The sequence below is a fragment of the Anas platyrhynchos genome, chromosome 25, assembly GCF_047663525.1.
Source record: "Anas platyrhynchos isolate ZD024472 breed Pekin duck chromosome 25, IASCAAS_PekinDuck_T2T, whole genome shotgun sequence".
Classification (NCBI taxonomy): Eukaryota; Metazoa; Chordata; class Aves; order Anseriformes; family Anatidae; genus Anas; species Anas platyrhynchos.
Window position 1 is genome coordinate 8,701,528 of NC_092611.1, and position 141,544 is coordinate 8,843,071.

The following is a 141,544-nucleotide window of genomic DNA, read 5'->3' on the forward strand; positions in this document are numbered from 1 at the left end:
AGTCACCTACATCATCAACGGCACCAAATGCTGCATTAAGGGTACACAGAGTAGTGACTCCTCATCCTATTCATGGTTTCATCAACATTATTGTCATTAGATCACAGCGCACTGAGCCCCGGTTTTGATGTGCAGTCCATAAACGCAGCCATCACCTCACTCAACACTACTCTTGTTGAAGTGAATATGCTCCCAGATTTACTTTGATTACAATTATTAACATTGCTGAAGGCAAATCACAAATGCCAAGAGCTCTGATCACTTCAGGACTCTAAAACGACTCAGTAAAATGCTTCAGCACTAATTTTTGGTAGATATCTCACGAACCACCTTCCTTAAATTGTTTATCCTTGTTACTTACCATCTGATGTTGACACAAATAAAAGCTCATCGGGTGTGCGCACGTCTATATACATTTATTAAATCCGTTTTCTCACTGCACATATTGTCAGCCTTTTGTATAGTCTGTTTGTTCTTTTCTCTGCATAGCGAGTTACTCTTACATTAGCTGAGGAGTGTTTGTGTATTTGCAATCAAAAGGAACAGGATTGTAAGCGTTCAGAAACTGACAGCAGAGCTCCAAGCGTCTGAGATTCCCAAAATGCATTTCTAAAGGCATTTCTTGTGAATGGCTTAAGCTTTGCTCATTCCTTCAGACTACAGAAAATACTGCATTCTCAGTACCATCTCTGGAACCCTCCAAATTCCCAAAAGATGTTAGAATTGACTCAAAATCATTTAATCACGGGCAAAACTTTAGCGCCCTCATTGTTCGCAGTAACTGTGTAGCTGTGGGAAGAAAAGAGCTCAGTCTTACACTGTCTAGTACAGAATGATCACATCTGATAAATAACTTTGACTAGTGACTCATCAGCAGCATATGCAGGAAGTATATATTTAAACCTGTGCTGCTTAAACAATTGTTTAAGATGTCAGTTTATCACGCAGACAGTTTTTATTGAAAGAAGAAAGAAAAATATCATTTTTTAAATTAATGAGAGCAGACCTTATCTCAGTTGCTTTTACTACACTCTATTTTGGAAAATATTCTTTTATTGTTCACTGTTGCTTCTTTGTTGGACCCACACGCCAACAGCCACGTTTCAAAAGACTTTGATAAACATTAACCAACAGAACCTCGACGCTGGGAGCTGCAGAAGGAACAAATACAGAAAGATTAATTCACTTGCCCAAAGTTATATTTAATCACGTTAAACTTGCGAGCAGAATCCAGGTCTCAGCTCCCTTGCTTTAAGGCAAAGCTGCCCAGCTCCGACAGCCCCAGGTTTGCCCCCCCCAAACACTGGAGGCTGCTGCCCCCCTGCTGGCACCGCCACTCCCCAGGTCATGGGGAGGCTGCCCCACACTTTGGGAACCCCCCTGCACTCCGGGTGTCCTCTTCCAGACTTTGATGTGCTTTATTATCCAAGAAAGAGGTGAGAATCACACCACCACATGGACAGGACAGCTGCTGTGGTTTGCCAGCTTCAGGGAAGACCAAAGAGCTTCGGAGATCAGAGGAAACCCAGGTAAGGTGGCAACAAGACACCAGCTGGGGATCGCTACCCATGCAGGGAGCGATCTGGGAGGGAAGAGTCAACTCTTCCACCATATGGGATTTTAAATTAATCCTGTCAGCTCAGCTCAAGGGCCTGCCAGCCTCGCAGACAGCTCGCTGAAAGCTCTTGCTCAGCAGTGAAGGGCAGCAAAGCTCTGGCAGGGGATGCTGCTGGAATCCCACCCGCGGTACGGCGCCCAGTCCGACCTCCCAGCACAAAACAGAGACCAAAGGAGCAGGTGGTGTTCAGAGGAGAGGGGAAGAGCTCCTGGGAAACTCGGAGATGAAGAGAGGTTTAAGAAAAAAAAAAAAAAAAAAAAAAGAAACTCTGCCTTTGGAGTGGCAACTGATAAGAGGAGACAATAAAAAGAAAATGGATGATCCAGAAGAGGCAGATTGGTACTTCACCACCAGCTCATAAGATATGAAAACTGGGGTTTTCAATGAAGCTAGGCAGTAGGAAAGCCCAAGCTGATAAAAAGAAATTGTTTTCCACCCTGTAATGAAGTTGGGGAGCTTACTGTCACAGGAAATAAGGACAAAGGCTTAGCGGGACTACAGAAGGTCTCACACAGCTATCGGAGCATCCAGGCTCGTTGGAACACAGGGGAATGAGCAATGTCCTTGTAGCCTGGGGCTGGCCCTGATCAAAATGCTCTTCGGGACCCTCACACCTCTCACAGGCAGAGGGGTGCTGGTGGCAGGATCTGGCTGCAGGGGCTGGAGCAGCAGCGGCTGGGCAGGGGGGCGCCTGCCTTGAGTTGGGAACATCGCTGCCAGGCTGCAGTGAGGGCTGGAGGATATTTACTAAATACCAATTACAAAGCCCAACACCCATCTAAAACAAACACAACTGAGGAGAAAAGCCAGTCTAGGAACGCAGCCAGGAGAAAGTTTGGGGAAGATCCTCCCGGCCAAGACGTGAGCCTTGCCAGACCGGCAAATCCCTGTTCTTAGTTTCTGTGTCCTTAACAATAGGGGCTGAAGTCTGATACCGTTGGCCCAGCCGTGGTGCAGGGGTCTCGCTGCTCAGCTCCAGCTGATAAGATGTGATCTCGTGGCTGATTACCCGAGGTTCACATCCTTGACAGCAATTGCACAGCAGTATCAGCTCGCCGTTTATTTTCTGTAGCAATAAAGGGGCAAAGAAAAGCCCCCGTGTAACATAATCAAGACGGTAAACTGTGCTTTTAGTAAAAATAGGTTTGAAATGGGATATGAAAGGGCAGATCTGGAAGGCAGAAGCAGCTAGAGGAGGTCAGAGACAGCACATTCGTCCTAGAGCCTGGAACAAGCTCGCAGAAACACCTCCACACCAGAGTAAGCTGTTTGGAGAGGAACACAGCGAGGCACAGAGGAGGGGGCTCCCAGGGGGACACCAACATGAATTTCCCAGCGCAGCCCGTGCCACGGGAGGCTCAGACACAGAAAAGCCATCCTGTCCCCATCCATCTCACTCCTCAGGTGGCCGTGCTGCTGCCGAACCGATTCTCCACCCCAAGCTCGGGGCAGGCTCGGCCCCTGCTGCAAGTTGCTGCCTCAGCTCTGCCAGGATGATAACGCGCTTTCTGGGCAGGTAGAGAAATAACAAGGGATGTAACTATCTGGAGCTTTGCAGCTTCCTTTCAATGTGAGATTTCCCCGTCTCTTCCCTGCTGGTGTCTGCAGCAGCATGGAAAGCCTCTGAACAAGGTGCCCTATAATCCATCAGAGGTGCTATTGCCCATTCATGCTCCACAGGAGCTCTGTCTCTCCAGTAAATCCCTCAAGCCATCTCCAAATCACCTAATCTCCATCTCCACCACCTCCCTCTTTTCAGTGACCTTTCCCCTGACATACAGTATCTGCAGGCTTCCAGATAACACCCTCACATCCTTATCTGAAAGAGTATTTTAGCTCCTGTCCTGGCATTATGTTCAAGCAGCAGCGAAGACATGCTAAGAAAGCACCAGGAGCGTTCAGGAGAGGAAGGCAGCTTTCCAGCTGCTCATCTGAAGCCTCACCAGCACCTTTGGTTTTGCACCAAGAAGGGCCACCACATCAAACGGCCACCTACCAAACGCAGCAGATCCAGCTGGCAGAGCCGCACCAACCGGGCACACCAGCTGCAAACAGCAGGGATATCCAAAACAGGTTCCCCTCCTGCCATCCCGAGCGTGACCCTTCACTTGGGTACAGGGATTGCTTCCCTCTGCCCCGCACCTCACCCTGCAGCCATTTCCCACTTGCCACGGCCCCACACAGCCATCCATCCTGCCCCCCTCCTTTCTCTGTGATGGCCAGAAAGCTCGCAGCCCTCGGCTCTGACCTCCTTCACAGCCCCTTGCATTGAAGTCCCTTTTCTTCTGCCAGGCAGGGAACAGCAGGCAGAGAAAAGAGAAGCTCAGACGTGAGCTCTGCAGTGAAACAGGTATGCGAGGTCTAGTGAGGGGCAGCCCTGTCCTCCACATACAGCTGCACACTGGCTTTCCAGAAGTGACGTGGAAAGCAGTGGTCTAACCCAGCAATGAGTCTAAACTTGTGGGATCCTGCTGGATTTCTGCTCATGTCAGCGGAGCAGGGAGGCTCCTGGAGTGTCCCAGCTCTCGGCACCTGACAGGCTCCCTCCTGCTCCCCCAGGTAGCCAGGCTGGCTACCTAATGCCACTCAGATGTCCACAAGCTGCTCATCCATTAAAGGTGAAACTCCAGTGATTTCTAAATAATATGAATTCATGGAATTCCCAGCTCTCTTATAACCTGCCTTTTATTTCTAACAATAAAGAGCTTCCCCCAGAAGTTTCCCAAGGTAAACAGACACCATAAAAGAGACAGATGTTGGTTGTGCAGTGCTAACGAGGAACACCAGTATTACACAGGGTGGCTGGGGCACAGAGGTGAGGTCTTATTACTCCACCGAGAGGAGATGGGGGGAGCACAAAGGCACAGTGCTCAGCAGCGAGGTTACTCAGGGGCTGCACACCACCTCCATGTGCTGCTTCAGCCTCGCCTCTCCGTGGCTAATGAATGTTACAAAAGGGGAGGGAGGCGGCAGAGGCTGGAGGGAAATGGAGCAGAAATGCAAGGCTGCCATCTCGGATATCATCTGCCTCTCTCCAGACAGGCTGGCACAGAAGCGATGGGAGAGCAGCACCCGCAGCAGCAGGGGCTCGGCTGGAGCAGAGGGCACAGGGAGAGCGGCCCCACGGGACAGGGGCCAGGCATAGCGGGGGCACCCGGCACCCAGGGAAGCTGCTATGGGAATGGCTTGTGCTGGAGCACGAGGACTTGAATCATGGCAAAAGCTTGGAAGGATGAATCCTCCTGTGCAGCTCACTAGGTTGTTCCCAGGGAAGAAGCCTGCAGGCAGATTCAACTTCAGAAATGGGGGCTGGAGTGGGCACGGATAAGGGACATGTCCCAGAATCAAAGCTGTGCACACACACAGCACCACACGCAGAGGAATCTGCGTTCAGCAAAGACGTACACTTGTCTCTGGAAAGCAGCAAATGATCCTGGCTGTGCTGAACGCTCTGCTTATTCACCCTCCACAAGGGAGGGGGAAGCAACTCTCATCCCATTCCAGCCATCAGCTCCCTGCTCTCGCACCACCATGCTCGGTGCTGCACATGGGCAGCTCTGCCCTGAACACTACAGCATAAAGCAACCAGTTCTTAGAGCTGAGGTGCTGCAGCCAAGGGAGACTACGTGATCAGCTGAGGGTTGCATGGAGAGCCCAACCTCATCCTACCCACACGACCCCTTCTGCTTTCCCCGGTGCCTCGCTGGCAGTGCTCCCAGTGGCGCAGCAGCTCTGCACTCCGGGCATGGCTTCCCGACAGGCAATCACATCTTAGAGGCTCTGGCATTTTCTTAGAACACCTCAAATTGCTTTTTTTACACCTCACTGCTCAGTGCCAACCCCAATTCATGTTATTTGTGCATTTGCTTACAGAACATTATCTGATCAGTCACCCTGTAAGAGGCTGGGGAAGAGTCTTCAGCTTCTCCTTGTCACTGAAGCAGGTCGGGCACAAAGGAATCGGTGCAAATATTTTGTAAAACAAACCTCCCCCCAGCACACCGGCTGCTGAGCACATGGGAAAGCTCTCGCTAGGGTCCTGAGCATGGGCTGACGTGGCCCAAGAGACAGCACCTGGTTCTGAATACCTGCCTGCCCAGTGCCTGCTCTGGAGCCAAGCTGTGTCCCTTTAATGGCAACAAATAGAGGAGAAAGTATTTGGCACATTTACATATATTCCCTCTGCTGGCAGAAGCTGGAAAAGGCAACACCCAAAACTCATGAAGATGCTGGAGCTGCAAAATACACCTTTACACATCCATCCTTTCAGGTGCATCTCCAACAGTGCTGCACGTAACTGCACGTCGGTGGCCCTCTGGTAAGGGGCCATGGAGGCACTGCCAGCCCTGCAGACAAAGCAGCTCCATTTCTTCTCTCCAGGGAAGACAGAAGAGGCTAAGCCACTTAGCCTTGCAAACTCCAGCCACCAAGAGCGTACAAAATACTAGTGCAGCATGGTAACACAGAGGTAGCATGACTGCCCTCAGGCTAGGCAGCCCTTCACAGCAGCTGCATCAAACCAGAGCTGCCGCCTATTTCAACAGGAGCCCTTGTTTGAAAAAAGGTGCAAAAAAATGTTACAATTAATAATTTTATATTAGCCCATCCTTCCAAGCTGTTCTTTCCTAACCATCTGCATGTCCTGAAATGTGAGGTTTTAGTCATAAATGCCAGGCCTCGTTTTGGAAATTTATAAGCTGTTTTGCTTCCATTACCTGAACAGCTTCCAGATACTATATACAGGCATTGTAATCATCTGAGTTCCACCATGAAATGGCATGATAAACTTTACAAACGCATAGCTTCTGCACAGCAGACGCTCAGTATTCCATAGTTCCAAAGAATTTCCTCCTTCCTTTGACAGAAGCCAGGTATCCCACAAGTAAAAAACGGGAGTCCATCTGCTCAAGCATATAAGGGCACAGACCTTTCAGCAGTAACATATTAGAAGCTGTACTCAAGAAAGGCGACATATTTCAACTTCCATATTGCAGCCACAACCCCTGATGCACCATCAATTAAGAGCAGCAATAATTACAAATGGAAAACTGCAGACCTCAGAGCAGATAATGTGTTTCCATTAGATTAAGTAGTCATAGAAATCAAAAATAAAACCTATACTTCGGCTAATTAAGCCCACTCACCATCTGATTAAGACGTGTTGTGATACTATGGAAAAGTACCAAAGAGCTATTGTAAGTAAACCAACACAACTGGGTATTAATATTATATTCCTTGTCAGAAAGGATAATTGATCTGCCTAGAGGTTAACCAAGATAATTACTGCAGGTTGACAATATTGTCAATGTTAAACCTCTTGCTCCGTGCAGCAGCATCAGGGATAAGAGAGGCTAAAACCCTGCCCCCGGACAGCCTGTACTGCTGACTTGTAACATGGCATTATTGCAACAGCCTCCCCGTTCACCTCTGCGTCTGACTTGAAATAAGAACACACGCTGCTGGTTGAAATTCTTCCCCTTCCCCAGATCTCTTCCCCCTCAAAAGTCTGTTTAAGAAAAGGTGATGTAAGGTTCTCTAAAAAATAAATCCCTGCAATTCTTTCAAATCTGGGGGGCAGAACAAACCATACTTTCTTACCTGGCTATGATTCATATCTACAAGGCCAGATGCTGGGACTAACAGCGTTTATTTTGGAGAGCGTGGGGCCAGATTTTTACAAAGTGCTACAAGCACTTACTGTGCCTACAAGCATCTTCTAAGCTCAGCACCAGGCAAACAAATAAATTCCACATTCTTTGTTCTGAATCTGCAATACCATGCACTGATTTGTGCATGGAAAGGTAGATTTGGGACACAATTTGTTGTTTCCCGCTCCAAAGCTACAGGTCTTGTTGTCCTCCTTTTTCCTAATATGGAGGATTTAGCGGAGAGGAATCCTTTTGGATTTAGCAACTGCAACTAATGCCTAAGACCGGTCTTCTGGAGCTGACCATTGCTTTGCAGAGTTGACTTAACAGGACTGTTCCGGGAGGAATGACTTTTTGGAGGTGCAAAAACACATAATTCAAACTGTTACCAGAGAATGCATTTATATCAGGGGATAAATTACTGTATGCAAAGAGTATTATAAATGGTCTGCTGTCAAAACAGAAGGATGTATCTGCCAGGGACACTGCTGGGGTCCGAGGTCAAGCACTACTCTGTATTTTCATTCATGACCTAAATGATGGAATAGAAAGAATTATTAGACTTGCAGATGACACCACACTAGGGCTGGCAGCACATTGGAGGATAAGCTAAGGATCAATTGTGATTCTGATAAACTGGGAGTGTGATCGAAAAGTCCAGGGAATGTAATTAACTTGTAAGGTACTGCTGGAAAACCAGGACTGCAGAAAGCTCGGGGTTACAGCAGGTCACAAATTGAACATGAGTCAACAGCCTGGTGTTGCTGCACAAAGGCATCACAGCAGGATGCATTTACAGACATGTACTTTACAGGGCGCAGAGGAGTTGTTCTGCCCAAGAACAATTTTGTCAGCAGACCTAAGGCTGGAGGGTTGGGTCTGCACCCAGCTCTGTCTCACCTCAAGGATGTCCTCTACTGTTTTTGTGTTTCCATTAAATCTGTTTGTGGGAGATTCACAGGAAATAAAGATAAAAGGGGCATGACAGTGAATTTGATTAAATATTCAAAGACTGTTTTTGGCATTATTTACTCAAATATGACTCCAAGCTTTGGGTTCCAGTTTTGGTTGTTACTGTGGAAACCAGCTTAACATGGATATATAAAAAGAAGGGCTAATCAATTAAATAATTTAAAGAGTGAAACAAAACCATGGAGAAAAAAACATGACAGGTTTCTCTGTGTTTAGGATTCTCAGTCGCAGTGTTTTATACCACGAGCAGGAGGTATCTAGGACACTGGGCTTGCCTGAGAGCTAATTGCTCCGACACTTCTGTCCTCCAGGACACCTGAAAGCAGCGAGGAGTGGCAGCTCCTAATCGCTGCTTACAGGACAAATGCCAAGGAACTCTCATTCCAAAAATCCTAACCGAGGCTAGCAGGCAGAGCTGCGAGAAAGCTCAGCTCCTGACAGAGCCAGGGACACACAAGTTATCATGAGGCCAGCAGGAAAGGGGCTCGTGGGGGTCAAGCTGGGGGTGGCCCTGAGCACCCCAAGGTGGAGCAGGGCCTGGTGGCCCTGGCAGAGCCCCAGGTCCTTGTCCAACACCCACTGACTGCACAGCCTTGTGCAGACCCTGCCATTCCTGCACAGCTTTCTGCTTTATGTATCTGTGAAGCAGGAACACTAATCCTCACCTGCCTTCTTGGCTAATATTTGCGAAGGGCTTGGAAGTCTTCTGGAGGAAGGAGGTATAAAATAGTAAAAGCATTATTCAACACCCCCTTTCCCCAGCTTGCGTGGCGAGCTGCGAGCTAAAGTGCTGCTCAGCATACTGTATCTGAGGCAATTTAGCTGAAGTTTGACATCAGAGCAGTATTTACACCTCATCAGCATTCAGCATAGGCAGGGTAATGCCAGTTGGAGGGGCGAGGAATAACAGCAAGCAGACAGTATCAGTGCTAGGAGAAAGCCTGCCTGGCCTGGCCACCCTCCCTGCCCTTGGCACACAGGAGGGGACACCCGGGCCACTCCAAGGAACATAATCCAGTGCCACTACCCCCTGTTTTTGGGGAGGAGCACAGAAGGGGCCAGGGGGCCCAGCACAGGTGCCAGGAGATGGGACAGGGGGCATTACAGCACCCAACCCAGCACCACGAGCTCAGGGCTGTGCTGTTGCAGCCTGCCAGGGCCTGGTTATCCCGACCTGCCAGCAGCAGCCCTGCAAATCCCAGTTCCTCCAGTACCCGCCACCACCTGGGCAGGGATGGAGGCTACCGGACCTGCTCTAGCCAAAGAGGTCATTTGTCTCGCCTCACAGAGGGAACTAGATCAACGATGTGCCCGTAGGAACTACGGGCATGTTTGACAGCATCCATAAGGTTTTCTGTCATGCTATCCAAAGGGTATTTCTTTCACGCTATCGAAAGGGTATTTCTTGGCTGTCTGGACAACACAGTCATTATTTAACCAGTGCCAGAAGATTGATTTCTTTTTTGCTCACTGTCCTTACTCGTCACCCACCAGCCAGCCTCTCGCTGTGCTGGCCGCAGGACCAAGAGCAGCAGGGATGCAGCCCATGCCCAGGAGCTGCACCACCAGCGGGGTGGGTACCCTGGTTCTGATACCTCTGATGGGGTTTATTGGAAGGACAGACCTCACAAAACCCTTACAAACCTCTTCAGAGCAGGATGAGGCACCACTGAACCATTCTTCAACACACACCTCTCCAGAAGTCTGCAGCCAGACCAGATCTCTGCCATTGTAGAAAACCTCTCAGAGCCCAAACAAGACCTCAGGCAGGTCAAGAAGGCGTTCACGGGCTGCTGGATGCTGCCTCAGCAAGCAGCTCCCCACCAGACGGGCTGCTGGGGCCCCCACAGCATGGAAGGGGCCGGGGTACCAGCAGCACGTAGGCAGCAGGCGCTCCTGCCTGCAGGAGACGGCCGCATCGCAGAGGAGGAACTGGCAGCCAGTGCTTTTAATTGAATAATTTAAGCATTATTGATTTTTCCTACTTGCTGGAAACAAGGCCCAAACTCCAGGCCCAGCAGAAATGATTACAAAGTAGGGTCTCTTCAGACAACTAAGATATCATTCTCCTCAAACATGGAAGAAGCTGCTGGAACAGGATGCTGAGCATCGCGGAGCTCTGGGGAGGGTGCTGGCAGCTCGGTACCCCCAGCTCAGGTCCCACCACCCAGGAGGGCAGGATTTCTGCACCGGGTGCTGCGTGCAGGGAGATAAGCTGCATGCAGAGAAGTGCTGGCAGAGGCAGGATAGCCACAGGGAGGATGCCACCCCATGCCAGCGTGACTCTGCCAGCTGCACCACCTGTTGGAGCTTGAGGACATACTAGCTGGCAGATTTCAGCAAACCTGTTGCAAGTCAGCTCCACCTAACTTGCAAAATGCTACTTAGGGACCAAGTAGATGCAAACCCAGATGAGCTGGTGGGTTAAGCTTTGTTCCCAGCAAACAAAGCCAAGGGAAGTGCAGGACCAAAGCATCCTGGCATGCCTGCTCTATATAGACAATTAAAGGATGGCACAAATAAGATTTACAGTTACAGGTGACCAGTCACGGTTCTCAGTGTTCCAGCACCAAGAAAATACACTGAGCATATCATGATACATCAGGCAACGTCCAGACACTGCACATGCTCTGTGCATTAGCAAGTTACAGATGCTGAACAAGGAATAAAATGGGCGGTGAGGTGATCCATAGGCTGTACCAGACCTCAAACCTGCCAATCCAGCTTGCTCCCTGTAAGCATGATAGCCTGGGCAGATTTTCTCAGAGGAATGTGAAAGAGGGCAGTGAAGGGCTTTTCATGCTCCTATGTAGGAGAGTCATGCTTTAGAATATGCTTGCAAATGTGTAAGTCCCTTTGAGCAAAAGGAGTCTAAGCAAGTTATTCATGCTCTTGCACTGCTGCTGCCCCAGGTGCAGCTCTGTTTTGAAGCGTGAGCAAGCTGTAGGCTGGCAGCTCCTCCTCTCTGCTGGAAACTTGCAGCCATGTAGCTACTCCACTCCAAAAACCTCTCTAACCACTCGTCTCTGCTAAGGGATCAACCATCTCATGGTCGACCTGCAGAAACAAGGACAGGACAGTGAAGTATTTCCCACTACAAGAAGAAATGAACTTGTTATAAAACAGTTGCCAATGGAGTGATGAACACGGCAGCATCACACACAGAAATGGAAGACACACTTTAATGGCTTTGCTATTGATCCAAAGATGGTGATTTTGCCTTTGACATTGAAGCACACGATGGGTAAGGGAAAAAGGCAGCTTGCAGGCTGTTGCTGAGGGTAGGCTGCCAAGTACTATGCTTATCAGCTACATAGGTGCCACTAAACACAACAGACCTGGGCTCTGTCATGCCAAGTACCACGCAACACTGAAACAACCCTGCCCAAGATGTCAGACCACCTAGGAGTCCCCCAAAGGCATATCTCCCAAGCAGAAATCCGTAACTGCCTTGCACCCAATAACCTGAAGTTTCAATAATATTTTTTTCCAGTTTCTCCAGCCCCTCTGAAGAGGACAAGTGTGCCAAAAGGACTACCGTATCAGGAAATCTTGATGCATTTAAATAAAAAAGCAATTAAACACTCTAATGGGGAGGGAGGAAGGAAACTATTAAAATGATTCCAGGATGACCTTAAAGCCTTCCACAGTTGTAGCTGAGAACATTAATATTTAGCAAGCCTGCCTGACTTGATCTCAGCACCACCATCCATCCTCACCTTCTACCGCGTGGGCCCATTTGCACCCGTACACAGCCGAAGCAGCACAGTCCTGCCACGGCCTCTGCAACAAAGCTTCACGTGTAACCTTCCCAAAACAAGTAGTCCCATCTTTTTCCTCCTGACTATTTATAAGTACTATTTACCAGTCATTTAGCAACAGGAGTAAACAAGCCAGTGCCCAAAGAATTCCTCACCTGGGCAACCAGCAGCAGCTGCCAGCACCAACTGCACGAGCATCGGGAGTGCTGCGAGGGTCCTGGCACCCAGCCCACCGCGGACATAACAGACCTCGGAGCTTGGCGGCTGCCTGATAGCCACCCATCTCACGTAATAATAATAATAAATGCCTTGCACTTCCACGGTCCTTTTAACAAGAGGACTTCAAAGCCCTTGTAGATACAGGCGGCCCTGTGATGCCCTTAACAAGCACATTTTTAGTCTCAGTTTTATGGATGAGGAAATTGCAGCTACTAAGGTAGAATAATCTGCCCACATGACACAGGAAAGGACGAACAGCAGCCATGGAGGAAAACACAAGAGCTGTGATTCTCAGCCCCCACCAAGACGAGACTCCCCCCTTGGCTGGGGAAAACAGAGTGCCACGAGTGGGCTCCCCCCGACACAGAGCCCTGACCCAGCCCAGCCTCGCAGAGCCCTCGTTCACTGAGGGTGCTGCTACCTGAAGCAGAGGGCACTTGCCAGAGATTACACAGGACAAGGACTTTAATGAACAAGTCCTGCAGAAGGGCTATTTTTACCCGCCCCAGCATACCAGCTGAACACTAGACCAGGGACCTAAAGGCATCAGCTGTTGCTTCTAATTTAAACAAGTTGGCTGCAAAAAAAGCAGCAAGGCTAGAGAAGGGCTGCTAACACACGCTGTCCACAGCTGGTAAAACAAAGCCACGACCACCTCCGGGGCGCAGCTGGGGAGGCGCAGATAGCAGGCAAGGGGAACAGAGGACAGAAATAAAGATTTCTACAGAAGGGCTGGGGGAGAGGAGGGCAGGACAGCAGTGACCCAGGGCACAGGATGCCTGCAAGCATCTCGGTCTCCAGAGCCTGGCAAGTTGTGTGATGAGGCTGGAGCAGGGCAGAGCATCCCCGGCCCCCCATTTGAACAGTCTCATTGACGAGCCTTGTCATCATTCCTCAAGACTAATTTTTTTAAATTGCAAAATCTTACAGAGCTATTAACCTCAAAAGAGTTTAACATATGGCAGCACAAGTCTCCCTCTTACCCTAATTATAAGGCTTGCAGTAATGGGGCTGTCTTTTAAGTTACAGCTGCTATGCTTTTGGCTTTTCACTAACATTACATCCTATTAAGGAGCTACACTTAATGCATGCAAATTACCAGAACACGGAGTGCTTCGGACCAGCGAGGGGATGCATTTAAGCAACAGCAGCAATATCCCAGGGTCAGGCTCACCCTGCTGAGAACTCCGTATGATCCATCAATCAAACTCCAGTCATTAATTAACTAATTCATTAAATATCTTTATATATGAAGGTTCATCAAGGCGGAACATCGTGTTGACAGCGACGTCCTGTCAGCACTTAGCAGTACAAGCTCCCCCTCCTAGCCCAGCAGCTCCCCAGGCAGGTGGAGCCATTGAATGCCCTCAGAGCCCCCCACTCACCATGGCTTCACCGCAGCACCCCCAGAGCAGCAGCCCCCACCCCACTATATGCCCTCCCCAGTGGCACACAGCTGCAAGCCCTTGGGGTGACCAGCATCAGCCTGCCCTGCCCCACCTGCCCCCAGCACTGCCCTGCAGCCCCCCAGAGAGCTGCTGCACAGCAAGAGCAGAGCCGGTCTCACCAGGAGTAATAATGAAATGCAAATAATAATAAATATTTGTTAAATAATAATAAAGGCAAGGCAATGGGAAGCTGGGGAGGGGAATAGAGAAAAGCCCACAGCAGCAGAAACGGTTTCATGGCCCAGCAGTGAAAGGCACTGCCATGGTGCTTCGTCCTGCCAGACGGAGCTGCTGGCTGCGGTGGGCGCTGCTCATCATGACAGCAGCCCTGAGCTGGGCCAGGTACTGCCCAGAAATGCTTTTGAAGGGGATTTTTGGGAAAGCCCGCCTTAGCAGAGTAATGAATAGTATTTTCCTATCATATAAATAAGCCGAGGATGGAGTTGCAGCCAAAACACCCATGGCCAAACCCACTCTGAAGCCCAGTCACTGCATATGTCCTCGTGGGGCCCCACCTGCCTGTCACCCCCTTACATATTACCCCGAAGCATCACTGCAATCAGTCCCCAAATGAACTGCGTTTCTGTGAGCTGCAAGCAGAGCACAAGAGTACCACGGACCTGGCTCCAGCCCAAGGACTAATTTACTTTCCTAAGCCTTGAGTTCAACTAGGCATATTAAAACGGTGTGGGAAACGCTGCCAACCCTGCTCAGTCTAGACGGGGTGCTCGGACTGGCTGTTTTGCCCTCCCGTTTCCTGCAGTATCCGAGCATCATCTCTCTGCCCTGAGGTCTGTGCAATCTGGTCACTGAAGCCACCGCCTTTCAGTGTTTAAAAGCCTCCCGCCCTACAGCAGCTCCAGGAGAGGCCATGCTGCGGTAGCATGCAGTAATGGTAACCTCCGAATCAATTCTTGCTCCCTGAAGAAAATCCTCCTGGCTTTAGTGCCACAAGCTGTAATACTGAAAATGGCTGTAAATTTGAAAAATTGGCACATTGTAGTCCAACAAGACAATTTTTGAATTGCTCCATGCAGCTGTGCAGTTCTGGATGCTATGCTGCTTGCATCTTAAACTGGGAGGTAGAGCATGTTCCGAGCTGAAATAAAAATAAAAAAAAATAAAAATAATAATAATAAAAAAAAAAAAACAGTTTTGTTTTGTGGTTTTCCTTCCTGCCCATCCAAAACCTGTGTGCTGGTCCTTGGTTAACCACAGCAGTAGGACGCTGGACTCGGCAGCACGGCTGCAGGAACCCCAACCTATTCGGGGGAGATCGGAGGCAAATGCAGTGTTCAAGCCAGCATGAACTTGCTCGAGGACTGCATAAAGTGCTTCTGGGCACCAGGGAGTAGGGTAGCTGAGGCTGGGAGGAAACTGGGACTGAACCCCTTAGCAGGATTAAGGGGCACCCAGAGAAAAGATCACTGCAGGTTGAGCCAGGCTGACTAAACCAATTTAACATCCCAGTTACTCAAAGAAGGTCTGCATTTATGCTGGACTGCGAGGCCTTTCAGTTTCTGTGCTCTAAAGCAGGAGACAAAATCCTGGAATAAATAACTTGAAGGGAGATGAGAAAGCAAAAGAAACAATCGGAATCTGGAGGAGGCAGAGAAAAAAACTCATTTAACCAGCCGTAATGAACTACTTCACACGTCGTTTCTTCTGGTGAACAAAGACCGGGGAGGGTTTGTGGATGATATCTGAAAGTCAGACCCCTTTCAGGAGCAACACATTTACTGTACTGCAGTTCTTCCGGGAAGCCAACAAGACTGGCTCATTAAATTTTAGTATTATCTCTGTAGCCTTCTGCATTGTTTGATTAAAGTTTAATAGCTTGCTTGGTGGCGTTTGCTGCCTATTGTCGAGCCTTGCCCCCTCCCACCAGCAGTCCTGCCTTCACTGGGGGAAACACAAGGCCTTGGCTGGCTTTGCGCTGTCGGGAGGTGTCAGGAGGTCGCAGGGTTTGAAGAGGAAGCCTCAGGAACCCCACAGGGGTTGTTTTTCTTCAGGGTGATCTTCTGCCAGCTTCGCAAGCACCAGCTGTGTGTGGTGCTCTCTTGGGAAGAGCAATGCTCCTTGCCTTGCCCAAACACCAGCCTGATTTCTGGTCTTTGTTCCCTCTGACTCTGCTTGTGCTCTTCTCCAGCGCTGAGTACAGCTGCAGAGCCTGTCCAGAGACAGGTGCACGACCTCTGAACCATCTCCTACAGCCTCAGCAAGGACTTCAGGTATTTTTGAAAACAGGCAGGAAAGGGAAAAGGACTCCTTGTCTTTGTAGGGTCCAAATGGAGAGGCCCTCAGGCAGACCGCATTTTGACAAAATTCTCAGCAACACATCTCCCAGAAATCTGTCTCAGTTGAGAACCTTAAGAGTGGATGAACCCACTATAATTTCTGGAAATCTTAGCCTGCAAATTGCAAGAGGTCTGAGAGCCCTGCCTGCAAAGTTGTTTCCATTCCTGGTGGCCATTCAAAACCTACCCATTTCTGCCTGTAAATCAGGCTGCCAGAATCTGAGTACCTCCTTCCCAGGTCCATACGTGAGCCTTTGCACTTGCAAAGTAACTGCAGGCACCAGACTGTGCATGCAAAATTGAGTGCCTGATTGTATGAAAATGCTCTCTGTGAAATTAAACGTTAAGTCTGAATGAGCAGAATTTTACCGAGATGTTTGTGTGTGCATTGAAATGCAGGATGGCCTGAAGCTGTTTGTCTTAAGAATTTAATGAAAATACTTTGTTTATTGCAGCGTGTTGTATGTGTGAATTATAGGTGTACATAATGCCTAACAAATGGAGCGCACTTCTGCATCCGCTGCCTGGGGGATTCCTGCACGCACACACTTGTAGCACTGACTGTCACATCAGGATCCGAGTGAAATGCAGCCTTAGCTCCTAAGCAGCCTGTGGAGCTTTGGTCACTGCATAAGACCAGGATCTTTCAGGACTTTCTTCTGGCTGCTCCTGTGAGACCATCAGAGGACTTCGGTAGGTAGGACTTCAAGGAGGAGGGCCTGGGTTGTTTAGTCACTCACATTCTCTGTTGAAAATGAATTACGGTGTCTAAGAGGGATGCCCCAGCCTAGCCAGGTGCAGCGCAGAGATCCCCTGGGATGGCTGGAGGCAATGGTCTGCAAGCTTGGCATTGCGTGCGGTCCCATCAGGGACAAGAAACCCAACAGCCCTGCGTTGCCATCTGCCTCTGTGCATTTGGGGTTTCAGATACATGGGAGTTTGTAATTGAGAAGGTGGCTGCTACCCCAGAACCACCATCCTCTGCCAGGTGAGAGGAGGCACTCTGAGCCCCCTGGACACGGGCAGCACGGTGCCACCCGGGGGCACCGCCTGAGACCAGCCAGCAGCCTGAGAAGCTGCACTTGACCCCTCGTTGTGGAGTGACAGCACACCTTCCTCCCCGCCCCCTTCTTCTCTATCAAAAATCTGAAGCCATTTTCAGTATTACAGCTTTTGCTGCATAAAGCAGGGGGATTTTCTTCAGGGAGCAAAAAATTGATTCAGAGGTTTCCATTAACTCACATTAGCACAGCACGGCCACTTTCAAGGGCTGGTCTTGGCAGTGAGCGTATTGTAAAAGAAATGGGGCGTTTTCAATGCCCGAATTCAGTGGAGTTAAGCTGGAATAAGTCCATTAGGGGGTGATTTTGCAGTGGGGTGTGGGAGACAGCCTCCTGGAGATCATGGGGAAGATCAGATGGGATTCTCGTGGCATTTCACAGGGCTCACTGGGGGAATTCTCAGTGAAATGGGAGCTTTTGAGAGCAAGGCAGATAGGAGGCTACAGTCAGAATGGCAGCAGGATAACAGCAAGTCACAGACACGGTGCTATACTAATATTACAGCAACATTTTCCTTCTTCATCCCCAGGGCTGAGGAAAGTAAGGCTCAGGAAGATGAGGGGTTTGCCTGAGGATGCCCTGCAGGCCAAGAATAGAAGTCATGTCCCAAAGCTTTCCCAGATGGGGTGGAACTGGAAAACTGCCATCCAGCCCCCCCGAGCCTCCAAATGGTGCTGGCCTGTCACTTCTCCGTGCTGTTCTAGTTGTGACCTGCCACAACACGAGCTGCCGGGTCAGTGATGTTGTGACTGTGCTCAGGGGAGCAGAGGTTGATGGTAACGCTCATGGATGTAGTTAGATGGCGATACCCTCTCCCATCAGGCAGCCTCTCGCTGGAGCAGCTTGCTGACTTTGTGGTGCTGTCAGAGTTTCTGCAGACTCTTCTGCCACAACATCTCCGCTCGCTGACATCCCCGTCCCTTCCAGCCTCGTTGCAAGTGACGGGAGACACTGAACTGCCAGTTCTTTTTGCAGGGGGCAGGAGCTGGCAAGGAGCTGCATGATTGATACTGCGATTATGCGATTGCACCTTGGCACCGCAGTAATTGTGCTAGACAGAGCTGTTTAAATACCACCAGACAGAGTATTACTCACATGAAAATGAGGCCTTAAATGTCATTATTTGTGTCATTATTAATAGCCCCTAATTGTGTTCTCTAATCATCATGAAATTATGTTAATATTAATATTCACATCAAAACTGCCTAGGGAATGAGAAGAACTACTTTTAAAAAAAAATCCTACCATATGTCAATCCCCATTAATGTGAAACACTTGCCTTTTGCATCTAGGAGATCAGATGCAAGAAGAGGAGACATGGAGTGGGGCGGGGGGGGTTCCTCTGCACCTCTGACTCCTGGAACACGCTCTGCACCGTGATGCCCTGCAAACACGTCAAAGAACTCATTGCCTTAGACTGTACTTGCTTCTTAGGGAGCTTTATTTCTTTTGAGAGGGCTTCTGACAAGTCCATCAGAGGGAACAAAGAGCTGGACAAGATTTTGGTAAGCATCACCATTCAGGTATTCGACAAGTGCCATGCTGCAACAGGCGTGGGAGTGTGGGAGGGCGATGTCACCAGGGAACAGGGCAATAAGAAGCTGAATTCTTTATTTACACACAGAAATCTTGGATGATGCAGGAATATCGCAACATTTTGTAACGCTACTAGGTTATTATTCTTATTTTCCTTATATTAAGTTCACTCCTTACATTGTATTTTTACCAGCACGAAAATCCACCTGAGAGAATGAAAACAGCATGAATCCACCAAAGAAGTATTTGGAAAAAGCCTCCCAAAGGGATTAATTTTAATGGATGTTGCTCGAGAACTGAAATCTCTGGATGTTAAGGACATTTGGCACCCTGTACAATCATTATAATTATTGTAACGGTTCCACTGAGGTGGCATTTTTAGAAGCCTTTACCTAGTCATAGTCCCATTACTGCAGGTGATGTGCCCACACATGGCAAATAGCAGGCTTTGCCTCCAGGAGCTTCGAGTCCAGCAGATGAGATGTACTGGATGAATCGGGTAATGGCCAGGTGGCAGAGAACTGGTTTTCTGGAGAAAAAAAATAAAATAAAAATGTTAATGAAAATAAATCACTTTCTCCGCAATTTTCTGCAGCTCCATTTTCCAACTAGCTTCACTTGCAAGTATCCAAATGCCTACCTTAATAAAACAGAGAGGTTTCTAAGTGCCAAACTATTATGGCTCGAGTTAAATATAACTCGGAGAGTTAAAATAACTTCAGAGCCGGCGGGATGCGGGCATGTGAGAGCAGCCCTACCGGCCACGTCCTCCCGAGGGCCGACGACAGGGACCGGCAGGGACCGACAGGGACCCGCAGGCAGCGCCGGAGCTCAGCTGAATGCGGATGGAGCCCGAAGGCACCGGGGCCCCGGGCTGAGCACCAGGGCTGGGTGCTGCCGGCCCGGCTCGGGGCACCCCGGGGCACCCCGCACCCCGAGCGCCTGCCCCGGGGGCGGGCAGGAGCCTCGCGAAGGTATTTAACACTTTCGTGCGAACGATTTTGCCATAAAATATTAATGACGTATATATAATCTAATTGATTCCTTAGGGCAATAACCTCTGACAAAATGGCCCTGATTAGAAGATAATTGAGTGTGTTGAATTGCGTCCTAAGAGAGCTTAATGTTGACAAGGTCCATTATCTTGTGATAATGACCCCCTTTTGTCAGGTGTTAGTGCCATTAGGAGACACTTTTGTAGGAATAAATCCTTCCGTTTAACTCTTTTTGTCTAATTACATGGATCATTTTACAAATCAAAGCAAACCTTCTCCTCCTGGGCAGGCCCCGGGCTGGGGAGGGGCGGCCGGCGGTGGGTGCGCAGAGCCTGGGACCGGGGCTTGGAGCTGTTGGAGCTGCAGGGAGCAGGACCCTGCCTCGTTTTTTTTCCCCATCAGAGGCTTCTGTTGCTCCTTCCAGCAGGGTTTGGAGCTCGCTGCCCGGCAATCAGCTTTCTTTGCAGCAGCGTTTAGCCAGACAAACACGGTGAGGAGAGGGAGGCGTTAAACCAAAGTTGCACGGCTCCTGCTCGCCCCCCGGCCAGCTGGGTGCCCCACGAAGATATCCGCGGTCATCTGCGGGGAGAGGAGACTGTTCACATCCAGGAACACGCTTTCCCTCGCTCTCTCTGCACCTGGTTATTACAGGCGTGCACTATAACTATGGCACTTACAACTACAGGGTGCTCGGCTTTGTCTCTTCGAGTGTGAGAGGGTGGCTAAATGCAACTGCCTCACCGCTTTGTAACTTGAGAATTCTGGATTTAAGGGCTGTTTCCCAGCATCTGGCTCTGAATGGAGCTGAGGGGCGGGAAGGGGAGGCTCCTGTGCCCAGGGTGTCCCTCGTTGTCCAGAGCGCTTCTCCAGCTGGGTTCGAGTCTTCCCATCCTAGCCCTTTGCCAGCAGCATGACAGCTAAAGGGGCGACTTCAGATAATTTCACATAGTGCATTTTCTGGGAAGGTGTGGGGAAATAGGGAGAATGGGTAAGAAGCCCAAGAGCTGATCCTGGGTGCTGTGCATGAGCACAAAGCAAAGGGAGTCAGTGTTTTTCCCCGAAGACAAATGCCTTCTGTGCTCTCTTCCAGACATGCACGTATATGGACATTCAAGAAAGCATTAATGTAAAACACCATTGATTTCAATTTATATTAATACACTGTGCAGTGAACTGAGATGGCTGATTCACAGTCCTCATCAGATTTCACTGGTGCTGGGTAAATCAGATCCCTTGGTTCACTGTAGTTTAATTATACGCAAATTGTAAGTGAATTAAGATAAATCGAATTAGAACCACTCTAATACTGAATAAAAACACCCACAAAGGAGTTTGCTAGGGTTTAACTAATCCGCTTTGAGAGCTAATGTGGATTCATTGGCCTGGGCGTCCGTGCACGGCCAAGTGCTGATGCCAAGGCTGGGTCCCCATTATGGGCCGTGCCGTGCTCAGGACCAGCAGGAGCACAGCCTCAGCAGGACGCAGAATAACCCAGCAGCCGGGGCAGTTCCACTTGTCCCTGCAATCATCGCTGCTTGCCAGGGAAGGGCTGGCTTGTTTTGACAGTGGTCAGCCACCGGGGAGATGGAGAACAGAGGAACAGAGCCAGAGTATCACAAATTAGGATGAAAGTCGGGAGAAGAGGAGCTGGAGCAGACTGATGAGGCACAAATTGGAAGCTGGGGTGGGTCTTTCTTCTTCCTTTTTTTTTTTTTTTTTCCTCCCAGGGAAGTGTCATTTGTACAAATTGCCAGTCCGTGCCAGCTTGGGAGAGACCTTAGAAGGGAAACCTGGAGCCTTCCCTGCTTTTCATGTGAGCGGATGCCCCTTTTATTTCTGAGCAAGGAGTAAGTGGAGAAAAAAGGAGCCCCTGTCAGCCTCTCGGAGACAAATTGCTTCCTGCAGCCAGAGGTGGCTCAGCTCTAACAATCACCCACTGCCAGAGGTGAGCGAGGTGCCCCGCTCCCCGCCAGCCCCCTCCCTCCTCACACACCCGCTCCCCCCTTAACTGCGGGCTTTTAAATTGAGACCCAGATAAGTAACTAACCGTCCCTTTCATTTTTATCGGGCCAGAATGATTTACTGGGCCAACGTGTGAAAAGTGCACGGGACTCCGCTGCTCAGCCGGCAGAAAATACCTTCCTGCCTAAATGAAATGACCCAACCGACGCACAGGGTTAAAGATATATGTGGTGCTCCTGTTCCCTGCCTCCTCTACATCAGATGGGCTGTTATCTCCCTGCGCGCTCTCCTCTTCCGAGAGGGAGGTGGGCAGAACAGGCCACCGGAGGACTGCGAGCCATAAAGTTATTAAAACAGTAGAGGCAACAAAGCAGCATGGATTCCCTGCTGCTCTGACATTTCCAGAGGGTGAAAGGTAAAAATGCAGGGAGGCTCTCATGCTACGTAAAAAACACAGGCCAGTGCTTTTCGGTTTCTGCCTGAGCTCTCAAAGCAGCTAATTAAACGGGAGGGAGAAATCCACAAAGCAAGCTTCAAGCCAGCAAACAAAAGCCGGGCCCGGCAGGGGAGTGGCTGGTCGGGGCTGCGGAAGGACGCTGCTTTCTCCCCGCCGGGGCTGCCTCTGAGCCTTCTTGTTTCGGGGAAGGTCGGGAGCGGGGCTTGTTGCAACCAAATGGCTCCAATCACAGCTCCTCATAATTCACCCTAATTCAGACACCGAGGCCAGGAGCCAAACCGCACGGAAAGGTGCAGAGAATTGCAGAGCAGCAGTGGGAAATGGCACGCTCCCAGGCAGCCACCTCAAATTCCTTACGGCATCCGCACCTACACATCAAGCCCTTTGGCTTCCCAGTGCTCGCACAGCTCCATGCAGCATCCCTTAGGGACGTGGCCAGGGGAGGCAGCGGGTATGGGTACGGGGTATGGGTACAGGGCACGGGTACCATCTGCACTGCATTCTGTGGGGCCCACGCCTGTGGCTGTCTCGCAGCACAGACTGATACCCCGTCTGATTGATCTCGGGTTAGCCGCCTGTCCGCCCACGCCCTATCACTAATGGCCTCATTAGTTAGGGAAAAGGGTTGCTGAAGTCAATTTATAATATGTAATAGTGAAAAACAGCAAAATCAATATCTCCGCAGAGTCAGGGGGAGACTAGAGGGAGGGACGGGGCCCAGGGTTAAGTTCAGATAACTGATGAGCTTAAAAACCACGCTCCCAGCATCTGTACTCACGTTAAATACATAATCGGGAGCATTCCATTCTGATTAGCTGACGAGACAGTCGGCACTTACCGAGGTCTTTCCTTTCCCTGGGCCTTGTGCCAGCAGAGCGTGCCGTGCCTCCTGTCCTTCCGTGGGACCGTGCCGCTGTCCCGTGGGGATGGCACCAAGCTGGGGGGCCACCACCCTCCTCCGTGCCTCAGGGGCTCAATGGGCACACACGGTGAGACAGGAGTGACAGAACGAGCTGACTCCAGTCTACCTGTGCCCATGCTGGGGAGAGAAAAACCTGCCTGAAGTGGCTCACAAATCTCCGGGTTAAAGGCATGCTATTGCAAAGGCAACATGTTGAGAGCTGGAGCCAGACGGATTTGGATGAGCAATGCAGTGAAAATTATCAACTGCGGGAACAGTGGGGGATTCCCTGCTCTGGGGAAACTTGAAATCAGGGATGAATTTGCTCTCTCACAGCATGCCCTGGGTCACATAGGACTTAATTCAGAGCAGTCAGACATACTGGGCTGTGCACTGAGGGATCCTAAAGGTTCCCTCTGATCCGTGATCCAAAACCGCAGCCCCCTGTGACACGGGCCTCTGTGAAGCATCTCGCCAAAGATCTCCATTTAGTGGTAATTCCCTTTATAGCTTATTTTTGCTGTGTGGTTGCACACCCCATTGTTTACCCGAGCACACAAGTCCCTGGCTCTCCTCTCCGTTTTGTTCCTCTCTCAGCTGGCTTCCATCGAGCCGATTTCCCCCTCCTCCTGTGTTTTGCCACGGAGCCTAAATCGACACATCTGTTTTTAAACAGAGGAGCAGTCGCATCATCCCCAGCTTCCAGTGCCACACATCCAGCTACCGAGCCTCCGCTGAGCAGGCAGCAAAGGCACCACCTGCCCCCGCCAAGAGGGTTCTGGCAGGGGGCTGCCCAGCCCGCCCGCTGGGTTTGTATAGGGCCTGCAGGGAATGGGGATGGAAAAAACAACAGCAGAACATTACCCTTTTTTTTTTTTTTTTTGAGCATCAGGCTTTCTTCATCAAGTTACAGCAACAGTAAGACAATTCCATCTTCTTTTTTTGTCGTCTGATTGTGCTGAGAGCATCCCGCCGAGCAGAGCAATTCACTCGCAGCCACAGCCCACCCCGAGGGGCTCGCAGCCCAGGGGCAGCCAGGTGCTGCCAGCCCTCCTCTGTGAGCAGAGACTGGGGAAGGACGCAGGCTTGGTTAGGGAGGGAATGGACCAAGATGCCCTCAATTTCAGCCCCGGCTCTCCACTACCAACCTATCCTTCATCTGACATGTTTTGTGCACTTGCAGTAAACAAACACTTAGATGGGTCAGTGCAACTGCAAATGCTTTACAAAGGGGAACCGGAGGGGCTTCATCCATGCCTTGCACTGCCTGGAGAACTCCTGGCAGTGACCTGCTTGCAGCAAGGCTCCTGGGAAGGCACAGCCTGCCCGGGTCTGTCCTGCCCCTGGGCACCCACCCAGCTCCCCCAGGACATCCCCACCTCGCCTTGCCGCAGCGCCGTCCCCAGCACTCTGCTGGTGCACGCTCCTTGTTTCTGTCTCCTTTCTCTTGCCATTCTTTTTCCTCGTTATAAATTTTGCATTTCTAGCCTGCTTGTCATATTTCCTACCGGATTGGGTGTTTAATTAAAATCATAATTAAAATTGATCTCCTCATTAGCATGCACCTGCTCTGCTGCTCGCGTCCTGGCATTTAATTATACACTGAAGATGTCAAGTCTGACAGGCGAGAACGAGACCCTGGCCAGCAACCCCTGACAGGACTTCCTGGTGACAACATCTGGACGGCGGGGACCCATCTGCTGGGCAGGGGGACACGGCACTGGGATGCTGGCAGGGTTGCCACTGGTTTTGCTGGGGTTATCTCATTATTTCAGTAGCAGAGTCGCAGCCAGCACTTACAGCTGGGAGCTCCTGTGGCCTTCCTCAGCCAAAGCCAAGCTGGTGCGGATTGGGGCTGAGATGGACACCGAGCTCCCCGTTCTCACACTGACATGGATATGGAGTCAGCAGGGCTGTTAACATCACTCTTGGTGTTAACACAATCTCTTGAGTTTTCCACCACGGAAATGCACAGGCCAAGTTTCCCTGCAGGCACAGACCTCCTCCTACTCGCCGGGCTCCAAGGAAAGCCTTGTGGTGCCAGTGAGCTCAGGCACGCATCCAGGCGGGTCCCAAAAAGGCCCCGCAGCACACCTCGCTCTCACTCAGTGAAAACAAACCTCCTGTCACCGCACCTTTTGTAAGCTATCAACAGAATTATCAAAGTGGCCTCAGTGTGCAGCAGAAACTTAAACTGCATCTGTTCCTTTTCTTGTGCGTGCCACACAGTAAAGCTGCCAAAAGGCATTTTTGGGGGCCGTTTTAAATTAGGAGTTTTATTCCCCTGCACTTTCAGCATCCCTAACCGGTGGATGTAGTTTCAGTGGGACTCACAAAACAATGAAAGCCAACATCAGGCATACCTACCAGCTCCAGCACCCTCCCCAGTGGGAGCTGTGTGTGCTGGGGACCTCCCTTCCCTCCCCACATCCAGCACCACGGGGTGCCCACCTAGCACCCAGACCCACAGCCTGTAGCTGCAGAAGCTTCGGCCCAGATGCTCTGAATGATGTAATCGAGGGTGCTCATCAAAACAGCTTATAGTAAAGACTGAAGATGGGAAGACCTTTAAATCTCCCTTCAGTACCACTTATTGCAACCGATGCCAGTCATTTATCCCCAGCCAGGACCGGCTGCTAACACACAGCAACGTGCCTGCATGTATCAGGGAGAGATGATGTGGAAACAATACCTTAAGGTGCAGTTGCCCTTACATTTTTATGGCTACTTATAAGGTTGGGGCCATCAAATGCCAGATATAGAGACCTTCATGCAGTGAGAGGCACAGCTGACTGAAGCTGAAGCTTTACAACACTCGGGCTCCCCCAAAGCTGATGCATTTTGAGAGCATTTTGTGTTCGAGAAGGGAATGCCAGGGATGCAGCAGGCACACAGGGGGAGGGAGTCACCTTTGCAGGAACAAGCTGTACGTGTGAAGTGTCACACATGGCCAGAGACTGAAAAACAAACATTCCCATTTTGCTTTTAAGGACGCCTTTAGCAGTAGAGGGCTTTAACAGTAACAAACACTTCAATTTGAAAAAAGAATATATATTAAAAAAACAAACCAGCCAGTAATAACCATTCTACTACTCCTTAGAAAGACAGTGAGCCCCATTAATCATAAATAAGGCAGTTGAACATTATGAAGAAAAATACACAACCATTAATAGCCAGACACCAATACAGCATCCCATTGGGGAACATTATTTACGAGGCTATATTGTTATCAATCCTGCTGGGAAAAATTCTGCTGCACGAAATGAGATACAAGAAGACTGCCGTTTATGTGGGATGGAGCAGGGGTTAGTTAGAGCCAGCAGCATACATCGATGGTGATGTACGTTGGCTAAGGATGCGGCTCTAATACTGACTCCGTGAGGCAGCAGAGTAGGGCTGTTCTGCCAGATCCTGGGGTGCTTCATTTGTGCAAATTCTCAATGATTTTAATGAGATTTTGCATGAGTAATAATTCATCAGCCTTGAGTAGAGGCCAGGGAGGAATTAAGTGTGGGCATTCGCAAGGTTGCTGAGCTGGAGAGAGGGTGATATTGCAAAAGGCCATGTGCTCAAGAGCACAGAAGAGCAGAAATCAGCCCGGAGCAGTGTGCCGCACTTGGAACAGGGAGAACTGGAGGCATGAGTGAAAAATGGAGCCTAAATAAACATTCGTCATTTGATTTCTAATTACACAATTACGTAAATGTATGATATTAGTAGTCAAGAGCCTGGAGTTTTCAGTAAAGAGTCCCTTAAGTAAATAAACGTTTTCAAGCAATTACATCCTCGGGATGAGATTTTTAAAAATGAAATGCTAAGAATCATGCAGGATTCTACCAGGAGGGAAGAGGAAAAGAGGAAAAGAGGCCACGAGAGCGATGAGGCAAGATGCTGAGCTCTGCAGAGGTCTCGGGGTGCTGCTCCAGCAGGGGGGCACCCAGCACCACCCACACCTTGACCCAGCACCCCCGGCCCTTCCGTGCTCTCGGCGGAGTTAGCTGGGAACCAGGCAGGCGGCGAGGGCTGCTTCCCTGCTTACTGTTTGCCTGTGCAAGGAGCTAAATATTCATTGAGTAATTAGTCAGTTCAGATTAGCGTTATGAAAAGACAATTCCATCTAATTATAAGAGATATCAGCCTGAAGATGCCACACAAGAATGTCAGTCGCAATGGAAATGCAGAATATAAATAAATAAATGTATGTATAAAAACAAACAAAAGCCTATCAAAACAACCAAGAACAAAACCCAATCCTCGCATTACATTTGATAATTAAATATTTATCAGAGCAGAGGAAGTAAAATCCATTTCACTGTTTGGGGCTAGTTACAATCTTTCTTTTTAAAATCCTTTTGCAATTAGTTCCTTCCTTCCTCAGAGATGGGGCCACTGCAATAGTCTTCAAGTCTGTCCTGGAGAAATTGCAGAACATTTTCTTGTCTGATTGGTATGTGCGTGTGCAAGTGTTTCAAGGAACTTTCTTTCTTTAGCTTGGATCCTCACGCTGAGTGTCCTTAATGACTGGTTGCTATGGGTTCTGCAGGCTGGAGGAATCGCTTCGTTAATGCTTACCATTAACCCAGGGATTACCATAAGGATGGCTTCCTATATTTTCCTTATCCTCGGTAAGGGCTACAAAGAGCTGTGTCTAAGCAAGACAAATTCACCTAAGCTACGTTGATTCAGTTTTTGGGGTGAGCTCTGCCTCGACTGCTCATATGATGCCATCTGATCTCAGGAATCCTTATTCAGAACACAGCTCTGCTAACACCCGTGGCACCGAGCTCTGCTCGGGAGCTGAAACGCTGGCTGGGAGGGATGAGCGCTGGCCAGACCGACGTGGAGCAGCTCTGCACCTCTTTGCCTGCTGCTGCTGTCCGAGTCTGCTCCCTGCAGCAGCAGGAGATGAGGACGTGTGGGTTGACGGGATGAAACGCTGAAGCAGAGCAGCGCAGCAGCTCTGGGAGAGCCCCTGCTTCCTTACCGTTCTCTAAAAACCAGGACATGAAGCGTTGTTATGAAATTTCACATTTGAGATAATTGCATTAAGGTAATTGCCACTACAGCATTATTTTCCATTCCTAGGAGAGGATGAGAGGAAGGCTGAGTATATTGTGTCTGCGTTAGCAGATTAATAATTACAGCCCTTTGGAACATTGCTAGTTTGTATAGATTCACAGCTGCCAGATCATTATGAGGCAAACTTGAAGATACCCTATAGGAGCAATATAGTGCTTTCTGCACAGTTTGTTTCTTCTGCTGCTTGGTTGTTTTCTCTATGCTTTCATCAGATTCCCAGCTTGTTAGAAACAGGAAGCATTTACTACCTGAAGAAACCGAGAGCTGGAACAGTGCAGAATGGCAAAACACCATTGGGGATTACCTGGCTAATATGTTTGAAAGGAAATATTCGGTCTATAATAGGAACGCTTTGCACTTCTTTGCAGCAATCCCATCCTTCAGAGGCTCTGGCTGCTTCACAAGCACAAGTTAACCAAACCTCAGAGTACCTCCCGTGAAGGATGAGAAGATCTACCGAGATCTTCTATTGCTGCTGAAATACAGCCATCTCTGCAACCACTGTTTATTTGCTGCAAAGTAGCATAGGAAACAAAGTGGAAGGCTCCCATAGCCTGTTGAAAAGGATTAATAATTTAGGAAAGTTGGATGACGTTACTGGAGTGGGATAATTCACCATTACAATGAAGAGAACACAGAAACTCTAATGATCACACAGCACAAGAGAACATCACTTTTGTATCCCATCTAATAGAGCATATCCCCTGCCACAAACAGGAGCAGCCTACTGTGAATTCACAGCAAACCTGGAAGAAGACATTGACTGCACGCAGAAGCTGTTGCTCTTTAGCTCAGCTGCCTGATTAGAGTGAATTGAAAAATAAAAGCATAAATTGTGAAAAGAAAATTAGATTGATAAATTGATTTCAATTTTCACAATCTGGGATGTAACACAGCAAAGAGTTCATTTAAAAGCTAAGAACTCTGTCTTCCCTAATGGTGTCTCTTTCATGTATTGATTAATGTCTATATAAAGCACACCATCTAATTTAGGGCACAGTAAAACAATATTATATTTCTGCTGCAAAGCAACTTAAGTGATTTAACAGAACTTTAGCGTGCAGCTAGAATTGGTCATTCACAGGTGATGCAGTCTGCATGGCAGGCCACAGAGAGGTTATTTGGGGGGGGCAGCAGGTGAGGAGTGCACAAGGACAACCTGCACGTGAGCCCACTGCAGCATTTTCCAGCAGGGAAGGACAAGGGACCGGAGGGATCTTAGTCCCATCACCTCCTAGGCATCATCCGAGCCAGCCCAGCCATCCCCGTTGAGGGACTTGGATCAGGCTCTGAGCTCGCTAAGTCCTTGTCAGACCTACGGCTCGCCTGTACAGCCACGCAGCTTGACCTCTGTGCATCAGAAATTATATTCCAATCTCTGTACAACACCCAGGAGTATCAGCACCGAACACCTACAACCACTCAGTGAAGGAAATAGGATGACAGCTACATCTGTAATACCCAGCAGAGGAGAGGAGACCACTCTCTCTCTCCCTTTTCTTTCTTTCTCTCTCTCTTTTTTTTTTAAACATACACAATTACAGTGCTGAGCATTATTTGGATTTGCCTCTACAGCTGCTGCTGTCCTGCAGCGTTCTCCAGCCAAATTACATTTCAGAAATGACATTTCTACTCACAGCAGCACAGCCTGGCTCCCCTTGGAACGGGAGGGAAGGGGATGTAATGACTTTAGCATTCCTTCTTCCAATAAGACACAACCAACCTACAAGAGAAAGGGGTGGGCTGCCCTGCCTTGCAGCTTTATAGCAGAGCTAGCTGAGACAGATCACTTGCAGCTGGAGGGCTGGGTCAGGAGTCACTCTTTAAACAGTAGTAGTTAATCTGGCTGTTTAATCTATTAATTCCCATCCATGCTTCTCTATCTCGTTACCTATCCATCAAGGCTAATTATACCAACCTCATTATCCTAGCATCTGATGCCCTCCAACCATTTTTATACTGTCACAAGAATGCTTACAAACTTTTAAAATGTGCAGCGTGCTTAAGCGGGACCTCGCCTGTCACGGCCAAGCAGCAAGCATTCTCCGTGGCGGAGCCCTTGCCTGGCTCTTATTTAAGCAAAAAATCTCCTGAAGGATTGCCAGGGTGCGATGCCTTGTCAAAGGTGATTTTATACATTATTGTTGCAGTGCAACATCAAGGCATGCGTAAGAGCTCTTTGCCAAACTCACCATCAAATTACCTTTTCCTTTTGCCATACTAATTGCTAACCCTTGGCAGGAAGAAGGCTGCTATCATTTTGTCATTCACATGTAGAAGAAAAACTCCAAATAAATCCTGAATCCTGCGCTGTGTTTCCAGCAGTTTTTCACCTTTCTGCTGCCGTTCCCTTGAGATTTATGCCTCACAGTCGGGAGGAACCTGCAGCATCCATTCGTACCCGTTTCTTGTCTACTTAAGTGGCAAGGGCCTGTCAATGCAAGGAAGTTCCATTGATTTAATGTGAGACACAAGATCCTACCACTGCCGCTGAATCACTGGCCATATTCTGGATAAGGAGCGGTTCATTTGGGGTTGGCAGAGACCAGGCAGGAGCTGACAACACGCCCAAACTGGAGCATCCTGCTGAGAAGAAGGAGCAGAGGAGAGGCAGAAAAAGAACCAGAGCTGCAGTGCTCTGAGATCCCATCTGAGCTAACACAAAAAAAACGGCTTCTAACACAAAGCTCTGGGGCTTCTCCCATCCCAAGCTGGAGTCAGGGTGAGGGCACCGACCACAGCGACCCTGGTGCTTTGGAGCAGGACTTTGGGATAAATGCGTGTTTGTTTATTTTTACAGCTCCTTCCCACCTTCAGGTGCACAGGCACAATTAAAAAAAAAAAAAAGAGAGAGAGAGAGAGAAGCATGTAAATTGCTCGCTGTATTGTAGTATAATGAAGTATTATGTTTCCCTTGTTGCTGCATTTCATTGTAAAGAATCCGGAAAGAGAATTGGCCTGACAGAAGCTCCCACTTCACTCCTAATACTGGGGAAATTAGAGCAGAATCACATACCTCATTTCTTGCCAGGTGAAGGAAAGGGGTGGCTTTGTGCTGAGACCTCAAGACAGGCAAAGCAACGGGCAAGGAAGGGTCCAGTCTGGGGGGAAAGGTGGGTGCAGGATGAGCGGGAGACAGAGCACATGGAAAAGAGCAGAGGCTCCTTGGCTACATCTCTTTTCCAGCAGTCAGAAGGCACTCCTCGCAAGGAAGGGGTTAGAAAGCTTGTAAACTAATCCCAGTTAATAAATGATTGATGTTGTCATTCTTCGGGGTGCATTTTAAGCGGGAAGATTTATCATCATTCCGAAAAAGCCAGAAGAAGGAGAGCTTCTGTAAATGGAAGTGTTTAATAGCAGCACCAGGCCGGTGGCTGGGGTGATGTTTTCACACAGACGGGGTTTGATATTCCCGTGCCAAGCACTCAGACCAAGGGTCATACTGCTGCCTGCCTCCATCCTGTGTGGGAGGCAAGCTGGCTCCCAGGGGAAAGCTGTCATCGACGGGACTCGGATGGATGCAGAAGCCTCCTCCTGCTCCGCCAAGCCCTGTGTGTGCAGGGGAAGGTTTGCAGGAGCTGTGCAGCCCCCAGCCCAAACCCTCCCCGCATCCAGCGCTGCAGCCTCACTGCAGGACGCCTCGTCACAGCCCCAGATCCCAGCTCTCAGCTGCACCACGGCTGATTATAATACCCCTCTTAAAGACGTTGCTCACCACACATCTAGCAAACACCCTGTTGCCAACGAGGACTCTGCAGCCGGTTTTTCTGTGCTGGTGAGGCTGCCAGCAACTGGTTCCTTTGTTCTCTGTCTGGTACCATGAGCGAAATGGTTAAAAAGACATGAAGAATAAAGCCCTCTAATTTAGCTTTCCTTTCAACTTGCAGGAAGCCTTGGAGGGGCCTCTGGTAAAAACATCCTCCACTGTAATCTCTCTGCAAGCTCACCCCGAGAGCTGTCTCCCTGCAACTCTTCGCCTCCCATCCCGTTTGCAGCTCGGAGCTGCTCAGCACCTCAGCTGGCGGTGCTGGGCTCCCAGCCTTGCACCCCCAGCCCTTCCAGCGCCGGCTGTGCCACGGGCTGGCTGCGCTCTCGGTCAGGGAGAGCATTAACCCATCTGGCCAGAATGGAAAATCAGCCTTAACCTTTGTAAATCCAGCAGCAGCTGTCAAATCGGCACTCTGGAGAAAGAGGGCTTGCATTTCAGCAGCACAGCCTGCTTCAAGCTGTAGGAGAAAGCGTGAGACTCTCCCCAGTTGGCTTCATGTAAGGGATGCACGAGGATCCTAGATGCTGCTCCCGTCTCTGTCGCAGACACAAAAACTAATCAAAACGAAGAGCAGGAATATTGCCCTCACATCACCAGCGCTGTAAGAATATGAAATGGTGGAAGAAAAGTAATCTGAGGTTCTCCGGCTAGAATTTAAGTAGTAGCTTGATCATCTTTCTGTTGAACTTACTGGGAAAACTCCTCTTGAGCTTCACAGGAGATAGATAAAACGTATTATTGTTATCATTACGTATAGACACTGGCCAATACAGTAAAATTTGTCTGCGTTCGGTCCTGTCTGTGTGTATGGAATGAATCAGGTTAGCAGCAACAGCCCCGGGCTTCCAGCAATCCCCTCTCCGATAATATAAACAGAAAATTGGAAAGGAAATGTCATCTCACTGAGTTCGTTCCTGAATCATGCTTGATGAAATATTCTTTATAAAACCCTTAAAGAGACTAAAGACATCGGTGTGCAAAAAAGTAACACTGCTCCAAGGAAAATAAATAAATAAATAAACAAACAAACAAATAAATAAATAAATAAATTAGCAGTACAATTAGCTCTGGAAGCGGCGGCAATAAGTAATTGAACTGTTTGTTTTGTGGGGAGGGGCAGTGATGACAGTTCTCAATTCCCGCTATTGACAGCAGAGGAAACAGCCCATGAAACCAGTCATTTGCTGGGAATTTTTGTCTATCAGTGGCGAGCGGGGAGAACAAGAGAAGCATGAAGGATCAGATTAGCTGTCAGAGCCTCGTGCAGCGGCGGCACTGCAGCCTGCCCGCCCAGGAGCTGACGCAGACGGGCGAGAGCTGCACTTGCTGCATCCCACATAGCACCGCGCACACCCACCCCGACACCTCAGCACCACGAACCCTTCCAGCAGCTCTGCACATCTGGATGAGCCTTGCTGGGGCTCTCCCTGAAGCTCCGCTGTCCCGCAGTGCCAACAACAGCCCCAAAGTCCTTGGGCTTCATCAGAGCTGCAGGCCTTGCACATGTTTTACTGCAGCACCTTGTGCACGTGGGCACATCTCCAAGCTGCTGGGCTGTGTTCTGTGCTAAATGTCCGGAGCTGGGCAGGGAAATTGTCCCAGCCAGGAGCCTGAGCCCTTCTGCCTGCGGTGTGCGGCAGCCGAGCTGCCTCAAGTGCTTTCTTATTGCCGGGGTGTGCTAGCAGCATTTGAAGAAAGCTATTAAAAATTGCACTGGCTGAGGTTTTTCCAGAGGAGGGGAGGTATAGATTTGTCTCTGCCATTGAGAAATGAACTAGTACTAGCAACACAATTTTAACTTATGAATTTCTGATCAATAACCTGTTTTCATTGATTCCCCGACTTGCTGTAATGAACTGATTAAGAGAAACAGAGCTGCAAAACCAAGTGCAAATTGGCCTGCTGCTTTCCATGGGCAGAGAGGCAGCCCGAGCTCTTCGGGAAGGAGAGACTCAGCTCCGTGCAAGGCCACACAAGTGCTGGGGCTCCCCAAGCACCCCAAAGGTCCTGTGGCCATGGAGATTGGAGGCTGAGCCTGGGTGGGAAAGGCTTCCCATGGCTCTAACACCATGGGGGGATTCTTGCATCTCTCCACCACAAACCATGCGTTTCTTCTTGGCATAAAATTCCTGTCCCACGGCCAAACACAAGCTAGTGTTTTCAGACCTCACAAAGAAATTCAAACTGATGAGGGAGAAAGCAAATGTTTTCAAAATCTGTTAAGATGAAGCATTTGCATGGGCAGCTTGGGAATTTCTTCTTCTCTTTGAGCCAGTTCATTTGTATCTGCTCTTTCAATAGTCTTTGTATTCACTTGATTTTTCCTTAGTTTCCATCCTTCCCTACCACTTCCAAACTGTAAGAATAAAAAAAAAAAATACATATTTTCCTCCCTTAACTACTTTCATCTGAAATTAGAGCTAACATTGGCTGACCCTGCTGTGGCTGAATCTCAGCATTTTCTGTATTGAATCCTTCCTGTAAAATTTATTAGATGGTGCAGTATTACCCTCATAAAAATACAATAAATGGCCCTGTTTGCATTATATGCCATAATGACTCTAACCTAGTGGCATTCTTAGAAAGACCTCTTTAGAAATAAAGGGGCAGAAAAAAAAGTCTAACAGAAATCTTTTGGGTAATTAGATTGCCGGAGTGCAGAAACCTTTAAAATTATTTTAAATCAAAGGAAACCCAGACTCTAAATCAGAGGTTAACAGCATTTGGTGCAGTTGCAAAACTCCACAGTTTTGCAATCTTGCAACTTTTTCCTTGCACTGCGTGCTCTTACAGTCATCAGAGGACAATCTTCATGCCTTCTCCTTGATATCCCCGTTTGCTGCAGCAATCAGGATGGCTCCTGAGATGTCCTTTCCTTGCACCATCTCTGTCTGTCCAGGGGTGGGCGAAGGCTTGCACCTCGTACCATGTTCTTGGGATGGATGCTCTGCGGGTGGTACGTTGGGGCAGGGTGCACAAATGCTCCTGGTAGCGCACAAAAAAGAGATCATACCTGTAATTAGTGTCCAGGTGTTAATCGTGGGGCTGGGCACGTGGGTAGGTGTGTTTGCCATGGGGACTGCCTGGGATGTGGTTGCTTTGTGAGGGTGTGAGGCTGGGTGCCTGTTCGAGGCGATGTGTGTCCGGTTATTAAACAGCTGCTGGATTTATTTGCCTCATTTCTCCTTGCTGAGCTGGAGTTTGCCCAGTGCCTTCTGAAATTTAGCTACAAGAAAGGACAGTATATTTTGTCATGCCTGTGTTACATATGCCATAAAATGTTTGTCACACTGATTTAAAAAGAGATGTTGCATTACTTAAAAAATATTTAGCCCTATATGAAACCAGTCAAATTTTACTGCATTTGAAATCAGTGATGTACTGCGATATATTCTGCTGGATACAGACTGCCTTCCAAACAATTAAATTCTTTCATAAATTACAGGCACACCAACATGCAGAAAGCACGGCAGGGGCTAACTGCAGCTCTGACCTGGCCTGGAACCGAGCAGCCTCAGAGATGTCTCTGGTTAAGCAGCAGCTCTGGAGCAGAGGGACCACCAGCTCCCACCGCCCAGCTGCATGGGGAGCAGCCCCACGGGGCTCCAGGCTCCCCCCAAAACACACCCCCTTGGAGCAGCCTCTGGTTAAGGAAGCTGCAACAGCTTTTGTCCTACCTCCGAGCTTTTTTTTCTGGGAGTGCGAGCACAGATTCTGGCCTGCTCATTTGTGGCACGAGCATCCTTAATATCATGGGCTGTGTTATAGACCTTGCCATTGCAGATGCATTGCAGGCGTGAAGGCTGGAGAGCAGAGAGACGGGGCGTGTGACATTGATGGGAGCTGGAGCGGGGCTGGCAGGCAGCGGCGAGCAATTCAGATGATAGCTGTTTAGGAGAAGCAGCACAATGAGGGCATTTTTAGATGTTCAAAGCAGATCTGCAGGTCAGTGGGAAATATTAAATGTTTTCTTTTTTTTTTTTCCCTTCATTTTTTTTTTCATTTTTTTTTTAACCAGCTAACAGAAAGAGGAAAAGGGAATGGGGAAGGGGAAACCTGCCTTGATCACAGGGGGATTAATTTGCTTGCACAATGACCAGGATAACCTTTCTAAAAATTCTGAGCTTAAGCATCTGTTCCTTAAGCACTGCAACTTCCTGCAATTTTTCAGCTTTCTGGTGAGGTCTGGAGCTGTGCTGGCCTGGCCTCAGCGGCAGCAAAGGAGCATGGTTGGAGGGGATGCAAGGTAGAAACACATCCACACAGCGTGTTCCTGCAGCTGCTGATTATTACCAGGATGTTTTTCAAAAGTATGGTGCTTCAGAGCAGAAAGGCCATAGTCAGACACGACTTTCCCCATCCTTAATCCTTTGGAAAGCCTGGCCCTGTGGGTAAACATGCTCAGGCTCTGAGGCCCTCCAAGGGTCCCTGGGTGCTGTGCTAAGACAAATTAATTTCACAGCCCTGCTACCACAGCTCTGTCACGGAAGCACTGTGAAGGCTTTGCCCATGGGTTATCAGTGTGTGCTGCAGGTGAGCTGTTAATGAGGATGCCCATTCCTTGGGGTTGTTACGTGGGGTAAAAACAAAGCTGAGGAGGGGTCGGGTCTGTGCAGAGAGGGGACTTGGGCTGAAGATGAGCAGACTGCACCCCACGGCTGCTTCTCACGCCTGGTTCGCTGCTCACTTTCTGGTGACAGCCTGGGTAATGCAATAATGTTCAGGAGCACGTCGTATACACACAATAAAGGGCTTTCAGCTTTGCTAAACACTTCGCTTTTGCTCTGGTGTTTACCTGACCTGGCAGCCATTTATTGCTCTTTCAACTGCTCGCTTCTAAACATTATGGCTTAATTATATTTTAGGGAAGCAGCACTTCAGAAATATGGAGCTTGCTGTTTCAGTCAGGATGTGCATTTACTCGGTCCTCATTTCTTTACTGGATAAAGCAATTTTATCTGTACTTGACTTCATGGAGTTAAGTTATAAAGTGGAGACATAAAGCAAGGGAGAGGTAAAGCAGGACTGGAATAAGGAAGAGGAGAAGGTCCTTGTCCTGGGGCTGCCACGGACCCGTCCTGGTGCCCCTGGCCCCCTGCACCGAGCGTGGTGCCCCCTCGGGGCACGTGCCACTGAGGATGGGAGTGCAGAGAGGGACGAGGGGTGACACTCAGGACAAGGGATTTGTTCAGTCTCTGCTTTTTCTGCTTGTTCATTGAAGTACAATATGATCTTGGATAAACCCAGACCCCGCAAGCCAGCGGCCGCCGGAGAACAGCCAAATCCAAATATAGTTTGGTAACTAGATTTCTCCCTTCGCTCCCTAGGGCAGGGCTCCCGTCCTGTAATTTACTCGGACGGCATGTGGAAATGAAAACAAAGAGAGCATGAAAACAAAAGCTCACTGCTCTGCACGGCCAGTAATCGAAAACTCCTGACACTAAACAGAAATGAAAATGTTAATGGCAAACACCCAAAGCAAATGTATTCCATATGCAAAGGATAGCCATAGGCTGACAAATACAAATGTTGCCTTAGCTACAGAGGGAGGAAATAAAGAAATGCTACAGCAGAGAAGAAAGTAGATTTGCTTCCTGCTGAGTGCAGCGCAGCTCCCTGCAACCTGTGGCTCCCTTTGGTTCTCTCTGGCCAGCAACAACCATTACGGACCTCTGCAGCGCTGGGACCTGTGGCCACAGCCTGCAGCAGCAGAAGGGGGCACGGAGCACGTCCCTTCCCTTTGTGCCAGCTGAAGGTGCCCAGCACAGCCCTGCTGCAGCCACCACTGCTGGTGGGCAGTGGGAAACCCTGGCCACACACAGTGGGGACATGCACATCCCCTCTAACCAGTGCCTGCTGGAATGAAAAGGGGAAAAAAGCAGCTGAGAGCAACTCCCATTGGCGTGGTGCAGCCAGCACGGCTGTGCATTGTCGTGCTGTTTGGGGGAGGCACGCCATCCATTTCTCCTGTGAAGGTTCTTGAGTCAGAATATGAGGCGGAGATTAACGGCTTAAAAATAATACACAGAGGTATAGCGAGAATACTGAACGTCTCGTCTGCAGCCCCCAGGGAAATTAGTCTAATGCTCGGCAAATGTTGGACAGCAAGGGGATTGCTCTCTTCCCACAGCCCCAACTGCTGCCGCTGGGATGGTTTATAGCACTTTGTCTTTTACGGCTGGAGCTCTTTATGGCTCTGGTGTTTTTAATAGCGGTAGCAATTCCTCCTTGCATACAGCTTTGCTGTCACGGACAAGGAGACCTGGTGATTAGGGTGCTAAGCTGGGACTTCAGAAGCTGGCCTCGCTTCAAGCCTTGCTCCCCCATAGCTTTGCTGTAAAACCACGGCCGTATCACCTGCCCAAGCACTGGTTCATTGAGAAACTGCAACGCTCCTGCCCGGCCTCTGCTCTCACCCCAGCTCCTCAGATGCAGGTGACACTTCTTGAAACTCCTGAAGGTTTTTCTCATCTTTTTTTTCCAGACTTGCCGCATGCATCCGAAAGCGGGCAATTTTCACACTTCCTGGGTTTCACCACAAGCATTCCTTACAGCTCCATCTGTGAGCCTTAATTAGTGAATTTACTGACAGAAACTTTATTAACGCAGCGTTTTGGCTTGCTGGCAGTGCCTCGTGCCCTCCCAGAGCAGCGCTGGGCTCAGCAAAGCTCTGTCCCTGGGGAAAGAAGGGTCGGTGTGGGTGCCTGTGGGAGCTCCTGGCCCCAAGGAGGGCCGGGAGGGGGGCACAGGGGTCTCCTGCCTGCAGCCAGCCAGGAGGAGCAGATCCTCCTCTCACACTCTGCATCATGGCCCTATGCCCAGGCACCCACCTGCAGGCCACCAAAAGCCAGAGCCCATCTCCTGGGGAACAGGTCCCCAGGCAGCAGTCACAAAAGGGAGAAACTGGGGTCACCACAGGACCTTCCTCTTTCCTTCAATTTCTTCCCCTCCTAGTTTAAAAAAATAAAAAATAAAGAAAAAATTATCCAGAAATAAAAGTTAAATGTGAAGTCGAAACAATAAGGCATGGAAATAGCAGAAATAACTTAATTAAGTTTTTAAAGATTTCCATGCTTGAATAAATTAGCCTTCCTGCAAATGTCACAACAGTCAGAAAAAATGTGTAATCAATGGTGCACAATGTTACTTTGCTCTTTATTTAAATGAAAGCTCTGGTGGCGCGTTTCTTCTGCCACTTTCCTGAGTCTCTCTCTTCCTCCCCGCTCCCCACTTTCTCTTTGCCCCCACACTGAGCTGCTCCAGGGGAAAAGCTCCAGAAAGTTAAACATCAGCTTTTCTCTGCATTGCCGATGATCGGGAGAGGCTTCATTTGCTGTTCTACCCACGACTTCACATTTCCCCTATAGCTTGCGAGGCAAGCAGCTTTGCCGGGGAAGTGTGATAAACCATTGCTGTGTGCTGTTGACACGAACAAAAAGGAGGGGCCACTGCTGCTTTTTTTGTCAATTAGGCAAAAAAAAAGGCACAGTCAGCGTGAACGCTGTGTGCTGCTGTCACGGCTGAAGGGCGTTTAGCTCAGGGCTACGAAAACTTCCCAGCTCCGCTCCCCTGCCTGGCTCCACGAGAACACAGCTTGTGGGGTAGCTCAAGGAGAGCAAAAAACCCAGAAAGGGTCCTGGATGAGCACCAGCTGCGGGAGAGGAGCAGCTCAGAAGCTGTGTCCACCACCTTCCACGAGATCCCAGCTTTGGAAGGAGAGCATTAAGGGATTGGTGCTGTGTGCATGCACAGGAGAGGATCCTGCAAGGCACAGAAAGCTGCACACTGTGCTTCTGTTAAAGCTCGGTTACAAATACTGTGTCCAATTTCAGGCTTCACACATCAGCGAAGGTGTGAGCCAACTGGAGAAGGTTCAGGGGAAAAGCAACAAGAGCAATCAGAGATTTTAAAACAGTGATACATGATGAAAGTTGAGGAAAAAGTCAGTTTGCGTATTCTATAGAAGAAAGATGAGGGGAGACGTGAAAGCAGGCTTCAAACATTTAAAGGAAAGCTCCAAAAAGGAAGAGAATAAACAGTTTTTCATGTTCACTATGAGGATGACAAGATAAACATAAACTGCAGCAAGGAGCATTCATGTTAGACATCAGAAACACACTTCTAATGGCAAAGCTAGTAAAAGCTTTGAAAAGAGCAAGCACCCAGCGAATGCCTCTAATGGCACGGCTAGTTAAGTCTTGGGATGGATCGCCCAGGGAGAGCATGGAAAATTCTCTTTTCAGGGAACAGATTGGAGAAGCATCTGCCAGGAAGGGTTTAGGTGGGACTGGTCATGCCCTGGAGGCAGGGGACAGATAAGGTGGCCCTTTGGGATGAGCATCCAGCCCTATTTTTTGTGATGTTGGTGTGTTTGCAGCTCAGTCCTGAATGCAGCCAGCATGCAGTGATAGGATGTGTTGGCCTGGGAACAGGTTAAAATCTTTCTGTTAAACTGACAGTTCCAGAGCCTGCCCAGTTTTCTTTAATATTGCTGAGAAGAAACTCATCTACTGGATAACAATTACTCACGTATCAGAAACAGACTCAGGGCATCAGTGTATTTTGCATAGGACACCATATGGGCATTAAATAATTGATGCTGTCAGTTACTTCAGCTGGGTCAGAGCTGAACCCTGGTGCTGCAGGAGAACAACAGGCTCAGTGGCTTCTCCTTCCTTTATTTCCTCAGGCACTAGAACTGCGATTCACATTCAGCACGTCCCCACGATCAGGCTGGGGCTCTCACTTGTACCTCCCAGCCCTAGCACACACGCTGGGTCCATGCAGCAAGGACTGAAGGAAATCACAAGCCACTGCCATTCGAGTGCATTCTGGGTCCCTCTGGAGCCCCAGCTCAGGGCTATGATCCTTGTTTTTTTGGAAGGAGGGGGACAGGAGCTTCCTCCAGCCCCTGGTTAGTCACTGCTTTCCCTGGCTGGGGCATGGGACTGGCCCCCAGCAGCAGCAGGCAGCCGGCTGTGCAAGCACATGCCCGTGGGAGCAGAGCAGAGCTCCAGCCCCGGCTGGACGGCTGCGTTGAGCGTTTTCAATCAGCTTCCAATCCACTTGGATAACTATAAGGGCGAGCTATTGAGCTGCTCTTCGCTCCTCTGGGAGCTGAATCCTGGGACGTGAGTCCTGCTGTCTCTCAGCTGCAGCATGACATACACTTTCTAATAAAGTGCATCAGGAATATAAGGTATTGGAAATTCTTCTAAGACCATTTTGATTGTCCTCGAGGAATCAGTGGCCAGTGCTGAAGTCCCGGGAGGACAAAAGTGACTGCCAGATTAAAGTAAAGAGGAAGGATTTTTCTTCTTTGAATCAGCAGCCAATTAAATTTTCAGCACAACAAAAGCGAAGGGCAAACTGTTAGACTAATGGATCTTGCTGGCTGATCCCATTACCACCGACACCGTGCTCCGCTCCCAGTGCTGGTGTAGCGTAGCTGCCAGGGCTCCGACGGGGGAGCACGGGGAAACCCAAGATGACTGAGGAGCATCAGAAAGGCCCAGCAAAGTCAGGGGAATTGAGTTCAAAGTCAGCCTCAGAGCACACACGCTCAGTTATTAACATGCACTCGTTCAGGCTTAAATCCTCCTTTAACTGGAGCCTGAACTTATTGTCTTTGTGTGTTTATCATTCGTGGATTTCTTTAAAATTGTTAATGCGGAATGGTTTACAGACAGCTTCCACTTGCTCCTGAATTGTGAGCTTGTAAGCCTAGTAATGCATGGGAGAAATCATCCAGTGGGGGAGCAGCTTAAAAAAGAGCAAATTCTGTTCCAAGAAGTCTCACGGGTGCAGAGTTCACTTTCCATTTAATTTTGACTAGCTACAGACAAGATGTAAGGATGAACTAGTTGGGCTTTACTCATAGTTGCCTGAATAATTAGAGGTGGTTGACAAGCTGGGGGGAAAGGCTCGATGAAAATTTTGCCTTTTTTTTGCCAAAGCCTCAAGTAGTGTTTAATTTGTCTGGAAATATTAATGAGCTTGCACTGGGCTGTAGAAATCTTTGTTTGTTTAACTTGCAGCAACCCACCCTTGTTGGACGCATTCCCATTTGCCACTTTTTGATCAACAAAACTCATTTCAAGTTTAAAGAAATATTCTGCCTTGGGCTGATAATGCCGCTGGCATGCAGGAGGGCTGCGGGTGGGAGGAGAGAGGAGCCAGCGCTGGCTGCGGGGGCTCTCAGGAGCGGGGGCGAGGGGCTCCCCACTCATCTCAGAGCCCTTAGGAGCTGCAGGTCACCTCGGTGACATGAACATGCACCCAAAGGCTTGATGTGGATATAAATGAGCACCTATGATCAATGCAGCTCACTGTAGGTAAGGCAAGAAGTCCTGTGGACTAAGGAGGTTTTAATTTATGGCTCTTTATTCTTTGCTGAGCTTAAAGCTTTGCAATGACAGAACATTTCTTTCTGACTCTGCCCTTCGCCCCCTTCAAGGCTACTGAAATACATATAATATAATGATAGAAGATATGTCTCCAGACTCCTCACAGATTGTTTACCAGAAAGACAAAAGCCTGGAAAGTTACATGTGTTAATTGAAGATAAATCTTTCCTCCCCTTGCAAAATTTGGGACAATTGTTACTAATGACCTCTTTGGATCTGTGCCCAGGATGCAGAGATATCATCTCCCAGTCCCAGTAATGAGGTTGCAACTGATCCTGAACAAATGGCAAAGTTATTTAATAATTATTTTGTAAGGTCTGCTCATGACCTTTCAGCTCGTCAGGATAAGTAGTGCCAATTTATCACCAGTGCCATGTGAAGGGGTTTGATTATTTGAGATGTTTTTCCTGGCAGGAACTTGTTTTTCCCCCTGTTTTCTGAGTGTTTTAAGGGATCCACCTTCTGTGAATACAAATACGGTTGCTGCCTGACTGCATGCGGCGATGGATTTTTGCCTGGGGATGGGAATATTTTTCCAGTTCATCCAAGAAACAAAGCAGCCCCAGACCCTTTCCTCATTGCAGCAGGAGCTGAGGACCCTGAGCAGACCAAACGAGCCCTGTTCTGCAGCAAGGACAGAGCGCTCCCGGTGCTGGACTCTGCAGGTTGGGCTCTGCAGCACGGGAAGCCCAAGAAAGGGCATCAAGTACACGTTTCCAGAGGAGATGGTGCAGACAAAACAGAGATGGATTTATTCCAGCCTGTGTTTGCTGAGCTGCTGGGATCCTGCTGGAAAAATGAGCTGGCTGATCCTGTGTTCAGAGAGCCTGCTCTATTCCCCGCGGAGCCTGAAATTTATGGTTTTTATCATGATAAAGAGCATGAACAATATCCGTAAAGGCTGATCAGGGACAGGACTCGAGCTGGCAAGAAGTGCCTCTGGACCAGGAGGAAGGTCTGTCTCGCCCAGCATCTGCACCACCGCTTGGATCAGCCACAGCTTCCCACATGTGGGTGGGATATTCGACCGAGCTGTGCCCAGGCAGCCCCATCCCCATGCTCACTGGGACCCAGGTTCAGGAGGATGCTGTGCAGCTGCTGGTGTGGACGTGCTCACAAATGCTCCTGGGCCAGGCCAGGGTAGGCAGCACGACCACGCACACACGAACCCTCTCCAGAGGCAGGAATGCCACAGTCCCTGCAGGCTGTGTGCTACACCTTGCCACCACACTGAACTGTTTTCCCAGGTTGTCTTCAGCTCTCCTTCCTCTGCTCCCCCTGCCCTGCCCACTCGCTCACAAATCCAGGCAGGATCAGCCCCAGCCCAGTGCCCGCCTGCTCCCTCCTCCACCGCCACGCGTGCCAAGCCTCTGCCTTCTCCTTTCCTGGGGAAAGCAGCCCAAAGCCTCTTACAAAACTGACTTATAAGCACCCCTCGGCTGTCCTGTTTGTATAACCATTCACAGACAGCCTTGCCTTTCATTTCCTTAATCTTAAATTGCATCAAAAAGGCAGAGATTAGAGGTAAAACCTCAATAAAAGACTGAACAAAAGCCTTTGCCCACATTGGATTCTCATGCCTAGCTTTGCCTTATTTTTTTTTCTCTGCTTGTCTGACAGGCTGAGTATCTGAACCTTTAAAAAAAAAATAGAAAAAAAAAAAAAGAAAAAAACACCTAAGATTAAAACACTATTTAGAAAAGGCCATGCCAGTTTGAAATCACCTGTGGTTCATACATTAAACATCAAATGTACATTAACTCTGAATTATGGTCATGAAAAGCAAATCCTTTAATACCATTTTCTGTGTTCCACAGGCTGAAGCTTAGCATTAATAGTCCTGTTTTTTCGCAACCCAGTCAATGGAGTACTACTTTCCTGCCTTTTATTATTCCTCCACATTTGGAGATGTTCAAATGTTCCCGCTCCAGGAAGGAACACACACACACACACGCAGAAAAGCAGAAAGCGCAAACAGAAATGTTGGCCGGGCGCCTGCTCGCCACTGCCAGCCCTCCCAAACATTTCCAAATGGCGGTGGCAGCTGTCAGTGTTTTGCTGGCTGTTTAAGTGCATCTCCAAATGCCAAGGAGCTGATGCTACCTTCTTCCCTCTGAATGAGCAGAACGGCTCCAAGAAGGAAGAGCGGAGAGGAGCGCCTGGAGAAGCCTCAGCTCCCACCCGTATCAGCCCGCTGGAAACCCCCATGCCCGGGTTTGCCTTGCACCTCCTTGCCCACCTCGCTCTTTCTGTAGTTTTCAGCATCTAAGAAAATAAATCCTTCCCAGTGCCAATGGGGCTTTCCTTTACTTCCCTCAGCTTTGCCTCAACCTGAGGGGTGTGTGGGCAGGGAGCACCGGGCATCACTGCACACCCCTGTGGTGCCCAACACGGTGCTCGGAGAGACGGCTGCCAATGGACCAAAGCCAATTCATCAGACATAGGGTGCAGCCCAGGGTGTCAAAAACCTTTCAACCCTGGCATTGATTCAAAAATATAAATCCCCAGCAGATTGCCAGGGTATGCTGCAGAAGTGAAGTACCTGTCCCTGGAGGAGGAGCGCAGTGAGGGAATGTCTCCGGTTTTATGGGGCAAGGGCTGGGGAGCAGTTCTGTTTTGACAGCACAGCAGCTCAATATTACGCTTGTAAGATATCTCCTCGGCACAGAGTTGGGTTTACACTTAACAACTTGAGAGAATTGTCTGATAGGCAACACAGCAATAAATAATAAATCCCCCAACTGCACTTCTATCCTAAAATAACACAACAATTAAAGAATAGAATAGCAGCGGTGACAACAAACAAGGAAATCAAAGCATCGGCACAGGTTACTCAGACAGACACCCCCCTGGGTGACATTGCTTTAAAGAAAGAAAATGGTGTCTTAAAAAGGTACCTGGAAAGGGGAGGCTGAACCCCTGGCACTGAGTGGACAGCATTACCTCCAGACACAAAGGAGCCAGCTCCTGTTTTTATTTCAGACCGTTATTGAAAGTTGTCAGAACTTGTCCTGCTTTTCTCTTTTTATTATTCTTATTATTATTAATGTGTAAATAAAGTGCCCCAGGAGTGTTACCGGCACACAGAGTCTAATCCTGGGAGATTAATTTATGAGCGCGGAATAGGGTGAACCAAACTCGCGGCTTCTGTAAATTGCTGTCGGTTACAGCCAAGCGTGCCAGCCGCAGCAAAACAAACAGGACTCCAAACGCCTCGCTCGGAGGCAGGGGGGACAGGAACAGCAGCCCAGGAAGATAATAAGACACTGAGTTTGGTATTTACGCACAGCCTTTCTTCCCAAAGGATCCCTGAGTGTTTTGCAAGCCAGACTCCAGCTCTGCTTATCCCTGACAGAGGCACAGCCAGTACCGGCTTCCCAGCGCTTTTCTAGCAGTGCGTATCAGATTGCGTGCGGGGGAAAAAAAGGGGAGGCAAGACCCTCCAATTATTTTTCTCTAGCAGAAATGACCATCAGGAAGGATTACAACCCGTTTGTTCCAGGTCCAGTACAAGCAAGCAATAAAAAGACCTCCGCACTCAACCCTCGCCCACTTTCCTGCCGCTGCTATAGCTCCCCGCCGGGCAGCGTGGGCAGAGCCCATCGCAATGTGCCTGAGAAGGCAAACAACTCCTTGCAGCTCAGCCTGCCCCCGTACGTGTCCCCTATGCTCTCAGTGTGCCCCTGCTGTGACGATGCCACCCCCAAGCAGCCGAGAAGAGTGCCCGGAGTGAGCCCGTCTCAGCCCTTGGGCTCTAAGTCTGGCTGCTCGTTGGGAGGATGGATGTGGGTGACAAGGAGGGGTTTGGAGGGCGAGTGCTCACCAAAAGTGTTTGTGGCATCATGTCAGGGGCCTGCATGGGGCCAGGGTTAACATTCTGGGGAGGGGAGGAAAGGAGAACCAACACTCCAAAGCAAAACAAGCTCTGCCTGACCCTCGCCCTCTGGTCACCCTGCAGGTTGCAGGTTATCACCACCAAGTTTTACTCACGATTTACGTGGTGCACCACAGTGATTTTGAGCAGGAAATGCCAGCAGAAGGAACCAGGGGAATGGACCCACACTTCTGCTTAACCCAGCAGAGAGATGAGGGGAATCCAAGGGGCAGGGGCAGCCCCTGCTTCCAGGCCGCCAGGTGAGGCACAGCCATTGCTCACCCCGATCTCTGGATGCATTTCAAAAAAAAATAAATCAATTTTTCTCTAATGCGTCCAGTTTCAGCAGATCCAAATGCTCTTATACATCTGGAGAAACAGGCCCTCAAGTCTCCTCTTCTAAACAAGCCTGAGGCCCCCTGCATCCCGAGCACTCCAGCCCCTTCCCCAGCTCTGCAGCACTGCCCACGGTAGGAGGCTGGCTCTGCTCTGCAGCTTTCTTCCTCTGTTACCAAATCCCAGCTTCCGCAGCGGGACTTTAACCTGATTTATTTTTTATCTTCCAAACATTTACTTTCTCATGTATAAATATTGAGTTGTGTGGAGGCTGAAGCAAATGCCCGGTGCAGACGAGCAATGATAGCAGCAGCACTCTGACAGGGTTATTTTTAAATACAAGCTTTAAAAATTACAGGGCTCCCAAGATCTTTTATTTCTCAGTCTAATTCCTTTTTTCATTTGTAAAAGACATAACAAACATGTTGCTTCTGACTTCATTGATTATTTTCCCATCTCTGCCTGTGGTTAAGCGAAGGAAAGGAATTATTGCTTATAAATAGGAGAAATCTTCACGCAATACATTAAGAAAGCAGCCCCTCAGCTACCAGAATTCACGGTAAAGTATTACCTCAATAACACAGTCAGGGAGACCAACATGGAAATAGTACCAGCTGCTTTTGGGATGACCGCTTTACAAACGGGCACATCCTCATCATTAATATTGCATTCCAACCATAACTTCTTGACTTGCCAGAGCTACCACGGCCTGTCATTATTTTAAGGCATTCTCTGCCTTTCCTTCCAAAGCAGGTGAGCAGCACTGGGGTTGCATTTCTCCCTGGAGGGGGAAGCCCTCAGGCACAGGGGACTGTTGTGGCCAGGGGGCAGAGCAGCCACCCCACCAGGCAGGAATGGGGCAGAAAAATGAAGGGGAGATCTTTCCCTTTCACTCAGTCCCAATAAAAAGTTACAAGACATGCAGGGCTGCTGTTGGGAAGAAGTCTGGTGTCCCAGGCCTTTTGCCAATTTGCAGATCAGCCCCCAGAGGCTCTGGGCAGGCTCCACACCCCCATGGGCTGTGAAGCCTGCCCAAGGGCTGCCCCCCGTGTTTTACCTTAATGAACCCCAGCATTTACCACCAAACACGTTTGATCCTCAGAGTGCTGCACTCTGAAAGTTTCTTCCCGAGCCTGTTGCTTTCCAGGATACCAAATGCTTTGTAATTGCTGTTCATAAAGGCAGTGGACAGTATTGCCAAGGAAAATAACTCCTAGCTGTAAATCTTAATAATAAAAATCATCAGACCCTTGCTTTTCTATTTGGACACAATGCCCTAGAGAAAGCCGTACGCTGTATGCCTTCCTTAGTGCTCCCGTCCTTTCCTTCCCTCTCTCTGCTCCAAAAACCCAATGCAGCTTTGAAGACAAGATTATTGCAAGGATATCAGGGGGACACAGAGGCTTGCCACTGTCGGTGATGTGAAGATTTTTTTTTTTCCAGCTTTCTGAGCCTGGAGCTGCAAAGGGCTCACGCAGCCAGGTGATGTGGGGTCGAAGCCTGGCTCTGCAGGAAGAACGGGGGCTCCGAGCTGCTTGTTACAAACCCACTCCTGCAACCCACAGAGGTGTGCACGGGGCTCAGCTTGGCCCCTCCGAGTCACAGTGGGCTCTGGGTGCAGCAGGATGGGGCAGCGACACCCCTTCCCTCTCTGCATCCTCCCTGCACTCTTCAAGAATGAGACACAGCAGGCAGAGCTGTTTTTTTTCTTCTTCCCTTCTTTAAGGGAGTGTTTGATTAATCCTTTCTGAAAATTACTGCCTCTGAAGCACTCCCATTTGGTCATCCAAAAACAGAGACTCCCCAAATCACTATTTTCTTTTCAAATTACAGACCAGAAGCTTTTACAGCCACCTCAGTGGTTTGCATCTCTCCTAAGCCAGTAATGACTGAACATGTTAAACATAAGATGCCTGCTTCCTGGCCTTCTCCATGAAATGGAGAAAAATTATTCACAAAAACAGCTACTCACACGTTATCAGCAGCATATATTTTCTTATTTTTCCTTCCTTTCTATTTTTTTTTTTTTTTACCAGGAAACATTGTCATTGGGTTTTGGGAAAAAAAAAAAAAAAAAAAAAAAAAAAAAAAAAAAAAAAAAGATTTTAAAGCAATATTTTATTTCCAAACAAAGATTTTTCTCAGAAGTTTGTATGGGCAGAAAGATGTATTTCCCGATCAATGCTATGAGCTGCTCCAGTGACTGAGGCCCCTTGCAGGGGAGCACCAAATCACCTCGGGAGGCAGCGCTGTGCCCTGTGGTCCCCGGCTCCTGCACGCGGTGTGAGCTTGGCCAGGAGCCATCAGGGCTGGGAAGGTCACACTTTGCACAAGAATTACCTTGGTAGAAATGTACAAAGGTGTATGTTTTTAATTTAATCTTTGAATTCAGATGGATCCAGTTCTTTTTCCCTCAACACACTTTTCAAACAGAAAAACTTTGGGGCAGTGGCAAGTCTGGAAAGACAGAAAGCTGTCTAACCCGAGCTGACAAAAGGGAAAGCAAACGTCCCTGCTCAAACAAGTTCTCCCGTCTGCGCTGACAGCTTGCCAGGCATGCGAGATAGCTCTTTTGATAATATTTAATATGGCTTCGATATAATGATGTCACATTATTTGCAATGACACTGGATCACTTCTGGAAAAAAAATTGCATGCTGTGCCTATCACTCGGAGCTGGAATGAATTACGGCTCCTGACAACGGCCATCTCGCCTCCCCGGCTGCGCTCTGCCAGGAGTTCCCCACAAGATTACTGGGGTATGAGACTGTAATGGTACAAGCAGTCAATAATTCAAGGGTTATTGATTGAAACCAGCCCTATTCTTTTTTAATTTATATGTTATCCAATTTTTTTTCACCTGTTTTATTTTTTTCTTCTTCATCCGAGGGCTCCAGGGCTTTCTCTCCTGACAAAAGCACCTGCTGGACAGGGCTGCCTCATATTCAACTTATTACTTTCTCCCATTCTTTAAATTGCCAAGGTAATTCGCGCAGCACTTACAGGAGCAGAGTGCTGGCAGTGCCATGGGGAGGGCAGGATTCAGGAGCGGCTGGTCCTGGCCCCACACAGCACCGGGCCCACTGCTGGCACTCTGGGGAGGAGCAGGGCATCCCCAGCATGGCCTGGGAGCAATAAGGGATGCGAGGCACCAGCAGCCTCGTCCCACTCCCTCCTCTCTCAACCAGAATTCAATTATCTCCTCCCCATCCGTTTCACCTTGAAGGCAATGAGCAAGCTCCCCGTAACAAGCAGTTGAGGCTCGCAATGGCCACAACAAGACAATTTTAACCTTCATTCTGCAAATCGCTCCTCATATGTTACATTTCATAAGATCTAAATGACCCATGGCTCTTCCCTTTATATTTTACTGTCTCCCAGACACGGCTCTCTCTTTTTTAACCCGTGGTTTTGAATGCGCTTCCTTGCCAAGGCAGGGGACTAGGTTCCTCTCCAGCTCAGTGTTTCTGAATTTTTGTTTTGTCACACCGCTCTGTTCCTAATGAGCTGTTAATGATATGACCATTACCTATGCAAATTAGGAAAGCAGATTCAGAGGGTGTTTTTTACCTGGAGAGAGAGAGGCTGCTCCCTTAACACAGGAGATAATAAATCATGCTAGTGTTTTTGTTAAACTGCAACTCTTATGGGACCCAATTCGCTACAAATCTCAGCTGCAAGCTGCAGCAGCACAATCAACACCTTCTGCAAAATGGCACCGGACACTTAGGCAGGGAAGAGCCAGCTCTACCTCTGTTTTAATTAGATGAACAAATAAAATGTGATGTCTAAATGCCCTCAGCAGCCATAGCCAGGCTGCTCGGCCGTGATCTCAGCCGGCGGTTAAACGCCCCTTCCTCTCCAAGCGTGGCTTCAGGCTTTGGCAGAGGCTGCCGTAGCTCCTGGACCACAAACCAGAAAGAAGAGCAGCTCTTCTCCCCCTTGAAGCTTTCCCTTTGGAGATCCAGGGCACCGAGTGCGCTGTGGGGATCCGGGGAGCCCCGGGTAGGGGACGGGGCCACCTCCTTGGTGCCAGCTGCTGCAGAGCAGCCACATGCCTTCCCCATGGCCCTGTTCCCCAGCTATCAGTGCCTTTATGTTACTGCCACATCCACACAAGACTGGGGTTCCCTTGTGCTCACATGGGCAGGAGCTGCCAGCATTTCTCACACAGGACACGCACAGCACTGGCTCACCGTGCCCGGTTTTTCCCCAAAGCCCCCCGAGCCTGGCTTGGGGTATCTCTGGGTCGTGTCCAGGCACCCCCCTGAGCTGCCCTGGGAAGATTGGATCTCAGCTTTCACGTGTCTTAAAGCCTGGCTGGTCGTAGGAATCTCTCTCCAGAGCACTTATCCTTCCTTTTCTTTTGGTGGTGTTTAATTAAATATCTCTTTGTTTGAAGGGAGCCGCTGGTGGCTATGAGCTCTCCTATGCTTTATCAGTGAGCACAATGAGATAACTGTCCAGAATCTTGCCTGACCTTTCTGCAGCTCACAAAAAAATGGTATTCAGTGGTTTCGTTCTTCTATTCTCTCACATTATCTCTTGCTTTTCTACTCTGTGCCGCACGCTAAGGTTTCTGATAGTGACTTATGAGTTGCTATCAAAAATATTAAGAAAAGAACCTAAAATATCCCTGGCAGTTTAACAGCCTTGAAAACAGAATGGCCTGTCTCTCGCTGGCCATTGCGAGCTGTTGCCAAGAGCATGGAAGGTCAGACTTTAATGAACTGGTGAGAATTAAACAGAAGAAATGAAACTGAAAGGTGCCCTAGTGGCTTGAACTGACTTTAAAGCAGCTGACCTTCGGAAAGAATGAAACAGTTTTGGTTCTTAAATGTTCAAGAGTTGTTTTTCGTTTCCATCTTTGCAGCACGATGCTTCTCAGATGAACGGCCGTGCTGGCCGGACCACCGATGCTCGGGACCTGGGTGCAGATGCTGCCTGCAGATGGCTGTGGAGAGGGCAGGGCAATCCCCTGCCTGTTCTCCACCTCTTGCAGAGCTGAGCAAGCACCCCGCTCCATCCTGCTCGAGGCCAGGCATACAGCTCATCCCCAGGACCCCAGAACCTGCAGGTCCCCAAGGCCAGAACCCATCTCCCCTCTCCCCAGGTGCACAAAGCCCTCACCAGCACCATCCTGGAGATCCGAGGCTGCTGCTCTGAGCTAAGCTCAGCTTGAGGGCTATGAGGAGACTGCTGATGCAGAGACAAGAAGGCAGAGGGCAATGACTTGTGCACTAAGGTTTAAAACTAAATTTCTAGACGTTTTCTGAAATTGTGCCTGGGAGGAAGAGGTCACACTGGAATAGCCAGGCTCTTGCTCACAGAGGCATCCTGAGTTTTATAATTTTCCCTATACCTTTTACAGGCCAAACAAATAAATGAATAGGTAAAAATAATAAGGCCGGTTTCTTGCAGAATAATTGTTCCAGGCAGTTATTTATTAATGAGGAGAAACAACATGTCAACAGACAGCAGGGCTAGCTGTAGAACTAACGCTAGCGAAGGCACAGGTTACAAGCGAGCCAGGGCTGCTGTCAGTCTGTGTTTGCTAAACTCTGTGATCATCAGTTAATTACCCCTGCGTGGATGTGCTCCTCTGCAGGAAGACCTCCACACAGCGTGGATGGCACTCGGAGGGGCTCTGGCACCTGCAGCACCTGAAGCAAGGGAAGGAAATCTCCCCGGCACTCTGCAAACAGGTCCAGGCAGAAACCACAAGGAAAGCCAATAACTTGGTGCTGAGATAACGTGAGAGCTGAATTGGGTCCCATTTACTGTTACCTTCTTTACCAAGCTTTGTCTCTTTTCACTCCAAAGATCAGCTTTTTACATCTTTCATTATTACTGGGGGCCTTGAGTGACCACGTGCATCTGGATGAACCTCGCCACAGCCCAGCCCCCTGCCCTGGAGGTGCACAGCTCAGGGCCACCCTTGGCCATGCAGGCAGCTCTGGGCTGGCTTCGTGTCACTGCAACTGCAGAACAAGCCTGTGTGGCCTCCAAGAGCTGCTGCATGCCATTAAACCCACATCGCGTCCTCACCACCACCAAAAACCTGCATTTTCCCCACTGGAGGTGTCACATTCAGGAGGCTGGGCAGGACCAGGTGGTTCCCAGGTGCCTGGCAGCCCTTCCATGTGCTGTGTTTCATGAGCTCACGTTCCCCAGCCTCCAACACAGCTCCTAGACCTTTTCCACAGCATTGTCTGGAGCAACCCAAAAACTCGGTCTACTGAAGTCCCCCCCAGCCTGGGGAGGCAGGCAGCAAAAAGGGCTGCGGATGTGGCTCTGCTGCCTGTACAAATAGCTTCCTGCAGTCATTCGGCAGTGATAAGGGCAGGCAAGCAAAGTTGGTAAAATACAAACTTTCATTGAAAATATTCCTCAGCATGACGCGTATCAGCAGCAGCACAGTGAATAAATCCATTTTAATGGAATTATCCATTTCAGTTCCCAACTTAATTGAGCTTTGCCCTGCAACTTAGCACAAGGGTGCCTCTCTTAATTAACCCCATGCAGGCTGCAGTGTTTTACTATCACTTACACACGTACCCAAAGGTTAGTTTGAGAGACGCTATCTATGCGACGTGATTTATCATGGTTTGAGAGCTCAGCTGTCACGGGGAGAAATGTCCCCATTTTTATTCAGCAGCACTGGATATGAAATTGTGCAACTGCGGAGTGAGGAGGAGCTGCAGAGCCCGTCAGTTGTGGTTTATGGGACGAAGCTGTCAGGTTTGGTTACTGGCGAGGTGCGCTGTAAGCAGAGCTGCTAACAAGCAGAGCCTCGGAGCGGGGCTGCGTGGGCTCACAGCGACTCGGTGCCGTCTGCCTGCACGAGCACACCGTACCTGTGCAGGGCTCCCAGAAGAGCTCACCCAAAGCCCAGCCAGAAGTGGGCCGCCAGTAAAATGCCTGGCATCAGCAGGGGTGCCCCAAAAAAACCCACAAGGGGTTTAGCTGCACTGTAGAGCTCTGGGGCAGCTGTGTTTTGGTCAGTGCACAGCTCTGTCCTGGTGTCCCAGCACCAACAAAGGTACAGGGGGTGAGGATGATGGGGAGGAGATGGGGTCACACAAGGAGACAGCCCCAGAGCACACACCCGGAGAGCTGGCCAGGACAGTGGCCAGCCTCAAGGGCGGTACAGACCACGCATGCACCGTGCTTGAGACAGAAAAGTTGCTCTAGCTGACAAGTTTCCTCCTCCAAGATAACATCTCGCACTCTCAGGGACACACTAAGCCCAAAGAAGCCTGTCCAGCTACTTAATAAGTCATTGAGGATGAGTAGTTTAATTAACTTACCCAAAATTTCTCCTTTCTCTTTCCCATTTTTGCTATTAATATTTTTCTCTATCTGATAATGCAGCATAGTTAATTCTTTCTGGCTTTATAATGAATGATGCCGTGATGAAAAAAGGTTAGCAGTGCTTCAGGCAGCTTTTAATTATCCAGCTGAGCAGGTAAAAGCACTTTATTCCTTGCCTTCCCCCCTGCATGCAACACCTTTGCTTGGCAATTAACTGGGGAGCGCGACGGCTCTTTCTGCACCTTTTTTGTTTCCAACAAGAGGAGCTGTGAAGCTCGTGGCACCCCCAATTTTCTACTGCTGCCCACCAGGCACAGCCTGAGTCTCTGCTGAGGAAGAGGAGGGACAGGTGCTACCGAAGGCTGATCTAGATGGGACATGACTCGTGCCCTGTCTGGGCAAGGGGCTGCCCAGGGCCATTTCCTACAGCCCAGAGAGGATGAAGAGGAGACTTCAGTCCCTGCAGCAAGCACCAGCACAGCTGAGGACCTCTTGCTGCATCAGAAAAGATCTGCTGGCACTGCCAAGGCCAGACCTTGCAGGGCCTGGTGCAGCCCTGGAAGCTTAGCCAATAAATTGAATATTTACAAGGCCATATATACACAACAGCACATCCGTAAATCAGAAGCAACTCCTAGCAAAACTTTTTTTGGTATAAATAAATCACTATTTTTACAAAATAAATTAGGTGCCCAGAACTCTCATCGATCACCAGGCAGGTAAAGGAGCTCGGTGCGAGCAGCCAGGAGCCGCGGAGCGCTCAGCGCGCTGCTGGGAAGGTGGCAGGAGACGGATGAGGAATCAAAGCGAGCAGAAGAAATTTGCTTCTAATTCAGTTCCTCTGTTTTTAAAAACTCATATATACTCCGTGACATTTGCTGCATGAAGGGTCAGTTATGGGGTGGCTTCGGAAGCTCACAAAGCCAGGCTCTGTAACCAGAGCCAGCAGCGCAGCCCCCGGGGTCACCGTGCTGGGCACGGCGCTGAGCCCGGCAGCATCCCCCAGCAAAGTCACCTCCGGCCCGCGGAGCACATTTAGCTTTGGTGAAGGCTATTGCAGCCGTTCGGGCTGTAAGTGGAATTCATAATCTCCTGCAATGACCCATGAAAACGGCCGCATTACACGCTTTCCCATCGAGTGTTTCTTTATCTTGGCTGCTGCGAGGCTATTTCTTTTCATCAGCAGCGTGACCCTGGCGGCACTCACACTGCCTGCCCGGCTGCAGCACGAGGTGGGGAAACTGAGGCACAGGCAGCGACCCTGGCCTGCCCAAAATCCTGGATCCAGGTGAATTTCACCTCCTGCCCCACCACCAGCACCGCTCTGGCCAGGACACACAGCAGCCCAACAGCTGTGTTTGTTTCCCTGCTTTAAATCCTGAATGGAAATGTCACGAGGACAATCACCATGGTGACATTTCAGCAGCTCCTTATAGAGCTATGCGGGAAATGAATTTTTTTTAAAAAAAAATCCCTATTAAAAATGGAATGACAAAAACAATTTTCTGCCTGAAATTTGTTCTGAGAGGTTTTTATGGACTTTTTAAAAGAGAAATGTTCCCAGCAAAGAAAGTTTGAAGTGTTGGGTGTTGTAAGGGTTTCATTTCTTTTTTAATGAAAACTCAGACTTCGCTGGAAAGATGACTTTTTCTATACATTAGTAGTTTGCAGAAATAAAACTCTGTTGAAACACCTTTTACCAAATTTTTGTGAGAAACATTTCATACTAGACTGCAGCGTAAGATCATTGGATACAACAGAAATGCTTCTGGCACGGAAAAATAAGCACGGGTTGTATTTTTGTACGATAAGGCCCTAAGACAACAGGAAAAAACACGAATGCACTCCACCACAAATGCACCACAGGTAATTTAAAGCATTGTATGAAATCCACTGAAATTAGAGCACCAATTAGTGCCACGAGGCTGGAACGACGGGCAGGACATCAGTGTGTAGAGCTTTATTTATTTTAGAGGTTGCATATATGAAAAAAAAAAAAAAACTTATGACAAACTATTTTTGCTCAAGCCAGTCTGTTTTTTTCCATGAAAAACACAAAAGCTGGAAAACACTGACCAGCTGTGACAGAGCAGCAGCACATGCACTTGGCATTGGGGATGTGCACGTGCCATCATTGTCTGACAGTGCCCGAGCACAGGGACCGGCCCTGGGAAGCCCACACGACCCTCTCCAGGGAAGCTCACATGATACAGACCAGCTGTACCAATGGCTCCTAAAGCTGCTCTGAACGAACTGTTTTCATTAAAAATAGCCTGCTTGGACACGTACATTTCTGTGCGCTTTTTTTGCTGTGTGTAAAAATATTAACACAACCTTTGCTTTCTGTTTTTAAAGTGAGGAGCCTTCAGGAACGCACTAAGTAACAGCCCCTGCCCCAGTGTGCTGGTGGAGCGATCACTTCGAAGCTATTTCTTATCTACCAGAAAGAAAATAATAAAAATCTCAGTGAAGAACAAGTGGGCTTGTTTCTCTTCACCTTCTCAGGCAGCTGGAGGAGTAACAAAGAGCGGCTTTCAGTTCTGCGCAGCCTTCACCAGCGAGCTGAGCTCTGATGGAGCGATGGGGCAGATGGATAGGGTGGATGGATGGACAGGGTGCTTACAGCCCATCCGCACAAGCAGCTGCAGCTCAGGCACAAACCAGCCGACAGAGCCGGGCACCAATCTCATGGTCACGCCTGCAGCTGCTCTTCTGCCACACCATTTTGCTGCACCGAGGAAAAGAAGAAAAGCAACAGGAGCAGGGCAGCTGATGTGAAGCCAACCGTCAGCTTTCCTCTCCTCCTCCTGCTCTCAGCCGTTGTACCTGCACCTCAGCTGCCCTCCACCATGGGGCCGAGCACGGCCACTGCTCCGGAGGATTATCCCAGCCGAGGTTTTCTTCTCTAAGTCAGCGCAGAGCTTGGCAAGGCCAAGAGAGATGTGGGTGATTATTTGAGTCCCTTGTTCCTCCGACCGGCTTGTGCATCTCAAAAGAATGCTAATGTTCACGTCTTTATGAAAGCACTCGAGTTCATCAGCTTTGCAAAGAAGAGAAATTAAATCAAGATTTAATTGGGATATGCATGTTTTATTCATGGTACTATCCACAGGAGAAGCCAGACAGCTGAAGGTAAAGAAGAGGGGAAAAAAATCTTTTGAAAAGTTGTTTCTCTCTGATTAAATAGAGATAGTTTCTCACTTCAAAGGGAGTGCTCCTTTAATGTATTTTAAATGCTCAAATGCGCTGTTCCAATGGCTCTGTGCACCAGGCCACTGCGCACCGCTCCGGCCAGAGAGGCACCTGCTCCTGCAGCAGGCTCAGTGGATGCAGGAGAGCGGGCGAGGTGAGCAAGCAGACTCCTTTCTTCCCCCATCTGTCCCACAGCTCCAGCACTGAGGGCACTGGGTGCCAGGCATCGCCCAGATCCTCCCTGAGCCAGGCATTGCCCAGGGACATGGGAAAAGCAGCTGGCTCGCAGCTTCTGGAGGGCACACAAGGAAGGAATGAGCTCCATTTTTCAGGTCTGCCTTCACCAATTCAGAGGCTGGGAAACGGCGTCTCTTCCTTTTCTGTGGCTGCAACAGAAAGTGGGGAGAATGAATTTCATTCTCACTACCTCACTTCTGAGTGAAAGCCTTCCTTTATTTCTAAATTTGCATATTTTCATGTGTCTATTTTCAGGGCTACAGCAGACTCCAGCTGTGGGCAGAAGTTGTCAATGCAAAATGCCACGCAGCTCTCAGGGGAATTTTTCCAGCTGGCTTTTCAGCCAAGCCAGGAAAGTTTCACAACTGGTCTGAAAAGCAGCTTGCAGTGCTGCTCCTCTGAAAAAGTACACCCTGCTCTGCCTCCCTGCATGGGACTGGAGCTGGAAGGGACAGAGAAGATGGGACAGGACTCGTGGCAGATCTGGATAAAGGCCATCAGCCATGGAAGAGGGGACTGTGCACGTGTTTAGCACTAAGCAGGTGCTTAAACAGAGCCCTGCAGTAGATGATCTTGAGCATGCACTTAAGTGCTTTCCCCATAAAACACTGCTCCCACCCCGGTGTTAGGTAGCTCTGGGTTTGCAGTATGTCAATGGGCTCTCGACACAGCCGGGGAAGATGCTGAAGTGACTGATGACAACCACCCTTCTGGCTGCCACGGCTACGGAGGATTTTTTCTTGTCACAAAGACATCTCTGCTGGAAACCTTTCCATCTTCCACCTTTTCCAGGGCCTGGATGCCCCTCAGCTGAGACAGGAGAGAAAAGCATCCTGCCCTGGGGATGCAGGAGGGCAGCACCCAGCAGAGCTGGAAGGAAGCAGGCAGAAACACCGAGGGGCAGGGTGCAAGAGGCGCACAGCTGGGGGATGCAGAAGAGAAAGGCCACGGGAGGAGGGGAAATGCAACACCAAAAAGCCACAAAAGCAAAGCTTTCAGGACACAAGGAAGTTCTGGTTCACTTTTTAGATTGAAATGTTAATGTGAGCTGCTGCAAGATAGCAGAGAATGGGGATCTGTGCAGCAATGTTTATGTCGCTCCTGGTGGGAATTTCTCTATAAAGGACCAATTGTTCGGTGCCTGTGCCTGACAGAAGTACAATTGGAAAAGTGGAGGAGAAAAGAAGAAAATCTTCTCGGTAACTTGTGCCCTTCAGAAGCGGCCCCTGTCGCATTCTGTGCCTGGCAGAGCTGCCGCTGCCTTGGGAGTCTCAGATCTTTGTTAAGAAAAGGACACGAAGAGAAACACGAGTCCTCCCGAAGGCTCATTATTCAAACTGCTCCAGACCCAGCACACAAGTGCCGGTGACTTTGGAAGATGAACAATCTTATCTCCTGGGTGAAAAGGACCATTTGTTGTTTACTGTCCAGGAGAGAAAACTCACAATAGACATGAGGAAACTTGGAAAATATCACAGCAAAACTTGCCGGGAGGGCTGCGACGTGGGGAGAGCAAGGAGTGATGCTGCTGAGCGGGGCAGGGCTCAGCACAGCGAGGGGATGTTTTTCTAGCAAACAGTGTGGGCAGCTTCCAAGGCCCCAAAACTTCTTCAGACATCTTATGGGTTTCTAGTGAGAAGCAGCTAAGGACGGAGCTGTAGATCCCGCAACAACCTGTGAGCATCTCTCCTACAGGAGCGAGCCAAAACCTGCCTAGGCAGAAATTAAGTGATCAGATTCTGTTCAAGCATCTGCCCGTGAGAAGCATTTTCTCATTGGTTTTGTTCAGCCCCAAACCAGGCAGCACCACATTGCAGGATGATTGGTGCCCCTGCACCTTCCTCCCCCAGTACCTGTGCTGCTGCTGGTGAGCAATCCCCTGCCACAGCCCAGCCCTGCAGAGGCACCTGGGTTAATTTGGAAATCAGCTCCTGTGTTCATCCCTGCCATTCCACAAATTGTGGGCTCTTTTGGAGCCGCCTCCCAGAGCCAGCCAGGCCTCCAGAGCTCTGCCTAGCTTACACATCTCAGCCTTTGTGCTTGTGATAAAGTCAAAGCAAGAATGCCCTGTTATTCGTTTCATCAAAAATTGTGCACATAAATGCACGCATGTGGCTAAAATATAGTGCACATGGAGAGAAACATATAATTTATTCTAGCAACTCTATAAACAGTCCCTCAAAGAAAGGGCTTCTTTCACTCAATAATGCATCCAGGACCCTCAGCAAGGACCTCTGGGCGCAGTGGGAGGTGGGAGCACCAGCACCAGTGCTGATTTAACAGCAGCATGCCTGGGGTTATCCTGTCCTCTGGGGACAGGGGAGGAAGAGATTACACAAAGAGAAACGCGCAGGTCAGAGCCCGTCTCCCTGCCAGAGGAAGGTGGGAGCAGGAGCACAGAAGAACATAATGGACCACAGGGCTGTCCTCCTCCTCCTCCACAAGGAAAGGAAATAACAGGAGGAGAGGGGAGGATGAGGAGAGAAGAGCTCAAGCTGAGCATCCTCAGCCACCCTCCAGAGCAGCAGCACAGCAAGCGCCTGCAGCACGTCCTGGCAGCAGCCCTGCCTGGCTGTCCTGGGGCTGCTGGCAGATTTGCAGCCAGTGTTTGTCTTTGTCACTTGTTTATTTGGAGAACGCAATGCCAGCACTGGTTTAGATGGTCTCTGTGGTAGCTGGAGGAGAGCAGTCCAGGTCCCCGGAGAGCTGGCGGCTGGGCAGCGGCGTGACTCATCATGGGCACAGAGTTAATCAAAAGAGGTTTTGCATCCCTTCTTCCCCCCCCCCCCCTCCTGAATGGCATCTCTTAATGATAAAAGTCCCCGTGGTTTATAATTACCAGTTTGACAAGTTCACAAGTTCTCTGTTAATTATTATAATTAGCTTTCACTCGGTGAGAATGCAGGAGTTTAACAACAATATTAACAATGGGAGGACTATTATCAAGAATTAACTACAAAGAGCCGACTAGAAAGAGTTCCTCCTGCCTGCCGGGGAGACCTATTAGTGAGGAGCCCTGCTCTGCTGTCCTCAGCCTTGCTTAACTCAGCACTGCCTTGAAACTCGCTCGGAGAGTTAAAAGCAACAGTTGCATCCACAGAACTGGTAATGGAAGGGAAAAACTCACCCTGTGCTGCTGGGAATAGGACTGAGATTCCAAGCAGCAGATAGGAGGAAATTACAGTCGCAGGCTGCCAGGGACCACAGCCACACACCAGAGAGGAGCCTGGTGCCACATTTGCACAGCCCTCCTCCCCTGGGCACAGCCACGTGGCACTCATGGCACCAGCAGCAGGGTGGCTGGTCCCCAGTACATGCCCTCACCCGTGGCTGCCCCATGAGCCCCAACCTGTCAGCAGAGGCAGGAGGGTACCAAAGAATTTTCAAAGTGGGAGCAGCCCAAAACAACAGCACAAGGCTGTGCTCTAGGAAGCACACAGCACCAGAAAACGGGCTGAACAAATATTAGAAAAACATCAGTTTTCAGCACCCTGTGAACTGAAGAAAAACACACTGACTTCTCCAACACAGCAAGACCTGGAACAGACCAACATGGTGCAACTCCCTCATTTCCAAGTTCAAATGTACACAAAATATTTATCCGAAGCGCAGGAGAGCCCAGAGAGGCAAGCTGTGCGAGTAATTAGTTATCTTGAGCTCTTTCACACCTGAAACAGAAGGTTGGAGGGTTTTTGTTTTGCTATTTTCTTTTCCTAATCGCACCTTAGTGAAGCGGCAGCAGTGACCGAGAAGCTTTGGGAATTGACATTGCCAACAAAAAACACCTTCCGAAACACACGGGAATGTACCTGACCCTGGGACTGGGACCTCACTCCTGAGGAGCAGAGGCTCACGTGCTGGGGAACCCACCCAGACCCCCTGGGCTCTGGGCTTCTTCCTTGGCTGGAGAGCTTCACGTGCTTGTCAGGCAGCACGTACTGCGCACACTGTTTGTGAGAAATACTCCATTTCAAATACACACACTTTTTTTTTTTTTTACTGTAAACATGTTTTGATGAAAGTCTCAGTGAAATATTTTGAAGTTTCTGAAATAGAGTGCTTTAGTGTATACTCTATGAATTTCCTTGGAGTAATTTCTGTCTGAGGGATTTAAATTTGCTTTTACATCCCAAAAGCAGAATGGGGGAAAAAAAACTTGAAACCACTAAGATTCCCTGCAGAGAGAACAGGCATTTCCCAGCTACATCTGTTGAGGGAAGAACAGCTACAGAGCCTGAGGTCTGTGAGACAGCAGCAAGATAAATAGCTTCATGCCCTGCCAGCCCGTGCTTAGACCTCTCCCCCCACACAAACATCCACGCTGCATGCCAAGCACTTTCTCCTGGGACAACAACCCCTCAGCACCCGTCTCTGAGCACAGCAAAGCCCCTGACCCCAGCATCTCACAGCACTGCACCAAGGGCTGAAAGCTGCAGCAGGGTCTGAGTCCTGCCAGGGCCAGCTCCACGCACACCCACCTCAGTCCTCATCCCTGCTTCACTCCTAGCAGCAGGGATTTATTCATGAAATTCCCCAGGGAATAAATTCTTGCAAACATCTCAAAACTACAGACAGAGGTAAGGAAAAGACCACAAACAAGTCAGATGTTATATATATATTCATTCATACACACACACATATATATAATATTTTATATATATAGCAAGTGGAAATGCAGAAGAACAGAGGAGACAATTTCAGTGCAGAGTGTGTGCTGCTCATGATGTGTGGAAAGCATTCGTTCTGTTTCCAGGGAATTATTAAAGGGTTAGCATCAGGGAACAAATAACTTTTAAATGAAGGAATTCCTTTTGCTTTGCCCTTGCAAACAAATCATTGGTTAACAGGAGCATCAGTGTGGAGATGCTGGACTGCTCCTCTCTAAGCCTTCTGGGAAACTCCTTTGAACACTTACAACATCAGAGCATAGGACCTGATTTGTTAGACAAGCCTGACTTTATTATTTTTTTAAAAGGGGGATATTATCTTCTGCCTCCAAAGGAAAGGGGAAGAGGAAAAAGCCACTGATACAGAAGGGGGTAGAGATACAGAACCTCATTATTAAACAAAATAAATAAAATATACTAGCAGAAAAAGTGTGTTGGCTTTATTACTATATTCTGTCCTCTAAATATTTCATTTCCAACTAATGCACAAGCCAAATGGAAAAAAATCAAGCAAAACTGCACTACTTAGAATATACTTAATTATTGATTCAGCCAAGAGGGAAAAAAGGAAAGAAAATAGAGGGGAAGGAAAGGCAAGGAGCTGTTGGCAAGTTCTCTGTCCTGGAGCTGCTGCTTCAAACCCGAGCAGCTCTCTGGTGAGAACAGAGCATCCCAGCTGCCCACAGTCCATGTGCTCCCTCAGGTGCCAGAGCCAAATGTTGTCCCTTTTCCTCCATTTCAAAGGCAGAGCCCAACACAAAGCAGAGCATGCCACATGCTCACTGTCACCCACACTAATTTTTCTAAGTTTTTTTTTTGCTTCCCTTCCTCAGAAGCACAGGCCCAGGCACTGCCAGCCCCAGAGAAGTTTTGCAGGGCAGAGAGAAGCAGAAGGGCTGCTGGTGCTCTGGCTGGGTGTTCTGCCTGTATTCATTTATTCACCAGTCCAGAATTTTGCTTCCTCTTAAAACCATTTGCACAAGACATTCCCAGAACATCCTTCCCTCAGAAACACTGCCTCAGCGGTTAAAAGCTGAAAACACACTGGAGCAAAGAGCTTCAACTCCTGCTAGCAACTGCCAGCATCCCTCCCTGGGGACGTTCTGCCTTAGACAACCCTTGCTGGCTTCCCAGCTCGCTGACACACAGCAGCAGACACGGTACGAGATATGAGATTAGAAGCGACTCACCCGAGCTGTCCCCAACCTTGTCAGCATCCTCATCTTCCTCCCTGGGCACGGCAGCACCAAACCAACCCTGCCCCAACCAAGCCAAGCAGAGGCAGCCCTTTGTAGGGTCTATTTATACCAAAGTGCCAGCAGCTGGAAACGGGCACTTTCCACCACCATAAAGGGGCAAACCGAGCACACCTGTGCTGGGGGCACCAGCAGGAAAAAAAGCTTTGGACAGCAGAGGAAGGGAACAGAGAATAGGAAATCAATGGCGAGTTGAGGCCAGAGAGAGCAATTAGGCCTGGGAGCCCCGCCGCTCACTGAGACAGGAGTGAGTTTTTAAGTGTGTGTTGAACCAGATTTGTGTGCTTACACAGGGCTGAAAATCTGCCAGACAAGGCAGTTTAACAGCGTTGCCACTTATAGGGAGAAAAACCTAAGCCTCAGTGCATCTGCAAACAGACTCAAGGGACCCGATTTTCTTTCCCTGCTGGGTTAAGCCCAAAGCAGCAGTTCTGAAGTTGTGGGAATTGCACGGGAGGAAACAGAGGGGAAGGGATGACTGCAGCTGGCAACGAGCACAGAGAGGAATGAGCTGTCAGGGCTCAAAGGTGTTCAGCAAGTAAAATAAAGTAAAATAAAATAAAAAAATAGGCAGAAATACCAGGTCTGACATTAACTTTCATGCTTGCTCTCCCTTCCAGCAGGTATTTGCTGAAGGAAGAAAACATTTTGGTCATTGTTTTTTTTGTGGAAATCCTGCGGTCTGTGTTTTAGAACAAAAGGCAAATGGAAACACTGACAAAACCCATTTCTAATTCACAACAAAACGTTCCCCTGAATACATCAGCTCGGAGTCTGATTTCTCACAAGCTTGTCGCTGCCATCACCTGCATCTGCCCTCCATCTCCTAGCCTGGAGAACCATCCACCTTTCCATATTCAAATCCTTCCTAATAAGCTAATTTCTCCCACGAGACATGGTTTATTATAGAGGCAGCAGGTTGTTAACCCTGCCTCTGCACAACTCTCCGTCACCCTTCCCAGTGCCTCCCTGATGCCGTGCCTGGGGTGCATCCCAGGAGCTGCTCAGGGCTCTGAGCATCCCGTGGGTCCCACGCACCCCCAGTGCTGTGGATAACACGAGTGTGCCCATGTGTGTGTGCCCACAGGGGTGGCAGGGCTGGCAGCGAGTGTCCAGCTGTGCACCCAACCCCTCCTGCAGGCACATTATTTATTTATTAATTTACCTGCTCGGGGGCAATTATTGCTGGCACAAGCATGAGCTGGGGCCACCCGCACAGGTGGTGGCTCTGGGACACAGTGGCAATGCTCCTGAGCTAAAATGCAATTTTGTAGGGTTTACAAGGAGACAGGGTGACAAGATGGGATGTGCCAGACAGGACGCTCATTTCCCAGTCACACCAAACTGGGAGCTGTGGTCTGAGTCTCCCACACAGGCGATTAAAAGCCCCTCTTTCAACCACCTTCAGCTTTCATCCCCCTAATGTCTGTATATCTCAGTGTCTAGATGTTTCAGTCTATACTTCCCTCTCTCATTCCTATATGTGCTGACTTGTCTTCATGCCCACTGACGAACACAAAGCAGACCTGCCTGCGAGTCTAGAAGGAGGATAACAAAAGCTGGTGCAGGAGGCTTGCATTTCAATGTTTTTGTGGGAGAAAGGCAGCGGGAGAGGCAGCCCTGTGTTTTCCAGCTACCCAGATCTAAATATTTATAAGTGACTTTTGAGAATGCCTGACCTTCTCCAACCCCTTCTGATGAGCTGCCACCAGGCTCAGCGCGGGAGCAGGGGGGCACCGTGGAAATTACCGGCACGGCCCCGCAGGGCTGGGGAGCAGCTGGGACGTGAACTGGGGAGCGGCCCCCACGACGGGCACGCTGAACGGGGAGCAGCACGCCTGCAACGCCAACTGCAGATTCAATTAGAAATTTCACTGAAATTTCAAATTATGGCCTTTTTTTTTAAGTGACAGAATTATGCTGTGTTAGAGAGAAAGTGACAGGTAATTTGGGACACTAAGGATTTCTTGGACTCGGTAGTTAATAGGGAGTTTAGCACCAATTCCTCTGTAATTTGCACTTCTGAGAAACCACGTTATTATAAAGTCAGAAATCCCGAGCACTTTCAACTCCGGATCTGCCAGACTGAGGATGACCAGGAATTGAGACGGCCTGCGCCCACAGGTCACCCATTTCAATATCTGAGGCTGGGTGGCTTCCAAATGCGGCCGCTCCAATTGAGGAGCTGAAAATTGGAGGTGACATTCAGAAGTCTCTGAAAATTATAACCCTGACTTCCTCCTTGAAAAGCTTATCTGAATCCTAGCTTATCCTTTGATGAGGTTACTGAAAAAGCATTCTGTTCCTAGTACTTGAAAGATAACAGGCAATATACGACACACTTCTCCCTGGGGGGAAAACACTATCGAACACGCCGAGCATGGGACGCTAATTAAATGGTCTGAATTATGCTGGACATTAAGGTCCTGGGGTGGCTTGGGTTAACCCCTTCCTGTCCTCACACTCATGGGGCTCTTGTTCAGGAAGAGGACTCCTGTGAGGAGCTGTGGATGAGCAGCCTCAAGGAGCCCCCAAGACTTTCATTAGCTAAATAAATTGCCTCCAGAGACCAAACCCACTTTAATTCTGGAGAGACACTAAGCGGAGACCCTGGCTAATCCTGTCCATTGGTAAAGATGTGGCAGTGTTTAAATTTTTGCTTAAATTTAAGCAAATGCTTGGGTTTCTTGGATTCTAATGGATGTTAAGCCCATAGCTATGACCAAACATCTTCATGAGCTTCAGGAAGGAAAGAAAAGTGAGTGGAGAAAGAAATACTGTCATATCAGAGAAAAATGGCAAATTCAGTAATGCTTAATGGGCTGGCAAAAAGGCTATGAAAATTGACCCAACTCTATTTGTGAGGGAAAATAATGTGCCTACTTTAAAAACTAGAGAAGCAATCACAGCTCAGAGGGGGGCAGGGAGAAGGAAAGAAAATGCACTAAAATACAAGATACTATGGCAAAATCGGTACTAATTGCCAGGAGCCAAAGTCCTTCCCTTGCAGCAGCAGCCATAGGTGGAAACAGCTCTCGTGAAGGCGAATGTCTCATGAGAGCTGTGCCCTCCTGATATGCTTTCCTCAGAGGGCACCCTGCTGCCATGGGCTCATCCCCAAATAACACCAAACTGGCACAGCATGGATCTGGGCACCAGTTTGGGGAGGGATAGGAAAAAACTATTCCTGCAATGTAGCATTTTAATAATGGTAAATTATGCTCTACACAAAGCCTCCTCCTAAACCTCTAACATGCTTCCAAGATGCAGAGTATCATTGCTTCCTCACCTGCAGGGCTGTACAAAATGTGCCTTGTGTCACCCGTCCTCCTCAGGCAAAGGCTGCAAACCTTTGGCCTTGTGGCAGCCGGAATTACAGCATGATTTGGCCTTACTTTCAACTTTAAATAACTTATGACAATTCAATACCCAATGTAAGATGGAAGCAAGGTTTGAAATGTATAAATTATTGGTTACTAAATGAAAAGCAACTTGAGATAGAGGTTTTCATGACAAGCTGCTGAATGGGTCAATCTCTGTGCAAACGTTTGGTATGATTAGTAGACAAGTGCAATCCCGGAGCGCAGAGGGCTTGTTTCCAAATAAAGGAAACTTTGCCTCCAAAGCTCACGACAGTGCTTGGGCTTTGTGTGCGAGAGTGGTCATTTCATGGGCATTTCAGAACAGACAAAATTGAAAGGTTCCAAACCACAAAGGAGAGCACAAAGAGAAAATTGCACAAAATTAGAAACTTTTAAGGCAGAGTTTGAATTTGTACCAATCAAACTGTGCTGGGGGAAGTCCTCTGAGAATGCAGAAAATGGCTCTGGCAGGATTATGAAGTCAGCCCCAGGGATGCTGGCATCTCGCATCAGGAAGGGTTTGGATCGGGCTCCAGCGTGGGCTGCGGACCACGCTGCTGCCTGCAGATGGTCGCAAAGGCACAGTCCGCATCCCATCAAATGCCTCATTTAAAAATATTGAAGCACCATGAACAGTTGTTTCCCTGCTTTTTTCACCACCAGAAGCCACTTTTGTGTGTCCCTGGCAGGAGAACCAAAGCTCCCCCTGCAGCCATCCCACGGGCAGCCCTCCCCACCCCAGGGCCAGCTCACCTGGACGTGCCAGCGCTGCTTCTCTTCTGATGACTTTGTGGCTGAAAAAGCAGACAAAGGGAACAAAAATATTTTAATGGCGTAATTCATTTTAAAATTAGCTCACTCTTAATGCTGCCCCACCCTCCAAAATGCCGATAATTGTTTTCTGGTTCCCTGCCACATTCCCAGCCAGCGCCTTCAGCACTTCAGGCACCGCTGTGTAAGATTAGCCGGGAAGTGTTCTGAGTGCCTTACATCAAAGGGATTGAAAAACTATAAATTTAACAGAATGTATTATACAGGTGGGGGAAAAATTGAAGTTCTGTTAAAAAAGCAGAGCTCATTTCACTCTGTTCTGGGGCAGGGCTCAAGGCAGTTAATGTGTCTCTGGGGAAAGGCTCCAGACCGCTACTGCTCAAACAGCCTCGAGCCTGGAAAATGGGGGAAGAGCAACAGGTGGGAGAAGTCCCCAAGTCCACTGAAAATGGGGAAAAGCACGCGGTTTCAGCAGGTGGTGGGAAGCCTTAGGTGGCCAGCATGTGTCAAGTTGGAGGTGAGGCTTTTGGTGCAGCTCATGGAAGCTCAGATCTCTGCACCTCCACCAGCAGGCTCCTGAATTTGGCTCCGGAGACATCCTGTGCAGGCAAGGGAGCCCCAAAGGCAGGGGCAGGGCGGGATGGGGGCAGCTTTTTGTGCCCTTCTGTGTCCAGAGGCTCCGTGTGGAGCACTGGGGTCACTGATCCCCTGTGTGTGAGGGGCAGTGCAGGAGGACATGAGCAGGGGCAGCATCGGGTGGGCACCCGAGGGGGGCTCCCCCCGCAACGCCTCCTGCAGCCACCTGCAAAGTGCAGATGGAGGGGAGAAGATGAAAACGGAGGAGGAAAAGATGAAGCCAGGAGGATCAAAGGTTAGGAAAATGTTTTGCGAATTGCCCGTGACAAGCTGCCACCCTTAATCAACCTCTCCCCGCTCACCCCAGCCCCCGGCCGCACGCTGCCGGCGCTGCCTGCTGCGCCACGCGGGCTCGCAACGGCACGGCCGCTGCTGGGGCTTGTGCTGGCTGTGGTGGCCGAAACAACAAAGGCGAGCAGCACTTGGGGGAAATTCTTCAAAGGGCCCTCGCCTCAAAAACGCTGAACATTATTTCCATGGGCCCTTAAACAGAATAATTCATTAGTCAGCTAAGAACAATCAATATCGCGCTCCAACAATTTATACACTGACTCTGTTTACCCAGTAGACCCTCTTTGATAATATTATTTATGATTCTAAATAACTCCATCGGTGTTCAATAGAGCTGGGAGGCACCTAGGGGACCGGGGCACAATCAAATTATGAAGACATATGGTTTACTCAGCGCTGGAAATGTTCAACTGCATTTCATTGCTGTTAGTCCTGCCGCAGCACCTTCCCCAATCACTTATACAACCTTCTTAATATCGTTTGCTGTAAGGGAACACTTCTTCAGGGAGAGGGCTCTTACGCAGCTGACTGAGGGATGTGGCTGTAAAGGGAATTTTATTGTGGCTATTTCTGCATTCTCGGCGCTGAAGGACACGCCAGGCGGCTCGATGCGTCCCAGGCCACGGCGGCAATTAAACCTCTGCCTTGCTGGGGCTTTGTGGAGGCGAGGGGGGGGCTGCAGGCACCCGGCCCCATCTGATGGGCACACAGCATCGTGCTCCACAGCTCCTGGCTGTATTTATGCTCAATGCGTATACTATGCACATTTTAATAAAGTGCTTCTGATATACCCACAAACTGGCCAAATGCTGAGTCATTATTATCGACAGAACGTTGCATAAGTACTCTGCTGAGCGTCCTCTGGGCTTTGAGGGTGTATAAAGCTAACACTGGTGCTATATTGCTCTATAAACTCTAGTCCTCCCCGCAGAGAAGCAATAATTAATCAGACGATGCATGATATGTAACAAATTAAAAAGATAAAACTTCCCAACAAAAATTATGGGACTGGAGAGACGCGGGCTATGCGTTGCAGCGAGCTGTCCCTGGCTTCCCATTTCCCTCCCTCTGTTGGCACATAACTTACAAGGGCCGAATCCTGCAAGCACTACAAAGCACCAAACCCTGCCGCTCTCAGGCTCTGCCGCAGCAAAACACTGAAGCACCTTTATCCGAGGCACCGGAGCCGCCCGGCCGATGTCAGCACATCCTCGGGGCTGCAGGATTAGGCTGCAGGGCAGCAGGCGAGTGCAGGCAGGGCTGCTCGTGCTGGGGAAGGCAGCAGCGCTCGCTGTAAGGGGGCAGATGAAAGTCGGCGCCTTCTGCTTTTGAACACATCCTGAGAACTCTTCTCAGCAGCGATCATGCTTGTTCGCAGCTAACAAATAGCCAAGGCTATAAAATAAAGCGAGAACAGTTACCACTGTGGAAATATAATCTCCGAGAAAATCCCACTAGAGTAATAATTAAAACTGATACTGAAGACTCTGACAACCCTGGATTTATTTTGGGTTTTAAGCTATTTCTGCTATGCAATTTCCTTTTGAAAAATCAGCATCTCCTTTCCATAGCAGATTCAGATATTTCAGTATCTGTTCCCCACCCCCAGCCCCCGAAGTGCAATGGAAAACTAAACAGGGACATTTACTCTCGAATGGAAAGACGAGACGTTTTTCACTTGGAAATGTCAGTTGTTGTTTTTTTTTTTCACTTCCATTTTCACATGCAAATTTGCACTTTTGTTGAGACCCTGTTTTATACTGGGAAAACATTTAGGTGGAAAATTTCCAGCCAGCCCCTGTAATTACCCAGGATGTATGGCATGCAGCAGCCTTCTCCCTACTGCTCCTAAAACGGTAACAACGGGAACATCTCTTTGTATTTGCCAGCTGAGGATGATTAAGAAAGAAGCCAGTAGGGGGCCAATATATTTTTTTTTCTTATTTAAAACATTTGGAAATAACCTATCATCATGCATTCGGGCACACAGCTTGGCTCTTTCTCTGCTCCTTCCCATCACAGCTCCTCTCTCCCCTCCCGAGCTTCCCAAATGGACTGATGTATGCAGCTCTGGGAGCCGCTTTAATCCCCAGTCTGCAGAGCAGACACATCGCTAACAGCCATTGATTGCACCAGCGGTCAGCAGGAGAGCCAGGATCTAGCTGTAAAGTCCCCTCTGGGTGACCAGCCGGGTAAGATCCCTGGGCAGCAGTGCTCCTGCTGACCAAACAGTGGTCCAGCCTCGGGCTCGTGCCTCATCCTCCATCCCCATGTCCTGCACCCATCACCCCGCCAGCGCTGCTGGGTGGTGCTGCTGGCAGCCCCAGGCCCTCTGCTTGCTGAGCTCCCTGCTGAACAAACTCACAGCCAAAATGTATCAGGGGTCATCACTGATTGCAATCAAATAAATAATGAAACAAGACAGGCTCTGGGAGCATGTTCCGACTCCCTCTTCCTTCCTGCTGCTCTCTTTTGCCTTCCCTTTTGCACTCCTTGCTCTCTCCAGACTTCCCCAAGCAGCCAAGAGCCCCGCTGTCAGGGGAATTGCCTCCCCAAGAGCTGTCTGTGCAGCTCCTTCCCTCCTTCCCCAGCCCCAGGGCACCTGGCAGTGTTTGGGGCAGCAGTGTAGCTGTGCCACCCCTCCAGTACCTCCTGCACAGTCACTTCTCTTTCTGCTTATTGCTCCTTAGCCAGCCCCTCCTGATGGGCTCTCTCGCAGCTGCTGATGGGGACCAGGTCCTGCTCCCGACCTCCCGAAGGTGTGCCTTAGCAGCACGCCGGGTAATATACTTCTTATTCCTCCTGCTTAATACCCCGAACTCTTTAAATGGTGCTGAGTCTAACTGAGTGGTGGATAAACATTAGTTTCACAGCTCACAAAGCAGAACTGCCGGCTACTGCCAGTCTAGACGTAATGAGTTCCTCCCGGGGCCCCTGGGAGCGTTTAGAGTGGGCTCTTCTTTACCCAAGCTGCCAGTCAAGCTGGTACCAGGGGGGAAGAAGCGCCGTTAATCTCTTTCCCACCATCCCATCCATAGCTGAAATCCCTTCGAGCATGTAACAGTTTTATTTTAATGTGCCATCCTGGCGGCGCGCGGGCAGGAGCGGCGTGGGCAGGGCGCACACAGCCCGCACGCAGGCTCCTGCGCCTGCCGCTGCCATCCCGGCTGCAGGCTGGGCTTCGGGGCTGCCATCAGCCGGCAGGACGGAGCAAACAGCAAGGGAAAAGTCTCCCGTGTTCTACTTTTCGTCCAGGCTGCTGTTGTCACCTCCACAGATATTCCTTAATTAACAGCAGATTGCTGTTCTGTGGAGGGAGACTAATTTAGCGCCTGGGTGAGAAGCAAAGAAAGTTTGCTTGGCAGCCGGTCACCAGTGGCCAGAGACATCTCCCACTGCGCCGTGCTTTCGCTGGGACTCTAAATCATTTGTCAGGAGCTTTTCCCAAGTGGTCGGAGCGAATCAGCTAATGAAGATGATGTCAGGAGGACTTCGAGGTCCCAGCGGCCCAGCCAGCTCCTGCCCAGTCCCTCGTGTCCCCCGCTGGAAGGTGACACACTGCTCGGTCCCACCTCTGCTCTCCTGCTCCCACCACCACAACAACCTCAAGACAGGCATCGTCATTGGTTGTCAGCACTTAATGCCAAGGGGACATTTGTAGGAGGAAAAGGATTTGCTGCTCCCCCTCCCCTGGGGCTGGGATGTTGTTTTTAGGCGAGGTGACCTGGGGTGGATCCTGGGCTCTGCATTGGGAAGGTCCCCACCAGCAGCACCATCTCACCCGATGCCAGCACATCTCTGGAGCAATTGACAGCTGCTTGTTTCTGCAATTGTGCAGCCATGGGGCTGGATGGACCCAGCCCCCACTGCCCCCAGCTGGGAGCATCATAAGGCTGGGATGCACTTGTGTGCTCCTGCTGCACACACGCACGAGCTCACACCTGCTGCCACACACATGGTGACAGCACACGCAGGTGCCTACACCCCGCAGGAGATGCACCGGCTCCCGGCTGAGAGGTGAAAGGAGTCACACGTAGGATTTATCTACTGCTTCTCTGCAGGCCTCTTCCCAGAACAGGTTGGACATACGAGATGGAGAATGAGAAAGAGTCACTGCTAGGCCCTTTCCAAAAGCCTGATGGACTGCCTGCCAAGCACTAAATATATCCAAGCTCCGTATGTCAGCCCAGGGCTGCTGCTCCTGCATCCCCCACGTCAGCAGAGCAGCAAAAGCAAAAGCGAGCTCTAATCCGCAGAGATGGGCAGGGTGCCAGAGTGGACTTTTCCATCCCTAATCTCCAAGACGATGGACACCTGTGCCTCTCCTCTCTGCCTGGCCGTATTTAGCAGCTGTAATTATATCCTTTCAATCTCTGTATAAATAACTGGAATTCCGGGTAAAGTGTTGGTTTGCTTGATTTACATCCCCAGTAAGTCAATAAGGTTGCAACAAGGATAAATCAAGGCAGAACTGCATACTCAGAAGATCTGAGAGGAAGAAAGAGAAACTTCTGCTCCCCTCTCTCTCCCATTACTCATGCTTGTTTATAAAGTGGCTAGGATAGTTTTGGCATTAAATAAACATTATGTGATTGCTAGAATATTTCATCATTGCCCTAAGTGCCCACAGAGGGTTGCGGGAAGGAGGCACTTGTTTTTCCAGACTACTTCTCTTTTCAGGCCACCAAGAGCAGGGCTCTAAGGGCAGGCTGACAAACTGAGGCTGCTGAGGGGGCCAAAGCCCCTTCTCCTCGCCCCCACCCTCTGCCCAGCCTCCCCACCTCCAGCTGCCGACTTGGGCTGAATTTTTGTCAGGACCTGAGGAGACGGGGTGAGCCAGCTCCAATTCCCCAGCCCTGCTCCTTAAAGCTGCTCAACTCCAGGGCTCCCAGGAATTCCTCCTTGGAGCAACCTTGCTTTTTTCTTTGCAAAACAGAAGCTCACGGAAGTCAGGGAGCTTTTGCGAGGCCCTGGAGCCCTGCTGTCACTTCCTCTCCCCCATCCTTCTCCTCCATCCGACCACTGCTCCCCGGAGGTGGGAGTGTGCCCTCCTGCTGTCCCACCTGCCCCGGCTGCCCTCGCCTGAGTGCTGCCCGATACCCTAGTCCCAAGCACCATAACAAATGTTTTCACATCAAACCAGAGCTAGACATTCATCAATACTCCAGTCCTTGGCTGAGGGGAATGTGAAAACAAAACCCCACCTCGCCACTGATTTGCAGAGTTGTTAGTCTCAAGCTAGACCATAAATCGGTGCGTATGAGCAGGCAGCAAGAGGGGAACATTAGCTGGTGAAACAGCAGCACTCTGCGGTGAATGAAAAATCATTCCCCACCCCGTGCCCTTCCAAGAGCAGCACCCAGCACAGCCCGGGATGGAGACGGAGAGGCCATCACCTCCCAAGGGCTGTGGGGCTGGGGTGCCTGCCAGCCTGCTTTGTCCTTGCACACAGGGAGTGCTGGTGGGCTGCACCTCGGTGCCATTTCACACCGGTTTGTGGTTTGGAAGGCGCTGGCTGAGCCAGGTAGAGGCAGGGAAAAGCCATGGCACTGACTGCGGCGTCTGCATCATCGGACAGCAGGCTGCATGGTGGGGTGTGCGATGGTAGATGGACGAGTCTGTCCTGGATGTTTTTCAAGTGGAGATTAAGCACTGAGTAGGTTCTTTTTATTTAAGATGCCATATGTCTCTTCCCTCTAAATATCTCTTCCATCAGATACCGCTGTGATTCCCAGTCTGCCTTCCAGCCCTGCTTTTCAGCCACTATTCCAAACACTTCATAAAATCACATTAAATCAGGGATGGAAAATACTTTGAAGACTCCTTCTGTCCATTCTCCTGCTACATGTCAGGCCCAAATGCACACACAGCTGCTTTGTCCACTCTGATTCAAAACCTCTCCACTAATACAGTTTCCAGGCTCATGTATTTGTGACTGCTACATTAGAGCTGGGGGGGCTTCTCCTGGGACAGGCTCCTACCCGCTCCCTCGCCATCCTACTGCTACCCTCGCTCCGCATCCCTGCTCAGCCCCTCCTTCCCCAAGCGATCATTAGCTAGGTGGAATCAAGGGCCCTAAAGGTCACTTCACAATACACATTGTCGCTGTCTCTTAATGGATTTTTCTGACGCGTGATTATTTCTGCAGCAGCGCGCGTGCCGCCAGCGAGGCGCAGGTAGCGGCGGCGACCAGCAAGCTGAGGGGGGCCACAAGCAAAGGGCCTGGGCAGCCAAATGTTGGCGTTCGGTGATAAAGGTTTCACTAGTGAGACATTTAATTACCTGGAGAACTTCATTTCCCATTTCATGGGAAAAAAGGTGAGCAAGGACATGGGATGCTCAGAGCTGTACGCATCCAGAGGAACGGCCAGCACGCTGGAGCAGCAGGCTGTGAGCAGAGGCAGCTTTTTGTCTGGGGGCAGAAGCCTGCTCTGGCTTGGTGACTTATTTGATTACACTGTGAATTCTCTTCTCCATCTGTGAAATGGGGATGGCAACACTAGCCTTTTCCCCTGCTGTGAGTTTCAATATATCAAGGACTTTGAGGCACTTAATACTATGTAAATGGGAGACATATCAGCTGTGCCTCAGATAAATGAATTTCACTTAGATTGATGGGTGTGAAGCACTTCCAAAATTAGGCCTATTCTTCTTAAATCAAACAGTTTCCCCAAGCCAGTTCAGCTCCATTGATGTAGAGGAAGTCATCAAGATGCAATTCATCATCAGGTTCAATAAAATACCCTCAATGGACTGACCCACCATGTGCTGCCTCTTCTTCACAGTGCAAGCTAAAGTTTGGTCAAACGTATGAGGAACACGACTCGATCTCTGCAAGCAGCATCATTCAGCCTGCAAACCCTGGACATGCTCTTGACTGGACTAAAAGCACATTAAAAGTGTCTTACACAGAGCTGGGAGCATCGCCTGCATATGCAGGGTCATATTCACAGCGTTTATGGATCAGTGGATTTGAACTGCAAAACACTGCTTTCCCCAAATATTTGCCTGATCATCTTCGTCTTCATGGCTGAATGGGAAACAAATCAAACTTGGGTACTTCTCTGACCCCTGCCTCACTACTGCAGGTCTGTGCCACTCTTCTGCAACCTGAGGCAGAGGACGGGCACTATTTCTGGGCACTGGGGCTGAAAAAGCAGCGCACAGTAACTGGAGTGCCTGCTCTAATGTTTAGGCTGAACTCTATTTATGACATTAAGTGCTCTATAACAGTATAGATAATGTCATAAACCTCATTTCATTCGGTTAGCAAACAGTAAATCTATCTCACACATAGAAACATCACTGTGAAACTGCAGGTAGCTGAGTAATGTTGTGGTAAACCACCCCGAGCTGTTAACTACAGCTTTATGTTCGCATACATGTTGGTACTACAATTTCTCTGCGAGGCAGCGCTCAGCCCTGGCACCAGGTGTGAAATCTCCCCATCCTATGAACAGACACCACAGGCCAGGGGTGTGCTCACACCAGCAGGGCCAGGGAGTGGGGGGCACGCCAGACCCCAGGGCTGCAGCTCCCCCCCTCCAAAAACGAAGTGCCTCCCGACTGAGAGCACCCGTTTGTTGTTTATGCACGGAGCAGCTCAGCTCTCTCCAACTTTTTTAACTGCAGATCATCAGCAAAGCTGGGCAAATAATTTAGCGCGTATCATTTATTCTACGAATTTTGATTCTTTGCCCACAAGCTGCTCATGCTTCTCACAGAGGTCCTATGAAATTATTCAGAGGAACTGCTGCCTCGGCCTACAGCTTGTTCAGCCGGCTGACAGCAAGTGTTTGACACCCCCAGCACTGCCATGCTGCCCGCTTGGTTTGCTCCAATTTGGTGCCTCTATCATCTCGTATCTCTTCTGCTCATAGCCTGGAAGAAAACTGACCTTAGGGGACACTTCCAGTGGTCAAAGCGCTGCAACAGAAACCTTACCTGGGTGCCCAGGACAGCCATTTCCAGTCCCTCACATGGAACCAGGCATCGTGGTACACCAGGTACAGCAACTGGTTAGCTGAGTGATCACCGAAACATGGTCACATCATCCATATGTTTGTATCAAAATGCCCCACACTGTCATTAAATGAAACTAAATATACACAGGAACAGCAGTAAGCACAGCTGTGATGTTTTTACCCATTGGCAGTGGAAAGGAGATGTTGCCGCAGCCTCACGCCTAACTGCAGTGCCAGTTACCAAGCTTTCCTGTACTTATGTTTAAGCTGCGAATTAAATGGCATCTGTTTGGGGCTGTTTTCCCTCTGCCACCACGCTGCACTTCTCCCCCACACAGCGGAGCATCGCCGCAGGCTGGGCAGAACCAGGCACCACCACCAGCAGGGGCTCAGAACCACACAGCTTGCAACCCCGGGAGCAGCACCGAGGCTACGGGGGCAGGAAAAGGGCTTCGAGGCACCTGGCAGGGCTCGGAGCAGGTTGCAGCATCCTCCTTGGTTGTGCTTCTGCTCCTGAGAGGAATCACTTGTGTGCTCCCTGCTGCACGGCACAGAGCACGCATCTGTTGCGACCGCTCAGCATAGCCCTGGAGCTCGTCTCCAACTTTGGCTCTGACGTCAAAGTTCAAGAGCACTGAGCAGCATAAAGAAGTGCACAATTCCAAGTTTTGGGAAATACCAATTCCAGGTTTGCTAAAAATTATTTTTATGGTGGCAGACTGGTTTGTTCCTGCCCAACTAATGTGTTAATTGCATCAGGGGTTTACAGCCATCACCACACGGTGTTGTCTCTGTGAGACAGGCAGTAAAATAAGTAAAATAGTGAATATAACTTCCCAGTAACAATTCGTCCAAGGTAGGAGTTGATGTGTTTGTAAAAACTGCCATATCAATGTCTGATTGCAAATTAGCCTACCGGCTCTTTAGGAATGTCTTGATTGTTACCATTACCAGCCACTGGGAATTCAGATGGCAGCCACCCCACGGACAGCCTCCATCCCCTTCCTTTATCATCTAAACATTGCAATCCTGTCTGCTGGAAGAGTTATGGCCCTTGAAGTTAGATGTGCCTGCCAAGAAAAATGTTGATTTTCTTTCTCCACCTACATTCAGATATCTGATTAATTCAATGCAAGGAGCAAGGAATTAAGCTGCTTCTTTTTTTTTGCTTTTTTAAGCTCAATACAGAAATATTGATGTAGAAAAATACAGTGGCTGTTAGAGTTGTCTTGTGACCAAGACAGCCTTAAAATGTGTTTTAGCCTGACTTGGCATGCTAGCTTTTAGGAGCTAAGCAGAGAAGTGAACTAATCCGAGGCCTTAATGAATAATGTTCAAATCCAACTTCCATTTTCAAATGCGTCCATACGTTAGAGAATGACTCACAAGGTGTTTGTTGTGCGGCGGAAGAACAGACGAACTGGGAAGGGTATTTTTATGTGTTTGTGAATCATAGTATATGATATTTTCCTCCACTGTGCTTCTCTGCCCTAACAGTTTTCTGCAATGAAATCCATTCAGCTGTACTGGAAATGTAGGCACTTTATAGAAAATCTTTAATAGTGCTAGCACAAATGGATGGCTCTTATTTCCTCCCTGCAAAGTGGCGATTTGCAAAACCACTGCCAACAAATATTTACCCCCCTCCCCCAAGCCATTAAATAAAGCCTAATGGAAATGCCTCCCGGCACACGCCACCCAGACAGGCACGCTTTGCAGGCAGCACCCCACCGGCGTGGGCACCCCGGGGAGCACCTGCAGCCTGGCAGCGAGCTCAGGAAGGCAAGCACCACTCGTCCGTATAGCCAGATGCATACATGAACACAGACGTAAAAGGCGTTGGGTGATGCATGGGTGCACAGCCCAGTGGTTTCCCACTGCAGGGATCAATGTGGAAACTCACACTCACCAACGCACATCAGCAGGGACACGTGAACGCGCGGCCACGCCGGTGCCAGCATCCACACAAACGCATGCAGAGACAGGAAAATGCATAGATCATTTCCAACGCTTTCTCTCCTGGCTCCAATGCCTGTTTATTTTCTGGTACGCTCGTCTTGCTGGAATTTTTAACATTTAATTAGTTGAGCCAGCTGCTTTCGCTTTACAAAGGGCTGCTTAGTTTTGTCTTGTTCTAAATGTGTTTCTTTTGTTAGCAGGATCAATACACGCTCTGGCCGAGCTGCAGAACCCAGTCCTCCAGACCCCACCGCTGTTTATCTGCCGCATTGTGCTCCCGAGCAGGGTTCAGGTACAGGCTGCTAGCTGCAGGCTTTGCACGGGCGGTGTCAGCCAAGCCGGCCTGGATTCCAGCCTGGGCTTGGAGGGGAACAAAGCACAGAGCTGCGATATGTTTCCTCTTCATCCTTCTCCACCGAATCGGAGCTGAGAGTGACCTTACACTCTGCAGATTATTGTCCCTTGGAAACAGGATGAAAACCAAAGGATTCACTAAGTAGAAGAAAGATTTCTGCCCAGTCGTGGTGGGGCGCGGATCCTGCTCCCCTGGCAAGGGGATTCTCACCAGCTGGAGCATAATCACTGCCTGTGTGGATGAAAGATGCTGAATTTTTATCAACAGAGCTCAAAATCCCCCCTAGGAACAGACCACGGGAGAGCTCTCTGGTTACAAGTCCCCACCAGGCAGCTACAAAGGCTCTGTGAGCAGACACATCAGCTGGAGCCACGCTGGCTCGGCACCGCCAGCCTCTCCAGGCCAAGCCAGGCAGCTGGGCGAGGGCACATCCATCCCTCCCCGGGGTCTGGTGGGGATGCTGAGTCCTGCAGGAGCTGAGGGTTTGGGGCTGTAATTAAGGACAGACACAGGTCGGCTGCTGAGCATCCCCAGAGAGGCTGCTTCCCCTGGAAGCACGTGCTCAGCAGAGGGCTTGGGCTGCTCCACCAAAGAGGGGGCACAACTATGGCATGGCCCTGGAGAAGGAACCCTGTGCAACTGCAGAGCCTCGGCTTTGCACAGCTGGTTGTATCGGGACCCTCACCCGCGATCAGATCAGCAGCAGTGGAGCTGCATGCTGACTACCAATGTTCCATCAAGCAGCACGCTACGAGCACGGCGCCTGCTTTATGCAGAGCACAGCGGCTCCAGGCACTGCCCTGTCCCTTTCGCGATGCAACACACATCTTGGCCAGCAGTCGAGCTGCTGATCTCCCCGGGCACTTCGGCAGCCTATGCAAAACCCTCCGGGGAAATACAGCGCATCTGGGGCACGTCAGGAAGGGAACAAGAGTTCCCTTTTGTAGGGCTACAAGGTAGCCCCGGCACTCATTACACTTCTGTTAGCAGAGAGGCCAAAACTGCAGAGCCTGGAGAGGTGTCACGCCAGCACGGGGAAGGGCTTGTTCAGACAGCGGTGCAGATGGGAAACACGCACGACCAGCCCCACGAGCCCTGTATGAGCAAAAGGATGCTGTGAAAAGCCCATCAGCTTTTCACACATGCACAGGCAGATCTGACATCCACTGCTGCCGCAGGCTGAGCCCAGCACGGCAGCGATGGTCCCTAACAGGCCAGCGAGGAGCTGGTGCCGTGCTCGGCTCCGCCGCAGGCTCCTGACAGTGCGGCGGGCAAGGGGAAGCTGCAGATTCGTGAGCAGCACAACCCAAAGAGCTCCCCTGCTCCCAGCACAGGCTGCGGTGCCCCGAGGTTTGCTCTGACTTGTCTCAACCCTGGAAGGAGGTCACGGCCTGTCCTTAAATCTTTTGCTGAATTACCAGGCAGCATGCAGCCTTTAACTATTTCCTAGCTCCTGAAGACAGTCACAAGCTACATCTGTTTGTTTCCAGATGATCAGGTATGCTATGGGTGTAAGATAAACAGCGTGAAACCCCGGTGACACTCAGGTGACAGCCTGTTTGAAGTTCGACATCGCGCCCTTTCCCAGAGCAGCATCCTCCCTCTCCGGAGTGGCTCTGCAGCATTATCGCAGCTTCAAGGCTGACTTTCACATCACCTTTCCTTGATTTTGGGTAAGGTCAGTCTTCCCTTTTGGTCTTTCAAGTCTGGGTTTTGCCTCGCTTGCTTTGTCTACTCTGCATGCCCACATTGCCTTTCTAGTCCTAGCCCCCGTAGCTCTTGGAATTACTTTGGGTTAATCGCTTCAGCAGGTTGCTTTCTGTCCCAGGTCCCTCTCCCCACTCTTTCCTTCAGATTCGGGAAGCTCCCTGCTGAAGGAGCGAGGAAGAGCAGCTACAGCACCACTGTGCTCCCCATCCCCTGGCAGCTCTACCCCGTGCTGCTGCTAATTCAGCGCTGGCAGAGATTAGGAGAGAAGCGCCGGCCCCATTAAGGTCGCTGAAAAAGAGTCCATTGATTTCAGGGGAGCTGGGATTTCAGCCTGATTATCTCTATCGCTCATGAAAATACTTCTAAGGAGTTTGCCTTTGGAAAAGGGCAGATTGCCTCAAATGTCAGGTGTTAGCAAAGCATTTCTGCATCCCTAGACAGCCTCCCTTCCCCAGCTTCAAATGGCACAAAAGGACCCCTGTGCTATTCTATTCAGACCAGACGAGAGCTCGTACCTTGAAAGGCGAGAGAAGTTTGCCCGAAAATACACACATGAACTTCCTTTTTCAATAGCTCTAATAATGTTTTTTCTCCCAGGAAATAAATTTTTAATTGTTCTTATTCTTCCATACCACCTTTGAAAAGGATTTGCTTTTTCATTGAAAGTCCAAGATAGAACACTTAAAAGTTTTCAATTTTCAGGCCCGAACGAGCCTATCACTTCTGACATAAACAAACAAAGCCTGAACATGTTTAATGAAACAGTTTGGGCTTTAAAAATGAATGCTTTTGTTTTGCTCAAAAAGCCATTTGTATCTCCAATCCTGAAGACATTTTCCCCAAACCCATTTAATCCATCTCTAAAAATCTTTTCTTCGAGAGAGGTGTAACAGACACTTGCTCGCCAGGCTGGATTTGCCTTCCTCCTCATTAGAGCCACCAGAAACGAGCCCTGTGCTCGGCAGGGAAATGAATCCGCTACCAGCTGCTCAAGATAGCGGAGGGAGCGTGGCGCTTATCGCAGGTTAGTCCTCTGATAAAAGAACAAAAGTAGAGCTCAGCAAACGATATCTGGCAAACAATAATGTGCACTTTTTCCCTCTATTTCCCTCTTCCAGTTGTCAGTAAGCAAAACTTTATCATTTTCCCCAGCACGCTTGTCCCAGTAATTGCGTAGCTGACCCCAGACGGGGATTTCGGCCCTGGGCACCGTGGCTCTCCCGGGCACCCCTCCAGCACCAGGCTTTGGTTGAAAACCCTTCTCTTTATGAGCTTCAAATTCATTTCTAGCAGGCACCGACATAAAAACTGCTGTCCATGCAGTTGTTCCTGCCAGCAAACTCATTAGCAGAGATATTCATTGAGAGCGAGCATAAAGGAGAAATGAACTCAGCTGCCCAGGCTCTGCCGGCTGCTGCTCCCCAAGCAGAGGGGCAGCCGTGCGGACACGCACACCCCTGCCTGCACACTGCCCCGCTCACACCCGTTGTGGTATCTTCCTCTCAGCCTGGGCAGCTTCAAGGAATGCCAAAGCTCTGCCACAGAACTGCTGATTTTGCAGAGCTCCAGCCCAGGCTGGGGAGCTTCTGGCCGCAAGGCTTCAACAACAACACTCGCTTGGAGAGCAGCGCCCAGCACAAAGTCACGTCTGCACCTAAACCACCCCCAGGCTGCTGGGCTGGGGCTCCAGTAGATGTCCGCATCTCCAACCTGAGACAAAAAAGCAAAGCAAGGCAATGCTCACTGTGCCTGATGCCTGTTTGCAGTAGGGTATCCAGTTTGGGGAGATGCTGACGCCAGGTTTCCTGCAGAGGAGCACAGCACGTTTCTGTACCTGCAAAGCTTCAGCCCTTTTTGAAACAGCCAGACTTGGTTGCCAGGCAGCTTGGTGGCTCTTGGCATGTGTGAGCCCTCTGCAAGGAGGAGCACTCACCCCCTGCTTCCCCAGCCCCTACCTGGCAGCTCCACACACTCCTGAGGAGCACCCAGCACCTCATCACCCACTGCAGCTGGGACAAACCCATGGGAGAAAAGAACCAGGAGCCACCAAGAGCTTCTTTATCACGGGAACCACCCCTCATTAAATCCCCAGTACAGCCTCAGCTGCTCCCAGTGCCCTGGGTGGTGCCAGAGGCTCCCTGATGGGTGCAGCTGGGCACTCGCCCTTGCTCTGCCTGTGCTGGGTGAGGGGCTCCATGTGGGTTTGTGGGGCTCCATTTCGGGCTGTGGTCCTTCCCCAGCCCAGCTCTGTGGGCTCTGCCTGCCTGCTGCAGCTCAAGGTTGGTCCCTTTGCTGCTGCAGGGCTACCCCAAAGGGGAATTCTCCAGCGCTGAGCTCCAGCGTTGGGAACGTGGTTTACAGTTCTTCCCTGAAAGAAAAACAAAAGAGCATTAAAATCAAGTGGAAACAAAGACAAGAGGGTTTGGAGGGCCTGACTTATGAGGAGACATAAAGGAACATAACATATAGGCCTGTAAAAGAGTAAAGGGGCAGAGGGGAGATGTGAAGGATATGAGAGAGCTGTACAAATAATAGCAATAATAAAAATAATGATATTTATAAATTGCTCACTCAAGAGCACGGAGGGACCCAAGCAGACAATTAAAACACAATAATAATAAACAATAATAATTAAAATCTCATAAAACACATCATAGGAAAAGGAAGCAAAATATTCCAAAGCTCCTGAAATCCTGCAGAGGACATAAAACAAAGGCAAGGGGGAAAACTTGTCTGAGGTTGACTGAGAATATATCACAACCAGGAACGGGTTTCTGCCAAGGGAAAGGGGATGGGGAGAAGAGAGGCTGAGACTAGACAGAAAGGCAAGGAGCACTGTGGTTAGGGCCATGGGCGGTGGCAGAGCAGCACACAGCTCGTTATGCTCAGCAGCAACAAGTGCTGGGTGCTGAGGGTGCTGGCACGGCCCCGAGCACGGCCACGAGCAGGCACGGGCACTGCCCTCCCCATCGGGAGCCTGCGAGTGTGCCAAGCTGCATCATAAGCTGATTTTCAGGGAACTGTTCATGGCTATTGCGAATCATTTGCTTTCGGATAGTGTCTAATCTGCTAGCTTTTCACCAAATATTGGATCACATTCCAGGAAACAGTGGGCATCAAATCTGAGCCCAGCGGGATGCCTTTAAATGATGTTGTACTGGTGCATTCTGTCATGTCGTCCCAAACTTCAGCGCGGCGCAGGCTGGCAGGGGGATAACACGTCCTGATTAGGAACTGAAAGACAAGTGCAAGCTCTCACTCTCTTTCTCCGTGCATTTGTATGTGTACGCGTGCTCAGATCCTCACTGTATATTCTGTGGAGACAGGAGCTGGAGATCAGGGTAGTCTAAAATGCAGCATGACTGCAGCACATACAAGCAGGAGCGCACCAGAATGCCTCTGACAAGTTACACCAATTATATACCAGTTATTTGTCACATCTGTTAACTCATCAGTTTGCATTTCAGGCATGAGACTACGTCTAAAGATAAGACAGCAACAAGAAAAGTGGGGCAGACTGACGGTGCAGAAGGGTGATGTTTATGAGTCCTTGCCCAGCACCAGCCCTGCCCGCCCCAGGATGATGCACCATAAATATGCATGCAGCATGGCAACAGGGTATCGCTGCATTTTGACATGTATTACATGTTGGAATAACTCAGAGGGATTTCTGCTCAGTATAATAATGAGCGCACCCGGTAATAGCCAGCTCCAGGAGAGGAGACAAAGCCGGAGTTACTGCACCTGCAGTTTAATAGTTGGAGAATTGTGATCTTAGAAAAACAGTTTGCCCTAACGACATTACCCATACAGTGAAAGCCTCTTGTCTCGTTTAAGCTGGCTGTGGGAGATGTTTGCAGCCAGAAGACTCTCAGAAAGGATACGTTTTCTGACAGCGAGAAGGTCACCCAGACCGAGAGCAGTGCTGTGTGCTTCTGCTGCATTGAAATTTCCGTGCCCTCAATTCGGCATCGTGATAGCAGACGAGCATTAGGGACAGGGAGGCCAGCCAAGAAAATGCTTTTCTGATGGGCTTCGGAGCCAGGAGCTGCGGGGAATCATCGGGGGGGACTCACATCCCCAGTACCGGGGGGCACCGAGCAGCGGCTGCTGCCGGTGCTGGGGAAGGGGTGCCTGCCTCCCCAGTCTGGAGGGATGCAGCTTTTGTGCAGGAGGAAATTCCCTCATCCCTTCCTTTCCTGCATCCCAAACGTGCCAGCAGGATGTGGCAGGAGGGGCAGAGGCCGTGTCCAGTGGCACTGCCTGGGGATGAGTGTCACGAGTCGGCAAAGAGCTGGGAAGAGCTCGGCGGAGGCTCTGCACATCCCTCGCCGTGGTCGGAGGCTGTGATTCATTACCCTCCAGCTCTCCCAAGGTGGCTTTGAATCAAGGGTGACTGGTGTTGAGTTTAATTACATAGGAACACAGTATTTGACGGGTGCACTGGTCTGCCGGGGATGGCATCGTGCCCTGGCAGCAGCCAGTGTCCTGCCCTTCAGCAGGAGGTGACACCGCAACCTCTGTGGGCACCGGGCAGCCCCATGCAGCAGGGGGACCCTTCCTGACCCACAGAGCCATTAGCTCGTCACCTCCAGCGTGAGAGATGATTAGCCCTCTGTCTTCTATGCACGGTTACAAATGTTATTATTAATCATAAAATTACGCAGCTCCTCTAAATCCAGCTCCATTTAACTCGGTGACCCCTGATGGCTGCAGCTCTGCAGGCTGCCAGCGGGCCAGGTGAGGACACGGGCACTGCTCACTGCTCTACGCCCACCCGACCTCAACCCCCCTGGCCTGGTGATGCAGGAAACGTTTGCCTTTCATCTTCCTCCTCCTCCCCTGAAGACCTCGGGGTGATGCCCTCAGCACCGAGGCCAGCCCTGCTCTCACCAGGGCGCACGGCCAGGAGCAGGGCGGATGCCGGCACAGCGAAGATGTTTCCAGATGAACCTGAGCCTCTTGCTGCTCCCCAGGTAAACAAACAGATTGTTGTCGAGGGTTTTTAATTTCCTCTGCCACGGAGCTGCCGTGCGTCTTTTATAGAGAGAGAGCCTTTAAAGACTTTGGGAAGCAATTCCAACATTTTCTATAGGCGCAGGGAGATAATTGAATGCTTTCAAAGACCACTGCATGGCAGGGAAAGTTCAATTTTTGCAGTGCGGGGCATCCTGCACCGACGGAGTTTTGTGCTTTGGCAACGCTCCCCTTCTTTTTTTTTTTTTTTTTTTTTTTGTATTTCCTAGAAGCTGAATTACTCTCGGTGTTTTTCTGCGGCTTGTCTCTGATGAAGCACTTAGGGTTGAGAAGCAAAAACAAACTAAAAGTAAACCAAGACCCTTGCCATGAGATAAATAAATAAATAGACACAAGCAGAGACTTCTCTGCCTCCTCTGAGAGGGAGGAGAAGGCATCTGCTCCACTCGCGGCACCGATAGGCAGAAAGTCTCTCTGCCGAGCTATTTTTAGTCCTAACATTGCAGAACAAGAAGCAGCTCCAGGCAATTTTCTTTTTCTCTCCCTTTTTTTTTTTTTCTTTTTTTTTTCTCCTCTCTTTTTTTTTTTTCAAATTTATTCATTCAGAGACAGAACAAAAGTGGTGTTTCAGGAGGAGGGGGGGGTCTCTGTGTGTCCTCGGTGCTTGCTTGCAGCGCGATTAGCTCGGGCAGGGAGCTGGCACCAGCAGGGCTGCACCCAGGGCATGGAGAGGGCTCGTCCCATGGGTGCATCCCTGCTCTGGTCCACGAAGCATCATCCCCTGTGCCAACACGTGCCCCCAGTCCAGGTTGTGCTTGCCCTGCTTTGGGTCTGTGGTGCTGTGCCCCGGTGCTGGGCTCAGCCACGGGCACCGTCCTGGCTGCTCCCAGCCGAGGTGCTCCAGCAGATGCTGTACAGAATTGTGGCCCCATAGCCTGTAAATTGAGCTATGTTTCTCTTTCTGGGATAAAGGAAAGAACAGTGGTGTTTTTCACGCAGTAAAATAAATATGTCCTTGTTAATGCATATCCCTTTGGAGGAAGCAGCAGGTGGAAATGTTCGGGTGAAGGTTACCAGCAGACTGGAATTTAAAAGCAGCCAGCACCGAAGCAAAATACCTCCCTCTTCAAGCTTCCTGTTGCTTGCGAAGGGCAGTGGGGATGCAGAAGATTTGCAGGGGAATTCAGCTCTTATGTTCACTCCTGGCGACGGTTCCATGCCAGCTAATTGCATCCCGCTTATCTCTGGTCCAAAGAAAAGACTGATTTAAGTCTTGCTTCTATTGGAAGTGGCATTGCTTATGCACAGCTGCACACATACTTCACAGGCTTTGTGCCGGCCTGTGAAATGTCAGACAGACTTCTGCGTGGAGCAAGTCTACACACACACACACCAAAAAAAATGTATTGTATTTAAATATTCCTTAAGTCATTTTAATGTATTTAAGTCTTAATTCATCTTCTCAAGGTTCCTTTTCACTACATTAGTGTGACGTATTTGACAGAAAGATGAATGGCATTATTAAAGAGTCTCTCTGGCACATTTTTGTAATAAAATCTTTCTTTCCTGTCTGCATGCAGGCCTTTTGCTTCCTTACTCCTCAAAGAGTATTCCTGGGTTTCTGGGAGACGCCTGACGATGTCTCCAGCACCTTTGCAGTGCAGACACCTCAGCCCCATTTCGGGAGGCTGCAGGGGCTCTGGATGGGACCGTGCTCTGCCTCCTGCCAGGAGAACCCCAGGTGTGTGTAGGGCTCCCTGTACACACACACGTCCTGCTGTAGGTGCCCCGAGCAAAGGCCTGGCACGGCGCCCTGCTGCGCCCTCCCCACCCAGCAGCGGGGACGGCGGGGGCCTCCCAGGACGAGCCTCGCATTCCCCCACAGCAGCCCCAAGCAGACACCCTCTGAATTTATGCACTGCTTTCCCATTCCTTCTTGATTTATCATTTCCAGCGTGCCAGAGAAGTCACACGCATTAATCATCCTGACTTTTAAACCAGCTCCCCTAAATCATTTCTCACGCTGGGAGCCATTTGCTGGGAGTGCTGGCGAGCCCCTCTGCTGTGCCTGCAGCATCCAGGCCGGGATAAGGCTGGGACAAGCAGCCTTCCTGCTCCAAAGCCACCCCACAAGGCTGCTCCTGACTCCTCCGTGCAGCACGCCGAGGGGAGGTGAAGCCGTGGGGATGCCCAAGCTCGGGGCAGCTCCCACGCTCCACAACTCCTGGCTCCGGGGCCACGTGCTCTGATCCCTGGCTGACACAAACGGAGCTTAAAAATAGAAAAACTCGGATCGAAGTTGCTAAGAGAAACTCCAGGCTGTGTGTGTGTGTGTGTGCTTTATATGAAATATTGAAGAGCCGGCTCAGAACGGAGTTGTCAGCACTTTGGGAGCTGGAGAAGGAGCAAGGGGATGGCTCTGCCCTGCCTTTGTGTTCGCTCAGCTGCATGGAGGAAGGTGATGCTGTGAGAGCTTCCAGGGTCACAGCGGGGTGAGGGACAGGGGAGTCCCCCTGCTGACGTGCTCCCACAGGCTGGGGGGAATCCCTCAGCTCCTGGGGAAACTGGAAAAGGGAATGGGCCAAGGGCAGGGTCTCCCCAGTGGCCCCACACCGATGGGGCAGGGGTGGCTCCGTGCCGTGTCCAGCTCCACAGGGGCAGGGGGGCTCGCCTGCCTCGCTCCAGCCCAGCCTCAGCACATCCCTGGGTGCCTCGTGTCCCAGGCACGTGAGGAATTTTATTTGCCAGGCTTGTGCCTTGCAAGTTCTGCTCTTTGCCCTGAACAGGAGGAATTTTACTAACTTTATCTTCTGAATCCCAGCACGCAGAAGAAAGGAGAATAAAATCGTGTCACGACCTCATCTGTCTGACCTCAAAGAGCAGGAGCAGGCTGCAGGCTTAGATGCACCCTGAATTTTCTCCTGGGTTGCAGAGCAGCAGCCAAAGCAGAGTCAGAGCCCCAGACCTGGGTTTCCAGCGTGTGAGCTCATGTGGGGAGCAGCAGCACATCCCCTGGGTCTTGCCCTGCCCTGCAGGTTGGGCCGGGGGCGAGGCACTGCAGATGGCAAGGAAATTACAGGAGCAAGCTTCTGGATTTTGCTTGGTGTTTCTGCAAATAGATATTGCACTGTTTGCTGAGACCTCGTGTTGGATGCTTGCTATCCTAAATCAGTGCCAGTGATTGCCAGTCACCATTATCCGTCCATCTCCAGTCTCTGCAGAATCCAGCCTCAAGTATCTCCCTGTTAGCCTGGCCCTGCTGGCACGTTGTTCCAGTGAAATGGCATAGACTGAAAGCGAGGCATTTGGGAATTTTGGAGTAGTGAAAAGCAGATTGTGGGGGTTATGGTCCCAGCCTGCCGTGTGGGGGGCTCAGCATTGTGAAAACCCACATCAAGGCAGGGTCCGTCTGTCCTCCTGGTGCACTTGGTTATGCTGGGAGCCATGAGCACAGAAGGTCTGCAGAAGCATATTGCTTACAACAAAGGCGAGATCTTCTGCTCTCTGACTGTTTAGACTCTCCAAAGCTTCAGTGATCTACCTAGATTAGGCCTCAACAAGCTGAATTTCTGCTCCAGGTATTGCAGCTGCTCCTTGCTGAATAAAACATGCCGTTTGCTCTGCTGTGCCCAGAAGATGAGCTCCAAGAATTCTTTTATTTCTTTTTCTATTTGTACACGCGCTTGCTTTTTGGCAAACCTTTGCGAAGCGGGGCACTGCCTGGTGCTCCTCTTGGGTTGTTTCACACCGGGAAGGATTTTGCTGTTTTAATAAGCCTCCCATCATTTGCACAGCGGATGCTGGTGCTGGCACCCAGTCCACGAGCAGCACGAGCAGTGTGCTGGCCCTGCTGCCTGGGGCCAGGAGCACCAGTGATACCAGTAACACCAGTGACACCAGTGATGCCCCCTTGCCCAGCAGAGGCAGCACCTCTGGGTGCTGGATTTCTGCTTCAGCTAAGGTGGGACAAACTGCTCGGCTGGGGTATTTGTACGGCACCAGCCATACGCAGCATTTAAAGCACTATTCATTTCCATGGCTGTTGTTACCACTTAGAAATTATCTTCCCGATAGCTAGAGGAATGTTCTGCCTGTTATGCTTGGTCCAAGCCGGCCGCTCAGTCTCTTGACTTGCTGTTTTCATTTACTTACAGAAAACGCAGCTGAAATGGATTGTTTCTGCTTTGCGCTCAAGTTTTTAAGTAATAGGAAAAATGACAATCAAGTAATGACTGTTGCAGCGCAGCTTTAATTAAATAATTGGACAGTGAAACTTCGGGATTGGATGGGCATTTTTGCATGAGGACGTGCCTGTTATCTGCAGCTCGTGGTAACCATTCAGTAGGTCCTGGGCTCTTGGTGTCCTTACTCCTGTATTTGCTGAATTACCGCCAGCTGGGCGCACGTTGTAGCTGGCAGATCGCACCAAAGGGTTTGCGGGTTCAACCAGCACATGTGTAGGTGAGCAGCGAGGGCAGGATCCGGCCCCTCGTGGCACATCACCATGGCTCGCAGCAGCCATGCACGTGGGAAGGGCTCCACAAGCAAGCAGATCTGCAGCTGTGTTTGCATGTGTGCACGCCCCTGGGCAAACCTTCCCCCGGTCCGCCCAACTTGCCAACGAGCTCCGAAACCCCTCTGCAGCAGCACAGCGAGCAAGAGTCTTTTTATAAACATTTCGAGATCTAAGTTTGGCATCTGCTCCCATAATGATATAGCAGATCATTACAATTTGTGACATCCCACTATAAACAGAAAGCTGTAAAACCCTGTAATTTAGAAAGCTGGATCAGGTACTCATGTGTTTTGCATAATCCAAAAGGATAGTGGGTTTCAGGCTGTTTTCCTTTTTTTTTTTTTTCTTCTTCTTTCTTTTTCTTCCTTTCTGGTTGACATGGTTACAGCATCCCGAGGACGGGGTAATAGGACACGACACATACATTCGGGTAGACTCAAAAATCCACTGATGCCTCCCGGAAAACTGAAAACACACTGTTTAGAGACAATTCGGCTGCTTTATCTTCTTGTATTTCTCTTCCTCTCTTTCTTATTTCCAAAGAGGTATTTGCATGAAAACACTGTTTTCTTTCCTGAAGCTTTTCACCCACCACTGCTCTTTCCCTCCACAAACCCTTTGTTCCCTGCCTGGGACATCAGAGCCACTTCTGCTGTGACCCACTGCTACGGCAGAAGAGACCCAGGCTTTGGGTTGGGAAACAACCTGTGGCAGGAGCAAGTGCTGACAAAAAATAGATAGATGGAGACAAAATTGTTCCTAAATTGAATGTTTTTCACAGTTCTTCCAAGCAGTGTCTGCAGTACTTTAAGATTATTCTCTCCCGGGGGGCCTCATAAAAGCTGTAAATACTCTGAATAGCTTTCAAGGCTAGCCTTATGACAGTTCAGTTCTCAAGAAAATATATGCTAATGTGCATCGCCATCATTATCTGGGAGACCTCGGTGCCGATGCTTTTGTGTCTACGAAGAAAAGATTTCTGATTGCTGGTGTTTTGCTAAAAGTTAAATACATCCAGGCTTTGAAACTCACGGGGAGAATTCTTAAGCAGAAGCCGCTTGATGGCAACTCCCATGCGCCGTGTCCCAGCTCCGGGATTTATTTCAAAGCGATGGATCAGATCTTTCCTGCTCCTGCCACAGCAGCCAAGGGATGTCACCGGCACTGGTGGCAGCTGCCCACAGCCCCGAGAGCATCTCCCACGTGGATCTGCTTCCCAGAGGAGACCAGCCCATCACCATGCTCCTGGTGCTAGGCAGTGGAGCAAACACTTGCAGCCCGCTAAGCTTCAGAGCTCACGGTTGCAACATTTTTGTAGCTTTCCTCTTTTATACATGGAGCCTGGGCAACATACCGCAGAGTTCTGCGGGAAACACAGGAGGCAGATGAGTTTCCGAAAGCAGGTTTCTGTAGGAAGAGGAGCAGGTTCTGCAGCATGTGCACACGTGGACTTCCTCACTCCGTCTCCCAGCGAGTTTTGTACCTTGTCATCGGCACTGACATGCAACAAAATGGAAACAAGGCTATTTAAAGGCTTCCCTGCAGTATGGTGCTTAAGAAAAAAAAAAAAAGAAAAAAAAAAACACAAAACAAAACACACACTTAAGTGTAAATGTCAATGGGACCGAACTTGTAATGCAGGCACATACTAAGCTACTTTACTTAATGGAGGCTGAAAGCACCGAGAGGGCGAAAAAAAAAGGCAGGGAGCCGTGCAGAGAGCTGGGCTCACCCTTGTCCACGTCCCTGGCCAGGGTCTGGCCCCTGTGCAGGGCTCCCAGGGGCACTGCTGGGCTCGAAGGGCGGTGGGGCTGCAGCACGGGCTGCACAGGGGCCACGAAGCCACAGCTCTGGGGTGTCCTGGGGGTGAGGAGAGAAGGGCGAAGAGCAGTGGGAGGCAACAGGAGGCCCAGCTCCAGAGCCCAAAGCTGGAACCATCCTTCCTTCTCAGACGGGTTTGCAGCTCCCCTTGGTGGAGGCAAGCGGGGGGACAAGGGAGAGCCAGAACAAAGTGAGGGAAGGACTTCGAGGGTCCTGTGGAAAGGAGAGTCCTCCCTGTCCTGAAATGCTCCGCAGAAATGCTTTGCCAGCGCAGACATTTCCAGGGCTTGGGGTTCCTGGTATCAATCTCAAGTGTGGGATGTTGTTTATGGCTGTCTCAGTACAGCAGTTCCTGCAGCAATCCAATTCCTTTGTCCCCGGGGGGGATCAAAGCGTGGCTTGCACAGAAGAGCAGCGCCTCCAGGAACTGCTGGTAGGGTGGCACCTCTCCGGCACCACCCTGCGGGGGGCACCCGGCCCTCACCGGGCACCCATCAGAACCAAATAAATCCTGAAATTCCTCCCTCGGTCTCCTGAAGTGTCCTTTGCTTTCAAACTGTGTTTATCATGCATGATTGATATTTGACATTACGAGGTACCAGGAACACGCACAGCATCGCTCCGCTGGGACGCAGCAGTGCTCCCGCAAACACATCCATCAGAGCTGTGAGTGCCACCGCAGCACGAGGGTGACGGAGGAGCCATCCCGGGAGGGAAACAACAGCTCCAGTCCCACCAGGGACCTCGCCACACATCTGTGGGCTCAGGGAGCAGAGGGACATATGGGGTTCAGTGCTGCTTTTAAGGCACAGCCCCTGCAGAAAGCCTCCCCGGGCACAGAGCCGTGGTATCGCTGCGATCAGACAGGCTGAAGGATGCTGTCTGCAGTCCTCCACCCTGTGGGCTGCAAGTGCCCTTGAAAGATGGCTGAGAAATCCTTGAAGAAAGCAGAGGAAGCGAGGGCTCCGGTGGGTTTGCCTTTCGTTCCTGTGACCGAGGTGAAGGGAAGCCTCGCTGCGAGCAGCACGCTCCCAGATCCAGGAGCACCAAAGTCTTTAGCAGATGGAGATAGCAGGGGAAGTATTGATCCCAATTTCCCTTCGCTGTCATTTGAGAAGTGGTTGCTGGAAGATTGCATTATCTTTCCGAAACGTGCTGCTGCGCGTGCACATCAGGACGAGCCGGTGCACGATTCATTAAGCAATTCTTACAATAGTGCTGAACTACAGGAACGACAATGAACTCGGCTAAATAATTCGAGGGCCTGATTCTCACTCCCAAATAAAACCTCTCTCAGGTTCCAGCCAAGTAAAAGGCTCTTGTGGAGGTCTGGCTCCCCAGCTCTGGGTATGAACACGAAGATGATGGAGCTTCCCTGCCTCAGGATATGCTGTGGGAGAGGATGCCCGTGCCAGAGGGAAGGGGCTGGGCACGGAGTCCCACCAGGGCTGAGCTGAGCTCAGCTGAGAGCTCAGGAGCCGGCCAGAATTAACAGGTCTGCATTGATTTTTGTTTAACTTCTCATTTATTACAATGCTGTGGATAGAGATTAACTTTCGGTGCTTAGTATTTATTATTGTTTCAGCTGCTTTCAAATGGAAACTGAAAGCACTTTGATAAATGAATCAAGAGCTTTGTCTGGCTTCGCTGTACCTGCTGTGAAGGTGCACGCTCTGTGCTGATGCTCCTGCACAGCGGTGTGGAGTGGCTCTCCATGGCAGCCAGGATGGCTACATGGCAGCAAAGAGCTTGCTGAAAATAGGATGCCCTAGCACAGAAATGCAGAGCCTGGGAGTTTGTAAGCAAACTGCTTTGGTCCTCCTTCGCCACCCTCTCCAGGTGCTGCTGAAAAGAGGGACAGCGTCCTCAGGCCCCCTCACACCGCATGCTGGAAGGGCTCCAGAGATACTGGGATGCTTATCCCAAGCTGGCAATGAGGGAACACAGCAGGCCAATGCCTGGGAGTTGGGCTGGGGCACAGAAATCCCTGCAGATCCCTCACAGAGAGACACCACGGAGCTGCCCCAGGAGGCCCCAGCTCTAATCCGCCTTCCTGAAGCAAGTCCCACTCCTGCAGCACCTTAGCCTGCAATCCCAAAAGCATCAGCTGTGGGGAGGGGAGGCAATGCAGGAAGCAGTCTGCAATCCCAAAGGCTTTCCCTGAACCAAAACAAAGAGCAAGTGGTAGTCAGACAAAGCTGGTACTTCCTCCCTGCCAGTTCGTGCTCCCAAAGCAAATCATTAATATGCATTTCTCTGACGTGCTGTAAGTCACTTGTGGTGAAGTGCTGCATCTAATTGATTTGAGATGCATCAGCCGAGCCTCACGACTGACTCCGTTAGGCCTGCGTGTAATAAGTGCAACACACTGGAAAGAGGGGAATTACTCTTGACACTGGGATTATATCTCTGCCAAAGGCATCAATATTCTATTAAAGATATGTGATAACATAACACTAATTACCAATTGAGGGTCCATTAAAGGCAGCCTACAAACAGCGGTTCGATCTCACCTTTCAGATTAAAAACACCACAATGATTTCCTGTTCCTTGTACTTTATTTCTGTTTTTTTCTACCCATGCATAATTCAGGAATGCAAATTGCCAGCAAATATCTAGAAGATTTCTGTCTTCACCTGCCATCCAGGGGCAACAGCTTCCCGAGCCCGGGCTGAGCCAGGAAGGAGATAAGTCATGTCTACAAGCCAAGAGCAGTGCAGAGAAGTCCTCTCCCACTTGGACCTGGCTGCCTGCCTGGGGGCAGTGCAGTGGATGGCCATGACTCAGTAGCAGAGGAAAGCACCGGGCGTGCAGCATGGACAGGCACCAGGCTGGCCCCGCAGAACCTTTTGGTAGCTACATGTTCAGCTCATGGATGAAGCAGGGCTTTGCTTTCCAACCCAAAGGGAGAGCTTTCGGCTGTGAATTAACTTCAGCAAAGCTCCAGGTGGGCCAGGTAGAGGTGGGAAGGGAGCCCGGCACATGGCCAGCTCCTCGTCCCTACCCCAAGCAGGGGAACAGCACTACGGGTACCTGGAGTCCTTGCTGGCCACCTGCAGACACCCGAGAATCCCCACGATGGAGACCCCCCAGATGGAGCCTTCCTCCACAGGCTCTCCTGCGGGGCTGCGCAGCCTCCCCCAGGCGGCTGTGCCCCAGGGGGGGCTTTATGGGGGGCTTGGTGGTGCTGCCAGCCCCCCACTGCCCCCCAGCAGAGCATCCCCTGCAAGGGGCATCCCCTCCCCTGCGCTCAGCCTGTCGCAGCAGCTGTCTCGCCTTCCCGAGATGCTCCAACTCCCTTCCCAAGGCTCCTGCTGGTGCTGGCAGGAATTTAACAGAAAACAGCGTGAGAGCTGATCGCAGCCAAGCGCGCACGGAACGCCGTGCTCGAGGGCAGGCATCCAGCAGGGCAGCAGGGATGCCAAGCTCCTGCCTTTAAATGCAGCACCTTGATGAGACGTTACAAATGCTGCTAGCCCTGCGAGGGGCTGGAGACGCCCAGGCTGCACCACCATGCACATCCCAGCAGGAGCCGGGCACAGCCAGAGTGGAGATTCCCCCTCCACCAGGAGGACAGCAAGCCTAAATGTCATGGCGCATTTTGCAGCAAGAACAAGCAAATCAGATTCTTCAAAAGCTTCATTTCTTAAAGATATTTTTCTGGTTGTAAAGATTTTTTTTTTCCCCTAAAGCTACAGAGGGTGCACAGTCTAGAACAATGACCATGAGGTTAATGAAGTTGAAATGAATATCAACTCCAACACCCCTCATCTTGTAGGGGCAAATCTGATTCTCTCAACAAGGCTTGGTGCCCCAAACAGCACAATATTTGGCAAAATAAGGGCCTAAAAGACAAAACTGGACTCCTCACACATCACTGCAAGCACCAACAGACGTTAGTGAGCATAGCTCGTCCTGAAATTCAGTTATTGGCAAGAATAATATGAACATTATTGTTAAAGAGGGAATAACTTCCCCGCAGAGAAACAGAGGAATTAGAATCCGTCTCCTACTCCCAGCCGATGTTAATGGCACGATTTAGCTCCAAGCAATCCTTTCGGAGGCCAACATTGAGGAACACACATTAAATAAATGTCTAATAAGGGACAAAGCAAATCGCTGTGGGAGGCTGAGGAAGGTCACGCAGGAGCCAGCGATGAGGAGCTGCATCGTGCACGTCTCCTCGGCCAGAGCCTCTTGCAAGCTGGCACAGCTCGGGAACTCCCCCCCCACATTATTCTCCTGCATGCAGCAGCAGCTGCCAGCCATGCATTATTTTAATGAGACACAATAATATTCTATCAGTTCTACAAGCTATACATTGGAGCCACGGAGAGAAATAGTCTGAACCTCTATATGATCAATCTTGTCAAAACATGTTCATTTAATCCTTTGCAAATGAAAGGAAGATGTGTTTAAAGCGTCGTCCTTGGGGTCTCGGAGCCAGGTTCCTATAAATCAGTCAACTCAGGTAAACTGTATTATTTAGGAGCTATTTGACAGCATACGTGCTGAAAACATTTTTTAAACTATGCACGCAAGGTTTACATTATCTCAGGCATTAAAGTGATGTGGATTTTTTTTGTTTTACCTTTCTGTGACTAAGTGCCCACCGTGCAGTGATTGCGCTCCGAGGTGCACGCGGAGAAGATGGATAGGCGGAGGTTAAACAGGGACGCACACAACTCACCGCTAAGCACACGCGCCAGTAAACCCAGGGACTAATAAGCTTACGGAGCTGACAAGGAGGGACAACCACGTACAAAATTTCAGGCAGTAACTTACTCTGCTGGGGAATTCAGCCCTCAGTCTGACTGAGATGCTTCTGCAAGCAGGACTGCGCACTTGAGGGTATCCTGAGCAGCCCCCTGCCCGAGGAGAGATGCCCAAGGGACACACACGCACCCACACTTACGGCAGCTTCATTTTTCTCCAGCAGCAGCTGCTTAAAAAAGCTCAACAGTAATCCAGGGAGACTTTCTGGGACACCTGCAGAAAGGACCAAGTCTGCAGCCCAGCTGTGGAACAGGTGGGAATTAGGAGTGATTGGCTTTGCTTGGGGATCAGGCATTGGTTTGGCTCTTTTGTGTCATGGGGTGAAGCACTTCACCTCCTGAATCACGTTTTTCTTATGGGCTTAATCATCTCCAGCTTTGTCAGAGGTAAGTTGTAAGGCATTGCCTGATACCCAGATGAGATGCTCAAGGAAACTTACGGAGCATCCTGCAACGAACCCCGAGCTGCGCACCACCAAACTCCACGAGACCTTTTTCTGGGGGAACAACGTGGCCTTTTTTGGATGAACACCCACATGCCCATTTAACAGAAAGGATGTTTGACAGATATGACAATGGACAGGGATTGGTTGGATTCTTTATTGGTTCTGAAGGTGCTTATATTTAAAACAATTTGTTAGGCTCTCTGTGATTTACTGCCGAGCTGGAAAATGGGGCTGAGTATTGATTCTTTGCCTTTTCTATTGCAAATGGGTGTAATGTTTTATAGTATGTCAGAATAATAGCAGCGGGCACTTTATCAATGTCAAATGTTAAAAATGATCAGCTATTGTGATGTAGGAGATTAAATATGAAAGCTTGATGGGTATATAAAAGCAAAATGGCAATAATAAAGGGATTTTTATGTTCAACTCGTTGCTCTCCTGAATCTACCTGGGGAGCTATTAGAACCAATTGTGCTGATCAGTGACATATCACCATGGGTTAAAGGACTGGAACGTGCTGGGTTTCGTTTCCCAGGGGGGCTCTATTTGTTGCCAAGCTGATCGGGGGGCTGGAAGCCAGCCCTGCCCTTCCCCATGAGGACTGGCTGCATGGCATCGCCTTGCACCGGGCTGGAGCCTGCTGGCAGGGCGAGGTGGCACCCAGGCAGTGCCAGCATCAGTGAGCACAGCTCCTGGGTGCCACGGGGCCGAGCAGCCCCTCCAGCCCCTCATCCCCCAAGCAGGGGCTCCACGGATGGGAAGGCAGAGGGCTGGGGGCTGCCTGCCACATGCAGGTGGGCTCCTCGCTGCAACTAGCCCAAACCGCAGCAGAAACCCCCGTGTTTCTGGTTGCTCCCACACTTCTGTAACCCAGACAAAGCAGCTAACAGCAGAGGAAGTTAACGTATCGATTAGAAAGGCTAAGATGCAATAATAAATGTGACATATTCAGCTAAGACGCAGCCCCTGGACCTGCTGAGAGCAGCAGCATTGGGTTTTAGCCAGAGTTTGAGCAGCTCTCAGGTTTTGAAAAATGTGAAGTACACCTACTTGGCTTCTTTAATTGAAAAATTGAATACCTTTCAGTGAAGATATCTTCCAGACTAGCTAGACCTTAAATTTTTAAGATCTGAAGCACAAGCGTTTGTCAAACACCTCTTCTCTCCACCAAAGAGTTGAGCTGCTTTAAACTGGCTGCCGGGGCTGGGCTGGCTGCTAGGTACTGAGCATAGCTGGGGAAAGACAGAAGCAGAAAGGCTCAAGCAGCTGTTTCAAGAGCAGAGAAGAGCTTCCTACAGCACGAGTGCGAGGTGGAAATCTTGAGAGGATCCTGAACCCAGCGAGCCCCCGGAGCCTCATCCACACGCGGCGCTCGTCCCCGGGCGCGCTGCCCCTCTCCATCACCCGCTCTTGAGAACGCAACGTGGGGCTGCTGCAGAGACCTTGTGCAACAGCTACTGCCTGAAGCCCTGTTATCAAACACCGCGGTAAGAAACAGGGCTAAAAATAACGCTTCCCTCTCTTCCCCCATCTTCCTTCTAGCTGGCAAACCTCAGCTGCCACCACCAAAGCCCGCAGTGCTCCAGCACCAGCCCTTTCATAGCCATGGAAGGCGCTGATTCCCCTGGCAAACACCTCCTGCAGCCCAGTTGTGCTGCTCCTCCAGCCAAGGCTGCCCTTAACTCCTTCCCCACCAGCCTCTGCCCCTGCTCCCAGTGCTGAAGCCTGAGCTCTGCACCGCTCTTGCATTCCCACACCGTCCTCTGAGCCACCTGGATCCAGCCGGCGAAATTAAAGAGCAGTTACACAAGAGAAAGTGGTAATTTGGCTGGTGGCTCTTACAGTTTGCTGGACAGGGGAAAATGAAAAATTCTCCCCCCTGGAAAAATACCGGACTGGAATTGTTTGAGTCAGAGTCAGGCAATGGGCATCGGTTCGCAGCCAACATGTGGTACAAGCACAGAACGGATGCTGCCGTGCGCCCCGCAGACAAACCGCCGCGCAGAGCGGCTGTCAGCCCCTGCGAGGGCACGGAGGGAAGGTGAGATCTTAAATGCTGATTTCTGGCTGAGTGACAGCTTGCTGGATGGAAGCGAAGCGCAGCCCCTGCCTCCTTAGCCCGGGAGCAGCTCTGGAAAGCAGCGGCCCTGGCACCAACATGTTTGCTGCAGACAAGAGATGCGCCCCACGAGCATCGTTCCTGGCACCCTGGGGGGAATCAGCTGCTGCGGCTGCTATTTGATCTGTCCCTGGGGACTGAGAGCACTCCAGCTCCTGCGCCTTCAACTTCAGAAAAAAACTGCCAGGAAGAGACAAAAACAAAAGTTGCAGAACTTGATCAGTAAGGGCTACTTCCGCTAGTAATTGTTAAGAGTTTCACAAATATTTTGCTACAAAGAAAAGGTAAAAAAAAAAAGGGTGAAAAAAAAAAAAAAAGAAAAAAAAGCCAAATAATTCTTGAAGCCTGGACTCCAATTAAATTTTTCAAATTATTGTAAGCAAGAGGAAAAAAAAATGCACAGGCAGGACAAATGTTCTCCTAATTACCCAAACACTTTATTAACCAATGCTAATTAAAGCGTTTCTTGGAGTCTGACAAATGTCTGAAATTGCTCAATTTAGAAGTTAGTTTTGACTCCAGTAATTTATGCAGCATTAGAAAGTTACGTGGGAAAAGTATCTTTCAGCTAATGTTTTTTTATTAAAGCTGACAGCAATAATTAGTTATTTGCTACTAATGGGGTGGCCCCTTGAGGGGAATTTACCGAGATGGATGGATTGGGCTCCTTCCAGCATTAATTGGTCTGAGCCTCGGTCAGATGCTCCAGCAGAGATCGTCCCAAGCACAGCCTCTCCTCTTCAAACTCACACTTTGGTTCCCTTACAAAGAAAACAAGCCGGATGGCCTGATCTATATCTTAGAAAAAAAATAAACCTTTATTTTTTAAAACATAATTCCAGCCAAGGAAGCACCGGGCACACCGCCTGCCCCGCTGGGAGGGGCCAGGCCCTTGGGCTCCAGCAGGCAAAAGTCACGCACTGAAATACAGCTGCTGAAACCAGAGTTCAGCAGTAATGGGAGCAACGCACTGTCTCAGCAAATGAAGCTGAAACTCCGTAATTGCAGCCGCAGAGTTCCTCGGAGCTCTTGTTTTGCTGGAAGTCAGTATTTTGTGCGGCGCGGTCCTCGCAGCAGTCATCGCCCAATTAGTGACGAGCTACTCGCTCGGAGTAGAAGTAATCCACATTACAAACGCCATTTGTTTTGTTCCAGAGAATAATTGATCATCTTTTTAAAGGGACAGCGTAAAAGCATTAGGCCTGAAATTAAAGCTTCACCCAGCAAAGAGCAACCCGAATTTACCGCTGAACTGTTATCATGGGTCTTTATACCGTTGTGTCTCGTAAATCCCCAGCTGCTGGAGTCAACTGATTACGTGAGAACCTCAGCTCTTGTTAAAAGTAGATTTCTGGTTTTCTCAGACACAGAAAAAGCCCCGAACACAGGGAACTAATGAGCTGCGTGGATTCAGAAATCAGAATGCAAAGAAAGAAGATCCAGATTTTCTTTTCATCTCATTTTTTGAGCTTGACACATAATTTTGGATGCTTGGGTTGTCAATACCTTTTGTTTCTCATCTTTCCTATAAACTGCAAATGATCCAATTATAGAGTAAAAAGAACAGAAAGGGGGGAAAGCTGGAGAAATAGAATAATCTATGGGGGAAAGAAAGTAGCTGAGATGAAAAGCTAATGAAATGACAAATGTAACACCACTCAGACGAATTAAAAGGGATTTGGTGTCAGACAGAGAAGGGAAGGCAAGCGAGTATGAGATCAGCCCAAGGACTCAGTTCTCATCCCGTGACTCCTGGATCTCTGCTTGATCCACACTTCTTCTCTCAATCCGACGCCTGAGTCCATGCTGGATTAAAAGCATAGCAGAGGAGAGCTCTTCCAAGCTCTGGCTGAAAAATATCCCAAGCCACGTTCTCTCTGTGTCACAGGGATGCTTTCCTTTTGTGTTGAACAGATTTGCCATGTTGTAAAACAAACCTGAATTCAACCAGAGAGGATCTCTGGAGCCTGATGTGAAAAGCTCTATTTTTCTTCTCTGTCTCTTTTTTGAAAAAGATAGAAGGGAAATGTGCCATAGGCTGAGAAAGGCACTTAAATCGCGCTTGCAGAAGAGGTTAACGCGGAAGCCTTGACAGGTATGCTAATGCTCTGCTATTTAGTCTGTAGGAACTGACATTAAAAGGCCTTGGTTAAAGACACGACTCAGTGTTTGAGCAATTTAATGAGGTGTTTCACATATCCCGACCTTGTAGGAACTATCACGGCTTTCCGACTGTTTCTGGTTGTGTTGGCCATTTGGGCTGACACCTGGGCGTGCTAACCCAGGGCCGTGGGTGCCTGTGGGAGCTGAGCCCCTGTGCCAGCACCTTCCCTGCGAGCAGCACCGTAACCTCTCCTTGTGCTAAGTCCAGCAACACCACCTCTCACCACATGCCTGAGCCCTCGACAGACAGCATTGACCCAAAACGCAGGAAAATCTATGAAATACGTCAGGCGTAGAACGTATCAATTTTGACCTTTAAATTTTTGAAGTCTCTTTTACCACTCATTCAGCGTAAGAACGGGAAGCTGATTTGACTTCAGAAATGGAAAGTTTTGATAAAGAAGTCAAAACCTGGCACTGGGACCATTTCAAAGTTAAGCACGAACTGTGCGTGACAAATGCCACGGCTTGGCGGGTCTGACACTCAACAGGACAGCCAAGTCTGGCTCCTACAACGACGGCAAACTGAAGGTGTCGTGGCTGATGGCACCAACAAATCCACCCCAGCACCCATCCTGCCCCACCGCTTCCCTGCCCGCGTGCCCCAGAAAAGGGATCTCCTGATGCACAATCACCACTTAGCCCTCCTGCCTTCTTTATTCTTATGCCTTTGGAACCAAATTAGCGTGGTACATTTTGGCAACGGGCTCTTGGGACTCACACTGCTTTGGATAAATAGATATACGAGCGACTTAGCATTTAATATTTTAAAGTCTTGGGGAACCGCACAGCGTGCAGCACTTTGCCCAACTTGAGCACTGTGTAATTTACAGGCTGCTGCATGCTCAGCCAGGAAAGCCTCAGGCTCCGTATTTCTCTCCTGTCCCTGGAAGCTGTTTGTGGATGCACTCCTGGCTCTGGCAGCGCTGAGTAGAAGGCAACAGGGAGCTGCAGCAGCTGGGAACGTGAGCTCCTGGTGCAAGCAGGCACTAAGGTTATTTCCGAGCTATCTCAGGGGCTCAGAAATCCAGCACCCATTCATTCCAATACGGTTTGGCCATCAAGAAGCCTGAAAAATTATAGCCTAAGCCCTAGCAAAGCAGCGATAGCAAAATAAACAGGGCTCATCCTGGGGAAATCCCTTGCAAGGCTTTGCTCAATTCACCAACAACAGCCCCTCCAGCAGCCCCACGCACAGCCCCCACTGCTCCATGCACCCATGGGACCCCCCCAGGAGGCTAGCAAGTCCCTCATGCCCAGTGGGCCTGCAAGCACCAGAAAGGAGATTTAGGAACAGAAGAGCCGCTTTATTTTAAAGCTTTTAAGGGAATATTGAAAGGAGTGGAAAGGGGTTTTGATCTTTTTTTTTTTCCTTCCAAACTTAAAAAAAAAAAAAAGAAAAAAAAAGAAAAAAAAGCTTTTAAAATAAATAGCTGGCAATGTCTCTTGTTTGAGTAATTCTTTGCCAGCAATAAATGTGTCACTCTAAAGTGCTTTATTTAGAAATAAAAAAAATGTTTTTCTTTGTAGAGCGCTCTGCATTACATCAAGTTAAAGGCTGGAAGCGAAATTCTCTTCCTCACTCTGCATACCCCTCCCTGCTTGATACATTCATATATTCTCCTATAATCTGATCTAGGTTATAAAAATATATAAAAAAAAGAAAAAATAGAGAGACATCTGGCTCTCCCACACATCTGACATTTCCCTTTATGCCTGGTTTAACTTTTTTATGACTGCCTGGGTTCGCTTCATTGGAGAATTTCTCCCTTCAAATGAGTTTCCTGTTTTATGTTAGAAAATTTTCCTTTAGACAAACCTGGTAATTTTTCAAGTTAAAATGTGTACGTTTTAAGTACTTAGGAAGTTTAAGGATCCTACTGATGGCGACATAAATCTGAGTTTATTCACGCTGGAGTCCCTGTGTCTAACCAATCCTTTTAAAAAATAAAAGAGAGAAAGAGAGAGAGAGATGGAGACTTAGGGAAGAGAGATTTTTTTTTCCTTGTGTTAAAGCAGAACCCCCCCCATACTGTCAATTCAGTAAGAAATTTATTAGTAGCTGCTTGTACTTCGTGTGCTGACACCAGTGGAAGGCAGTGCTTGCAGTTTCTCCTGCATACACATGGTCAACAGCAAAGAGGGGGCTGCCCCAGGGTCACCACCACGTACGGGGGCAGACCTGCGGGAGCCCAAGCTTGGGTGCTCCATCCCTGCTGGGGCATCGCCTTGGCACCAGCTGCTTTGGGCCCAAACACTGGGATTTTTGTCCCTGGGGAGGCAGAAGGGGCCGGGGCACTCAGCAGGGGCCAGGTTTGGTTTTACCCAAGCGGTACCCATGCAGGCTGCACAATGGAGGTGCCCAATTTGGGCACGCGTTAATTGGGAGCAAGAGGGTGTCTCTGCTTCCCACAGCTCACCTCTGGGTCAGCCTTCGTCGCCCCCACTGCTCCTCCTCCAGCTCCTGCCTCATCCTCCTCCAGCTCCTCACTGACGTCGGGCTGCTGCCACGCAAGATCACGTAATGAATAAAAGCAGGACGAGTCCTATTGTTCGGTAATAAGGAGGGGAAAAAAAAATGATCAAAAAAGCCAGGGACTTAAAAGACCAAAATTATTTCTCACATAGAATAGGGGGGAAAAAAATAAAAACCCTAACATGCCTTATCGCGGCGGAGAACAAGCGCTGTGCAAATGTGTGGGCCTGTGAGTGGCGTGCAGGTTGTTTTGAATAGACGTGTGACATTGTCAGGGAACCTTCCATTGTGCCTCTGAAAGGCACTCGCAACATTGCATGAAAATCAGTCATTTGTGTCACCCTGAGAATGGGAAAAGATGCCGTGGAGGGTTTTTTTTTTCTTTTTTTTTTTAAAAGGCGATGTCCCCAGAATAAGACCTTCAAAGCCAGATAAAGCTTATTTCTGAGAGGCATGGAAAAAAGGCAAGAAAGCAAAAGTTTGGGGAAGCTCAAGAGACCGGGTTTCTCTAGATAAACAGATACAGCTCTCCTCCTCTGGGCCATCAGCCCTGCATCCAGAGGCCCCAGCCCTCCTTGTCCCTCCCCAGGCACAGTTGGGACCACGGCTGCTGGTGCCCATGGCTCCCCCAGACCTGGTCCTGCTGCAGGACCTCGATCCTTGTTGCCTCCCTCCTGCACACCAACCCTGGCTATCAGGGCAGAAGCTCTCCCCCAGCCCTGCTCCCCAGCAACTTAGATGAGAAAACGCGATCCCCTGTCCTCCAGCATTTTGCAGGTTGGTCAGGGGCACAACAGCTCGGGAGACTTTTTTTTTTTTTTTTTTTTTTTTTTTTTTTGACAAATGCACTTTCATTTTCAGCCCAGTTTCCTCTCTGGGAACAGAAGATATGTTCTGTCGGTTCTAATTAGCTGCCCCAGTCACTCACAGCAAGGGACTTCTGATTTAGCCTTTGCTTAAATCCTTCCCAGCCTTCTCCTGGGGGGCAACCCCACGTTTCCACCCCTGTTCTACCAGCCCCAAGCCCACATCCCTGGGGAGGACACGGTCCCATTGCAGGTCCAGCTCTGCTCCTGCATGGGAGGAAGCTCCCACCATGCATGGCTGGGGTGGTTTTGGGCTGCACGTGTCCGCCTCACACACATCCTGCTCCACACCCCATCACCTCCCACCCAGCAGCTCCCAGGGCGAAGAAAAAGTGGCTTCAGCCACCCCCAGCACCAGGGGAACACTGCGAGGGTGGCCTCAGGATAAAGCTGTTGGGGGACAAGAGGGCTGTGGCAGACTCAGTCCCAGCAAAGGCTCCGCTCCCAGGTTTCATCCAAGTGCCTAATTTTCAGAGTGCTAACTGCTTGGGCTCCGACACAAACAGCTGCAGAAGCCAGAAGAAAGGCAGGGGAAGGACAGAGGTGGTAAAAGGAGGGAGAACCCTAAAATAAATAAAATTGATTAAACAAATAAATAGATAGAGAAATATCAGAGGGAAAATAAAATAAAACAAGCTGCAGTGCCGGATGCCCAAGCACTCATTAACAGCGGGAGAGAAGGGAAGGGAAGTGTCTCATTGTCTGGGGCTGTCATCCTTCATTCTGACGAGCACTTAGAGAGTCGCGACCCCTTTCAGCATCTCCACACAGACAATCAGCCCCGCGCATCGGTCACTGCCACGCGCTCGCCGCATCGCTGCCTTGTTACAGGGCTCGGCAGAGGGGAGGATATCAGGATACCATGCCATCGGGGAGGGCTGCGCCCATACCACCAAGGAGGGAGCAGGGACGTGGGCACTGCCTTGCCAAGCCCCACGCCACGGGACTGCCTTCAGCTCAGCTCTGAACCTCTTCTTCTCCTGCCTGCAGCTCACACCCAAGCGTGGAGAGAAAGAGAAGCCAAGGGGCGAGGTGCTGGGTCTCTTTCCTTGGTTGGTGCCTGCGGACCCCCAGCCCAAGCTGCCTCGCAGGAGGACGGGGTGCAGCAGAACTATCCCTGCACACACCTACACGCAGGGTTGTCTCTGGGAGGCCTCGCTGTCAACAGCTCTGAAGCAATTACTGGAACTTGGTGTAAAGAAAAAAAGTGTCATCTGCTTAGAAGGAGCCCAGGAGGGGGCAAAATGGCATTTGTGGAGAGGCCAGCAGATGGGGGACTGGGGAGACGGACGAGGCAGAGGTGATGAATGAGCAGGAACGCTGGAGAATCTGCAAACCTGTGTTTTTGGTGCTCTACAGACTGAGGATTTCAGCTGAGGCTGCTCCCTGGCATCACAGCTTGTTACCTTTCTGCCTGAGCTCCCTTTGTGCTTTATTATAATTTTAAAGCATGGTTAGCACTAGTGAGAGATACTGAATTGACAGCCCCAGAGTGATGCCTCCAGCACGCTGCCCTCCCACTTGGGTTGCTGTTGTTATTTGTGTATTTGCAAGCTCTGACAATAGGCTGATCACTGCACGGATAATAGAAGCAACCCCTGGCTCGGTGGGTTCATCTCCGAGGGGGGGAAGGACATCAGGATTCAGGGTTGGCTCCAGCCGAGAAAATAAAGGAACGGGGCACGCTGGTGACAACACGTTTCGGGGGCGCAGAATAAATATTTGAACGACCTGGGTTTTGTACTGCTGGCCCACTTGATGAGTCAGCAGCACCAGGAGCCTGTGTGGCAGGAGGTGATGCTCCCCGTGCCTCGCTGCTGCCTGCACCACCCTGAAAGCGCAGCGATTCCTGCAGCCTGGTCGCCATAGGAATAGCTCGTTCCTCCTTGACGGACTCCTCTACTCAACCTGTTGTGATTTAAATTAAAGACAGCTGGTCTCATGCCGAAGCCGGTGTCACATGCCTTTTAGCAGCAGCTTGCCTATCAGTTTACATTCCCTCCTCCAGTCATCCCAGGATGCTATAGCTCTCTTAGGTGGGGTTTATCATGACACCGAACAAGCACTGTCAGTGCTCGCTCTCAATGAAGCAACAGCTCAGAACACAGCGAACGCCTCTGGATTTTCTCTGCAAACATCGCTTGTTGCAGGGAACTCCCATTCTGCCGGACTGTTTGCTCCTCGTCAACACAGGAAATTTGGCTGGGTGCTTCAGAACCTCTAGAGCAAACACGGTAGTTATTTAAGCAAAAAAAGCAAACAGCTTTTAGTGAAATGTGGAGAAAATGAGTCCGCTGCTTCATCCCATGTCCTGCATGGGCTGTCACAGCCCAGCAGGCAGGGGGCTGGCTGGGAAAGTGCCCCCCGGGGTCACAGTGAAACACTAGGAGGGGACAGGGCCATCAGCCTGGCAGGCAGACCCAGACCCCATTGCCTGTTTCCCCCCCCCCCCATTTTGGGGGAGCTGCTGCTGCTCCAGGCTGGGCTTGTAACTCTTGTTTATTTATCCAATTTTACTCTGCTGAAATTGAATTTGTGTTCCAGTTTTTCCCTGATTCCATAAAGGGACACCAGTTACATTGTAAGTCCAATTTATCCTTTGCAATGTATTCATTAAACCCCAGTTAGGTCCTGCATTATTTAATGCAATTGATGATGTAATTAAGCTACAGGCAGACATTAACAACCAGAACCGTCAGGGAAGTTTAGGATCCTTTACTACCCTGTTCCTGATGTTATACAGCTTCTAATTTCATAACAATTACTCTAACCAGTTGGTTAAAGCCCCACACTTCACACATACTGAGTGCCCAAAGCACAGCTCTAAAGCAGGCTGGGGTGCAAGGTTGTGCTGTAACATCCCACACGAGACTTGTGGATGGCATTTCTGCTTTCTTTGCTTTGCCCATTGTCCTCTATCCCCCTAATTCAGAATAGAAATTCCTTTATTTGTATGTAAAGGAATTCTAATGTTGGATATATATATAAAAATACAAAAGTCCCCATGCTGGCTTCCTCTGAATTATTCCTGATTTACACCAGCATAAGCTGCAAGCACTCCAGCCCCCTTTCACATCTTGAAGTGAAACGCATAACCTTCAGTTTCAGGTTTCACAGTGTGGGGATAATTAACTCGTTTTATTGCTGGGGGCTGGAGTAGGAGGAGAAGTTTGGGACCGTTTGCAAATTACTCAGAGCTGCGCAGACAGGGTGCAGCACTACCATCCTTAAAAGTGCATCAGATCCAAAGACATGAACGCCTCCAAAACGTGCGCGTGACCTGATTTTCACTTGTATTCAGGGGAGTTATTCCAGCACAGCATGGAAGTTTCAGATAGTCCTGCCCAGGCACTCTTTCCTTGGCAGAAATCCTCTTTTCCCCCAACACAATCAAGCCTGCTCCAGATCCTCCACTTCTTACCCACAGGTAGAGGAAAATGTGAAACCAGCACATCAGCTGGAACACTCCAGCCTACCCCGGGGCTAAAAAAATGACAGCACAGAGCACTTGCAGACCCCCAGCATGGGTACACCCCAGCTCCCAGAGCCCCCCACATCCACACGAACACTGGGGTTTCCCACCAGGCACAGCACAAACAGCAGCTTCTGCAGAACCCAGGCAGATAAAAACTCACCTGCTGATGCCTACCCACCACCGGGAGGCCTAATGTTGGGCTTTAAAAGCTGAGGAGGGGATTTCCACCTCTGCTTGTAGCTCTTCCCTCCAGCTCCTGCCTTGCTCTTGGAGCACCAGCTTGCTCTTGGTGGCACAAGCACAGGCCTGATGCTGAACCTACTGAAGGCTTTGTGGGACTGAGGTGAAGCTTTAATAATAACTGCCATTGCATTAGGAGATTGCTTCCTTGTGCCTTATCTGCCCAGAGATATCAGCAACCAGGATCTTATCACACTGTAATTACCAGGCCTAGATTTGCACTAATTGGCTCTCTGGAGTAAAGTTACCTCCAATCTGTGTATTATGGGTGCTCAGCAGGAAGCGATTTACAGCTGAACAGGTTATATGGGATGATCTAACGAGGATTAGCTGCAGCTGCAGCCAAGAGAGCGAGGAACAGGGGTGGTGGGCATGGTGAGAACGTGCCTCTGCCCCAGCTCCTTCAGAGGGTGCACAATGCAGGGTGTGTGTGAGGGGGAGTGTGCTCTGTGAGCTGCTGTCCCTTGGGGTACACAGCTGGAACTTTTTGGGGGGACACAGCGCTGAGCTTGGCCAAAAAACAGGCACCCTGTGCTCCTTCTGTTGGTTCACATGTTCCACCTCCAAAGTTGGCTGTGCCTCCCCAGCAAGCTTCTCCTACGTCCTGCTGCCATGCAAAAAGAGCACAATAGTTAGAGAAGGTCTCTGGGAAAATGCAGAAGTGACCGCAAACACCTGCGGGGGGCTGGCAGCAGCAGAGCCAAGCTCCTGAACCGGAGCGCCTGTTTGGACGCTGCCTTTTCCCTGTAATTAGTGCATATTTGTCTCTTTGACTTCAAGTGATATTTAGCAGTTTAGAGCTTGGGACCCTCATTACTTCGGCAGCGTGATAAAAAAATAGATATGTAATTGAGATGCTGTTCCACTCCTCTGGGACCGCAGCGCTGCCTGGCTCGGCGGGATGCGGAAGCGTGTCGCCCTGATCAGAGGCAGATAAGGAGGCCAGTTGATTAGGCTGGATCCCACAGGCAAACCCTAATCTCGCAGTCTGTTTGTTAACTATCTGCCTTTTTGCGATGTTTGGTTTGCATAATGTGATAATGTAATAATGTGATAGCTCTTTAAGAGGGAAATGAATCCAAATTAGGGGTGGGGGACGGGTGCACTGCAGCGAAGGCAGATCCCTGTGCCTGCCTGTGGGACTGGGATGCTGTGGAAGTGGCAGAAGGGTGGGTCAGAAGAGGTCTCAGGGAGCACCATCCCCTGGACGCAGGGCCTTTTTGTGCCCTCGGACCCTTCCAGCAGCAGCTCTTTGCCTTCCCCAGTGCTGCTCCTGCAGCTGCCTCGCTCTCTCCTAGCAGCTGCTGTGAAAATCTCATTTCCACCGAGTCCAGCTGCTCTCCTGTTGTCCATCCCATGTCCTTGGAGAGTGACCAAATGTCATCTTTTCATTTATTTTCCTGTAAGGCTATACTTTGGGAAGGCAGTAGCACACAGCCTTCCCTAGGCTCAGGCACACCTCGCTCCATCCCACGCAGGCCGGGTCTCAGCGAGCTCCAGCAGGGACACAGCTGTGTCCTCTCAGCCTGGACAAGGTCACATCCTCAATGCTGGCTGCTAAAACGGCATAATAAAATTACCTCACATGAGCAAGACGTTCCTGCTAATCACGGCTTTGCTGGTTTAAGTGCTGCTACATGAAAGGTTTTGCTGGCCCAGTTTCCCCACTCTGCTTCTCACCTCTGCTAGCGCAGCAATGTCAGCGGAGGACTGCGGCGTACACACGGGTCCTACAAATCGGTGCTCAGCAGCCGTGTTTTGGGCCCATCTCTTGTCCACAGAAATAAAGAAAGCCAGCAAGAGCTGACTTGCCACCTGGGAGCCCACCAGGACACGCAGTCAGTCGTACCCGTACCGTGTCTCCGTCCTGCCACAGCGACTGCGGGTCCTGGTGGGACCCGCCTGCCACACGCCGCAGAACCTGGAAGAAGCAGTCCCAGCCCCGGAGAGCTTAAACTCTGGCAGACAGAAACAAAAGCTGAAAGATGAGCAGGTACGTGCCATCCCCCAGCAGCTCCGGTGGCTGCAGGGTCACAGAAGTCAATGGAGCGAGGAGGCTCCGTGGCACCCGTGGCGCTGGCTGCAAAGGGCTTCAGATGCACCAGGCTCGAGCTGTGCAGCTCTGGGCAGAAAGCACTGCATAATCCTGGGAAATGATTCTTCTATTTTATGCTAGCTGCAACTAAAAAATAGAGAATAAGAGAGTCAGGCAGATGAGAAGCTAAGTTCAGGATTTTTTTTTCTTATTTTTTTTATTTTTAAATTTGTTTTCTAAAATAAAAAAAATCACCTCAGAAAATCACAGAATGATCATCTGGCAACTGCAAGGCAGCGGTCGTACAGTGGGCCCTTCCTTGGGGCAAGATTTTTAATAACTTCCTAGCTATGGGAGGCTGCTATCAACTCGCAGCTGGAAGATTTTTTTTTCACCCAGCTGGATCTTGAAGGCTTGTTACATCATTAACTCCCCGAGATAATTTTTGAAAGGGAGTTGTTTGTGGCTTGTTTGATTTCTTTCCTGACATATCTTCCAGGTAAATCTCTGCGCTTCACAGTGCTTCTCTGGTTTCTGAGCCAGAATAAAACCTCTGATGTGACAATCATCTGCTGTCGGACAAAAACATGGGCTAACATGCTTTTACCATGCGAATATGACATTAACACCAAATATCACAACTCCTTTGCTGGCCTCTGCAGATGAGGAGCAGAAAGGTTCCCTACCTGGTGGCGTCTAGCTGGTTTTTTAATTGCTGTCCTCGCAATGCTGGAGCTCGGTCCCAGCAAGCAGCAGCACAAGCCGAGGTGCACTAACACCAGCACGGTACCACGTGGCTCCCAGCTGCCTGGCTGCCATCTTTTGCTCTTTAGCTTATGTTTAAATTGACAGATTTGGGGTTGAGAAGATTTTTTTTCCTTCAGATCATATTAACAGCAATCAGAGTACTCTTCCTTTTTTCTTTAGGTATAAAGAAATTCCTTGCTATTGAGAAGGCCTAAGGTCAATGCTTTCCATTCTCCTGCTCTCACCGTCACACATTTGTTATGTTTCTCTTTTCCTCTAGATCTGAAGTTTGTAACAGGCACTGAGAGATGCTTCGTGGCCCCCGGTAAATGAAGGTTTTCTGTAAACTCTTCTGAACTGCTGCGTGAGCGCCCTAGATAACGGAGGACTTTCTCCTCCTGGTACGCTGCCTGAGCAGAGGGAGCAGCAGTCTTTACCTCACATGTAACACTTTCACTAACTTTGGCTGAGAACTCAGGGATTTGTTACTTTTCCTTTAACATTTAGTTCCAAGAGGGGAGTACGCAGAAACCCAGCATGCAAATGAGTCCCCAGAGATTGGGACCCTTCAGGCTTGCATCCACGTCTTGAACACTGTAAGCCTGGCCCACTTCTAGTCTATTAAACAGCTCACAAAAGAAACTGGACATCGGTCATAATTCTTTTACCAAGTTATCACTGGAAAATGACCCTGCATCCGTGAGTTGTCTCAAAGGCACTCGTGCACCAGTTTTGAATGAGTTGCCTTTTAATTCCATCAAGTGCTCGCTTGGTCTTGCAGCATGGGGAAGGATAAATATTGCTTCTGCTACAGGAAACAAAGTGGCTTTGGCTGAGAAAATATGCCTGTGGGGAAAATTGGTCTGGAATCGCTGTTATTGATGACTCAGGTACGGAGGGAACATCTCTTTTGAAATCTTCTCCCCCACATGCTCTGTCCTGTCCACATGACTCATCCTTGGCTTAAAGGGATTACTTAAGAGTGACAGGGGAATTTGATCTCCATTAAAACCAAATCATTTGTCACTCTGCAAAGAGCAGTGACAAGGAGGACAATTAGTGCAAACGGGGAGGCAATGTTTATGATGTAGAGGCTTGTCCATTAGTCAAGTGTTTATCGGTGTGGGTGTTTGCCCATCCTTGAAGGATAATGAGATATTTTGGTGGGGTCATGCAAAGGCCTCCCCATCCTTCTCCAGAGCCTCAGCTTTCATTAAAAAGATAATAAAAATAAAATAATAAAGTAGTTCTCTGGCTGTCGCGTGCAGCTCAGCCCTCTCAGCAGCAGCAGGTGTAGCTGATGCTGGCTGTCCTGCCTGTTTGCAGAGCCAGGGCAGCCGAGTGAGCAGATCTCCATCCCCAGGCAGGCAGGGGACCCCACATCAGTGCCTGGGGGTTGGTGCACTGCCTTTCCATGCAGCAGGCTGGGGGAGATTGCAGAGATGCCTACTGGCAAGCCACGGCACAGTCAGTGTTTTAATCCCTCAGCAGCACAGGGCCCTGGGAGGAGTTTAATTCCTTTAAGTGTAGGCTCAGCTGGCAGCAGCAGGGGAAACTTTGCATTAACTGATGGAGAGAAACTCACCAAATGACTGCTCGTAAGTCAGGGGACAGTCACATTCCCTAGGAACGGCTTTGCAGCATCATCCTGCTCTTGGCTGTATAATGCTTGAATCACACATGAACCCTGAATCCGCTGCAAGCCCTTCATGCACTCCCTGCCCACAGAGGCTCCTGCTGGGGTCCTGGGGGCTTCACCTGGGGATGGCACAACCTGCTCCACATCCCCACTGGCACCACAAAGCACCATAAGAGCAAACAGCTTGTCCCTCCTGCTCAGGTGGCCCCGGGAGCACTTCTCTTCTGCAAACATCCGCCCCTCGCCTTTCTCACTCCATTGCTTTCCTTTGGCAGACGGAGGAGTTTTCTGGGTATAGCATTTGTACTCATCTCTGCTCAAATCTCCCCGAGAAGCTGAGACCTGGGCTTCCTAGGGACGTGTCCCATTTTCTGCTTTCTGCACTAGCAGCGCTGGCAAGGCACTGGCGTTTGGGGAGGGACGCGCTGTGCCGTTGTCTGCCCAGAGCACCTCGCTCCGGGCTGTGGTTTGTGTTCTGCCTGCAGGTGGATGGGGGTCTCAGAGCACCCGGGATCACCGCGGCATTATGAGCTTTCACGCCGAGGTGAGTGGCTCTGGATACAGAAGCGGGTCATGCACAGAAGCGTGCTGGAGATGCTTTGATGCACTGGGGAAGGGGGAGGCTGGGAGAGAGGAATTGACTGCCCGTGTCCGCCTGCCCTGGCTGAAAACTGAATTACTGGGTGCCTGCAGGTCTGCACGGGCTCCTCCAGCTCATATTAAGCAGTCTGTGAGCTGAAGACTTCAGGGGCAGAAAGTGTGTACCCAGGGAAGGGAACAGGAGGAAGGAAGCAACCATGGACCCATGGGAAGCCCTCTAGCTCATGGCAAGGGGCACAGCAGCAGGAGAAGGGCAGCTCCGGGAAACAGAGGAGCCCCAGCAGCAGAGGTTGGCTGTGCTGCTCCCTGTTCAGCCTCCAATTTGTGTCAGGAGCCCGAAGCGTCTGTTTCCTCATTTGCACAACGACAACGACACAATTAGCTGTCTTCGCAGAGTGTTGCGAGGTTGGCTCTGTAAGGAGCATGAAACGCTCTGGGATTCACAGACAAAAGGATTTCCATGGAAATCGCAGCCTGCCTGTTCTCAGGGATGACAGAGGGATGCAAGGTGTGGAGCCCCGCAGCAGAACCTCCCCTGCCCGCCGCTGAGCTGCCTCAGCAGCCCTTGTGCTGGTGCAGGGGGTGGAAACCATGCCCTGCTGCTCCCCATCACACATTCCCTTAGAAGTGTTGTGCCACTAATGAAGGAACGTAAGAGACATTACTCTCCGTCACTTCCAGTTACGCACCCCCGGCCCCCCCGGTGCACGGCTCTGTCAGCACTCCCCTTCTCTGCAAGTGTGGCGAGCCTCTGCTAAAAAGAAAGGCCATTAATAATAATTACCCACGAAGAAGTACACCCCTTAATGAGTCCTAAAAAAATAATGCTTAATTGAAAAGCTTTCTACTTCGGAGACAGCACCGGCACTTCAGAGAAGTCCAGGCAGCTCCAGCAGCTGAAGATGAAATGAAGAAACTCGCCAGACAGTGCTGGATAGGGCTGCGAGAGACGGACCTCAAAGTCAGGGGTCAAACAAAAGCGATCACTTAAATTCAAGGAACCATCAACAAGGCAATAATTGGATTGAAAGGAGGTGGTAGATGGAGAGAAACAAAGCAGCAAAACAGCTTTGTAACAAACATCATTAAAAACAAAAGTTTGGGGAAGCAAAAGGAGCAAGTCCTGGGTCCAGGAGGCAGAGCAGAGCCCATGGAGCCCCCACATCCCCACAGGGACTTGGCTTGTGGGGGCTGATCCCAGCTGGGGCACACACAGGATCTGTCAGGGGTTTGTCCTGCTGCTCCGTTTGGGATTAAAACCACCAGCTGTTTGTGGACACCAGGCACTGAGCTCAGCCCCGTGCTCCCTTTCAGAGCCACAGGCTGGGGACTGGATATTCACCCAGGCACGGCCACAAGGTGTAACCACAGCAGAGTTAACCCAGCCCAGCGCTGTAAATCAGGAAGGCTTAAAAAACATCAGCCTGGTGCGACACGTGCTGTGCTGAAGGCTATTTCCTGTGTCCACTTCATAACTATTAACTTAAAGGCTTTATCACCCAGCAAGACAGACCCAACGGAGAATCCATCACCGCCGCTGCCTTCCTGAACGGGTCAGTGAGAGCTGCCCCGGACACCGACCTCCGCCAGCAGCCGTAACTCATTTCCCCCACCACACACACACCTTGCTTCGTGCTGTGCTCGCCGCTGGCAGCAGCCCAGCCCAGGGCTGGGAGCACTGCCACCGGGGCCCAATCAATCGGGGAGCGCATTTGGCTGCTCGCTCGCTGGATGGATGGGATGCGGGATCCAGGATGTGGCCACCCGCTCTTCCTGGTGGAACGGCTGCCTCCTTCCTTGCTGCCACAGGGCAGGAAGCCCAGAAACCACCAGGCAGGTTGTGGGCCATGGGTAACCTCCTTCCAGTGCTTCTCTTCAATCCCGAATTCCCACAACCCGCTCCCATCACATCAGATTTTGTCATGATGCCTGAGGGGCTCAGATTCTCCTCAAATCACCCTCTTATTGCAGAGCCAGCTCGGTATATAGGACCACAGAATTATCTTGGTGTGATTTTAGAGACAGAACAGCGGAGGAACAAGCAGGACACTGACATCTGGACCCATTTTGGAAGCTGTGAATGACCAGAGTTTGTCAGAGCAGTTTTGAAGAGCACAACACCATAAATAAAACAGAAACCACTCCAACCTCCCTTCCACCAAAGTGTGCCACCAGTATTTCAAGTAGGAGTGATGTAAGGGACCGGAGAGCCCACACCAGCCAGCAAATGCTGGCTCGGCTCCACCAGAGGTGATTGACTTACTGCAGCTGAGGACTTGGCCTTAAAACTTCGTCTTGTGGTTCAATTAATGAGCTAGAAGTAGGGATTAGACTCAGATGCTGGCACCAGAAGTGGAATGAGTCCTCAGAGACCACTGCCTCCCTGGGGCCAGCTCTTGTGCAGTGTAAGTCCTGGCTTTGCTGTGACTCCCAGCCCCTTTTCACAACAATCACTTCCCCACACACAACCCCCCCCCCCCTCCTCCTCCAACGCATCCTTAAGAACTGAGGCTTCTCTCTGTGCAGCAGCTGCTCACATGCCCAGTGCACAGAGAGATCTAACCTTGGCCTTAATGTTGAAGCAAACATTAGGACAGCCTCCAGCCACGCTCCAGAGGATGCTCACCCATTTTCCAAGCAGGCATTTTGCCTCCCACTTCTTCAAGTGCTCCCCAGATTCTGCTGCAGCTTCCTTTGCATCTTTTCCATAATTACAGCTCTACCCACTCATTCTAGAGGCAGTGTATTTTTTTTCCTGGAGCCTTTAGGAAGGCTGCCACACTTCCTAAGCAGCAGATCTTTGCACTCCCCAGCTCCTTTCGGACCGAGAGCCTTCGGGGGCAGCTTCTGCCAGGCAGATCCCACAAAGGTGAGAGCTCGTGCGCTGCGGCTGCTATTGTTGCTACTGTGTAATTATGGCGTAGTGTATATTCTATAATTACAAGCAGCTGAAAGTATCTGTTTCATTATTTTTATGCCAGCAAATGCGCTTCCTGTCAGACGCCACAGCTTGGCTGATACACGCTCACTGCACTGTTCCTTAAAGTAGCTATGCAAATTGGATCTTAATATCATTCAGATAAATGGTTTAAGGAAGAAAATGGATACAATAGTCTGTCACAAAGTTAATGTTATAGGCTCTACCTCCCAAATTGGCTCAGAGAAATTAGCAGGAAGGAAGGAAGGATCAGACGAAATAATAAACCTGCTTACCTGCTCATTAATTTAATCTTTTTTTTTTCCCCTTTCCCTCTTACAGCCTTGTGGTTGCTGTAGCCGTAGAATAACTAGAGAACAGCAAAGTCCTAGATGAAAGGGAGACTAGGTCTGGAAGCACAAAGATTAAAGGAGAGTTTTTAGGATTAATCTTTGATTATTATTTTTTTTATCTTGGGTCTGTGGTGATTATTCCTGCTCCTCTTGAAGCAATCCTTCTGGGTGGATCTGGCAGAGCGCACAGGCTCTCAAGCAAGCTCCCTGCATTTTTCCAGGGATGTTGCAGCAGAGGTGCATTAGCAGCAGAGCAGGCAGCCAGAGCCCCACACACCTCTGAGACCCAGCTGTTATGTGCCTTTTTACAGACTTTGGGCTTGACACCCCAAACCCTGAGGCAGCTCCAGCTCAGGCCACTGCTAACTACATGGCAGTGCGGGTTTTTGTTAATTGCAGGTGAATCAGGGAGACTGACCTGGTTAGTGCGAGGCTTACTGCTCGATGGAAGGTGAGCTCCAGGCAGAGCAGCACATCCCAAGGAAGCATCCCAAAGAACAGAGCTGCCTCAGCTCCATCGGGGGCTTGGCAAGGCTCATTTCCCAGTTACCTTCGCCCAGCATTTTCCAAAGGATTTGTTTTTCCAACCACTGTTCACAGCAGCCCCTTTTCCTTCCCCTCACATCCCTGTGGTGCAGCTGGAAACATCCCCTATCGGCAGGTGATTTAGCAGCAGGAATCTGCAGGCATCAGGCAAGCAGGGGAGGAGATGAACAACGAAATGGAGAGGAAGGGAGCAGGCAGAAGCAGCTGCAGCCCCCAGCGGGGCAGAGCAGGAGGCCCGGCTCCCGTCCCAGCCTCAGCAGCCTGCTCGCTGCGGGACCCCGCGGTGGCTGGGCAGCACCAGCCACCACCAATTAATTAGCTTTTGTTTAGCCAACATCCTTGGACCGTTCCCAAAGCCAGTGCCAAAGTAAATAAGCAAAACCAAGTAATTCCCCTTGTTTTAACAAAGGAAACGTCCTTGCTAGACAAACACAAGGGAAGGCAGTGCGACCACGAGGCTGGGCAGCCCTGCTCTGCCCAGCACAGCCCCGGGCACATCCCCATGGGCCCCCAGCTCCCTCGTGCAGAGCAGAGCCACAGCTCCCAGTCAATGAAGCACCGAGATGGGGAGCAGCCTGCGCCAGGCTCGGAACATGATTTATGATCTGGCAGGCAGGCTGGAGCACCGTGCTTGGGTTTCTTGCTGCAGCGGCCTCTTGGTGAGCAGTATCCAATTAGGTGACCCCCTAGGTCTCCCTATTGATTTTGGCAGGGGGGAAAGGTGCAGCTTTCTCATTACACCCTCAGCGGAGCACTGGCTGGGCTGGGACATGAGGCCCGTGCAGAGGAGCAGCCTCTCCATCTCACATGCCGTCCTCTGCCCAAAGCCTGCGGCAAGAGGTTCATTTCCCAAGTGACTCCCTCCCCTCTCTCATTAAACAAAGGAGGGGGAAGAGCTGGCGAAGACAGAGTTCTTAAATTAATCAGCACAGTTTCCTAACTAATGCCCTTTATGTTTTACATAATAATATAAAGCTTTATTCCGAGACAACAGCCTCCTACATCAAAGATTCCTCTCTCACATTCTGAACTTTTGAGCCCTTCTCCATGCAATTAATGCAGAAAGATCTAAATAAAGTTACACAGAGCAGCTTGCAGATAATATCTAGAGCTACGAAGCAGGGCTCGCTTTGCACTGCAGGCAGAATCACAAAAGCGGCTTTGCTTGATATTCCCTGCCTGCAGGGACCCATTCTGCTATTGTTAGGCTGCGCGTGTGTATAAAAGGCGAAATTGCTAGAGCAGCCATGGTGACTGGAGGTTGCGGTGCTCTTTATCCCACAGAGCTGGCATCACTGGCTAGGAGGGAGTTCAGAGGAGGAAAAAGTTTAATTTGATTCTACAATATCAAAGCCCATGCCTGGAAAGCTTTGCATTGTGCGCTGTGCAAATACACCAGGACAGGCTCCGGTGCCCTTATTTACACTGCACCCTGACCAGCCCCGTTAACACTTCAGAAACTCATCACAGGCTAATGCCTGGGAGCATAGGATCACGGACAGCCCATTTCAGCCCTTCATTAATTAATCTAGTTCCTAAGCTTGGCCGCGAAGCTCAATAGCCCTCTTCAGTTGGGTTGCTGCTGAGAAAGCAAAGGCACAGGCACTGGTTGGTTCTTCAGTGGATTAAATTTGTGTTTTTTCCTATTTCCAACCTGGGATATGATCACTTTGTGGTCCTTATGTTTCCATGAGCCAGGATGGGTCAGTAGTCTGGGGGTCCCTGCTTGGGGTGGCATCACCTCTGCACAAGATGCTGGTGGAGAAGCAGAACCCTCCTGACAAGGAAAGGCAACTGCACTTTTCTTTTTGCTGGCCTGGCTTGATGGCAGCTACCAAAACACAGCAGCACAGATGAGGGCTGGATATATGGGGGCTGCCCAGAGGTCACACTGGATCATGACGTGGTACAGAAAGCACAGCAGGGTCAGAGCTGCTCCAAGGGGATCCAGCTCCTCCGAGCACCTCCAAGGCAAACAGAGCACCCTGGGGACACAGGGCCACGTCCCCCCACCTGCCTTCCCTCAGGCTGAGCTCTGCCACTTCTATTCTTAGATCTCTGCAAAATGCTAATTGCTATGCCTGACCTCCAAGATAACAAGGGAAAACCTCCCCTAATTAGCACCACAGTCTGTGGGTGAAAGAAACCAAATGTTGACTGTAGAGTGACTGCACTTACTGTAAATTCCAACATATGCTGTGGAAAAACGCCGCCTAAATAAGACTTCAGAAGCATGGGGTGTTTAAATAATAATGAATACCCACTGCTGTTTATTACAGAACAGAAACGTAATAAAAGACAAAGCTGCAGCCGCATTTCATCCTTCCTTCCAGGATGTACTGTAACCAGCCTGCAGTTGGGAAGCAGGAGGGAAAAGGAATCCAAAGGCACCAGAAACACAGCAACAGCAACTCCAGGTGCAGGCACCGCATTTATGGACATTAGCTAATTAGGCCTTCCAGCATCCCTGCAAGCTGGGTAATTATTATTAGCCTTATTCTGCCACTGCAGAAACTGTGCCAAAGGGGCAGGGTGAATCACTCGCCCGGGGCCAGGCTGTTAGACACACCGGGGAGTCGGGCACTCAGGGCTGCAGGGGAAGAACCTCCAGGGAGGCTGGAAATGGGGAGAGACCAAGGGCACTGCACTGCGGAACAGGAGCTGTGGGGAGCAAGGGGAGATGTACGAACACCTTAGCAAGTGAAGAGCAGGACACTTGGCAGCAGTGGGGAGGGAGGACTGCATGCCAGCCTCAGCTAGGGCTCAGCTCCTTTGTGGCATAGCTCCATTGACGTGCCCAGCACAGAAATTCAGCCTCCACTGTTCTCTTTACAGGTGTGTGAAAATCTCCCCTGGTTTTCCATGCATTTATGCACATCCTTCCATCTACAACACGCAGCCTGGACACTGAAGATATCAGTGCCTACTCGAAGGAGCAGCCCTGCTGGACAAACACTTTTCAGACAACACTGCTACCCAGATTGTGCTCTTTCTCCATGTATTACTTGCTGCCTGCCCAACAGGGCTGGTCCTGTGCACCCAAAGGATACCCACGTCCTGCCCCACTGCACACCAAGGCCCCAGCAGCTGCAGTTCCTCTCGAGGAGCTGAGCAGGGCAGGGGCTGACGGCTTCAGCAAGGACTCACAGCTGGCACAGAGACGTCCTCCAACACTTCTGGATTTCCACTGGTCACTTGCAGCAGTCCAAAGCCCATAGAATATTTATTTGCTCCTAATTAGGAGTAATCACCACTTAACCTAGAGGAGGGATGTACCCAGTGTGCCCAGCAGCTCAATACATTTCCTGCTGAACAGCCTCTGCTGCAGCTAATTAAAAAAGGAGGGCTCCTGCAAACTTGCAAAGAAATGGCCAGTTTGTTTGTTTTAGTGAGGGGGACCTCGTGTAACCGAGCAACAGAGCTGCTGATACCTGGCCTTGGTAATTCAGGGTGATTTCTTCCTCTCCTTTCCCATCCAGTGCCACCTCCAAGCACCGTCCCCTGCCTGTCCCCTTGGCACCTTGGAGCGGGCACTGTGACACAGGGCTGCCCTCTCCCCCTGCCCTCCCCTAAGAGCTAGACAGGCTGAAAGAAGGTTGTTAATAAGACACCCAATTAACATTTCTGTAATGAGAATTATTTAACAAAAAAGACCCTTAAATGCTTATTACTATTCCTCTTTATGGCTTGGAAATCCTTCAGGGCAAGAAAACTTCCAGCAGATCAGCCTCGGCTTCGCTCCCCCTGCTGAGCTGCTCACCACGTGCAGGAGGCAGTATGTGCTGAACAGATTTATCCCAACGCTCTTTTGGGAAAGGGACGTAACCCATCACTCCCATTTCATGCCTGGGAAATTGCAACACTTTCCTGAGGGTCTGCAGTAACAAAGTCAACACAGCAGACTTTCTTCCTCACTCCCCAGGGAAAATCCTAACCTCCTGTTCCATGTACAACCCCCAGCACAGCCCAAAAGAACAAACACATCCTAAAAGGTGCCCTGCAGGGCAGCAGACCTGGACTTTTTTCATCCAAGTGAATTCCACGGTTGGGGAATTCACCTGAAAGCCAGGGAAAAGGTTCTCTTATATGCTGAGAGCTTGATAGACTGAAAATAATAAAGTTCATTTCAGACTGAACTAAAAAATCAAGATCCAAAAGATGTCAGTGAGTGACAAAGCACAGCGAGAGCCAGCAAACACCCCCAAACAAAACCCAGGTGAGACCAAATGAAATATTTTGTTTCCACAATTTAAAAGCATGATTTGTAGTTGTATCCAAATCTTTCACTGACTTGCAATAAATTTCCTTTCCAGAACACCTACTGCTCTAACATTGTTTCGAAAATTGAAAAACACAATCTTTAGTCAATATTATAACTACGCAGCCTCCCAAACACAGCTGCCATTTCGCCTGACCCCCGTCTAATAAATTGTTTTGTTTGAATGGACCAGTATTAGCACAAAAGAAAAGTAACTGAAGTGTGCTTAAATAGCTTTTCTACACATGCTGTCATCCTGTCCCACACAGATATTCCGGGGAATAGAGTCAGTTTGCTCATCTGCCAGTGCAAACTGCAATAAGGGAGTTAAACTTTACATGTTTACAAAGGGCCTTAGAGAGCCCTGAGAATAGGCAGGAGCTTAGCCAGCCAAATGCTTTAGGAGACATCAGGACGAGGTGTCACGCAGGTCTCACTGGGCACCACCCCAAATTTTCATGGCCCCATAAAGGAGGTGTAACAAACCATGCAGCAGGAGACCTGGTGGCACTCAGCAGAAGACCTGGACCCTACAGGAAGGCTCAGTCGTGGCCATCCTCTCCAGCTCCTGGCCTCCCCTTGCTCACCCTCCCTCCTGCCAACCTCCTTTTGTCTCACCTGCACTGAGTTTTGCCCAGGCACCAGCCCCAAAGCCACAGGAGCAATTCCCCAGGCTGCTCCCTTCCCTATTCTCTCCTGGAGAAGAGCGCTGGGCACGTAACCAAGTTTTAAGGACTTAAACATGTTTGGACAGAGCCGTGTGAAAAATACTCATTTAGACTGGCACGCATGCACACCATCTCAGGGAAAATAATATTTTCTCACTGCAGCAATGAGGTTAGAGCAGCCTGCGGAGACACAGGCTGCGGATCACAAAACCCAGCGTCTGCGCGCGGGAGCCTGCTGTGGTAGTGCCATGTGCTGGCCTTTTGTGATCATTTCTTCTGCAGGTGCTCCTTTTGCTCCCCTCAGAGAAAACCAGCAGTGCCATGCGTGGTCACAGACACACATCACATCAGCCCATCCACCCGGGGCACGGTCCCCATGGTGCCCACTTGGCTTGGAGCAGCAGGGGCAGCTCCTGGAGGAGCCCCAGTCCTGGGTGCCACCATCCCCAAAAAACCTTCGCATGCGTTCAAGGACCAGCTGCTGCCGACAGACAAAGGTTTCTGAAACGGTGCCGGACCCAATAAACAGCTGTTCTGCCCTGCTCCTGGCCATCAATCACGGCTGACAGCCTTCCCCCCATGGTCAAGAGTGCGAATTTCACCTTAATTTCTTAGAAGGGCTTTTTCACCAGTTGGAAACTCATAAATACCACTTTGCAAGCCCAGGTAGGGCTAATGATGGATGTCTGCTTCACAGATATGCCAGAGGCTTTGACCTAATTGTCACCAAAATACTTCCTGATTAACTAATAGATAAAACCCAATTAAAACTTCTGCTCTTCCTCAAGTCCCTGCTGACTACTTTTTCTCCCTTTCTCAGACTGCTTTCTGCCAGATCCAAGCTAAGGGACTGCTCAGGACGGATCATGATGCCCTGACCTCGTGCTCTGTGGGCGCTCTTCAGGGAGCCCAGGACAAGGACTTCCTCTGGAGGGGCTCTGGGGAGGGACAGACAGACCCAAGGAGGTTTCCCAGCCACCCTGTGGTGGTCTCCATGTGTGAAACCCCCCTGGGGAGCAACTCACAACCAGAGAGCCATAGCAGCAGGGAGGACGCACCATTCCCACTATTTTTTTCCCCACTTTCTTCTTGAACAGAAGGAAACCACTGCACAGAAAAGCTTCCTTAGCACATTTGCTTTGATGTGCAATAAGTTAATTACTGTAATAGGTTCATCTTTTTCCCCCAGTATTGAATCATGTAGAACATCCATATAAATTGTCATCGAGTTGTTCGTTTTGAAACAATTTATTCTTTAAACAGATCTAGCAGGAATAGTCCTGCTGCCAGTTCAGAGGGGTATTTTTAAATCCCACGTAGCAGGTGCATCCCTTATCATTTTTCTCCCAACGCTCCCTTTGGTTCACTCTTGCCCTGAGGAGACCTCCCGAGGGGACACAGCTCATTTACCCCCAGGTCTTGCAGCTCTCACCCTGTTCTCAGAGGGCTTGGGCTCTGCAGCCACCCCCAAGCAGCTCGCAGAGCCCCTCACCTGGTTATAGTCTCTCTGCTGTGCCGGGTGATACATCGAGCAGGAGGGATGAAAGCCTCCAGCTTTTCCACATTACCACATGCACCACTTCATCTCCCAGACAGATGCTGGACCTGTTTTTAACCTTAAAAGTTAGTGTGAGGAGGGCTTGGGAGGTAGCAGGTGATTCACAAGGCAACACATGCTCCGGAAAATTCAATACCTGGGTTTTACTTGTCTTTCCTGGCTCTTCCCTCTTCCCTCCTTCTCTTAAAATAATCTCGAGGTAATGCATTCAGTCCTGCTGGGCTGCTTTATATCACTCGTGGTGTTTGCCAGTTGACTCTCCCCTGCTGAGATCAAGTCTCTTATCAGGGATTACGCCTGTAGGTCGGGAGTGCAGCTCTGAAGTGTGCCGGCAGAGCAGGCAGCCGGGACGAGTGAGCCCAGCAGAAGCCACCAGCACCGAGGGGACCAGCAGCAACCCCACAGCAGCACAGACACCCCCACGGAAAAAAAAAAAAAACAACTAGAAGCAAGGCTGAGGAAAGGAAGAGCATCCACAAGCAGGAGCGCTGGGGGATAAAGGACCTGGATAATTTCTTGCCCCACCTGTGTCAGCCTTTTGGGGGTGACAAAGTCACTGCTGCTGCTCACAGCCAGGGCCAAACTCGACGTGACACAAGTACATCACACTTTTTGTGGTGTGGGCAGAGGTACACCACTGTCCCAGGGCAAGGGCTGCAGCCCCAGCCTCCCAGCAAGGCTGGCAAAAAGCCTTGTGGTGAGAAGCATTAAAACAGGCGGTTCACCCTGCAAATTATGCTGAAAACCTCCCGAGGAAAAGATTTGTTAGGCACACCCCAACCACAAGGAGACCCCCTGAGGACACAGGTAGGAGTCTGTCCTTCAGCCTGGGAGGTGTTTGCAGGGAGGTTTGTGAGTCTGCCACCCCCTGATTTCAGGCTGTTGGAAGCTGAGCTGGGGCAATAACCAAGAGGAGCAGGACTGAGTTCAAGTGCCAGGAAAACATCGCTTCCATTCATTAATTTAGCTTTGTCACGGTCCTCAAAAAATTCATAAACATCACACACAAGTAGAAAAACACTGAAAGCATCAGGACGAGGCAGTGAAGAGGAGCTTTGCAGGAAAGGGAGGACATTTACAAACAGCAGCAGCAGGATGGAGCCAGGTCCCTGCACACAGACAGCTCCTGGTCCATGACGCAGTCACCCCAGGAGCACTGGGCAGCCCCCTGACCCTGTACTGCTTCTCTCCTCTCCCTCTGATCCCGTCCTGGGGTCCCTGTAACACTGCTCACAAGCAGCAAGCGCTCCAGCACGTTTCCGAAGGTAGGGCACTGAGCTATCTTCTTCCATCCAATTTCCTGCTCTTGAACCAGCTCCACAGGCAGGAGCAGCTTGAATGGGCTCATCACAGCTGTTTTAACCTCCGTGGAGCTGCACGGACGTCCGCATGACAGTAGGAAATTGGAAGGAAAATGCTAGCCTCGGCCAGCTCTGCAGCACACAGGCGGCACCCGCACCTCAGCACTGTGCCAGCCCCAATGACCTTGCTGCCAGCACAGCAGGGGCTGAAGCATCACCCTCGTGTCACTGCTGGCCTGGGAGCAGGCGAGGTGAGCTGCCAGCCCCTGGTGCTGGAGGGGGGTCTGCCTGTCCCACACCACGGAGCGCCCACCCCACCTGCACCACTGCCCAGAGCAGCTCCGCAGAAGAGGCCATCACGTCTGTTTGCTGCCTTACACAGGCTATCATGTGCTGTGCCTCGGCGGGGGACCGTAAATGACTTTATAGTTATTGTTCCTCAAATTGGACACCCCCTTGGAGCTTAGATAATATGAGACGAAACAGCCCGCAGGAGGCTGCAGTCAAGTGGAACCGTGATGGAGGCTTTTTTCCCCTTCCCGAGAAGAAACGCTCGGCGTATTTACTTCTCCTCCACACCTCCTCTCCTCTGTCACGATTTCGAACAGAGCCACACCTGGCAGTGACAAGGGTGAACCTCGGTGTAATCACCAAGCAAACTGAGCCGCCTGAACCCTGTACGGATGAATGAATTTTGCATGCTAGGATTTGGAAATACAGATTTGACAGCGAGCCCTGAAGAGGAACGGGAAGGGAAAGAGGCTGTTGTGGTTTTCACTATTTGCTATTGAAGAGGGGTTTGCAAGGAAACGTCATTACTGGCAACGTAGAAATATCATTTCATGTCACTTGGCTTCACGGAGCCTGTGTAACCGTCTGAGTGCTGAAGCAGAGGCAGAGATGGCTGCTGGAGGGAGTGGGTGTGGAAAGGAGGCTTTGAGGTGAGAGAGCACGGGGAAGAAACCGAAATAATGAGGGATTTGGGGAAGGAGGATGTCAGGGCTTACAGCAGTGAGAAGGGAAAGGAGCTTGTCATGGAAAAGGGGGGAAGCAGAGGGCTGAAAGAAGGGAAGAGCATCTGAAAGTGAAGTTCATGAAACAGTCGTGTCTGACAGGCAGGGAATGGGCTTAGACAGGAGGGACCTGGATGGAGATGCTCAGCCTGGAAAATAAAGACCCAGAGTGGAGGAACGCAGATGGGGACAGGCAGGAGGGGAAGCAGCAGCATGATGAGAGGCACCAGGGACTTGCAAGAGTCCCAGAGCTCCAGCTGAATGCCCAAAAACATGGAGCAGAAGAAAAATCAGTCTTTGCTAACAGTGGCATTTCATACATCCCACAAACCACAGCGAGTCGAGGCCAGGCACTTGAGGGCAAAGCCATGCCTGGCAGGGGAGAGCTTCTGGGGACCATTTGGGGCTTCCCTGAAAGCTTTTTTTGCAGGCATATAAGTGTATATATCACCTTTCTTTTAGAGCATACAGGTTTTTGTTGTTGTTATACAGACATTAGAGGTCGGTAGCAGTTGAAAGCTGCCTGCAGGTGCCTAAGCATTAGCGTGTCCCCCCAAGCAGAGAGGGAAGGTTTGCTTTCTGTTCCTTTTCAGCCCTTAGAAAGGAGCACGGTGATGAGAAAACCACCGAGACATTCTGCAGCAGCCTTCCCAGCTCCAGACGCTCGCAGGAAGCCAAGCAGAGGGAAAACTCCAAACTGCGTGCGATCACAGTCATTCTGTTTGCCTTTCTCCATAGCAGATCTGATGATTTAAATTAGGTCTCGATTCTTGTTTAAATTATAGTTTACTGTTCTGCGCCCCGCTCAGAAGTGAATTACCTTAAGCAGCAGTATTAATAACACGGTTATAATTAAGCTTCATTACTGTAGGCAGTTTGCTGAAACAAATTGCTTCTTCATTATTATTATGGCACCTTTGGTAAAAAGACATTTCCCCAGAATGCGACCTTGATGCTTTATATAGCAAAAGCTGAGAGATGATAGAGATGTAAGGATGAATTAGCATCTTTTACCTTCTATATCAAGCTCATTAAAAGGAAAGCAACTCAAGTCAAAACCAAGCAGCCTTGATGGAAATTTTAATCCGAGTGAAATGGATAATGAATAGGTTTGAACTTTTCCTGACATTTTTATGGTGGTGCTTTATTTATATTATGCTTCTGCTAAAACATAAATAAATAACACGGGGGCAGGACTGCGGATGGACAAGGAGACAGGCTGGCTCTCCCGGGTCAGCCCCAGGGCTGCCACAGAGCTGCTCCCCACACCACACCACCAGCTCCATGTGCAGCCAGGTGAAACCACACATCTTAGGACAGGGATAACTTTGTGTTATCCCCTTCCAGCCCCACATAGCTCATCTGACATCCCCAAAGCGCTCAGTCCTGTCCTCTTAGCAGATGTTTCCCCAGGTCCCCCAGGCTTCCCATGGGGACTGCTTCCTCCAGCAACTGCTGTCACCCTAAGTTTAATTTCCCGTTTCATTTCGTGCAGTTGTAACAGCGCTGTACACAACTCCATCCCCTTCAGCAGCAGATCCTGACACTTATTAATGAAGCCTTGTAATGCCTGCAGGAAGCAGTGCCATTAGTATCGAGCAGCTCTGGCTACCACAGCACACGCAGGGCTATTCTGGCTATCACAAGCACTCCTTGGCCGTGTGTCCGACCTAAACCATGCAGTGTGCCTCTCTGAGGTGCTCAGGTCCAGAGCTTCATCCAGTGCCTACGCCTGCCCAAATCCACAGGGTCTAAGGGTGCTCAGCACCCTTAAATACAGGCTCTGCTTTGACTCAGCTTCGCTGTCCCCAACTCAGGTCCAGCAGCTGTAGGCATGAACTGAGTCCTGACCCCTTTCTGCTCCTCCCATGGTACCAGTTTTAATTGTCATCATACAAAGCCCTTCCCACAAGTGCTTCCTCCAGGTGAAGCCTGCTTTGAAAGATACTTCCCTGAATCTCTTGACAACTCGCTTAGGCCAAGTACTGGAGGGGAGCCTAAATAATCAGAGAGCAAACACCCAGCCCTTGGGGAGAGAACAGCAGGCTCTGCAGTGGGTGTGCAGCTCCCACACCCTGCGGCCAAACTCGCACCCAGGTACCCTGAGATACCCTGCTGCACTGCAGCAGACCTGGCACCTAACTTTCCCTACAGCTATTAAAATGGAGACATTAATTTCTGCATTGTAAGCGCTCAACAACTGAAACAAGCCATTATAGATGGGATGGAAATCGAGATTTAGAGCCTAGAAAGATAAAGATAGAGCAGTTTGGGAAATTATGAGATTAAAAGTCTATAGAGGGGAAACAACCTGCTTAAGCACGACATCAGAGGTATCATTAGGGGTTAGAGAAGGGGGCACCACCTGAGCAGAAATACTTGTGGAGTGAATTCAAAGCTAGATGATTTGCTCAGCTGAGCCAAAGTAATAGAACCACAAGGAAGCAATCTGAACTGAAAGCAGCGTTTTCTCTTTTTTTCCTGCCCCCAAAGACATCCTGAGCACCACCTCCTTCCCTGGCACAGGACACCTCTGGGAGGTCACTGAGCAGATTTGGAGAAAACCCTCCCAGAAAGAGCAGCAAAACTGCAGCTCTCCTCTGCCAGACCTCAGTGGGGGAACTGCTCTTGGCCTCTGCCTTTGTGCCAGCCAGGACACCTGGTGGCCCACTGCCAGCAGCAGCAGATAATTAGCCCTCAATTATCACCATTATCACTTTCACCTAGGCCAGCTCCAAGTCCTTCGGCCACTTAGCAGAGCTGCAGCCTCTCTCCCCGGGAACAGAGAGCAGGGAAATATTGAAGCCATCACTACAAGCCCCGCAGGCTACAGCTCTGCCCTGGGGCACAGTGACCAGCCACCTGCCACCAGCAGGACACGGGGACACTTGGGGGCAGTGCCCTTGCAGGGGCCTGCAGCATTTCCACAGCCAACAGAAGCAGCAGTAGGAGAATGAGTTGCAGTGATTGTTGCACATATACCAGGCTGAAAAGATGCCACACGTACCTGGAGGGAGTCTCCTGGTGGTAGCCTCCTGGCTTCCAAACAGGCCTTGGGACCCTCCTGGTCTTTGTCTCTGCTGGCAAGGGCTGAGAAAGCGGCAGGGAAGTGCCTTCTGTGCCCCTCTGCCACTGACGGTGGCGTCAGTACCTCTTTAAGCCCTGCAAAAAGGAGCTCTTGTTCCTCTCAGCTCTCCTGCCAGAAGTAAGCTGTCCTGGGCAGCACCAATTTAAAGGCTCCCCGTGATGGGCTGCAGCTGCCCGGCCCCACCAGGTGCTCTGCTCCAACCCCTCAATGAGCTGGGTCCATGCTGGGGGATGCATGTGGGGTATCCTCCCCACCCTGTGCACCGCAGCTCTTGCATTCTGCATACAAAAAGGCACCGAGAAGAAAAGCTCTGACATCCCCAAACTCAGCAGGGTCCTCTGAAAAACCCTCCACCCCACCACCCTTTCTACACCCGCCCTTGTGTTGCAGGAGTGGTGGCTCCTGGCTGCCACCCTGTGCCACCAGCCGGGCTGCAGGGATGCTCCCGCAGCGCTGGAGACATGCCAGCCGTGCAGGGAACCCACCCCGTCAAACTCAGCAAAGCCCAGAGTCAAACTTTAACGACCCTTCAAACTGTTGTCATTTGCCTTCCCTGTAGCTCCTAGCAGCCCTCAGTGAGTGACTGTTAGCATGCAATTAAACTAGCTTCTCAAAAGGTTACCGATAAAAATATTTCTCCCCATTGTTAAACTGGGCGTTTATTGGGTCTCTCTGTGACCTTTAGCATGACAGAATTTAACACTTTCTCTACAGGGGCAGCGGAGCTTGCTTTAAAGCATGCACACAGAGGTGCTGGGTGCCACGGGAGGAGCTGGTGCACGCAGGTGCCAGGCAGGTGCCTCGTGGAGCAGGAGCCCAGGCACCAGGAGGGGCACCCCCAGCACCCCCAGTTCGATGCTGTACTGCAAACACTTCAGCAGACGTTAGGATTCCCCCCCGAGCTGCTTACTGAGCAGGCAGGGAGGTGGGATTCCCCCTGGCCCTGCGGGGAGGGCAGCGCTGACGCCAGCTGCCTGCTCCTGGAGATGTGGCTGTGTGCAGCCCGCTGCTGCCAGCGCCAAGTGCTCAGGAACTGGTCCCTGTCTTAATGATTTCCTGGGACATTTGGTCCCGTGAGTTGACAAAAGGCTATTACATCAGAATTTCCCTTTCTGTATTCACACGAAAAGTCTCCCCCCCTCCACGCACATGTGTGCCTCTCTATGTGTATATATACACACTCATTAAACAAATGCTAGCTATCAATTTCACTGAGTGCTTATTCTGATAATAGCTATATTTATCATTTAGCATCTCTGGATGCAGTTCAAGTCTAAAATGTATTATGGGTATTATGATATTTAATAACTGTGTTTTATTTTTAAATGCAATAAAAAATACAGATAAGGAGATTTTTTTTAAAGCCACCCCCTTGGTTCTAAATCCATCTCTGTCACTGACATGCTGAGTGACCTTGGATAGGTCGCTCAGTCTGTCTGTGCCTGAGCCTCCTTGTATGTGGGATGGGGATAATCGTACAATCGGCTGCCCAGGGGGGTTGTGTAGACTCATTCTTAATTAATGTTTCTGGAGTGATTCCGTATCCCTAGGCAGGAGGGGCGAGCTCTCGGTGCTGCTTCACCAGGAGGTGCCTGCAGCCCGCGGGTGACGCCGCGAGCCCAGGGTGCGTGCAGAGGGTGAGTGTGTGCTCCCGTGTTTATGAATAATCGACAGCTCATCAAGTGCTCATTAGGAACACAGAAATCCTAATGACAAGAGTGTGCCCGGGGCTGGGAGGGGGTGAGCCCCTGGCTGGGAGCAGTGCAGGGACCTCAGCCCTGGCAGGGGACAGGGGCCGCGGGCACCAGAGTGGGTCCGGGCGCAGTCCTGGGGGACCATTTCCATGGGCTGTGGCTAGGAACAGGTCCCGGGGGCCACCAGATGCCCCCCACCTGGTTGGAGCAGACCAGGACTGTCCGTCCTTATTTTGGGGCAGCCCTGAATGTGGCAGAGCTGCAGCCAAGGGGTGAGAGAAGGATCCCCTGAGCTGCACTGGGACAGGGCTGAGCTAGCGGTGGGGGTAGGATGGGGACAGGGACACGCTGTGCATCCCCCTGTGCTTACCCAGCCCTCGCTTGCTCCTCCTGAACGTGTGATCCAGCTGCATTGCCAGCCCTGAGCCAGGAGTGTGAAACCTGCTCCCCTGTGACCTCCCCAACTGCCAGCGCTGTGCTGTACATAAGCCCCGGGTATTTTTTCCAGCCAAGGAACAGCGGCAGCATCACCTGCTGTGGCATCCTTTTGTCTTCCGCGCTTGTCACCGTGCTGCACAGGTTGGCAAGTCAGGAGCAAGCTCCAGCTGATGCTCTCAGGGCATGACGGCGCTGCAGATGTCAGCCACCATCCAGCCTCCCTGCCCGTGCGTGGAGGGGTCTGGCCCCGTAAATCAGCGTGAGGAGCAGGAGCCCGTGTCCCTGCTCGGGCTGGGGAGGCAGCCTCTGCATGGCCAGGCAGCAGCACCTCTAAATCACTCCCCGTGCTGCCAGGAGCCCTCCAGCCTGCCCCCTGAGCAGGATGTTTTACGGTGGCACAGCGGCTGGGGGAGAGGAGGGGAGGCTGTGAGGAAGGATCAGGGCTGAGGCAATAAAACAACGGCCTCCAGCGCCCGGCCAGCACCCAGGAAGCGGTGGCCACGCATCCATCATCCCCGCGGGGCCCCTGGTCCCAAGGACAGAGGTGCAGAGGCTAATGTTGCTGTAGCAGCTGCGAGTTTTCGCCGTAATTTCTCATAAAAAGAGGGGCAGCGGGCTGCGGAGGCAGGAGGCAGGGAGCTGGCCCTGCCTCTCGCCAGCAGCAGGAGCCTGGCTCTGCGGATCAGGCCCAGGAGGCTTTGTCCTCCTTATCAGCGCCAGCAGCCGCCACGCCATGGAAACCGCAACCCGGAGAGGGCTGTGCCGGGGGCTCCCCGGCCTCGGGGGGGCTGCCCCGCCATGCCCTGCCCTGCCTGCTGCCACGAGATAAGGTCACCTTGTGCTCCGGTTCTCATCCCAGTCGCCAGCCTTGGTGGCATCTCGCTGGGAGGAGAGGTGTCCCGCAGAGGAGCAGGGTGCCGGGGGAGTGGGATGCTCGTGGCCATGCAGGTGCAAGGTGTTGGGTCCTGGTGTGGCCCTGCTGTGGTGCTGGCTTGCACAGCTTGCCACAGCACTGCCCTGCTGGTGCTCCCTGCCCAGGGCTACCTGGTGGGCAACCTCCCCGCTGGTGCTGGGCGGCTCCTTCCCCATCTCAGCCGCACCGCAGCGGAGGAAAGCTGTCACCTCCCTCCCTGCTCCCCTGCCCACGTGTGTGTAAATTTCGGCTGTGATGTCCTAGAAGCCTTAGTAAAAATCACAAGAGCCACTGTCAGGAGGAAAGGCACCGCTTACACGTTGGTCACTGTTATTATTTTATTATTAATAATCATCCACTTCCTTCAAAAGGCGTCAGGCTTCCTGCTCCCGTTCACTGCCCTTGGTCTGCACGGTCCAGTGGCCTTACACCCTTTCACCACGTAGTGGACAAACAATTTGCATAACTTAATTAAATTTACAGTAATCTCCACCGAAGTCAGCCTGTAAAGGATGCTGTGTACATGGTCTTAAAGCAAATCACTGCTGGTGATGAAAGAGCCTATTTCAGTTAAGCAAATTATGAGGAGGCGGGCGATGTCCTCAGTATAATAATTCCATGTGAATTATTTATATGGAATCTGCAATTACATTGAGCAAAACAGTGTTGTGTGCATAAAGCACACTTAATTATCCAACCACCTGTTATGAATTCAGGCACAGCCAATGGCGGCATCTCCTATAAATTACCCACCGCTGGAGCAGCAGGTTAGGGGAAGGAGAGGAGGAGGAGGAGGGAACAGGGAAGAGCTGGGGGCACAGCTTCCAGCGCTGACAGCGGGGCTGGCAGGAGGGTGCTGCATTCCCCAGGCACCCCCGAGCCCAGGCAAAATGCACGCCGGGGGCAGCAGGGCGAGCCGCCAGGGATTTTTCTATTGGAGCAAGAAACTCAACTTCAGATGGACTTCAAATGTTTAATTTCAGCCTGAGAAAGGTCCTGCGTGGTTTGTAACGCTTTGCAATCTACTCCCTACTAAATGGCTTAAATAAGAAGGGGTTTTTTGGAAACAAAAAGCCGAAGTAAAACACTGGAGGAAAACAAAATAACATTATCGCACTGTTTCTACCTGCTTTCACCAATCCCTGGAGAATTACACAGAGCAAACAAACCCACTGAAGCAGGGAACTAAGGCACGGTTCAACCCCATCCCCAGAGCTGTGGTGGTTTTACGCATTGTGCTGTCGGGGAAGGGAGCCCACCAAGCACGTGCTTTTGGCCCATCAAGGAAGGGACCAGTCCTGGATGCTTAGCAGGAAAGAAATGGGTGTTTTCTTCTTTAAAGATTTACCATGTATAAATGTATGAGAATATGAAAGGCAACAATTAACTTTATTAGAAACTTTATACTCTCCAGCCTCATTAGAACTGCCAGCAAGATCTATTATTAGTATTACTATGCAGATAATGTAATAAAAAGGGTGTTTAAAGTGGACAGTTTTGCGCTGAAATAAAATACCTTTTCTTTCCCTTTCTTTCTGCCTCTCTCCCTTTTGCCCTAAGTTCTTGCACCGCTCAACAAACACAAACCTCCCCGGTGCTGGACCCCAGAGGTTAGGAGCCTCTTCCCAGGGGATGGGACAGCAAGAGGGAAGCTGTGTGCCTCCTAAAACAACGAGAACAAAATGAGGAACTGGCACGAATTTGCCAAAGACAACCGTGACAGCCTAAATATATTGTCCAGGGGCTACTGGACCTGGAATGCTGTAGATTAAGAAAGTATTCAGCAGTGCTTGCGTTTCTGAGGCAAACCTGTGAACTTCTGAGGGACAAAGACGCATTTCATCAGCCCGTTTATTTAATTAAAGCCCCTCTCTTCTGCAGGAAAAAGTATCAATGGAAAAATTCCTCCTCCCCCCCATGACTTCAGAGCCAGAGCAGGACTCTGCTTCGCCCTGCTGTGTTGGAGGGAAAGCTGTGCTATGGAGACTGCTTTGCATCATTACATTGCAAAGAGGGAAGCTTGCTGCTCTTAATGATGCCTAATTTTTCTGTTTTGTAAGACACGTCCATTTCTCTACCATTACGTCTGCTCTTCTTGCAGGGCTCAGAATTTCAGCGTTGCCATCCCAAAGCTTCCTTTCACTGAATCCATTCAGAGCAACAGGTAGCTGCGGGAGAAAAGCCAGCCTTTAAAGAATAAAGAGAAAGAAAGGTTTCCTTTTGTGACACAAATGTCAGGACTTCTTCTCCTCTCACCATGGCTTTGCTTTCAGTCATAATTTAAAAACTGAAGATAAAACTCAAAGCAGGAGTCAGCCGAGACTGCAGCTCCCCTCGGCTCTCCAGGGCACCGTCAAGGCCTGGGGGAGGTGAGGGGAAGGTGGCAGCTTCGCCCCTCTCAGCCCCAGCAAAACCCAGCCTGGAAGCACCTGGCCAGAGGCAGGGACACACAACCAGCAGGGCTGCACGGGGAGGCAGCGAGCACGCTGGACCCCGCACGCTGCTGGTGAACAGGGATATTTTAGCTGGCATCAGCCCCTGCGGCGCTGCCGCGTGGAGGGAGAGGTGTTTGGGGACTGGGGACGTGGACTCTATCATCATAAAAAAAGAACCTGTTTAATTTGTGGGTTTAAATTTTAAATAACTGTTGGAGTAGAGCCGCTCGCAGCTCTCAACACGGCGCTCAGCCGTACTGTTCAGTCTGCTTCTGCAGGAGTCCCTGGTGGGGATTCAAATGCCATTTAAATGAGCTCATTTCTCCTGCCTTTCTTAATATTTCTACAGTGCAGCACAGGGGCAGGTTAGCTCTGCCTCAGGCCCAGCTGCCACCCACCCCGTGATGCCCTGGGATGCACGTGGCACCGTTCATCTCCTGGGGACCAGCCCCTGGATGAGAGCCAGGATGGGTAACGCGGGGCACAGCAGCTCCGTGAGCAGCTCCGTGCCAGGCTTCAATGGCCTGAGCCCAAGCATTGAGAAAACACAAAGCAGAGACTGGAAGAGAGGAGCCCTGACACTTAAAACACACAGGTTGCTTTTACAAAGAGCTCCCTGCAGACGTCCTGTGCTGGTGTCCCATTTTCGCCCTGTGGGATCGGGGACATCGCTGCCACACAGCCCCCGAGCGGGGCTGGAAGCGCGCAGGGTGGCCGCTGGCAGCACCTGGCCCACAGTTCCTGAACTCATTTCCAGCAGGGTCACACAGCTCAGTGCCAGGTCTCTGTTTTAATACGATTTCAGCTCCGTAAGCCTCTCTGCCCTTCTGCTGGACGGGTGAGGTCAGAGCTCAGGCTGGCCGTGGTGGCTGCGCCCAGCGCAGCGGCTCCTCCGCGAGCTGCAGCAGCCCCAGCCCCTGCCAAACCCTGCCTGGGCGCTTTCCATCACGTTTATTACACCCTGCAGTCTAATTAACAGAGACGAGTCAAAGGACCCGAAAGCAATGATTGTAATAAATAATCGCTCAGCGACCACGGAGTTAATATTCCACCAGGGTCTCCTTCTGGCCTCCAGAAGAAATGGCAGAGGCAGAATGGAAGAGAAATGAAACCTCGCAGCTTGACGTGCCGAGGGCTGCCTGGAAGAGAAGCAGCGCTGCTGCAAAGGCTTCCTGCCCTTCCCCGCTTCACCTCTCCCCCAAAAACTTCACAGCACTTGTAGCAACTTTCCTTTGCAGGTTCTCACGTAGTAGCAAGGACTTGGGAAGACTCAGGAAGACAGAAGAAGGTAGAAAAAGCAGTATGTACAAATTCACATCTTCTGAACAGTCACAGAGAGGATGGGGCCACCACTTCTTGGACCACAGCAGCTCTTCTCCTCTCGGATCAGCCGGCAGCTCCCAGCACAGCAGGATCCTGATCTTGCACCCATGGAAACCTCTGTGGTTGAGGAGGAAAAGGAGCACATGGAGGTGTTGGAGTTGCTGCCCTGCTGAGAACAAATGGATCATGAGGTCTTCATCCTGCCTCCTCCTCTTCCTCCCAGGGAGGGTTGTCAGGGATGCTCCGGGTGCCTCATTTTATCCCCTGTAACCCGCTGTACAACTGAGCTCCAGCTCACCACGAGTGCCGTGGTGCCCAGAGCACCTCCGAGCCGGCGGCTGGCAGCGGGGTCCGGAGGCTGCCATCAGATGCCGAGCACAGCCCCATGCAATTATCTGCAGAGAGCTTGGCTCCGCCGATAATTTGTTAGCTCCACACATATCTCTACTAATTATAAATCTCAGCTGAGATTTGCATTTTTATGAAATGCTTGTGCTAGAAATCTTTGTAAAAAACCCTGTACATATTAATTCAATCTAATCTTGGTCATTTCAGGTTCCATAAGAAAGCATTTTCATAAAGCTACAAAGCTAACATCTATAACTTTTCAGTTTCGCCAGAGAGCATACCTCCACGTTACGCTGCTCATTTATCTTGGAGGACGGCATTTATAATGAGCCCTAACGAAGTGAGAGCCCTCCACAGCCCCAGTCAGAAGGCCTGGGCCAACGCAGCCGTGCCCATTGAGCCTTGCAGGAGGAGCTATTTATGCTGCTGATGCTCAGGTTTTTAGGGGGTGAGATGGAGGCACAAGGCAGGCAGGTGCTCAGGTGCCCCCCAGCAGCTGCTCCGTCCTCGGGCAGGGCCCCTCCACCAGCTCTGGCACCGTTCCTGTCTTCTGCTATTTCTTGTTTCTGTAGCAGTGCCCTGGAGAAGATGAAGAAACACGGTGCAGTGAGGACAAGGCATCTCAGGCAGACCTGGGGGGATAAAGCAACACAGACCTCAGCCTGTGCAAGGCAGTCCAGCACTTGAACCTGGACTTTTTCCACCAGAAATCTTTCTGGGCTCAGCCCCAGAGGAGCTTTTGGGTGCCATCAGCATCAGGCAGCATCCCCTGATGGTGCAGGGCACAGCCTGGCCAAGCTGCTACACCTCAGAGCCCAGAACAACCTTGTTGCCTGTTTTTTTGGCTGTTTCTGACAACGTGTGACAGTAGCGAGGGAAGTTGCAGCGCCCACCATGGTGGCAGCATGGCTGCAGGAGAAAGTCCTGGCCCCTGGCAGAAAAAAGAAGGCTTCATCCCCGACAGCGCTCAGTCAGAGCCTTGGGAAATGACTTTCTTCCCTTTAGCAGGGACTCTTTTAAGTGGGCCTTTCCCAGATGAGGCTCAAAGCCAATAATTTCATCAGCAATTTGTATCTCATTTGAAATGCCTTTGTCTGGAGTCAGGGGAAAAAAAGATTAACTTTTCCTCCCTGAAATATGGCTGCCGGATGCGAGGGAATAGAGAAGGCAAATAAGCAAAGCAAAGTTAAGCTTTCTGTATAGAGCTGAAGGCTTAACGGTGCAGATTACAACAGCAGGTGATGAGCAACTCTAGCCTCTGCTGTGTAGGCTGTGAAAAATCCTGTTAAACTGCAAAGGCGTTTTAGCTACAGCTCCACATTTCAGAAATGATTGAGCTGAAATCTGAGGGGCTGACAGCAGCCAGGGACCAAGCAGCTTCTAGCTGAAGGCCAGGAGGAGTCCCGGGGGCTGAGCAGAGCAGGGACACGCGGGGTGAGCGTGGGCTCGGAGCCTGTCCTCCTCCCCGGCACCAGGGGGGGAGCTGCTCCTGCGCCCTGGACCTTTTCGATGGTGATTAATGAAGGGAAAATCTGGCAGGATGAAAGCACAATGGGAAACAGAGCAGCCTAAGTAATGACACCAGCGAGCAGCCCAAACGTAGGAGCAGAGGAGTGTCTTGGGGCAAGCTCAAGGAAAGGTCAAGAGCTTTATTTATTGCCTTAAATAATTGATTAAGTGCCCATCTTCAAAGACACTGGCACAGAGCACAAAAACAAGAGCAGAGGCGCCACGAAGGGGCAGGAGGGGCGCGAGGGGCGGCGGAGCAGCACGGATGCTCCAGGCTTCATTTGGAGCTCTCCTTCGGATCCCGCTTCCTCAGCAGCCGCCCGACCTGCCAGCGATGGTAACAGATGCCAGAGAAGTTCCTGGCCATTAGCCGCTAATAAGAAACTAATTAGCTAATTAGCTAATATTTGATCTTTTGGACTGGGTTCTGTTGGTGTCTGCGGATCTGGGCTGCCCCACATGGGCTTTGGATGAAGTCAATACCACACTGCCACCAGCTCCTGGGGATGGGAGAGGCTTCCAGGCAGCCAGCAGGCACAACTTGACATGGGGAGCATCCTCCTGCTGATTAGTGCTGATGCTCCCTGCAGGGGTGCCCCTCGCTTGTGCAAACCCCAGGTCCTCCTCTGCAGAAAGGGGCTGTCGGCAGAGATCCTCGTCCGTGTGCTCAGGAGCTCTCCCCTCCATCTGTCTTGCCCCCTCTCACTTTCTCTTTGCATGGCCAGACCCAGGGCTCCCAGCCCTCCTGCCTGCCCAGGGACGTCCTGGGAAAGGGGGAGCCGTGCTTGTTCTTCTCTGAGAAGGCATCGAGCCTCCCAGGAGGATAAGCACCACCTGCCGCTGCTTCACAAGGGCTCAAATTCCAAGTCTCCCGGTACAACATGAAAGGCAAAACGTTCCCAGGCTACACAGGATAGCCCTGGAGGCAGTCCCAGGCTAGGCTTAAACCCAGCGGTGCCTTTTGTGCAGGCACAAAGTGAGCATTTACAATTTCCTGAAGAAAAACACATTGGGGTGCCCCTGGGTTAGCTCTTGTGGGCTGGGAATGAGCCAGGTGTGCAGGGAAGGGCAGCAGGGCATCTGCACCCCGTAGGAGATGGATTTGCCCCGGTCCTGCATCAGGACAGCAGCAGCAGCACCGCCTGCATGGCTGTGGATGCTTGGGATGAGCCTCAGCAGAGCAGCCAAACTTTGCAGGCTTATCCAGAGCGAGCCGCCGGTCCCGGAGAGGTTTGTCCTTCACTAGAAATTAGAGACAAGTTTCCAGCGTTTTCCTCCGCCATCTGCCCCGGCTTTAGTTGAAATGCAACATTTTACTCCGGCAATCAGTAGGTAATCTTGTCAGCATTACTTAGAGAAGCTGGGTCTGTCCTGCCCATCTGATGCACTGTGCAACAGAGGGAAAATCACGGGTTCCTCTTGAAAGGAGGGAAAAAATTGAGGTTGACTTTGGCACAGGAAAACAAGCAATCCGGAGATGACAATGTGCCACAGGAGCTTAAAATAAGCATCAACTAATTCAAACAAAAACAAATCTGCATTGAAAATAGACTCTTCCCCAGACCACATCCCCACTTTAAAGAGTCTTTGAATCCTCCCAGGCACATTTAGAACATACTCCCCCTTCACAGTCTCTCACTCGCTTTGTTTTGCTGTTGTGTAGCCAGCAAATGAGGGCTGAAGTTTGCAAGGATGCTTTCCTATTAGTCCTAATGCTAATAAATACCCGTGCCCCCTGCTCCCCCCGTGCCAGCACCGTGCGCTCTGCCTGGGGAGCTGGGAGGGGGGCACAGAGGCTGGGCAGGTGAGCAGGGAAGGGTGAATGGGCATTAAATAGAAGTGTTTCTGCCTTTTTTTCTCCAACATTATGAAAACCAGCTTAGCCTGGCAAGGGGCACGTCCTGGGCTGCGAGGCTGAGCAGCCAGCAGTGCCTGAACCCTCCTCTCCTGCCTCCTCCAGCTGCTGCTGCAAGCCTTGGAAACGTGGCTTCCCCTGCACCACCCGGAAAGAAAAGAGAAATAAAATCACAAGGTCACCAACAGGCACCGGCCGACGGGCTTGGAAATCGCCACATTTTTCCTGTAAATAGATTTATTTGGGCTTACGGCTGTTCGGTCCCTATGGACTGCAGTCTATGAGCGGATCTCGCAGTATCCTTGGCCTGGGGGGGGGGGACAGGGCCATGGCTCAGGTTGGGGTGTGGGGAGAAGGGGGATGCTGCAGGCACCAGCCCCAGCACGGCCGGACCCCCCCCAGGGCTGCCGCACAGCCCGGCTGGCTCACTCCTCTCTGCTGTCCAGGCAGAGCAGCGGGCTCATTCTGCTAATTAAAAGAAAAGCAGGAGAAAGGGAGGAAAAAGATCACCAGGTGAGTCCCCAGGAGGCAGGCTGTCTCCCACACCTGCCAATCCCCTTCAGACGTCTCTCAGATCTCCGCCGCCGACACCACCTCCTCGCTCCCGCTCTCCTCTGCATGCCACGCAGGAGCCAGGATTGATAATTAATAAATCTTGCAGAAGGGAGTGGAAGAGGCTGTCGGATGTGCAGGCAGCGCAGGCACTGCCGGAATTGATTATGGTGGAGGCTGAATCGCTGCCTCTAATTAACGCATTGTTCTTTACGTGCTGCTCTGCTGCGGGCTGCGGATGGGGCTCGCAGATCAGCCCTCGTAACCCGGGGTGCCCGGGTCCTGCCCTGCAGCCTCGCAGTGGGGGCAGATGTGGGGGTTCAGGGGGATGCAGTGGGGACAGATAAGGGGGGTTCAGGGGGATGTGGTGGTGCAGACGGGCGGGGTGCAGCCCGATGGGCAGCGCTTTCCCATGGAAGGGGAACGCAGGGGAAGCTTTGCCATCCTGGGCAAGCCACACAAGAGCTGAGCCCCTTCTTGGGGAGTGGGGAACATCACCATAACGCTTCCCACAAGCCTCATCTTGGGTTAAAATGGCCTGAAATGGATGATCTCAGCTTGTCAGGTTGGGAAGACAGCAGGGAGAGTGGCAAACAGCAGCACTGCAGCAGCACAAACACCATGCAAGGGCACGGCGACTTCCCAAGAGTGCAACCTCGTACCAAAGCACTGCCAGAGCATCTGACAACAACCCCTTCTTCTGGCCACAGTTCTGAACAGAAACCTGCGTCCTGCCCAGCCCCAAAGTTTCCTGCATGAGACTTGTGGAGGTGCAGGGGAACCTCCAAGGACACGGCGTGTCTGGCACCGCGGGTACAGGGCGGGCACCACCAAGCCCCCATGTGCACGGCTGAGGGCTTCTCACTGATAGCTGCTAGTTTGGGGGCAGATTATGAATTGTTTGATATGGAATTTCAAATGATCACTTAAGTAGCTAATTAGCTCGTAACAACTTTGAGCAACCTGGGTGTAGTGTGTATTTAAGTGTTTAATGCCTTTTTTTTCCTCTCTCTTCCTTTCTAATTGGCATTTAATTAAAAGAATAAATAAAAAAGAAAAGCAGCTTTGCCTGGGCTGTTTGGGTTTAAATATTAAACAGTTTGCTTCTCCTTGAGGAGCGAATTGCTTCAGCTTGGGCTTCCACAGCGGAGGCGAGGGGTGAGCAGCTCAGGCACCCCCATCCCTCGGTGCTGAGCGCTCCAGGGGCACCAGGTAGCTTGGCTCTGAGGCTGAACGCACCATCTCAGCTCAAATGCACCGTTTTCTTCAACACTATTTAAATCCCACCCAACTTTCAGACTGCCTCACATCTCCCTTCTGCATTTAAAGTCATTTTCAGGTTGACCTGAAACAACGACCTCCCCTCAGTGGCTCACGTTTTGCACCGCTCCCAAAATACGGCTTTCTGCACCAGCCTGGGGGAGGTCTGTCCCCCTCCAGGAGAACAGCAGGAGACCCTGCACCGGCGCCGTGCAGCTTCTGCTGCGAACCAGCTGGAGACGGTGCCTCCCTCTCACCTTGCAGCCTCCTTCCTCAGCACATTTTCCAGCGGAGAGCGCGCCTTGGCACGGCTCCCTTTGGCTTCCCCCTGTGAAAGCAGTCTCAGTGTCCCCGCGAAGCCCAAGAGGGGATGCTCTAGAAGGAAATGTCCATTAGCGAGGCACTCAATAACTTCTGCTCTCTGATTTATTGCAGTCACTAATGTCTGAAAATCATCTAGTGCTCTGGCTTCCTCTCTTGGCAAGAGGTGGCAGAGCTGGCTGGCCTGCCAGATTAAGTTATAACAGCTTCGGGAAGGCTCTGATGTCTCTGCCGCTGCTCAGACAT

At 50.4% G+C, this 141,544-nt stretch overlaps 8 long non-coding RNA genes across 13 annotated transcripts; 2 read left to right on the forward strand and 6 right to left on the reverse strand.

The window, feature by feature from the left end:
- Positions 1–1,135: 1,135 nt before the first annotated feature.
- LOC139999425 (uncharacterized) lies at positions 1,136–18,893 on the forward strand. Its single transcript, XR_011804892.1, has 3 exons — positions 1,136–1,529; positions 18,317–18,529; positions 18,754–18,893. It is a non-coding gene; the product is annotated as an uncharacterized lncRNA (long non-coding RNA).
- Positions 18,804–46,482, reverse strand: LOC106018618 (uncharacterized). 2 transcript variants are annotated; one of them, XR_011804891.1, is made up of 3 exons: positions 46,120–46,482; positions 19,828–20,134; positions 18,804–19,089 (listed from the first exon to the last, which is right to left on the reverse strand). It is a non-coding gene; the product is annotated as an uncharacterized lncRNA (long non-coding RNA). The 2 variants fall into 2 exon arrangements; XR_005260938.2 differs by lacking the exon at positions 46,120–46,482 and adding an exon at positions 20,233–21,333.
- LOC110353597 (uncharacterized) lies at positions 19,282–24,458 on the forward strand. Its single transcript, XR_002404307.4, has 3 exons — positions 19,282–19,534; positions 21,283–21,500; positions 21,629–24,458. It is a non-coding gene; the product is annotated as an uncharacterized lncRNA (long non-coding RNA).
- Positions 27,061–30,700, reverse strand: LOC110353596 (uncharacterized). Its single transcript, XR_002404304.4, has 2 exons — positions 29,592–30,700; positions 27,061–27,865 (listed from the first exon to the last, which is right to left on the reverse strand). It is a non-coding gene; the product is annotated as an uncharacterized lncRNA (long non-coding RNA).
- Positions 46,483–56,722: 10,240 nt separating the features above from the next.
- On the reverse strand, positions 56,723–63,211 carry LOC106020387 (uncharacterized). The gene is made up of 2 exons (XR_001195867.5): positions 62,940–63,211; positions 56,723–57,231 (listed from the first exon to the last, which is right to left on the reverse strand). It is a non-coding gene; the product is annotated as an uncharacterized lncRNA (long non-coding RNA).
- A 17,400-nt stretch (positions 63,212–80,611) lies between these two features.
- Positions 80,612–96,757, reverse strand: LOC106020388 (uncharacterized). Of its 3 annotated transcripts, XR_001195868.5 has the most exons (4): positions 96,153–96,757; positions 82,009–91,042; positions 81,798–81,858; positions 80,612–81,086 (listed from the first exon to the last, which is right to left on the reverse strand). It is a non-coding gene; the product is annotated as an uncharacterized lncRNA (long non-coding RNA). The 3 variants fall into 3 exon arrangements; XR_005260937.2 differs by having other exon boundaries at positions 81,798–91,042; XR_011804890.1 differs by having other exon boundaries at positions 81,798–93,527.
- Positions 96,758–96,796: 39 nt separating this feature from the next.
- On the reverse strand, positions 96,797–128,776 carry LOC106020390 (uncharacterized). Of its 2 annotated transcripts, XR_005260963.2 has the most exons (5): positions 128,570–128,776; positions 107,848–110,109; positions 103,291–103,416; positions 99,354–99,468; positions 96,797–98,887 (listed from the first exon to the last, which is right to left on the reverse strand). It is a non-coding gene; the product is annotated as an uncharacterized lncRNA (long non-coding RNA). The 2 variants fall into 2 exon arrangements; XR_001195870.5 differs by lacking the exon at positions 99,354–99,468.
- A 4,756-nt stretch (positions 128,777–133,532) lies between these two features.
- On the reverse strand, positions 133,533–136,294 carry LOC110354615 (uncharacterized). Of its 2 annotated transcripts, none has more exons than XR_011804921.1 (2): positions 136,083–136,294; positions 133,533–135,619 (listed from the first exon to the last, which is right to left on the reverse strand). It is a non-coding gene; the product is annotated as an uncharacterized lncRNA (long non-coding RNA). The 2 variants fall into 2 exon arrangements; XR_002406782.4 differs by lacking the exon at positions 136,083–136,294 and adding an exon at positions 135,752–136,074.
- Between the last annotated feature and the right edge of the window lie 5,250 nt (positions 136,295–141,544).